This window comes from Ursus arctos, unplaced genomic scaffold, assembly GCF_023065955.2.
Source record: "Ursus arctos isolate Adak ecotype North America unplaced genomic scaffold, UrsArc2.0 scaffold_12, whole genome shotgun sequence".
Taxonomy (NCBI): domain Eukaryota; kingdom Metazoa; phylum Chordata; class Mammalia; order Carnivora; family Ursidae; genus Ursus; species Ursus arctos.
In genome coordinates this window covers 14,256,128-14,396,842 of record NW_026622786.1, presented here as the reverse complement: position 1 = coordinate 14,396,842, position 140,715 = coordinate 14,256,128, and the positions used below count along the sequence as shown (strand labels likewise).

The 140,715-nt window shown below is 45.6% G+C and overlaps 7 protein-coding genes across 9 annotated transcripts; 2 read left to right on the top strand and 5 right to left on the bottom strand.

Annotated features, from left to right (window-relative positions):
- Positions 1-325: 325 nt before the first annotated feature.
- On the bottom strand, positions 326-8,727 carry LOC125282900 (pepsin B). Its single transcript, XM_048220557.2, has 9 exons — positions 8,617-8,727; positions 8,000-8,156; positions 6,758-6,875; positions 6,152-6,270; positions 5,272-5,471; positions 4,008-4,130; positions 1,843-1,990; positions 850-948; positions 326-640 (listed from the first exon to the last, which is right to left on the bottom strand). Exons 1-9 carry the CDS (start codon positions 8,670-8,672, stop codon positions 488-490), a joined length of 1,173 nt encoding a protein of 390 aa, XP_048076514.2. The 5' UTR covers positions 8,673-8,727; the 3' UTR covers positions 326-487.
- Positions 8,728-40,455: 31,728 nt separating this feature from the next.
- Positions 40,456-48,143, bottom strand: LOC125282901 (pepsin B-like). Its single transcript, XM_048220559.2, has 9 exons — positions 48,017-48,143; positions 47,320-47,476; positions 46,085-46,202; positions 45,484-45,602; positions 44,608-44,807; positions 42,800-42,922; positions 41,944-42,091; positions 40,992-41,090; positions 40,456-40,766 (listed from the first exon to the last, which is right to left on the bottom strand). The coding sequence occupies exons 1-9, from the start codon at positions 48,070-48,072 to the stop codon at positions 40,614-40,616; spliced, it is 1,173 nt and encodes a 390-aa protein (XP_048076516.2). The 5' UTR covers positions 48,073-48,143; the 3' UTR covers positions 40,456-40,613.
- A 4,789-nt stretch (positions 48,144-52,932) lies between these two features.
- On the bottom strand, positions 52,933-64,830 carry OVGP1 (oviductal glycoprotein 1). The gene is made up of 11 exons (XM_026483779.4): positions 64,806-64,830; positions 64,178-64,207; positions 63,337-63,538; positions 62,278-62,334; positions 61,898-62,063; positions 61,332-61,456; positions 59,800-59,908; positions 59,519-59,704; positions 57,851-57,967; positions 54,381-54,516; positions 52,933-53,408 (listed from the first exon to the last, which is right to left on the bottom strand). Exons 1-11 carry the CDS (start codon positions 64,828-64,830, stop codon positions 52,933-52,935), a joined length of 1,629 nt encoding a protein of 542 aa, XP_026339564.3.
- Positions 64,831-70,271: 5,441 nt separating this feature from the next.
- Positions 70,272-79,000, bottom strand: WDR77 (WD repeat domain 77). Its single transcript, XM_026483766.4, has 10 exons — positions 78,697-79,000; positions 78,255-78,440; positions 77,002-77,143; positions 76,663-76,712; positions 74,022-74,092; positions 73,835-73,889; positions 73,295-73,366; positions 72,632-72,740; positions 72,028-72,096; positions 70,272-71,401 (listed from the first exon to the last, which is right to left on the bottom strand). Exons 1-10 carry the CDS (start codon positions 78,809-78,811, stop codon positions 71,242-71,244), a joined length of 1,029 nt encoding a protein of 342 aa, XP_026339551.2. The 5' UTR covers positions 78,812-79,000; the 3' UTR covers positions 70,272-71,241.
- A 69-nt stretch (positions 79,001-79,069) lies between these two features.
- ATP5PB (ATP synthase peripheral stalk-membrane subunit b) lies at positions 79,070-96,303 on the top strand. The gene is made up of 7 exons (XM_026483767.4): positions 79,070-79,212; positions 79,498-79,534; positions 82,512-82,657; positions 84,405-84,568; positions 84,973-85,098; positions 89,983-90,162; positions 91,191-96,303. The coding sequence occupies exons 1-7, from the start codon at positions 79,173-79,175 to the stop codon at positions 91,266-91,268; spliced, it is 771 nt and encodes a 256-aa protein (XP_026339552.1). The 5' UTR covers positions 79,070-79,172; the 3' UTR covers positions 91,269-96,303.
- Positions 96,304-107,536: 11,233 nt separating this feature from the next.
- CUNH1orf162 (chromosome unknown C1orf162 homolog) lies at positions 107,537-113,190 on the top strand. Of its 3 annotated transcripts, XM_048220222.2 has the most exons (7): positions 108,311-108,474; positions 108,831-108,857; positions 110,418-110,494; positions 111,239-111,305; positions 111,786-111,880; positions 112,146-112,213; positions 112,362-113,190. In XM_048220222.2, the coding sequence occupies exons 3-7, from the start codon at positions 110,458-110,460 to the stop codon at positions 112,521-112,523; spliced, it is 429 nt and encodes a 142-aa protein (XP_048076179.1). In that variant the 5' UTR covers positions 108,311-108,474; positions 108,831-108,857; positions 110,418-110,457; the 3' UTR covers positions 112,524-113,190. The 3 variants fall into 3 exon arrangements, with proteins under 3 accessions (XP_026339545.2, XP_048076179.1, XP_026339548.2); XM_026483760.4 differs by lacking the exon at positions 108,831-108,857 and having other exon boundaries at positions 107,537-108,474; XM_026483763.4 differs by having other exon boundaries at positions 108,311-108,857.
- A 4,476-nt stretch (positions 113,191-117,666) lies between these two features.
- On the bottom strand, positions 117,667-133,609 carry LOC113244439 (adenosine receptor A3). The gene is made up of 6 exons (XM_026483775.4): positions 132,266-133,609; positions 130,024-130,626; positions 122,525-122,907; positions 120,959-121,025; positions 119,985-120,085; positions 117,667-117,984 (listed from the first exon to the last, which is right to left on the bottom strand). Exons 1-6 carry the CDS (start codon positions 132,613-132,615, stop codon positions 117,914-117,916), a joined length of 1,575 nt encoding a protein of 524 aa, XP_026339560.3. The 5' UTR covers positions 132,616-133,609; the 3' UTR covers positions 117,667-117,913.
- Between the last annotated feature and the right edge of the window lie 7,106 nt (positions 133,610-140,715).

The following is a 140,715-nucleotide window of genomic DNA, read 5'->3' as shown; positions in this document are numbered from 1 at the left end:
CTGTGCTGTGGGTCCTCACTCAGAGACCTCTGCTCTGTGTTCACTCATTGGTCAATTCACAGATTCCCCCAAAGAGCTGTTGCTAACTTTCAATTAAGAATAAACTACTACGGGGGTGGTAGATTAAGCATCTGCTTTCAGCTTGGGTCCAGTCCTGGGTCAGACTCCCTGCCCAGTGGGGAGTCTGCTTCTACCTCTCCCTCTGCTCCTCCCCCTGCCAGTGTTCTCTTTCTCTCTCCTTCTTAAATAAATAAATAAATAAATAAATAAATAAATAAAATAATAAACTACTACAAATAGAACACAAAGAAGACATTTAGGAGGAACTGCAAGGATGTTTAGAGATTCTTAATTTATTAGTTGAGGGAGTAAGATTCTAGTACACAGAGGGATCAGACTAGTCTAAAATGCTGCTGTCAGCCCAGAGAACCAATAGGGCAATCCCAGAGTCCTGCTGGGAGGGTGGAGACAGCTGTCTCATGCTAGTCTACTCAGAGAGGGCAAAACCCACCCTGTTGACAGCCAAATCGTAGACAGTGTAATATTCCCTAAGGAAGACATCTCCCAGAATCCACAGGGGCTGTCCATTGGGGGATGGCAGGTAAGTGACTTCAATCCCAAGCGTGCAGTACCCATTGTTCTGAAGAGACAAAGGACATGAGGATATAACCAGATGCATGGAAAGGCTTTTCCCCACAGGAACTTCTTACCCTATATTCCATGATACCTTGTGGGGTTTCTGTCTTCTTGTTCACCCTCAGCTCTGCCACTGGTGACTCCCCAGTGGACACGGAACAGCTTTTGGGCCCATCCAATCCCACATCCATGGAGCCTGGAGTGAATACTTACATTGAGGACATAGGTAGAGGGAGGCAGAGGTAAAGGTGAACCACTGATGACGAAGGTGATGGTGGGCATGCTCTGTATGGAGTTGCAGTTGACCACATACTGAGAGAGAGGAGAAGCAGAGCTGTAGAGTGCCAGAGGACTGGGGGCCCAGACAAAGGGCCGAGTTCCCCATTCTCTGTGAGACGTCTTCCTGACCTTCCAGCAGAGGCTGGTTGAGAGCATGGAAGGCAAAGCCTGATTCCCAGGAGCAACACTGACCAGATGCTTTTGCTTTCCTGGGCCTCTTTGGACACATCTCGACTCTGAGATATTGGTTGTACTGATTTGGCCATAAGGAGTTATCTCATTCCAGAACACAGATTTCTACTGCGAGAAAGTACCACTTAGAGAAAAGACACATGGGCACACCCTGTAGACACATGTTCTCACACACTACATATCCACACTTGTGTGCACCTATCTATGTACTCATCACACACACACACACACACACACATCCCGAGGAACCAAGATTTAGTCTGACTAAACTAGACTCTCGCATGCAGGAGGAGCAAACTACAGAAGTGGGTATAAGGGGAACAGGGGTGAGCACAGCAAGCTGCTCAGAGTAAAAGCCAAAGGAGTATTCCTAGGGAAGAAAGAAACCCAAGTGGAATGGAGAAATGCAGTATGCCTGGCTCTGTTGCAGACAATCAAATGACAGCCGCACCAAGGTGAGATGTGTTCCAAAGGCCTGCAATGGAACAGCCACCCCTCCTGAGAACCATTCAGCCCATACTCACCGTTGGAGTTGGTGTTATTCCCTCCCCTTATTCCTCCTTGCATTGAGGGTTCATGCCTGAAAGGCCATGATATGTTCCCACCTGTTCTGTCCCACCACGAGCTCAGTTCTCCACCAATCCCTCCTCCAGTCTCTCATGAACTCATTGCACTCAGGCTCCTATGTTGAGGCCTCCTGGAAGTGCAGAGGAATCCTGGCTTCCGGTTACTCACATCACCATTCTGATCTTGCTGGGCTCCTGTCGCCGTCACAAAGGAGTTCAAATACTGCTGGGGAACAGTCAGTGGGAAGGTTCCTGTATCCACAATCCCCTGGCAGCCCTGGGAGCACAAGCCAGTGGCTTGGTTACCGATGAGAAACCTGAGGGGAACACCAGTACAAAACAGTAAGGCATTTCTAGGGGAAGCTGGGTGGCATAGTCGGTTGAGCGTTAGACTCTTGGTTTTAGTTTGAGTCATGATCTCAGGGTTGTGAGATCGAGCCCTGCATTGGGACTCTCTCTCCCTCTAACCCTCCCCCCTCCTCTCTCTCTCCCTCTCTCTTTTAAATAAATAAGTAAATAAATAAGTAAATAAAAAAACAAATCTTTAAAAAGAGAGAGAGAGAGAGATTTCTGCTATAAATAAGTGCCACATCCACCCTAATCTCCCAACCCTGCAGCTCTGAAAACATGCCTCTTCCAAAAAGCCAGGCCATATCTTGACACTGCAATCCATGTAATAATAATTCTATGTCTCTGTGGCTATTGGAGTAATATCCTCTGTCTTGCTCTGGTAACTACTCCAGCTCTGACTGAAAGCTCTGGGGAGTAGGGACTGTGTCTTATCCTCTTTAATCTGCCTGCTTATATGAGGCCCAGCACATAGTGCCAAATATAGCTAGAGCTGGTAATCACATCATAAATACACATTGGGCACCTACAATCTACATGTACAAGACACTTTCACAAGAATTATGGTGATGTAAAGAGGACTAAATTGTATTCACTGTTTTTAAAGAGCACATCCTAATGGACATGACACAACACCATACATTAAGCCACAACATCATAAGGCAATAGTTGGTGATCTCCATAAAGTCCTATGTGATTCAGTCCCTGATCCCTCATCCAGGCTTTTCTGCTGCTCTGCTCTTCCTCTTCAGTTCGTTTATATTTTGGGTACTGTTGGTGAATCAAGGTACTTGGACGTAATGGTGAACAAGACAGACACCACAAACTTAACACAAATGCACAAATGGTGTTTAATTGCAGCCCTGCTGAGTGCCATGAAAGAAATGCAAGAGGCCAGAGAGGCGGGGACTTGATCTGCTCTGGTGGTGAGAGGCAGTTGGTCAGACAAGGATTATTCTGAGAAGAGATGCTTAAAGGGTGAGTGTAACTGGTCCAGGTGAAAAGACCCCTCTATTCCAGGCACAAAAAACTACTTGTCAGACATCCAGCTGCTTACCTTTCTCTCTACTCATGCACATTGGGCTTGATTCCCCAGTGTCTACCCACAGATGAGGAGATATGTGTTGGGACACAAGCCAGTAATACTATGGGACTGAAAGAGAGATTAGGCCCCTGAGAGGCTTTTTCAGGGGAGGTAGGAATTCATCTGGGCTGTGAAGGATGCACACAGGACGTGAGGGGCTTCAGGTGATATAGTCAAAAGAGAAGAAGCAAGAAAGTCATGGCACGGTGCAAGGACATGGCAAAGTCTGTGCGGCACATTAGGAAATAGTGGGAAGGCTGTACCAATAAATAGTGCCCATCTGTTGTATGGTCTTGAGTAAAGGCCAAAAAAGTATATCTTTAATTAGCAGTGATGGAGATTTCCTGAAGGCTTGGAGTGTAGAAATAATTGATTCATGGTCCTGAGCTCTGGGAACAGATATGCTTGGGCTTAAAATTTGTGAAATGTGTGACTTTGGATGAGTTACTGAACCTCTGAGCCTTGATGTCTTTATCTATGCAATGAAATATACTTCTGACCACCTGATAGTGTTGTAGTGGAATATACACACAATAATATATATAAAATATTTAGCACAGTATCTGGCACATAGAAAACATCAATGACAGCTCTTACTTTTCCTGATGAAGGACTTGGTAAAGATTGTGCTACTAAGGATAATGAAGCTTCCAGAAACAAAGACGTGGATTCACAGAAGCCTAGGAATGACCAACCTGCTGACATGACAAGGTTCAGTGACCAAGTCAAAAAGTTCAGTCAAGGGCTAGATGCCAGAGTCTACTGGGTGCCAATAACAATCAGCCTGAGGGTTTGCTGATTCTTTCAGAAGTTTGTGCCAATGCAAGAACAGGAAATATTGTCACACTGGAGGAACATCCTAGGGGTGTCCATAATCCACAGGAACTTTCTTCAGTACTTACTCATCGATGGCAATCTGCCAGTACATTTCCCGAGTGACTGGAGTCCATACGATCTCACCAGAATAAAATTGGGAGTCCACACCTCCCAGGATGAGCTCCCCACCATACTCATAGGTTGGTTGCCTGGGGAGAAAAGGAGAAGTGCATGAGTTTCCACAACACACATGATCAGGCAACCCCTTCCTCCCCTCTTAGCATCCCTCTCTCTTTCAGACACAGAGGAACCGGGGATGAGGGGTCTTGTCCTCTGACCTGCTCTTCAGACTCCACCAGGCTCAAGGCACAAGGGAGAGGAGCCTCTTCAGAGGAACACCCAGAGTTTCAGAGGCATGGAAATATAAACTATGCCCATAAAAGGGGAGATGGAATTGGAAATCAGGCCTCTGAAAAGAAACTATAAAACCATCCCAGGGAAGCCCTGCTGGGGACAAAGTGAGAAAAACAAGAAATGCCTCAGAGAGTGCCTCGAATTGGGGACTGACAGAGAAAGATCTTTAGTGTGCAGTGAAGGAGATGCTCCAGTCATTCTCAAGTTAGTAACTGGACAGTATAAGAGGATTCAGGCCTCTTCTGTTCCCTACCTTGGGCCTGCCATTCACTGAAGAAAGACATTTGGAATCAAGTACCCTGAGGATCATTGTTCAAGGAAAAGAATCAGTAAGTAAAGTTTGCCATGAAAGCTCAAGGCCAATAGAAATGTACTGGATTTGTGACCAAGATATTTGTATTTGAGTCATGGCTTCACGCCTACCAGTGAGTTAGTGAGTGATTTTGCTCGACATCGAACACGTGCTTGAGCCTGCATTTCTTTTCTGGCAAAAAGAAGCCAATAGAATTTTTAAGATGTCATTTGAAAATTACTATGAGAACACTTTGGAAAGCCAGACATATATTGCAGTGATCACTTCATTGTTGTTCTCTTTACTAGTAAATGATCATCAGGCTTGTTCTATAGCTCTACAATTGTACAAAACTAACACGATAACTTCAAATTTATTAATCAAAAGGTGAGGGACTGTAGTTCATTTTTAAGAAAAGAGTCATCTTATGGATTATGGCCTAAATTAAAAATACTTGTAGTGTATTTAAAATAAATTCCTTCCAAAATGAAATAATTAATTTTCAGAGATGCATGAATTGCATATAGCAAGTTATACTCATTGTATCAGGAAATTTTAAAACCTTGGCCCTGTCTGATGTTGACTTGCTGAAAGCTCCCACAGCACCTCATTTGCTGAGACCCACCCAGGGCAAGGGTGCTCACCGAGAGAAGTAGAAGCTGAAGATGGGCTGGGTGAGCTGGTCCTGCTGTATCATGTTCTGCAGAACTGTTGGGCCATTGTCCACTGCCAGGTTGGAGTAGGCCATTCCCAGGATACCATCAAAGTATGAATAGTAGAAGGGGTAGTTGGGCTCATTTTCACTCATGCCAAAGAGCTGGTTATTGATGACGATGTTCTGAACCTGGGACGAGCAGAAAGAAAAGATTAACAATTCAGGTGGACAAAGCCTTCCCAGAATTAGGTGCCCAGGGAATGGAATCTAGACCCTTCTTTGGGGAGAGGAAGTTGGCGTCTTTCATGCTTAGCTCAATCATAGGGTGGAGCATGGAAGATGAAGGGACAACAGCATCACCCAACCATGTATGTCTTGGAAAGAAGAGTGTGGGTGTTGGGGAAGCAGAGGCTGTTGTGTTCTGGAGTTAGAGTTTCCACTTCCATAGACAGTGAAAGGACAGTGGCTGGTTTTATATTGAACAATCCACGTGCACAAATGACATAGGAACTGTCGGTGCTTGATGTAAGGAAAAGAAAATAGTGAAAAGAAGGTCTTCAAATATCTAGAATGAAGTTGTGTGCAGGAGGAAGGAGATGTGTTCCACGTAGCTGCAGAGGGCAGATTAAGGTCAGGGAACAAAGTCATGGGGAGGCACAATGTAAAGAGATCCCTGCAGTCAGGACTGCTGTGAGAGCAATTCCTGTCTTGAGAGAAAGGTTTAATTAGATGGCCTTCAGCATCCTTTCCAACCAACAGCTTCTGGGAATTTGTACCTATTTAGTAATCATGGGTCTCTCTGACAGCTTTAGGCTCTAGAAAAGGGGAGCCAAAGAACAGACCCACAGAAGGATGAGAAGAGCACTTACAGCCACAGTGTCATATCCCAGGAGCACAGTCAGGCTGCCAAAACCATACGCCAGTGTATAGGTTTGCCCATTGTTTCTGTAGGTGGAGGAACTGCTGGGGTTGAACCTGTTGTGAGTGGCTGTAGAAAGACAGAATGAAATATAAGCAGCAGTCATGGCTTTCCAAAATATTGGAGGACACTTATTCTTGATGGCCTGAGACCATCAGACCAAACCTGGGATTGGGCCTCAGCCTCAGATCTTTTGTGCTGAAGACAATCTGTAGCCCCAGAAATGTCTGCCCCCGTTTGGAAACAGATGTTGCCCCTTCCTTCCATTTCCTGAGGGATGGATCAATTCAAAGTGCCAGAAATTGGGGCCCACAGGAGAGAGCTTAGAGAAACTAATAGTGTAGAAAGGAAGGGAAGCCTTGGTCTATTTCTGTTGTCTTTTTCCAGAATGTAGACCAAGGGCAAGATTTCCAGATGGTCTGAATTTAAGGAGGATGAGATCATGGGTATGCACCGAGAACTCTGGATTTGGATGATGAGACTGTGCTCAATCCTGACTCTGCCCGGCCCTCTGCTCCTATCCATGGGGGGTGGGTAGTGATGGTGGTATACTCACTGCAGGCCTGGCTCTGGCAGTAGGTGGAGGGCACCCACAGGTTGGAGGAGCCTGTGTCAAAGAGGATCAGGAAATTTTGTGGTGGTGTCCCAATGCTGATTTCTCCAAAGTAGTAGTTCTGCAAAGAAAAGTTTGTCACTCTCATTAAGCAGGCACCTTGTCCTAAGAATACGGAAGTAGTTGACTCACTAGAAGCTACATTTTGCCCAAGTCATTTCCTTGGGGGAATAAGTGGCTTCTCCTCCAATAAGTTCTTCTTCCCATCTGGAGCCAGATTCCTCTTAATATTCCCCATTTTTTCCCTAATTACAAGCCTGTGATGAGCTGAGTCTGGCAAGACAATCTCTTCTTCCAAAGTATTTTCTATTTTGTATCAGGCGGTACTCAATGGATTTATCATTCTATGCCAGAACATGCAAAATTAGAGAAGCAATCACTTTTTCTCCATCCCCAGTGTCCATCCCCTCTCCCCACATCACACACACACACACACACACACACACACACACACACACACACAATCTTTCTTTCTCTTCCAATGTTAGATATTTCCCCACCATTCCCCTCCCTCTGGTCACACAAGAGCTAAGGTGCCAGGAAATCTAGAGTGAGAGGTAGCATGGAAAGGAAGAAAAGAACTTCACTGAACACAGTTTCAGTTCTAAGTGAATTTGGGCCAGTTCTGTCACTTAGCTGCCTCTTCTTCCACCATCTATAGAAAGTAGAAGTCAAAATAGGAGATTCCTCATGTCACATCTCAGTAAGGACAGTCCATAGGACACCAGTGTGTTGAGACACCCTGAGCAGACACTGCAGCCTCAAGAACACTCAAATGCTTGCTCTGAGTACCAGTGTATGTTTCCAAGCAGGGAGCTGTATGACATCTCGAGCCGCTGGAGATTTTGCCTGGCCGCTTTGCATGTGCTGTCCTTCTTTCCCCTGTAGCCCATCACTGGGACTTTCTTTGGCTCTCTCAGTTGACTTGAATATGGCCACTGTGAATCTCTTAACCGTATAAATGGAGATTTAGAGAGTGAGCCAGTAATGAGAGGAAAGAAGGAAGGAAAGGGAATACTATGGTGTTAAGTGGTACCAACTCATAATTTATCCAGATACTTTTCATAGGAAGGCGAGACTTAGGTTTAGTAAAAAGTCCAAAATCAGAGCTGATGAGAGGTCTAACTAAGTATCCAAGATGGTTATTAGCCAAGGGTCATGGATACTACATCCCCCTTCACTTACATCCAGGTAATTGGTGAAGGGCTCATAAGCAACAGCATCATTATTGTAAAGATACTTGGCGGCTGGATCAACCTTAGGGTGGTTCTTCAGGAATGTCTCTAGTACACCCCGTTCTTTCATCACCTGGCGGATGGACTTTCCTTTCTTCAGAATGACTCTGCAGAGAATAGGGCAAACAAAAGGAGTGAGCTTCACCTTCCCCTTTGTAGCAATCCCTTCAATGATCTGACCTGGAGTTTTCAAATCTCTTTAGTATTCTGAAAATCCACTACAACGTATATTTGGATTTTTCTACTTACTTATTGTTTCCACAGCATAAATTTCTGTTTATCCGAAGTCCTTCCTGTATCTCTCTTTCTTAGCCAACACAACACCAACCCACCTTTACACACACACACACACACACACACACACACACACACTCGTCATCATCATCATCATCATAATCATCATCATCCATTTCAAGTCGAGGGTCTCTGTGGTTTTTGGGTTCGTGTACCAAGACACAATCTGCCTGCCTTTCCATGAGATCTGTGGGGGAAGGCCTTTTCTCTACCCTAGCTTGTGATGTTCCCTTAGGGCTGGAATTCAAAATGAAGCTGAATCCTCATACACACCTTTCCACACCCTCTGAGAGGTGTAGACAAATCAAGACCAAGACCAGGATCTTCATGGTGCTGATTTTAGTGGCCTCTAGACACACCAGGACACAGTGGTACACCCAAGGGTTGGGACACACAGAGAGAGATTGGGTCTCTCTTTTATATCCTGATCTCCTTGCACTTTTCACCTGTAGGCACGTGGGCTTCTTAGCCTTGTACCAACCTGTGCCCCTTCACATCCATGGATTCTGTTTGTTTTTCCTCCTGGCAAGAATCATGGCCTTTAATATCCACTCTGTAGTCAATTTAAAAAGTGATTAATGGCTTTGCTGATGGAATCGAAAGATTAGGATGTGATAACAAATGTGAAACGCACTGGAGACAAAGGCTCCTGGTGCCCACATCTCCTGTGAAATGGGTGCTGGCAACTTCTGCCAGAACAATGGAACAATTTGTTCTTTGATTCCAAAGTCCATGTGCTGTTTGGAGATTTACAGTAGACTCTCCACTTCTTCTCCTTTTCCTTCCTGTTCCTCTCATCAGACCCATCCATAGTCTTCTGATGCAATTCTCATGGTCCATGACGCTCTGATCTTTATTTTCAATTTCTTAGTTTACAATTAGCCAACATTTATGGAATGTCCACTCTGTGCTTGCTTCTGCACTAAGCTCGGGGAGTACAAAGAAAATTCAGAAATGGTCCTTGTATGCAAAGTCAGCATCCTGCCTAATGACTGACACATAATCTAGTTATAAGGCAATATGATCACTGTAGCATCCAAATGTGTGTTGAATGAATGAGAGTGATAAGAACAGTATTCATAAAGCAAGCAGAAGCAGGAAGTGATAGCTCCTGGGGGGATGGAAAAGCCTTCAGAGAAGAGGTCATTTGAGTTAGGATCTTCCTGGTTGGTAGACGAGAAAGAAAGGAAAGTGGAAAAGCCACTGGAGGCAGAAGCAAAGCCTGAACAATGGCTCCTGAGAGTGCAGTTGGTGTCACGAAGTCAGAGAACACTGTGACCAGTGTGGCCACAAGAGCACTTTTCTACATGGCTCCTCACAAGTCAAGACCCATCCAAAGAACCTGTACTGGGTCTGTACCGTCCTCATCATGACAATTAGCTCTGGAAAATTATTTTCTTTTCAGGATTCCATTGCAGTAGAAAAGACTGTAATGCTAAAATAAGAATACTCTTGATTCTACGAAACTATACTAAAGCAGCATGTATTCAATATCCACAGTGTTTTAACTTCTATTCCATCAAAGTATTTATTACTGAACCTTATCCTGGTGGAGCACACGCTGGAGCATCTGGATAAATGTCCTGGAGCCCAGTACCAGGTGTCTACACGGGCGGGGCTGGATGGTGAGGTGGACCTCGTATGCCATGCTAAGTAACATGGACTTTATTCCTTAAGCAGTAAGGAGCCATTAATTTGCTTTAATCAAGGGAATGACACCTGTAATGCCTTCTATGTTACTAGTTTCTAGATTGTAGCCTTCTAGAAGCATGTGGTGAAAGAGGCCAGTTTACAAAATGATTCCCTAGGTAAAGTTGCAGCAGGCATGAGAGAAGTTACTGGAACGTTGTCATGAATCTACCTTGAAGCCTTTGAGCTAGGCACAAACCCAAAGAGTTTCCAGTGTCATATGCACGATTTAATGTTTCTTTATAGAAAGAAATTATTAGAGGGAAACTGGAAGGTCTACAGAAGATAAGCTTATAACTACAACTCCCACTTATCGACCTTGGACCAGGCACATATTTCATGGAACCCCTGTAACAACCTTAGGAGCTGATCTAACTTCCCCGTGATCACATAGTTAATCAAAGGCAGAGCTGGGACTTCAAGTCCTGTTTGCCTGGACTCAACCTGTATCTCAGCACAGCCTCCTCCTCCAAGCCTGGGGTGTTCACGCTCTCTCTGCCTAATGTGCTCAAAGGCATCAGCTTTAACGATAATGACAGAGATGTATGTGTGACTTAATTTTCTGTAGGAAGGGATTCTAATTGCTTTTCTTCCACTCTCCTAGTTGTCTGCTGCCTGCATAGAAAATGTAACCCTGTCCGTTGCTGCCCCCTGGTGGCAACATTCCTAACTTCACAAAAACAAGGTTCTGGGAACTTTTATGGGACTCCTAAAGTCCAACGAGAAAGTGACAAAAGCTCCTAACAGCATGTCCACAACTCACTTTCCTGTGTGGAGACAACTGGTGCCTGCTCATTAGTCGTGCCCATTGAGCCTGTGTCCTGCCCCCTTGTCCACCCATGTCTAACCTGCCAGCTGTTCCTGGGACTTGTCCCTCACACATCTGTGCCTCTGACCCCTTGTCAATCCCTTAACACTGCAGGCTGTCTTACTGTGCTTACCAAGTCTCCTTTGCAGTGAGACATTAGTACATAAGCTCTCTGAGTCTCCTTCCTCAGCCTGAGATGACATGTCTGTGAAGCACAGGGCAATCTCTCGTTTCTATCAGAAATCAAACATTTGACTACTTGTCTTCTTTCTTCCACTAGCGTTTGAAGTCCTGTAGAAGCCTGGGTCCTGAGATATAACCCACTGTGCTCAGCACAGTGCCTTCCACTCAGATTCATCACTCAGATTTCTCTACCAGGAGAGGGAAGAGGGTAGCAGGATACACAGGCTTCCATCTGCAGTTATTCAAGGAGTGCTCAGGGACCTTCCCTTCAAGGTACTGGGTCTATTAGGAGACATAGTATTGACATTGTTCTCTGGCAAATGCCATTTCTTTCAGACCAAAGTAAATTATGTCTCATGTGCCACATATCTGTGGGAAGTGATCACAGTCTACAAAGACCACTGTCATGGCCATCTGTTCATATCACAATAATTGAGAGTTTACACAGTCAGGATGGAGGGAGGGTTTAGCAGGTATTATTAGAATCCTTATAAATGAAAAATTCTTCAATTTCTTCACTCAGGGATATGAGGTCTGGGTCAGAGCACACATCTGGAAAGAGAGCACATCAGAGACAAGGAATTCATCAGATGTTAGGGTCCTAGGGCCCCTTGATCTTAGGAAAATTAGATATTTAGCCAAAAGCTACTAGGAAGTCTATCTGAGAAGCCTGGGTGTTGGAATCTCTAATGTGTGTGAGAGTCCCAGGAGAATGGGAAACAATTCTCAAAAGAAATGGTACCAAGGCAGGATTCAGGCCTGACACAGCTAACGTTAAATACCAAAGCTTTATTTACATGCATCCTATTATCTTGTCACTTAAAAACAAATTCCTGCTTTTTCCCATTTTGTGTGATTGGATTTGAGGTCTGAAAGTCTTCAGCATAGGATCCTAATCTCTTGTTGGACATTTTCCTGACACTCGAGCTCAAAGAAAGGGATACTGGCTATAAAATATCTCTGGGTGGAATTATGGGAGCAGCAGGTGCAACAAGTCACCTGGCCCTTTACCTCCTGTAGGTCTCTTTCTACAACCTCAGCAAATGTGTCTTGAGATAGCTGAACCCCACCCTCATCTTGGTTTTCTCCTTATGGTAGGCTTATTTCTATAGCTGGGGTAGTGAAATCATAGCTGATACATGAACAGTGTGGGGGCTAAGGGCAGGTTGCCCCCAAATGTGCCACTTTGGCATATCGATTATTTTAAATAAAAGAAACAGTTGGTACAAGGACACTCAGACACTCCTCTGTCCCCCTAGAAGCAGAAAACCAATCTCCCATATGAAAAATGCCTTCCCTGTACTAGGAAGTAAAAAGAAATCCTTATCACCAGAGATAGGGACTTTAAAGCTGAGAAAATTGTAAAAATAAACCTTGTTATTTTTTTTCTAATCTACTACTTCAGCCTAAATTCTGCTTAGAATCCCCTAATTCAGGTTTCTGAACACCTTTTTTCTTTATCCAATCAATTCCTCACAAATTTATTTTCTCATTGTCTAAACACTGCCTGCCTTGATCATTTCTTTAGGTCTCAATCTTATTATGGGGCCTCCCTGTGACTTAGCAAAACTTTGGGTATTTTATTCCTGTTAATTTGTTTCATGTAAATTTAATTCTTAGTCCAGATGGAAGACTTTGAATGGTAGAGAAAAAATCGTTCCTTCCCAACAACAGAAAGATGATTCTGTTTTATCTACTTAGAGGCTTTATATCTATGTATATATCACCCTCTAGCTTACTTGTTGACTTGTTTCATGGAAATAGGTCATGATGCTTTACCCAGGCATGTACCAGGCTGCAAATCCTCAGGAGCAAATACACAAACAAAATTTTGCTCCATTTAATGTCTTGTTGCCTCAATTTAGGACATACTCAAAGGACGCTTATTATCCTGGGTATGTCTCCCCTCTTCAGGAGCACTTCATCAAGCAGCAATAGGAAAGGCTGTACAAAGGAGGGGTTCCATCCAGACCATGCCACCTGAATAAGGAACCACCCACCCATCTTTAAAGAGCCTACCTCTGATCTTCCACATCTCTGGCATTATAGAATTCTAAATCATAGTGGTTTCAATCAATAGTTATCAATCTGCCAGGCACTTTCAAGGCATCCAGAGATTTTGCATTAAACCCATTACACAAGGCTCCTCATTTCTTTGGAACTTACAGTCTTGAATCCAGATAGATGAGAAGCAAATACACTCAAAAAAAAAAATCAATGGTAATAAGGACGGTTACATATAATTTAGCAGTCAGACAGTGCCACTTCTGAGAGTGAGCTTACTAATTATGGCAAGACAGTAGCCATGAGCCAGGACTGACACAGGCACACCGGGCAGTGTGGTGACAGCAGATGTGCTGTGAAGACAGTGAACAGGGAGGTGGTGATGGGATGGGTGGTGCTATTTGGCAAGGATATCCAGAAAGGTCTTTAGGGGAAATGACACTGGATCTGAAAGTCTGTATGACTAGACTGAGCCAGCCCTGTGAAGATCTGGGCTAGGGCTTCCCAGGGAGGAGGAGCTGCAAGTTCAAAGGCTGTAAGCTGGGGAGGGACTGGTGAGAGGAACAAGGAGGAGGCTGGTGTGGCTAGAGTGTGGAGAGCAAGGAGGAACTGAAAACAGAGGAGGAGGGCCGGGGCTGAACACGTGGCCCTTGTAGACCGAGTGCTTCAGGAAGCCATTTAGCGTGTGTGGAACTGTGGGGCAAAGGGTCAAGATCTTTGTTTTGCTCCTGAGAAATCCAAGGATCAGCAAGTGAGTGTAACTTTCTCAAGGTTGCATTAAGGAAGTGAAAGTGTTGAATCTTGGCCTCCGTGTCCATTCTAAGTACTATGTCCAACACAGCAAAGAGTCTTGGGTGATTTTTCTTGGACAATTTTTCTAAGCCACAGTTTTCCTTTCTTTAAAAGGAATATAATAATAGAATCAATCTGATAAGGTTTTAAAGATCAAGCTAATGTAGAAAAGCATTTAACATAGTACCTATAACATAATAAACGCTCAATCCATGCGAGCCGTCATAATCCCAGAGGTGCCATTTTTTTAAGAGGAAACTTGGATTAATTCTACAATTATTTTTTTTTAAAGATTGTATCCATTTGTTTGTCATAAGAGAGAGAACACGAGCAGGGAGGAGGGCAGAGGGAGAAGCAGTCTCCCTGCTGAGCAAGGAGCCCAGTGTGGGACTCCATCCCAGGACTCTGAGATCATAACCTGGGCCGAAGGCGGACACTTAACCAACTGAGCCACCCAGGCGTCCTTAATTCTACAGCTCTTTGTTAAATGTCTCATGTATCAACATCATCATGCTAGACCTATGAGTAACAGTCGGGAATCAAACACGCATCTTTGGTTTTGAGAAGTTTACCAGTTATACTTGGAGATTTACCAAGTCCTAGCATGACACAAGAGTAAGATGACAGAGAGTAGCTCTACATGCAAACGTTGACAGAATCCTAAGACTAGGCTCCTATGGGGTGGGCTTCAGCTGGGCCACGACAGCGGTGATGTGCACTTCTAATTGCACAGCCAGGAGGACAGGAAGTGGAGGATTCTCATTAGAATATTGCCCTAGACAACATTCCCTCGTTGCAGCTGGCCACCGACAAGGACTTCAGAAAGCACCGGAACCGTGTGGCCTACCTAAGCCTGTTTTACAATTGAGGAGCTGGGACTACCTTCACGGGCTCCTCCTGACCACGGATCCAGGACTGAGGACAGAGCTGCTCTTCCCCCCTGCACTGCTGTCCTCTCTTGTCTGCCAGCACAGGGCCCAGGGAGGGAAGGGGCTCGTAACTACTGTGTGAGAACAGAAAGCCTACTTCAGAGTGCTCTGTGTCCATGTGGTGGTTTGTCGTATACATACGGAGATGAACACTGCCCAGTGTTCAGTGGGGTGGCTCCATCTTCCTGAAATTCTCATGGGTCTCTGTCCTCGTGCTCTAATTCCCAGGTCCCAGTTTTATGTATTCTACCACTAGCCCTGGGAACAGGGGCTGTTGGCCTCTCCATATCAAGGATTTCAATGAGATTTGGGCTTGTTTGGGCTTGTATTTGGGCTTGCTACAAATGGAGGATATTTGAAGGGAGAGGAAAACATGTTTTAAGGGTTCTTCTGGGTCGCCCGCGTGGCTCAGTTGGTTAAGTGTCTGCCTTCAGCTTAGGTCATGGTCCCTGGGTCCTGGGATCGAGCCCACGTCAGACTCCCTGCTCAGCGGGCTGTCTGCTTCTCTCTCTCCCTCTTCCACTGTCCCTGCTCATGCTGTCTCTCTCACATGCTCCCTTTCTCAAATAAATAAATAAAATCCTAAAAAAAAAAAAACACAAAAAAAAACCAGTTCTTTCAAGTTTCTGAGGTCCTGGTGTGGAGTGGGAAGGAAGGTCCTGATTTCTTTGCCTTTCTTTCCCAGATTAACATAAAATTCATAGAACCCCAGATTCCCAATTTCCCATTATATAATCTGTTTCGTTTGTCAATCTTCATATAAATTGAGTTCCTACCATGTGTCAGGAAGAGTGGCAAGAGCTGGAGACATAGCCAGAATCAAAATAAACTCCTTTACTGGCTCTTTAGACTGGCATAAAGTATGCGGGGACCTCCCCAGAAGGCTAGTGGACTGGGTCTGCTCTCCAATCCGAATGATCCCCAGAAGGCTTCCACATTAGTCTAGAGGTATAAAGGTCAGAACACACAGCAGCCACCTTCAAAGTACTTATCTAGACACTCTGGCCTGAGAGGTAGGCCCTTTCCTTCCAACACTAATTGAAATAACTCAAGTATAATTCCTTCAGGTGAGCACTAAGTGTGGTCTATCTTATCTTTTAATTGAAAGGTCTTTAGTGCCCACTTAGTCATTAGCGGAAAGGTGGCAAGTCTGTATATATCTGAATACCAAACACTGAGAAGCGGCCAGTGACTACAGAAAAGCATTAGTATTAGTATTACAATACTCTCTGGATTGTCCACACAGAATTTGAGTGAATGCAATCAATTTAGGTTGGAAGGAACATCAAATCATTTGCCATTCCTGGGCTAGACTATTGAAATCCTTCTCCAGCTGTTTACATGGATGTAATAGGATTCAGTATTTGCTTTGGGGCTGTGGGAAAGATGATGGCCGTGTACTTCAAAACCCAAAAAGGAAATTCAGATGGATTTTTATATTATTTTTTTAGTGAGAAGTGTTCCACAACCATTTTTCCTAGGCTGCTTTTGTTCAGAGCCGTGAGGGGCCAGGATATTGTATCTTAAGAAAAGGATAGCAAGATGACTTAGAGAATGACAGAATTGCCCTCAGTGTATTTTAAGCTTCCATTAGCCATGCCAGTTATGTCACAGTAAGCCCAGAAGGCAGCCTCCCATGTGTAAGGACCAGAGACTAGGACACAGACTGAGGATTAGAAGTGCTGAGCCAGAAGGTCCACCCATAGGAAACCCTATAATGAGCTTCTCTGCAGGGAAGCCACAGTTTCTCCAGTACTTTAGACATATTCCTGAAGAATAATGAGGCATTATTTCCTTGCCAGTCATTGTCCCATTTAATTAACAAAATTTCCCAAAGAGAAAGCCTCTTTCCCTACAACAAAAGCTCTCCCTAATCCCCTCCCTATATCCCCTCTACATATGATTTGAGGCTTTTCTTTGTTACGCGGTTGAAATAATGCATGCCACTTTGATCCTTGGATCCTACATAACAGGGAATTGTTGTGTCTTGCACATCTGTTCCAGCTACTGTGGAAGTCATAGGTCATCACACGATTAAATCAAGGAGCCTGGAACAAGATGTTTTAAGCCATCAGGATCTGGTGGCATTTTCTTATAGACTATTTAGGAGGAGGAAATTATAGCAGTGGGAAGCTCATGATGTCAAGCAGATATCCAAACGGCTCCACCAATGTGGCTTCCTGAGGGCCTCCAGGGAACAGGTTATCTTCTGTGACCCCCATAGGGCTAAACAGAATGTCTCCTCTACCTGCCTGAGAGAAACAGGGCAAACTCAAAGCAGAAGGTTAGGAAATGTGTCTCAGAAACATGTCTCTAGGGCCATGGGAATCACAGGGGAGTAGCTCTCCTATTGCTTTGTCAATCGTAGCTTTCTTGATTTTACAGCTTTTTCCAAGAGATGGCTAATGAGGATTGCTAGTATAAGCGTTTGCCATGGTCTTGAGTCTTGTTCGTCTTCTCCCCAAAGTCCAGCATTTGACGATTTAAAGGGGCCACTGCCATATTTCAGTCACTAAGTTCCCAAAACTCTATGGCAACTAAAGGTACCAACTTCCCTAACATCGTGTTGTTGTCCAAGAAAGAATTCACTGACAATTTAAGCAAAAAGGCATTTATTTGGGCAATTAGAATTGTAATTTAGGAGACACAGATTCAGGTAGAAATCTGACTCATGTTCTGAGGAAGACAAAGAGGAGGCAGAGTTGTAAATGTGAAAGGCCGTGAGAGCGGCTCTCTCACTTAGGTCTCCATGCGAAACAGGGATTGAAACTAGGTTAACTGGGATTGGTTGGGTTACTGTGCAATGAGGGATTGAAATTTCTTAAACTTCATTGGCTCCTGTTCAAGGGAAGAATATGGTGAAGAGGAAGTTAAGTCCAGGCTGAGGGCTTGTAGCTGCCAAGAAGTTCTTGGTTCTTCTGATGAGGACTTGGACAAATTCCTCCTTCCTTATGGCCTCCCGACCCCATTTTCAAAGAGACTCTCTTAACTAGGCATGCTTGTTCTGTTTTGAAATCTCCTTTTACAATGTTTACATGATGACTTGGGGTACTATCCACCAAAAAGCTTAGGAATCTCTTCTCCAGGATTTGGGGGCCCTGAGAGACCCAGTGCACTCACTTTCCAATCTCTGCAATTTCATATCCTGCATTAATGGTCCCCTTACCAGCAGACACAGCTGCTGTGATAAGCAGTCTGGGTATCCCTGTTTCTTTAGCCTCAGCTTCAAAAGCCTCTAGAATTTCCAGGGGAGAGAAGAGAAGGGGATTTTGTTGGCTACCTTCATTGTCTATTTTCTATACTAAGTGCCTCTTGGGCTACTTTCCAGTTCATAGCAATTCCACATTTCTGGAAATAGCCCCTAAAATACAGGGATAGGTTCTGGTGAAGTATAACTTGAAACAAAGAGAAACAGACACTAAGATCCTTGAATCTGAGTTACATTTAATGACAATTCTGGAGAGAAGGCCGAGGAACTCCTGGCAGAGGGTCCAAGAACTGTTATGCCTATTGTGACTTCACCCTCCCTTTTAAAGTTCTTGTCTCCCAGTTTTATAGGCCCTGCTAAGCTCTTTTCTGCCTCAAGGCCTTTGCTGATGCTGTTGCTAGTTACCATTTCCTGAGAAAATTCTTCTTCCTGTCCTTTGCATGCCTGATTCCATTTAATTCTTCACAGCTCAAAGGTAATGTGACTTCCTCTGAGAAGACTCCTCTGATCACCCTATTTCTTCTTTTTTCTTTTTCTTCTTCTCTTTCCTTATGCATGCTGTTAAATAACCACTCCTGAAAAAAAACAAAACAAAAAACAAAAACAGAATCATCAGACAGGCTTCCCAGTTGGGGCTTGCTGCCACCCAGGAGACTTCTAAGGTGTCAAAAGCTCAAGGGCCTTTGGATTTATTGGTGGCCTTTCCCAGGGCTCCATTTTATCATTCCCAAGTCTAGACTTCCAGTTCGTCTGCTCAGAGCCCAGGGCATGGTATGGGGAAGACCCCATGTAGCAGCTTCATGGAAACATATGCCTGCCCTCCACCCCATTTCTAGGGAACTCCCCCTCCCTGCCTGTGGGAAGGAAGAAGGGTGAAAAAACTAGGAGACTCAGAGCCCCAGAGCAGCATCTTCCCCACCATGCCTCCACACCAGCTCCCTTGATCATGGTCAGCTTTCTTGCTCAGCCCTATAGATGAGAAGACCCCTTTATCACTGTGGGAGCAGCATAGCTACCATCTCAGGACCACAGGTCCCCAAGGCCTTCACGTTCATATCTCCACCCATCCCACATTCATGAGAACAGATACCGACCCCACAGTGGGGAGAGAAAGCCAACAGAACCCCCTCCCCAGCAGGCCTGGCTACTCTGACACAACTGCTTACAACTGGAGGTATTAATTCAGCACTGAGGCCAAGTCCCCTTAGGGATGTGGAAGCCCAAGGAGAGAATGAAGGGTACCATGCTGGGAATCATGGTCCCAAGCCCAGGGCCCAGGGCCAGGAAAGCCCACGAGGGGCTGAGTTGAGATACTGAAGCATTTAATTGAGGAAGGTAATTTTCCTTCTGCAGGACTGGGCCCTACACTCAAGGTCAGTAGCAAAGGTCCTAGAAGGGATCCAGTTCAGGGAAAGGGCACAATTAGGCCTGCTCATCTTCTTTCCTTGTACCCTTTGCTTCTATTGCCACAGCTCTGGAGGGGAAAGACAGGGCAGCCACAGGATGCCGCAGCTGCCAACCTCTTCCCTTATTCCAGCCCAGGGCAAGGATAAGGAGAGGGCAGTTGCTACCAGAGAAACATGCACCTTGTACCTATGCCCCCTTCTCCTCATTCTGGGAAGGGTAGTGGCAGTGGGGTGTAAGGAACATTGTGACGTACTTTGGGTAGAGCCTGACTCCCTAGGAAAAACAGATCAGGGGAGGGCAAAGTGTGCTGATGGGGAGGATGGTCAGCGCTACCCAGGCATCAGGGCTTGTTTTTCCTCCCTTGATGCAGGTGTCAGGGCTTGTTTTTTCTCACCTTGATGCCCCTGAGGCCATAGATTTGCTACTGCCAGCAGCTGTGCTCCCTTAGAACTGGGACTAAGCCAGGCCAGCAGATAAGAATGGACACAGGTGCAGGGGCCACTGCCAGCTTGGCCTGGAGGCAGATCCTCAGGTTGAGCCAAGAATTTGGCTCCGTGCATCTCACCGCCTTCTCTGGAAGGAGCTGATTCATATGCCCAAAGCGAAATTCATCTTTGGATCCCTAGAACTTGACACAAGCTAGGCACTTGATAAAAGTTGGTTGGTTTAATCCTAAAACTTAGCTATTAAAACTATAAGAAATATATATTATTTCATATAGTTTCTGCAGTTCAGTAGCAGCTTGGCTTAGTCTTTCTGGATTGGATTCTATCGTAAGAACTGCAGGCTGAAGTCAAGATATTGGCTGGAACAGTCGTTGAAGGCTTGACTGAGTCCAGAGGATCCGTTTTGAAGTTGACTCACTTACATGGCTGGCAAGCTGGTGCTGGCTGTTGGCAGGAGGTCTCAGTATCTCTCTGTGGACCTCTCTTTAGGGCTCCTAGAGTGGCAGCTGTTTCTCTCAGAGTAAGTGATCCAAGGAAGAGCACGTTGGAAGTCCCACTCCAACATATCCACAATATTCTAGTAGTTACCCAGGCCAGTCTTACTCAGTGTGGGAGGGAATGGGCAGGCAAGAATCACTGAAAGCCATTTTGGAAGCTGGCATCCACACTGACATGCAGTTTTTGAACACCTACTGTGTGAAGGTATTATGCTAAATACTGGGATTCAAAAACTGAGACACCATCCCCGCCCTCCGGGAATTCAGAGACTAGTGGGGGAGACTGAAATATTGCAGGGTGCCCTGGGAGCACTCAGCAGGGGCAACAGCCAGACCTGGGATGCTCATCAACAGCCTCTCAAGTGTCTGACCCCCCCACACTAGACTTTTTTAGTAGAGTTTTCTTATTTTGTCAACTTATCCAGTACTTTCCACAGACATGTGCCTGGCACATGGACAGTGCTCAATAAATCCCGAGTTTTATTATTTTCCTTTCTCTGGACCTGATTCCTGCCTCAGATTCATCTTGTTGGTAGAGGTCCTAATGGGTCTCACTTCCTCAGTTTGCTGACCTGGCTCCACCCAGATGCTTTACTATCAGTTGTGCACAGAGTTACAACTCAGGATAGGACTCACCTGCCTATAGTCCTTATCTATAGACCTGACATCAACAGAATTACTCCCCAAACAATGGACCCATCTGCATCTTTTACATTTAATGGTGTTTACCCCTCATTCATTCTCCTTTGATAAGTAAAGAGATACACTGGCATACAGAAGGGAAGATAACCCAACCCAAGATCCTTCTGGAAGATTAAGAGAGTCTTACCAACTATATAATAATTAATCCTCAGGATCCCCCAAATTCTCATACCTTACAACTTGTCTAACAGCTAAGACATGTTTTATTCCCTTGAGAGATAACTTTTTTTTTTCTTCCATTTTAGAGTGTCCTGAAAATTGGCCTGGAAATCTTTCTGATCCCCTGGAGGAGAAACATCAACTTACCATCCCCTTCCTACTCCCATCACTTCCTGAAGACCCCAAAATTCTGACCTGTACAAGTACTGAATCATGAATACCCACTGACATATGGGAAAAAGAAAAATAGTGCATCATTTAAGGGAAACCATTGGCTTGAAGGAAAAAAACAAATAAATTCCAATAAATACAAAAGTATTTCTGAACTTCCTATTATTTTCCACTAATGAGAAAATCCTTTATATAACATTTTTGAAATCTCATGGGACATGTCTTTATTACTTTTCCTTTCTTAAGAAATATTTCCTTGATTACTTCACTGACGTATTTTTCTTAACAAAACTTATAATCAATTTATCAAATAAACACACATACACTCTTTGGGATTTTAAATTAATACATTTAGAGATTGATATGTGAAAATTGACAACATTATAATATTGAGCTTTCCCATCTAGGGACATGATTTATTTCTGAGGGATTATGAGAGCCACAAAGAAATTTATATATTTTATTTCCTCCAATCCTCAGGGCCCAGAGCAGATTACCTGGGATGTACTAGATAGTCATTAAGTATTTGCTGATTCTTTATCAGGTATGAGTGAAATGTGCATAAATTGGGAAGCTTTTCCTATGCTCTAAAATTATTTAATTATTTCTTAAATGTTGATGGGGTGTCTGGCCCTGTTGGTTTTTGGCAAAACTTTTTTTTTTATGTTCAATTAGCCAATATATATTACATCATTTCGTTGTTGATGTAGTGTTCAACGATTCATTAGTTGCATATACCACCCAGTGCTCATCACTGCACGTGCCCTCCTTAATACCCATCACCCGATTACCCCATCCTCCCACCCCCCTCCCTTCTGTAACCCTCAGTTTGTTTCCCAGAGTCCAGAGTCTGTCATGGTTTGTCTCTGATTTCTTCCCATTCAGTTTTCCCTCCCTTTCCTTATGGTCCTCTGTGCTATTCCTTATGTTCCACATACGAGTGAAACCATATGATAATTGTCTTTCTCTGCTTGACTTATTTCACTTAGCATAATCCCCTCCAATTCCATCCATGTCAATGCAAATGGCAGGTATTCATCCTTTCTGATGGCTGAGTAATATTCCATTGTATATATGAACCACATCTTCTTCATCCATTCATCTGTTGAAGGACATCTTGGCTCCTTCCACACTTTGGCTATTGTGGACGATGCTTCTGTGAACATTAGGGTGCATATGGCCCTTCTTTTCACTACATCTGTATCTTTGGGGTAAATACTTAGTACTGCAATTGCTGGGTCATAGGGGAGCTCTATTCTTAACATCTTGAGGAAGCTCCATACTGTTTTCCAGAGTGGCTGTACTACCTTGCATTCCCACCAACAGTGGAAGAGGGTTCCCCTTTCTCCACATCCTCACCAACATTTGTTATTTCTTGTCTTGTTAATTTTTGCCATTCTAACTGGTGTAAGGTGGTATCTCATTGTGGTTTTGATTTGTAATTCCCTGATATCTAGTGATGTTGAACATTTTTTCATGTGTCTGTTAGCCACTTGTATGTCTTCTTTGCAGAAGTGTCTGTTCATGTCCTCTGCCCATTTCTTGACTGGATTATTAGTATTTTGGGGAGGGGGTGTTGAGTTTGAGAAGCTCTTTATAGATCTTGGATACCAGCCCTTTATCTGTAATGTCATTTTCAAATATCTTCTCCCATTCCGTGAGTTACCTCTTAGTTTCGTTGACCGTTTCCTTTGCTGCTCAGAAGCTTTTTATCTTGATGAAGTCCCAAAACTTCATTTTTGCTTTTGTTTCCCTTGCCTGTAGAGACATGTCTTGAAAGAAGTTGCTACGGCCAATGTCAAAGAGGTTACTGCCTATGTTCTCCTCTAGGATTTTTTTTAAGATTTTATTTATTTATTCGACAGAGATAGAGACAGCCAGCGAGCGAGGGAACACAAGCAGGGGGAGTGGGAGAGGAAGAAGCAGGCTCATAGTGGAGGAGCCTGATAAGGGGCTCGATCCCATAACACCGGGATCACGCCCTGAGCCGAAGGCAGACGCTTAACTGCTGTGCCACCCAGGCGCCCCTCTCCTCTAGGATTTTGATGGATTCCTGTCTCACATTTTAATATCACTTTCAATATCTTCCAAGGTTATTGGGCTACTTAGGTTTTCTACCTCTTATGTCAGTCTGATTAGTTCATATTTTCCTAAAACCTACCTTATCTAAATCTTTTCGTGTATTTGCATAACATTTTTTCAGTGTCTGCTTATGATTTGAATCACCTTTGTATCGATGGTAAGCTGTGGAAAGAAAACAACACATTGGTTCCACATTTAAGTAAAGCTAGAGCAAGTTCTTCACAAGAGTAGTAGAGGAGCAATACCCTGGAAATCAGGAAGTATGGGTGCTGCCCAGCCCTGGATAGAAATGGTGAATCCTTGCAGCTGAGATGATGGGCTTGGAATCAGAGAGCTGTTTGAACACATGCTCTGTCATGTACTAGAGATGTAATCTTGGCCAAGTGGCTTAATCTCTCCAACCTTCGGTTTCATTTATAAAATGCCGATAATGATACCTTTTCTACAAGGTTGTTGTGGAAATTAACTATGTTAACATGTAAAATGTTATGTATTTAGTTATATACAGGAAAAAAACAGAATGTCCAGTAGCTAGTATGATTATTAAGATGTATGGTTAGAGGATCTCTGGATTTAGTGAGAAAATGGGAAGAGTTAATTTTTAAAATTGTTATTGGAAACTCAGAATGAAGATCTTTTATCATGCAAAGACTCTGGAAACTATTTTTCAAGACTGAGTAAATTAATGTGAACTTGTAGCAGGAGAAACAGGTTTCCAACAATATCGGAGAAGAAGGCAGTGGAGCTCACTGTACTGGCTCCTTATATGGGGATAAAGTAACTTAAAGAATGTTCACTGCATGTGTCTGTTAGCCATTTGTATGTCTTCATTGGAAAAGTGTCTGTTCATATCTTCTGCCCATTTTTCGATTTAATTATTTGTTTCCCGTGTATTGAGTTTGAGAAGTTCTTTGTAGATCTTGGATACTAATCTTTTATCTGTAGTGTCATTTGCAAATATCTTCTCCCATTCCGTGGGCTAAATCATTAGCCATCAGGGAGATTCAAATCAAAACCACATTGAATTACCACCTTACACCAGTTAGAATGGCAAAAATTGACAAGACAAGAAACAACAAATGTTGGAGAGGGTGTGGAGAAAGGGGATCCCTCTTACACTGTTGGTGGGAATGCAAGTTGGTACAACCACTTTGGAAAACAGTGTGGAGGTCCCTTAAAAAGTTAAAAATTGAGATACCCTATGACCCAGCAATTACACTACTGGGTATTTACCCCAAAGATACAGATGTAGTGAAGAGAAGGGCCATCTGCACCCCAATGTTCATAGCAGCATTGTCCACAATAGCTAAACTGTGGAAGGAGCCGAGATGCCCTTCAACAGATGACTGGATTAAGAAGATGTGGTCCATATATACAATGGAATATTACTCAGCCATCAGAAAGAACGATTACCCAATATTTGCAGCAACATGGACGGGACTAGAGGAGATAATGCTAAGTGGAATAAGTCAAGCAGAGAAAGACAATTATCATATGGTTTCACTCATTTATGGAACATAAGAAATAGGAAGATCAGTAGGAGAAGAAAGGGAAGAATGAAGGGGGGATAAACAGAAGGGGGAATGAACCATGAGAGACTATGGACTCTGGGAAACAAACTGAGGGCTTTAGAGGGGAGGGGGGTGGGGGATTGGGATAGGCTGGTGATGGGTATTAAGGAGGGCACGTATCGCATGGTACACTGGGTGTTATACGCAAGTAATGAATCATGGAACATTACATCAAAAACTAGGGATGTACTATATGGTGACTAGCATAACATAATAAAAAATTATTATTAAAATAAATAAATAAGTAAATAAATAAATAAATAATTTTTTTTAAAAAGAGCATTCACTGCAGTCTCTCTACATGTACACATTTTTCTTTTGTAAGCTGGTTCTCTAGTGAGAAGTTGGAGAGTGTACAAGAGCCATAGAAAAGCATTTATAAAACAATATTGAGGAAATTAAAGTGTTAGTGACTAGAGCCAATATTAATATGGTTGAGAGTATTCTCTGGAAATGGACAAGATGTGTCCCAGGAAGACCTCTTGCAAAGGTGGAGAACATGATCAATGAGCTTGCAGTCATAAGTGACCAGGAGAAGAGTTCATTGAGAAGTTTTGAAGAAGAGCTGATTCAGCAGAAAATAAAATAAGTTCAGTCTGAGAAATAATGAGTAAAATAAAAATAAAATTTTTTTGGTTTGAGTTCACAGTAAATGGGTTGTCAATTTATTTGTTTAAAATATATTTTCTATTATGAACACATTCTCTTTTAGGGTACAAGTCTATAAGCAAAAGGGATTGTGTCTGTTTCAATCTTTCTATGGAGTGTCCAACATGAAAATGACTTTCTAAGCAGTAATGATAAAAGAAAGAGAACAATAAGAATGATTAGCAAAGCAACATCATGTTGCGTGTATTTACTGAGTTGAAATAAACTCTAAGAAGGCTTCACCCCCTCCCAGCCCCCTTCTTTTCTTTTTTTAAGTTCTTATTTCTTTAAGTAATTTCTATACCCCACGTGGGGCTCAAACTCACAACCCCAAGATCAAGAGTCACACACTCCTCTGACTGAGCCAGACAGGCACCCCTCAATGCCATTCTTCTGTTCAAGGCCAGTTACTCCATGAGCAGATTTGGTCAAACGCAAGGCCCTCTGAACATCTTCTGGCCACAGTGTTACCATTAGCACACTCAGAAAACCTGGGTGGATCCCTAAAGTCCCCAACAATCCCATCAGCTTTGCCTTCACAGAATGTGCTGGAAAGTATGGGCTTAAGAGTCTCTGGTGCATCACAGCCTGTGTACAAAACAACAGAACACCGTTAGTAGCAGCCCATGAAAAATTTTGAGGACACATCTACACACGTGAGGTTAGAAAAGTCCTTTCTTCTTCATCAGTTCAAACCAGGCCAGATTGGGGGGGGGGGGACCATATTCACCAATATTAGAACAGAGTTGCAATTACCATGGGATGCTTTTTTCAAAGTGAAGAGAATGCTAGTTTAACTTCTTTCACCAGCTAGACTAGAAAAAAAAATATCTAGTCTTATAAATATTTAGTTTTTCATTTCTTTTCAGAGTTAGACAATAACTATTTCTTGATTAGCAAGGTGAGTTAATCTCAAGTTCAGCACAGCAAGCCAGTAATTTTGTATATAACATATTGTCAGATGGAAAAGTATGTATTTTCTAGAAATCTAGCAAATACATACTTTTCCAAGATTTTGTTCACATCTCAAGCTTTCAAATGAGAAATTATTGAATATTAGAAGCCATCAGTTTTTCTCTGCTAAAAGTGAATTAAAATCCTCAGAGCAGATACCATGCCTTGTGCTGCTGCTTCTTTGCTCATCAATGATTCAACAGTATAGTTGCTTGAATTATATATAGTTCAAGGTGTACAAATGTTTCTCCAATTACCTGGTGTCTGCACCCCCAGCAGAAACTTGAGTTTAGAGGGCAGAGGATACGACCCATTACAGCAGAAGTTTCCCAGGAAGTCATCCAAGTCAAGAGCCCAACCCTGGCACCACCAAACCCATTGCCTTTCAGAGACATCACCTGTGGTGTAAGAGTCTAATCTATCAATCTGGCATTAAGTCTTTTAAAACACCATAAAATTATTGGGAACATGATGCAATATAATCAAAAAGTTTCTAAAAAGAAAACACAAAGAAAAACATAATCATACCACCATAAAACAACTCATTTCGGCATGTTAATCCCAGTCTTTGCGCACCTACCATCATTGTTTACAAGGCTACCGTCCCAGCGCAAAACCCATCTATATCCTGTTTTTTTTTTCATTTTCACTTTGAATCAGAAGTAAACATTTCTCATATTATGCTTAATTTTTATACCTACTTTTAATGATTGAAAATATCTTTTTGTATTATAGATTATAATTTAATACACTATTTTCTCATTGTTTTAATATTTGGCAGTTATAAGCAAGACTCTGAGAAACACCTTTCCATATAAATACTTTGATTATATTGTCATTCCAATAAATACCCAGGTATTGGAATTGGAGGCTAAAGAGAATACGTACATATTTATAAAATTCCATTATATACAGCCACATTGTTTTCCAAAAAAGGAAACCAAGCCCACCCTGTATAAGGGGCTCTTAGAATGACAAGTGTTCTTAGAAACTGAGTGTCTGGGTACCTGAGTGGCTCAGTCGGTTAAGTGTCTGCCTTCAGCCCAGGTCATGGTCCTGAGACCCTGGGATTGAGCCCTACATCAGGCTCCCTGCTCAACAGAGAGTCTGCTTCTCCCTCTCTTTCTGCCCTCCTCCCTGCACATTCTCGATCTCTCTCTCATAAATAAATAAAATCTTAAAAAAAAAAAAAGAAAGAAAGAAACTGAGTGTCTGTAAAGTATGGTGGAAAGAGCATAAACTTTGGAATTATAGAGATCTATAAGCCAAATCGTGGTACACCACTTAGTAAGTATGTGTTCTCAGAAGGTAAAGTAACCTCTCTTACCATCAATTTCCTCATTAGAAAATGGAAGTCGTGATAAGTATCTTATAATAACAGGAATGCCGTTTGTTGAACATATATTCCCCATGCATTCTTCATTTAATTCAGCCTCTAGGCTTATCATAAGAATCAAATGGAGTGTCTTATATTAAACAGCTAGCAAATTGTAGGTAATCAATAAGATGCAGGTACCTCTTTCTTTCTATGTATGAGAAATGAACATTTATCATAGTCCCAAAAGCAAACTCTCCTATGGGGTGCCGGCTACCTCCCATAAGCACGGGGACTTGGCCTGAGGCTGGGATTTCACTGGAAGGTGCACCTACAGGCACCATCGGGTCCCCTTTTGGTCACCAGTGAAGAATTGCTAAGGTGAGTGAGGCTTTGAGTGAGTGAAGTTACCCCCTCCTTACACACCTAAGTGAGTGGTGTATTACCACTGACTGTGGTCAGCTCCCCCTTCTCCTCCTTGAAAGTCTATGCCAGCAACATTATTGGCCCTCTATGACCCTCTAATGGCAGAAGGTTGGGATTTCTGTTACCCTGATCAGCAAGCAGTACAAGGAGTAATGTTCTTCTTGGGCAGCTTTAATTTCATCTCCTCCCTTATGAACAAAAGGGGTATAAACACTCAGAACCTCCCTCCTTCTGCCCCAGACCAGTCTCACCTTTCTTTGTGTTACTTTTGCTTCTCCTTGTCTAAACGTATCAAAGGACAGAGGTGAAAGCCCAGGGCTGAACTTGCAAGAAGAGATAGAAGGGTTGGTCAGGGTTGGTGAAGGAAGAAGACATTTTCCAATTTGATTTTTCTCTCTCACAAGCCCTGGATTTGACTATGAAGAACCAACATTGTGTGATCTTATGTTAAAGGTCTTTTGGGTATCAATGTGTGTGTGTGTGTGTGTGTGTGTGTGTGTGTGTGTGTACATGTCTAAGAAGTTATGAGTCAGTGATTCATCTTCAAGGATTATATACATTTTATATAAATAATGAAGACGAATCACTGACATATGTAAAACAAAGATTTCTGAGCTACCTTTCCCTTTCTCATGTCCTTGTGATTTATATTAACATGGGAAAAGTGGCTCAGAATTTAACCATTCTAGCTGCCTTATTATACAAAGTAGGAAACGGTTAAAAAGTGGAGTTCTTGGCTTAAAATTGCACGGCGATTCTGTAACAAATCTCTGCGTGCAACTGCTATCTCCTGGCCTCTCATCCAGGGCTTTACTTAAAAAGTGAAATTTTCAAGGGCAGAGATAATGTGACATAATCTTAAGGTCCATGGGCTGAAACTTACCCTGTGCCCCGAGCTTTCAGTATAGTCAAACCAACACACTCATTTCCTTTGTAGATGAGGGCCTCGAATCTTCAGTCCACGAGGTGGTGGCTTCAGGAAGAACAGGCAGATCTGATCAGAGGGAGCCAAGTTAACAAAATCATGAAGGTGGGCTAAGACTATGGGATGTCAACAGGAGAGGAAAATCATTCTTAAATGCTCACATGCTAACAATCTTATTGTACAAATCATGCTTCTACAACTAGTTTTTTGTGTTTTTACTTCCTCCACTTGGGCTGTGGGCTCCATGAGAGTAGGAATGGTCTTACTTAACTATTCTTCCAGTGCCCAGCACACTGCCTGACACATCTAAGTGCTCATAAATTATTTAGACATAGTTATTAAGTAGCGTGAGTACTACAGGAACTCACAAAAGAGTCACTATTTCCCCCAAAACTTTTTTCATTCTAAACTTTTTCATTCATTCATTCATTTTCATTTCATTTTTTTCATTCTAAAAATTAAAAGCAGCAATTAGGAAATTTTGTATTTCAACTCGACATTTGAACTCTTATTCTTAAAAGAAGTTTACCTCTCATGTAAGTAATATTGACGTCAGGTCATACTAGCAAGACCCTGTCTTTTGCCAAGATAATTTCTCTCTTTCTCTCTCTCTCTCTCTCTCGGGAATGCCTTTCATCTCTATTTAGGGTGTATGGGAGACATAGGTAATTATAGAACAAGAGTTCTTTTACGATTGGAAGGAACCTAGAGGTTGTCTAATCCAACTGGCCAACTGGCCAGAGTCTCCCCTGCAGCCTTTCTGGAGAGGGGAGTTACTTCACAGCAGGCCCAGAAGCTAGCCCTCCAGGTGTAGGGCCTGATAGACTCTGATTCTGAGGTGGGTGCTCCCACAGACACGTGCAAAGAAGTGGGCACAAGGTCCATCCATACGTGGAGAACCCCATAATGGCTTCTCAGCAGGAACTCCATTGTCTCACCAGTATTTCATGGCCAATTTCTGGGGGAGAATATTCAGCTCAAGGCTCCAAGCCCATTTGCCCACCACCACCACCACCTTCCTCCCTCTGCTTCCCAGTCCTAACCTAAGGTGGCTGCTTTATAGCGTTGAGGTAGACAACCTCTCCATATTCAGCAGAACGCTGATGCTGAGAGCTGTTGCCTTCTGTGACAGTGTCCTAACCTCCACAAGTCTCAGAAATATTTATACGTGATTCACCTACCACGTGTTTTTTTTTTTAACAAAGCATTTTGATTATCTGTTAACTCAGTTCTCAGACAGTTAACTGAATTTCTTCTGGCAAAAGAATGAAATAATGGCTTCACTATTCCCAGAAATCTCCAAAAAGCACTGTGCCCATCCAACAGGCTTTCTTGAGCTCTGGGTAACAATGCTGTGGGACCTCAGAGTCCCCTCTGTTTTTTCATGCAGCAGAGAGCTCAGCAGGCTGATGTGATAGCTATTCCTGGAGTCCAGTGGAGAATACCCTGGAGAGCCAGATTCTCCACTTTTCCATGCCCTAGTATGAGCACGTACCCTCAAAAATTTCCCGGAAGAACAATCCTGGGAATATACAACCTGGATCATATCAACACAGCCAGCTTGCCCTGCCACTGTGTGGGCAGAAATCGATAACAGGCTTGGTTGCATATGAAGAACTTTTCCTACCTCTCCACCTCTGCTCTCGCTAGTGGCATCCCTTCAGTGGAGGTGAGAGTCCCTCCTCTCCCTAGTGGGTCAGCACAGTAGCTAAGCCCCCTTGCATTCACGCAGCTACTGGAGAGCCTCAGGCTACATAGAACACACAGAACGCCTTCTAGGTACTCAGCAGGAGACGTGAGTGGTCAGCAAACAGCAGCTGCCAGTCAAGAGTGTGGAGGAAAAGAGAAAGGGGAACCCCACAAATGCCAAGCAAAGGTGTGCACATTATGCCAACTTTAGTCTGATTGTGGCTCCAAGGGTCCATAGGTTTAAGTCCCTCCTTGGAATAAGACATGTGATTCAGGCCTTAAGGTATTCTGCCTGACTCATGCTCTTATCTTGGTAATTCTGAAACCCACATCAATGGTCCCTTTGCCTGCAGGTATGGCTGCTGAGATCAGCAGACTGGACAGCCTGTAACTTGGGCCTCAGCTTCAAAATCCACTGTGTTTTCTGTTGCAAGAGAGGACAGTATTGGTGATTATGGTTAGTGATAACTGTAGGAAAAAGTGCTAATAAATGGCTAGATTTTAATTTTAAAATATACCAATATTTGGTGGAGGAAAAAATCTTACATGTACTGGAATGTATGAATGTACCAAGTATATGTTTGTGTAAGTGAATGAACGAGTGAGCTAATGCTTGAAAACTAAATTGTCTATTATATTTTCTCCTGCTTCCCCACCGAAGCAGTGTCTTATAGGGAAAGAAATCTCAGAGATCTCTCCTACTTTCTAATTATGATTACTTCTTCTCTCTGGATCGATATAAAATACATACTTCCTTTGAATGTTATGAATATTAAATAAACTCCCAGTACATAGTGTCTAACACAGTGTTTGGCTCATTGTAGATTTTCAACAGTTATTGATTCCTGTATCTTCTTTTTCCTTTTTCTTTATTTTTATTTTTTTATAATAATTTTTTATTATGTTATGTTAGTTACCATATAGTACATCCTTAATTTTTGACGTAGTGTTCATGATTCATTACTTGCATATAACACCCAATGCACCATGCAATACGTGCCCTCCTTAATACCCATCACTGGCCTATCCCAATCCCCCACCCCCTTCCCCTCTGAAACCCTCAGTCTGTTTCCCAGAGTCCATTGTCTTTCATGGTTCATTCCCCCTTCTTTTTACCCCCCCTTCCTTCTTCCCTTCCTTCTCCTACCAATCTCCCTGCTATTTCTTATGTTCCATAAATGAGTGAAACCATATGATAATTGTCTTTCTCTGCTTGACTTATTTCACTTAGCATAATCTCCTCCAGTCTCGTCCATGTTGCTGCAAATGTTGGGTAATCATTCTTTCTGATGGCTGAGTAATATTCCATTGTATATATGGACCACATCTTCTTAATTCAGTCATCTGTTGAAGGGCATCTCGGCTCCTTCCACAATTTAGCTATTGTGGACAATGCTGCTATGAACATTGGGGTGCATATGGCCCTTCTCTTCACTACGTCTGTATCTTTGGGGTAAATACCCAGTAGTGCAATTGCTGGGTCATAGGGTATCTCAATTTTTAACTTTTTAAGGGACCTCCACACTGTTTTCCAAAGTGGCTGCACCAATTTGCATTCCCACCAACAGTGTAAGAGGGACCCCTTTCTCCACATCCTCTCCAACATTTGTTGTTTCTTTTCTTGTCAATTTTTGCCATTCTAACTGGTGTAAGGTGGTATCTCAATGTGGTTTTAAGTTGGTCAAGGGTGGAGAAGCCCTAGAGGTCCCAGACTATATAAATGCACCTACAGGTCTTTGCCTTGATGAGGATGGTAAAGCACTGTTAGTCCTCAGGTGGGCAGCCCAGGAATGGGGGTACCCAAAGTCAAAGTCAATGCCATAAATCCCATGTAGTTGGAGATACTAGATCACTGAGTCATTGAGAATCTCATGGTTGCCCATTCCTGGTGACCTTGAAGAAATCCTTGCTGGCACTCAGATGCCATCACCTTTCCCCTTCCCTCTTTCTTCAAGCTCCAAGAAATATCAGAGGAACCATCAGCAGTCCATGAAGCCCTGTCCTTAAAATTACCTTCATCCTAACATCTACTCTCCATAGTCTAATATCATAAAAATCCTCTCGTAGAGCCCAAAGAGCAACAAAACTGGACTAGTGTTTAGCACTTACAGATGAACAATCCCTTAGTTATTTTCGGGTCTTCTTTCAACCACTCATCAGTCATATTCCATGTCCTCTCCTCAACTCCCAAATCCCTTCAAGAAGGGCATGAAAATGCATCAACAAGGAAAGAAAAATGACTATCTCCTCCACTCACAAAATGTTCATTAATTCTTCTTTCCCTCTTTTTCTTTTCCTATTTTTAGGATCTGGTTTTCCTGCAACTTGATTGCTCAGAGTGCCACTAAACACTCTATACTCTCACACTTCTATGCCTTTGCTCATGCAGGTCCCTTCTCTTAGAATGCCCTTCCAGGAAATGGCAGGATTTACCATTACTTTCTCACCATTTCTTATCACATCGTGCATGCCCTAACATGGCACTTACTCATTGCAGTATTCAGTTGGGTGTGCAAATGTTTGTCTCTCCACTAGATAGGGAACTTCCTGGGACTCTCAGAATCATCTTTTTTTTCTTACAGTGTCTTGAAAGGTGTTTATGATACTCAGTAAATATTTAATATGCTTGAGGTATTGCAATGCTATCTAATATCCTTCTCAAATATCCACCATCCATCTTCTTTGCTTTAGTTAAAATAGGAGAAGACACGATATTCTTAAGAGCTCCACTTCTATAGCTCCTTCATCCTTGTATATCTCAGATTTATATCCTCAGTGCCTGCCATTGTACTTAGCACATAATACATGCTCAAGAAATACTTACTGAAATAAATTGAAGCATTACAAATAAACATTGAGCATATACTATGTGTACGTCATGTGTAGGTCACAGGTTCCTTCCACAGAGCAACCCTTCATATCAGTTCTTTACCTCTAGCTCTCTGCCTTTCCTCAACCTATGATCCTAAGAATAAAAACTGTGGACTCCATTCAGCCCCTATTTTAAGATAAATAAATTTCTCATTTCCCAATTCTAGCTCTTTCCCTGTCTTGGAAAATCTCCTGCAGATGCACCTCTGGGATCTTTCAGGCCACCTTCAATCACCTTTTTCTTCACCTTCAAACTGGCTTCAGCCTCGTCTTCCCAAGATTAGCCCCTGGGTTAACTCTCCATAGAAAGAAGAGTTTTTCATTTCTGGATGGAGAAGTTTCACATGCTAATCACCAGAAGCATAACCAGGTTTTCATTCCTAATGAGGAAGCATGAAGAAATGACAAAGTGAAGTCCATTTTACCAGGCATGAGGAAACTGCCACCAGAGTCAAAGTGGCCTTTTCTAAGACTCATGGTTTTGGAACGAAAAGAACAGAACCATGTCCCCAGGAACTCTTCTCTTGGGATCCTCTTCCTGCCTCTCCAAGGATCAACCTTATGCCAACCATTCAGATTAGAGAAACTGGTCAACAAGCCACCCCCTGTCTTTTCTGGGTAGAGGGACAGAGGCCAGACTGAGTGGAAGAGAGCCTTCCTCTTATACAACGACATGTGTATGGGATCTTGTAGAGAACTTTGCTCTGTGACTGGAGACACTCTCATGGAGGGAATGGTGAACATTTACCCCAAAACACCCATGGGACTCTGGATGTTGTTGCTTTCCTCACCCGCCCCCAAAATTGTCAATTGCACCACCTATTTGGAAACAGAAACAGGGGATCTTCCAACTAGGGTTGACTTCTCCTATTCTGATCTCAGGAGGAAGGTAATTTTTCTAGAAAGTTCCCTAACTGAGGTGAATTTCAGTTTCCAAAGCTGCTTTCCTTTTAAGTCCCTCTGGTAATTTGGGACTTTCTCTTGCTCACTGCCCTTGGATAAAGAGCCTCAGAAGGACACAGACCAGAGCATGCCAGGGGCTTCCAGTTTAGAAGAGTAGGGAAAGAGAAATAGAGGATTAGAGCAACAAAGCCAAATTTTCTAGCAGATAAATTTACTGCTGAAGAGAAGGAACTCATTTTTATTTTTGTCAAGGTGGCTTGACATTTTCTTTCCTCTCCTCCAGAGTCCTTTCCATATTGTGTACTTTAGCCCTGAGTGGGGAGATGGACCCCAATACTACCTTTGGACTTCAAGTCCACCCGGAGTGTCTGTCCTGTGACTCTCCCAGATATTACAGAACAAAGTCTGACCACTGTTTGAGGTCCTAGAACCAGGATACAGGAATCACCATTCCACTACAGGGCATGATCTTGTGATTGACCAAGGAGTGAGGGCATAGATAAGGTCTGTACACAGGCACAGTTTCACGTTCACCAGCATGTATTTGGCAGGATCTGGGTGGTGCTGGGGTCAACTGATAAAGTAATACACAAGCTTCATGGCTACACCTGGATGGGAAGACCAGGGGCTAGAAGTCGGAAGTCTTGAAACCTGATATCTCCCTGTCCTGGGTCTCTTGCATGCACTCCTGGGGCAGGAGGCCCAGAAACATGGTGAGGATGCCAGTTCTCCCTCTGGATTTAGGGTTGAGGTTGTGAGGAAGGCATAAGGTGAGCCAGCTTGGTGACGTAAGGCTAAAACCCAAGCCTCCTTATCAAGGACCTGGGAATGGAATGAGAGCAAATAGAGGATAAATATGGCCACCAGAGTCCCTGAAGATTGCTAATTTCTGAAGAGTTAATGATGGAGCCTCTCTAAACTAGCCCATTCTACTGCTACCTTAATCCTACATCCTGACAAGGGTTGTCCTGATACTCAGCAGTCCTTATTCCCATCTCCTATTCAAAGGAATGAGGATGTGGGGCCTGGGGGGGATGAGGTAGAAGAAGCTCTCCCTTTCTCTATCTCTCTCTCATTTTCTTTCTCTTTCTTTCTTTCTTCTTTAATTTTTGGTAATAATTTCATATGTGCTATAGGATATGGAAACTCCAAGTCCTCAGATTTTCAAATATCGAAGTCAGCTGATGGTGGAAACACCTTTATCAGAAAGAAAGGCACTCATGACACATTCCAGCTGCAGGTGCAGCAACACAGCCAGATCTGTAAAAACACTAGCAACGATCCCATGACTTTGCTGGGGGCTTCCCAGGGAAGCTACAAGACTGTGGATCTGCAGGGTAATTATCATGAACAATCAACTCACAGTGATCCCTGCAAAAGATTTTCCTCTCCACAGCTTGCACCTAAACCACCCCTGGTGAGGAGGGGATCCTGGTGCTGGATTCTCCCCCACTGAGTAAGTGGTAGACTGGAAAGAGCATGGGCTTGGAGCAGATATTGTTACACCTGAAGCCTGGCTCTTCCACTTCCAGCTGCAGGGCGCTAGAGACCTTGTCACACGTCTTCTAACTCCATTGCTTACTGACAAAAATGGAGGAAGTAAAACCTACTTCAAAATTTTGTTGCAAGGATGTGGTGAGGTAACTGAAGGGACATACACTCAGAACTGAATAAATATCTCTTCATTAAACCATTGGCCCATCCACCTGGAGTAGGGATCAAGGCTCTAAATGACGGAATACTTACCTTTGTCAGTTACCCTAACCCAAGCTTCAGACCATCTACTCTTGTCTTAATTCCACTGCACGCTCAGTGAGGGCAACAGCCATCACTTGCTGAGAGCCCAGAATGCTTCAGAGCCTGTATGGCAGCTGCTCACACCTGTGTTCAGCATCCTCAGACCGCTTGTGAACCACAGCCTTCCAAGCCTGTTCCGGATGGTGTGGTGGCAGGTGGTGGATCTGAGCACAGAGAGCAGCATTTGTGCTTCCTCTGGAGCAGCTGGCACTGGGCAAGACACAGGTGATGAGAAAGGGGAGAGAGAAAGGAATGAGGAGTTTGTGGAAATGTTTCTATTAGTTAAAATATTGCAGAGAGAAGTAGTGGAACTCTGAGGGGGAGCTACAGAAGCAATGCCCTGGCTGTAGATGAATTCCAGGAATGCCCGACTTGCGGGAACACACCTTCTGGGCCAGTGAAATGCTGTACTTTGTTTCTTTAGCACTTTCTAGCAACTCACAGACAACCTCGCTTTTACATTCTGGACCCTGAGCACGTGGAAAAGGGAGAGAAAACAACAGCCTGAAAAAGTAGAGGCCTGGTGGGGCGGTACATGCCAGGACAAGAGAGAAATGGCATGGAAAAATCCAAATTGAGCCTTGGCCTGTTGAAGCTGGGGGCTGAATCCCTGCTCCCTGCTCCTTGCTGGAAAGAGAAAAGGTTTGGGGTCTGGGGTCTGTGTGACTTACCAGCTCAAAGCAGCACCGCCCCATCTTGGCTGCAGTCAGCACAAAGGCCTGGGGCCCTGGGCTCTCTACATAAGGTCTGAGCCTAGAGGGGCCTCATTCTCTCTGTGAAAGTGGAACAGCTGCAGAAGGCAGAGTACCAGAAATCCAGCCTGAAGTCTGCTTCCAGGTCTACATTTGTCCATTCCTGAGCCCCACCCCGACCAATTGCCCAGCCTGTTTTCTTGTCAGAGCCCCCACCAGCTGTGGCCAGGTTCAGAGAACTCTTTACACATCAAACCTCAACCAGAGGTCTGGGGAACAGCAGAGGAGCCCTGCCGGCAGAGCCCTCTTCCTCAAATATCTGATCATATGTCTCTCCTCCATTAAAACCCATGTGGGTCCCCTTGACAGGAGACTCAAGTCCAGACGTTTAGCAAGGCCCTGCCCATCTGACCACAACCCACCTTGGCTGCCTCGTTTCCTGCTATCCTCTCCAGGGACCTTGCGTCCAGCCAGTTGGGATTTCCTGCTGTTCTACCATTACACAAACTCCCTCCAGCCTCTGTGCTGTCCATAGGCCAGTTTCTGCATGAGATCCCTTTTCTAACATTTTCTACCCAGTGAGTTCCTACACATACTTCAAGGCAAAATCTAACATGGTTTCCTTTGTGATACCTTCCTCTGTCCTGCCACTCTCAGGCACCATTCCCTGTACCTGTCTTATGTCACTTGTATTATCATGAATTTGGTTGTATAGCAGGCATTGCTAAGCACTTGTTATCACAGGACATGTCAGATCTGGGGACTTCAAGAGAAAAATGAACAGTCTCTTTTCTCTTGATCATAACTGAGTTGGCGAGACAGATGTGCAGTGGGTACAATACAGTGCAATAGGTACTGAACTGTCAGAGGTACACAGTGCTGTGGGGGGAGGGAAGGAGGAGTAGAAACCTCTCATAGGGGGTGGGAGTGTAGGCAGAGGACACGCAAGAAGATGTCAAGGATCAGGGAAGATTTTACTTACACAAAGAGATTTCAACAAATACTTTATGAATAAATTAATGATACTTCATCAGTGATGATGCCATTGCAGTAAATGGAAAGAAAACTCTAGAACATGTTTTCCAAGTATAACCTAAATATAGACTGAGGTCCATGTGCTCCTTTTCTGCTTTAATTCACATTTAGAAAGCATGTTACAGCTGCCAAAAACAAAGAGGAATTCCAATCTTTATATCTCTTACAGAACATTAAAAAGTCTCTAATTTGTAAGCATAGGCAACAGTTCTCAGAATCTTCATCCTACGTTCCCTCCAAGATGTTGATGTGCAGCATCTCCCCTAGGAAGCTCCAGATTCCAAATCTCTATGTTCACCTCTCCCAGCCATAGTTTCTATCCCTTCTCTCTTCCCTGTTACCCTCCAGCTTTTTTAAAATCTCATTTACTCCTTGTTCTTTTTACCTTTTTCTGCCCACTAGCCTATCTCCTCCTTTCTCTCTCTTTCTTTCTGTCCCCAGCCCCTCAGTCTCTATCACATAAGATACAAGAATCAGCCAGGCAAGATCTTTATTAGTGTGGTGGGGACAGAGTGGCATACTGGAAGGTAGGGAACACTCCCATATTAATAAATCTTGTCCCTGTCTTACAAGGATAGACAAGGGGAACAGACCCTAAGCTGTGGCCAATGGCTTCTGTTGGGTTCTGTTTTCTAGAATCCAGGAGCAGACAGAATTGCTAGCTCTGGCTTTACAAATACCCTATGTTGTCCCAGTGGCTGAGGTTAGTCCCTGCTGATGAATTTCAGGTTACTTATGAAAACCTGGATTTGCTGTATATCAGTGCTGAGAACTTTCTAGCAATTATATCTCCATCTCAAGACCTTTGCTCTGTATAGTTGAGGCCAACCACCAGAGCATGAATAGAGGTGATACTGAGGTAGGAACAGTGGCTGACCAGGCAGGGATGAGGATGCAGGTAAATTGGGGCTGAACTGAGCTCCCTTCCCTTTGACAAAAAAAGGTAGTATCTCCCATAAGAGAAACACAACAGAAAGAAGACGGAATGGCCAGAGTGCAGACATTACCCAATTCCAAAAGATCAACTCCATTGTGTGTTGGTGGAAGGGAATGATGCGATGATGTAGAAAAATGTACACCTCCATCCACCACCACCACCAAGGCGCATCTGGATTTAGAATTCTTTGCATCTTTCTTTCCAGGTACGTCCTTCTAATTACATTCCTTGAAAGAATTTTGAGTACCAGAGCAATATCGGTTTTTACCTCCCTACAGGTGGCATTACTGCATTAGAAGCACCCACTGCAGATGATTGTTCATAACCTACTGTGGAATGCAAGCTCAGCTACTGGTCTTACTTCAGACAGAAAACATACTCAAGGGCAATATTCTGTACTTGATAGAAAATTCCTAGTGAGCCAACACCATGTCTCATTTGTAATTGCATGCCTCCATGGCTTGCACCCAGCAGACTTTATCATACAGTAACACAATAAAAAATATATAATACCTTGATCTGGAACTGATTTAATACTAACTGTATGATTACCTGTCCACACCCCACTTTCTTCCACTGTAAAATGAGATTGGGTTTCAAAACCCAAAAGCTTTCAGGCCCAGGCAGATGAACTGAATATGTGAGCAGCCTGAGAGCACCCGTAGTGAGTAGGGAGGAAAGGGGTCTGAGAAAATACCAGAAAAAATTCATTAAAACTGCACTGCTCTTCTCAAGAAGAACCACCATTTTCTAATCTGAGTTGGCCTCAGAGCACCAGTTTGAAATGTTCTCTAAGGTTGTTGTTTTTTTTTTTTTTCTTCTCTAACATGCAAGAATGGAGAGGAGAATGTATTGAAAGGGAGAGTGCTGGGACGGCTGGTCACGTCCACCAGAGTACTTCATGTACGTACTGTGTCCTTAACATCTGTGCTGTGGGTGTTCTGCTCTGTGTTCTCACTCATTGGTCAATTTACAGATCTCCCAAAAAACTGTTGCTAACTTTCAATTTAGAATAAACCACTACAGGGGCGCCTGGGTAGCGCAGTCGTTAAAGCGTCTGCCTTCGGCTCAGGGCGTGATCCCGGCGTGCGGGGATCGAGTCCCACATCGGGCTCCTCCGCTGTGAGCCTGCTTCTTCCTCTCCCACTCCCCCTGCTGTGTTCCCTCTCTCACTGGCTGTCTCTCTGTCACATAAATAAATAAAATCTTTAAAAAAAAAAAAAAGAATAAACCACTACAAGCAGAACACAAAGAAGACATCTAGAAGGAACAGCATGACATTTGGAGATTCTTGATTTATTAGTTGCAGGAAGTAAGATTCTAGCACACAGAGGAATCAGACTAGTCTAAAATGCTGCTGTCAGCCCAGAGAACCAATAGGTTCTCCCAGAGTCCTGCTGGGAGGGTGGAGACAGCTGTCTCGTGCTAGTCTACTCAGAGAGGGCAAAACCCATCCTGTTGTTCCCAATGTCGTAGATGGTGTAATATTCCTTGAGGAAGACATCTCCCAGAATCCACAGGGGCTGCCCAGTGGGGGAGGGCAGGTAAGTGGCCTCAATCCCGAGAGTGCAGTAGCCATCGTTCTGCAGACAAAGAACATCAGGGTATAACCAGGTGCATGGAGATGCTTTTCCCCATAGGAACTTCCTACTCTATATTCCTTGATACCTATGGGGTTTCTGGCTTCTTGTTCACCCTCAACTCTGCCACTGGTGACTCCCCATAGGTGCTCAGATGTGAGCTGGGACACAGAACAGCTTTTGGACCGATCCAATCCCATTTCCCTGGAGTCTGAAGTGCATACTCACATTGAGGACATAGGCAGAGGGAGGCAGAGGTAATGCGGTCCCGCTGATGACGAAGGTGATGGTGGGCATGCTCTGTATGGAGTTGCAGTTGACCACATACTGAGAGAGAGGAGAAGCATAGCTGTAGAGTGCCAGGAGACTGGGGGCCCAGACAATGGGGCCGAGTTCCCCATTCCCTGTGAAGCTCTCTTCCTGACCTTCTAGCAAAAGTTGGTTGAGAGCATGGAAGGCAAAGCCTGGTTCCCAGGAGCAACACTGACCAGATGCTTTTGCTTTCTTGGGCCTCTTTGGACACATCTCACCTCTGAGATATTGGTTGTACTGATATGGCCATAAGGAGTTAAGCTCATTCCAGAACACAGATTTCTACCGCCAGAAAGTACCACTTACAAAAAAGACACACACCCTGTAGACGCGTGTTCTCACACACTACATATCCACACTTGTGTGCACCTATCTATGTACTCATCACACACACACACACACACACACACACACACACACATCCTGAGGAACCAAGATTTAGTCTGACTAAACTAGACTCTTGCATGCAGAAGGAGCAAACTACGGAAGTGGGTATAAGGGGAACAGGGGTGGGCACAGGAGGCTGCTCAGAGTAAAAGCCAAAGGAGTATTCCTAGGTAAGAAAGAAACCCAAGTGGAATGGAGGAATGCAATATGCCTGGCTCTGTTGCTCTGTTGACAGTCAAATGACAGTAACCAAGGTGAGATGTGTTCCAGAGGCCTGCAATGGAACAGCCACCCCTCCTGACAACCATTCAGCCCATACTCACGGTTGGTTAGTATTTCCCCCTTCCCTCTTTGCCTGAAAGACCATGCTATGTCTCCACCTGATCTGACCCTCCAGGGGCTTAGGGCCCCATCCAAACCCCTCCTCCTGTCCTGAGACTGTGTGGATGTACAGAGAAACCCTTGGCTTCTGGTTACTCACATCACCATTCTGAGCTTCCTGGGCTCCGGTTGTCTGCAGGAAGGAGCCAATGAACTGCTGAGGAACAGCTAGCATGTAGGTTCCTGTATCCACAATGGCCTGGCAGCCCTGGGAGCACAAGCCAGTGGCCTGGTTACCGACAAGAAACCTGAGGGGAACACCAGTAGAAGAGAATCAGGTGCCTCTGCCACAAACATGTGCCACATCTGCTGATAGGTAGTACCCAGCCGTTGTACGGTTTTGAGTAAAGACCAAAGAAGTGTATGTTTAATTGGAGGTAATGGAGATTTCCTGAAGGCTTGGAGATTAGAAGTAACTGATTCATGGTCCTGAGCTCTGGGAACAGATATGCTTGGGCTCAAATTTTGAAACTTGCAAAATATCTGACTTTGGATAAGTTATTGAACCTCTGAGCCTTGATGTCTTTATCTATGCAATGAAATATAATAGTGACCACCTCATAGTGTTGTAGTGGAATATACACACAATAATATATATAAAATATTTAGCATAGTATCTGGCACATAGAAAACATCAATGACAGTTATTACTTTTCCTGATGAAAGACTTGGTAAGGATTGTGCTACTTGGGATAATGAAACTTTCAGGAACAAAGACATGGATTCACAGTAGCCTAGGAAGGACCAACCTGCTGACATGACAAGGTTCAGTGACCAAGTCAACAAGTTCAGTCTAGGTCTAGATTCCAGAGTCTACTGAGCTTCAGTAACAATCAGCCTGAGGGTTTGCTGATTCTTTCAGAAGTTTGTGCCAATGCAAGAACAGGAAATATTGTCACACTGGAGGAACATCCTAGGGGTGTCCATAATCCATAGGAACTTTCTTCTGTACTTACTCATCGATGGCAATCTGCCAGTACATTTCCCGAGTGACTGGAGCCCAGATGATCTCACCAGAATAAAATTGGGAGTCCACACCTCCCAGGATGAGCTCCCCACCATACTCATAGGTTGGTTGGCTGGGGAGAAAGGGAGAAGAGCATGAGTTCCCACAATACACTTGCTCAGGCAACCCCTTCCTCCCCTCTCAGCATCCCTCTCTCTTTGAGACACAGAGGAACCAGGGATGAGGGGTCTTGTCCTCTGACCTGCTCTTCAGACTCCACCAGGCTCAAGGCACAAGGGAGAGGAGCCTCTTCAGAGGAACACCCAGAGTTTCAGAGGAATGGAAATATAAACTATGCCCATAAAAAGGGAGATGGAATTGGAAACCAGGCCTCTGAAAAGAAACTATAAAACCATCCCAGGGAAGCCCTGCTGGGGACAAAGTGAGAAGAAGAAGAAACGCCTCAGGGAGTACCTAGAATGGGGGGCCTGACAGAGAGATCTCCTGTGTGCAGTGAAGGGGATGTTCCTGTCATGTTCAAGTTGGTAACTAGACAGTGCTAAGGGGATTCAGGCCTCTTCTGTTTCCTCCCCCGGGCCTTCCACTCACTGAAGAAAGACATTTGGACTCAGGTACCCTGAGGATCACGTGATTAGGAAAAAGAATCAGTAAGTAAAGTGCCATGAAAGCTCAAAGCCACTAGAGTAAGAAAAGTACTGGGTCTGTGACCAAGATATTTGTGTTTGTGTCGTGGCTTCACATCTACTGGACCTTGCTCAATACTGACCACCTGTTTGAGCCTGCATTTCATCAGTGGACAAATGGCGCTAATAACAAGGTTTTGAGATGTCATGTGACGTAATAACTACAAGAACTCTTTGTAGAGCCAAATATGTTATTACAGACATCATGTATTATAATTCTCTTTATTGTAAATTTGACTTTACTGTACTAGTAAGTAATCATGTGGCTTGTTCTAAAGCTCTACAGCTATGCAAATCGAATGCAACAATCTCTACATTGACTCGTTAAATCTTGAGGGACTGTAGTTCATTTTTATTTTTTATTTTTCTCAAGCTTTTTTAATATTTATTTTTACATAAATTGGGTTGTACTGTATACATTTATTTGCCACTTGCTTTTCATACATCATATATATGCAACATCTGCTGGAATCGCTCCTACAAAACCTGAGATGTGTAGTGCTGGATTTGGAGTCTGTTCTTTTTTTTTCTTTTTTAATAATAATATTTTTTTATTATATTATGTTAGTCACCATACAGTACATCCCTGGTGTTTGACGTAAAGTTCCATGATTCATTAGTTGCGTATAACACCCAGTGCACCGTGCAATACGTGTAGCTCATTTTTAAAGAAAGAATCATCTTATGGCTTTGGCCTAAATTAAAACTTCTTCTAGTGCAGGGGCACCTGGGTGGCTCAGTTGGTTGGGTGTCTGTCTTTGGCTCAGGTCATGATCCCGGGGTCCTGGGATCCAGCCCTGCGTCAGGCTTCCCTGCTAAGCGTGGAGTCTGCTTCTCCCTCTCCCTCTGCCCCTCCTCCCTGCTCACCCTCTGCCTGTCTCTCACTCTCTCTCTCAAATAAATAAATAAAATCTTTTAAAAAATTCCTCTAGGGCATTAAAATAAAATTCCCCCAAAAATGTAGTTATGAATTTTCAGAAATGCATGAAATGCATATAGCAGGTTATACTCGTTGTGTCAGGATATGTTAAAACCTTGGCCTTGTCTGATATTGACTTGCTGGAAGCCCCCACAGCCTCATTTGCTGAGACCCACCCACGGCAAGGGTGCTCACCGAGAAAAGTAGAAGCTGAAGATGGGCTGGGTGAGCTGGTCTTGCTGCACCATGCTCTCCGTGACTGTTGGAGCATTCCCCACTGCCAGGTTGGGGTAGGCCATTCCCAGGATACCATCAAAGTTTGCATAGTAGAAGGGGTTGTTGGGTTCAATCTCACTCAGACCAAACTCCTGGTTATTGATGACGATGTTCTGAACCTGGGACAAGCAGAAAGAAAAGATTAACAATTTAGGTGGACAAAGACTTCCCAGAATTAGGTGCCCAGGGAATAGAATGTACACTTTTCTGGGAGAGGAAGTTGGCTTCTTTCATGCTTAGCTCAATCATAGGGTGGAGCATGGAAGATGAAGGGACAACAGCATCACCCAACCATGTATGTCTTGGAAAGAAGAGTGTGGGTGTTGGGGAAGCAGAGGCTGTTGTGTTCTGGAGTTAGAGTTTCCACTTCCATAGACAGTGAAAGGACAGTGGCTGGTTTTATATTGAACAATCCATATGCACAAATGACATAGGAACTATGGGTGCTTGACGTAAAGAAAAGAAAATAGTGAAAAGAAGGTCTTCAAATATCTAGAATGAAGTTGTGTGCAGGAGGAAGCAGATGTGCTCCACGTGGCTGCAGAGGACAGATTAAGGTCAGGGAACAAAGTCATGGGGAGGCACAATGTAAAAAGCTCCCTGCAGTCAGGACTGCTGTGGGAGCAATTCCTGTCTTGGGAGAAAGGTTTAATTAGATGGACTTTGGTGTCCTTTCCAACCAACAGCTTCTGGGAATTTGTACCTATTTAGTAATCATGGGACTCTCTGACAGCTTTAGGCTTAGAAAAGGGGAGCCAAAGAGCAGACCCACAGAAGGATGAGAACAGCACTTACAGTCACAGTGTCATATCCCAGGAGCACAGTCAGGCTGCCACTTCCATAATACAGTGTATAGGTTTGCCCATTGTTTACGTAGGTGGAGGAACTACTGGGGTTGAACGTGTTGTGATTGGCTGTGCAAGGATAGAATGGAATGTTAATGTCAACACATTTTCCAAAATACTTGGAGGACACTTACTCTTGATGGCCAGAGACCATCAGACCAAGCCCAGGATTGGGCCTCAGCCTCAGATCCTTTCTGCTAAAGACAATCTATAGCCCAGAAACAGATGTTGCCCCTTCCTTCCATTTCCTGAGGGATGGCTCAACTCAAAGTGCCAGGAATTGGGGCCCATAGGAGAGAGCTGAGGAAAGGGAACAATGTAGAAAAGAATGGACGCCTTGGCCTATTTCTGTTGTCTCTCTCCAGAACTGTAGCACTTGTGAAATATGGACCAAGGGCAAGATTTCCAGATGGTCTGAATTTAAGGAGAATGAGATCATGGGTATGCACCAAAAACTCTGGATTTGGATGCTGAGATTGTGCTCAATCCTGACTCTGCCCGGCCCTCTGCTCCTATCCATGGGGGGTGGGTAGTGATGGTGGTATACTCACTGCAGGCCTGGCTCTGGCAGTAGGTGGAGGGCACCCACAGGTTGGAGGAGCCTGTGTCAAAGAGGACCAGGAAATTTTGTGGTGGTGTCCCAATGCTGATCTCTCCAAAGTAGTAGGACTGCAAAGAAAATTTGGCACTCTCATTAAGCAGGCAAGCCTTGTCCTAAGGATGGGGAAGAAGTTGACTCACTAGAAACTACATTCTGACCAAATTATATTCTTCTCTTTCCAGAAGTTCTCCTTCACATCTGGAGCCAGATCCCCTCAATATTCCCCATTTTTGTCCCTAATTGCAAGACTTTGACCAGGTGAGAATCTCTTCTTCCAAAGCATTTTCTATTTTGTATCAGGCGATACCTCCATGGATTTACCATTCTATGCCAGAACATGCAAAGTTGGAGAAGCAATCACTTTTTCTCCATTCCCAGTGTCCATCCCCTCTCCCCACATCACACACACACACACACACACACACACACACACACACACACACACAATCTTTCTTTCTCTTCCAATGTTAGATATTTCCCCACCATTCCCCTCCCTCTGGTCACACAAGAGCTAAGGTGCCAGGAAATCTAGAGTGAGAGGTAGCATGGAAAGGAAGAAAAGAACTTCACTGAACACAGTTTCAGTTCTAAGTGAATTTGGGCCAGTTCTCTCACTTAGCTGCCTCTTCTTCCACCATCTATAGAAAGTAGAAGTCAAAATAGGAGATTCCTAGGGTGGCTTCTAGATCTGACACTCATGTCACATCTCAGTAAGGACAGTCCATAGGACACCAGTGTGTTGAGATGCCCTGAGCAGACACTGCAGCCTCAAGAACACTCAAATGCTTGCTCTGAGTACCAGTGTATGTTTCCAAGCAGGGAGCTGTATGACATCTCGAGCCGCTGGAGATTTTGCCTGGCAGCTTTGCATGTGCTGTCCTTCTTTCCCCTGTAGCCCATCACTGGGACTTTCTTTGGCTCTCTCAATTGACTTGAATATGGCCACTGTGAATCTCTTAACCGTATAAATGGAGCTTTAGAGAGTGAGCCAGTAATGAGAGGAAAGAAGGAAGGAAAGGGAATACTATGGTGTTAAGTGGTACCAACTCATAATTTATCCAGATACTTTTCATAGGAAGGCGAGACTTAGGTTTAGTAAAAAGTCAGAGCTGATGAGAGGTCTACGTAAGTATCCAAGAATGGTTATTACACAAGAGCTGTGGACACCACCTCCCCTTCACTTACATTCAGGTAATTGGTGAAGGGCTCATAAGCAACAGCATCATTATTGTAAAGATACTTGGCGGCTGGATCAACCTTAGGGTAGTTCTTCAGGAATGTCTCTAGCACACCCCGCTCTTCCATCACCTGGCGGATGGACTTTCCTTTCTTCAGAATGATTCTGCAGAGAATAGGGCAAATAAAAGGCGTGAGCTTCACTTTCCCCATTAAAGCAATCCCTTCAACGATCTGATCTGGAGTTTTTTAAATCTCCTTAGTACTCTACTCAAGAAGAACCTCTTATAAGAAATCCTCCTGGACTTTAGCAAGTTCTGACCACTGCAGTCACTCCAGCATTTCCAGCCTGAAAATCCACTACAACATATATTTGGGGTTTCCTGCATACATATATTGTTTCCACAAAATAAATATCTATTCTTTCCAGTCCCTCCTCTAAGTATTATAGATATTGTACATCCTTCCTTCTTGGCTAACAAAACACCAACCCACCTTTTTACACACACATACACACACACATATGGATGCACACCATCCATCCAGCCATTTTAAGTCTTGGTTCCCTGGGTTGTCAGTTAATGGTACCAAGACAGGATCTGCCTGCCTTTCCACAAGATCTGCGGGGGAAGGCCGTTGCTCTACCCTAGCTTGTGATGTTCCCTTAGGGCTGAAATTCACAGTGAGGTTTAATCCCCATACATACCTTTCCACACCCTCTGAGAGGTGTAGACAAATCAAGACCAAGACCAGGATCTTCATGGTGCTGATTTTAGTGGCCCCTAGACACACCAGGACACAGTGGTACACCCAAGGGTTGGGACACACAGAGAGAGATTGGGTCTCTCTTTTATATCCTGATCTCCTTGCACTTTTCACCTGTAGGCACATGGGTTTCTTAGCCTTGTACCAACCTGTGCCCCTACACATCCATGGATTCTGTTTGTTTTTTCTCCTGGCAAGAATCATAGCCTTTAATATCCACTCTGTAGTCAATTTAAAAAGTGATTAATGGCTTTGCTGATGGAATCGAAAGATTAGGATGTGATAACAAATGTGAAACGCACTGGAGACAAAGGCTCCTGGTGCCCACATCTCCTGCGAAATGGGTGCTGGCAACTTCTGCCAGAACAATGGAACAATTTGTTCTTTGACTCCAAAGTCCATGTGCTGTTTGGAGATTTACAGTAGACTCTCCACTTCTTCTCCTTTTCCTTCCTGTTCCTCTCATCAGACCCATCCATAGTCTTCTGATGCGATTCTCATGGTCCATGACGCTCTGATCTTTATTTTCAATTTCTTAGTTTACAATTAGCCAACATTTATGGAATGTCCACTCTGTGCTTGCTTCTGCACTAAGCTCGGGGAGTACAAAGAAAATTCAGAAATGGTCCTTGTATGCAAAGTCAGCATCCTGCCTAATGACTGACACATAATCTAATTATAAGGCAATGTGATCACTGTAGCATCCAAATGTGCGTTGAATGAACTAGAGTGATTAAGAACAGTATTGGGGCACCTGGGTGGCTCAGTTGGTTAAGCATCTGCCTTTGGCTCAGGTCATGAGCCCAGGGTCCTGGGATGGAGCCCCGAGTCGGGCTCCCTGCTCAGTGGGGAGTCTGCTTCTCCCTCTCCCCCTGCCCCACCCCCCCAATCATGTGCTCTCTCCCTTGCCCTGCTCTCTCTCTCTCAAATAAATAAAATCTTAAAAAAAAAAAAGAACAGTATTAAGAAAGCAAGCAGAAACAAGAAGTGATAGCTCCTGGGGGGATGGAAAAGCCTTCAGAGAAGAGGTCATTTGAGTTAGGATCTTCCTGGTTGGTAGATGAGAAAGTAAGGAAAGTGGAAAAGCCACTGGAGGCAGAAGCAAAGCCTGAACAATGGCTCCTGAGAGTGCAGTTGGTGTCACGAAGTCAGAGAACACTGTGACCAGTGTGGCCACAAGAGCACTTTTCTACATGGCTCCTCACAAGTCAAGACCCATCCAAAGAACCCGTACTGGGTCTCTACCGTCCTCATCATGACAATTAGCTCTGGAAAATTATTTTCTTTTCAGGATTCCATTGCAGTAGAAAAGACTGTAATGCTAAAATAAGAATACTCTTGATTCTACGAAACTATACTAAAGCAGCATGTATTCAATATCCACAGTGTTTTAACTTCTATTCCATCAAAGTATTTATTACTGAACCTTATCCTGGTGGAGCACATGCTGGAGCATCTGGATCAATATCCTGGAGCCCAGTACCAGGTGTCTACACGGGCGGGGCTGGATGGTGAGGTGGACCTCATATGCCATGCTAAGTAACATGGACTTCATTCCTTAAGCAGTAAGGAGCCATTAATTTGCTTTAATCAAGGGAATGACACCCGTAATGCCTTCTATGTTAGTAGTTTCTAGATTGTAGCCTTCTAGAAGCATGTGGTGAAAGAGGCCAGTTTACAAAATGATTCCCTAGGTAAAGTTGCAGCAGGCATGAGAGAAGTTACTGGAACGTTGTCATGAATCTACCTTGAAGCCTTTGAGCTAGGCACAAACCCAAAGAGTTTCCAGTGTCATATGCACGATTTAATGTTTCTTTATAGAAAGAAATTATTAGAGGGAAACTGGAAGGTCTACAGAAGATAAGCTTATAACTACAACTCCCACTTATCGACCTTGGACCAGGCACATATTTCATGGAACCCCTGTAACAACCTTAGGAGCTGATCTAACTTCCCCGTGATCACATAGTTAATCAAAGGCAGAGCTGGGACTTCAAGTCCTGTTTGCCTGGACTCAACCTGTATCTCAGCACAGCCTCCTCCTCCAAGCCTGGGGTGTTCACGCTCTCTCTGCCTAATGTGCTCAAAGGCATCAGCTTTAACGATAATGACAGAGATGTATGTGTGACTTAATTTTCTGTAGGAAGGGATTCTAATTGCTTTTCTTCCACTCTCCTAGTTGTCTGCTGCCTGCATAGAAAATGTAACCCTGTCCGTTGCTGCCCCCTGGTGGCAACATTCCTAACTTCACAAAAACAAGGTTTTGGAAACTTTTGTGGGACTCTTCTTTTTTTTAATGTATTTATTTATTTATTTATTTATTTATTTATTTATTTATTTATTTATTTATTTATTATTTTTTAATGTTTTTTTATTATATTATGTTAGTCACCATACAGTACATCCCCGGTTTCCGATGTAAAGTTCGATGATTCATTAGTTGCATTTAACACCCACTGCACCATGCAATACGTGCCCTCCTTACTAACCATCACCAGTCTATCCCATTCCCCCACCCCCTCCCCTCTGAGGCCCTCAGTTTGTTTCTCATAGTCCTTAGTCTCTCATTATGGGACTCTTCTAACGTCCAACGAGAAAGTGACAAAAGCTCCTAACATCATGTCCACAACTTACTTTCCTGTGTGGAGACAACTGGTGCCTGCTCATTGGTCGTGCCCATTAAGCCTGCATCCTGCCCCCTTGTCGACCCACGTCCAACCTGCCAGCTGTTCCTGGGACTTGTCCCTCACACATCTGTGCCTCTGACTTCTTGTCAATCCCTTAACACTGCAAGCTGTCTTACTGTGCTTACCAAGTCTTTTTTGCAGTGAGACATTAGTACATAAGCTCTCTGATTCTGCTTCCTCAGCCTGAGATGACATGTCTGTGAAGCACAGAGCAACCTCTCGTTTCTATCAGAAGCCAATCATTTGACTACTTTTCTTCTCTCTCCCACTAGAGTTTGGAGTCCTGTAGAAGCCTGGGTCCTGAAATACCACCCACTGTGCTCAGCACAGTGCCTTCCACTCAGAATTATCTACCAGGAGAGGGAAGAGGGTAGCAGGATACACAGGCTTCCATCCCCAGTTATTCAAGGAGTGCTCGGGGACCGTCTGTTCAAGGTACTGGGTCTATTTGGATATCATTGCTCTAGACCTTTCCAGTGGTGAAAGCAGGAAATATATTTGTGGATACATATATTTCTATATCAATTTCTATATCAACCAATCCATATATACTTTTAAAATCATGATTTCCTGCTGATACTTCTGAATCCAACACCCCAGGGTTCATTCTTGCCTTTCCTTTTTTCCTATCTGTAACTATTTCTCTGGCTGTGAGAAACATGGCTCTTCTTATGCACAGTATGTTTCTTTCTGTGTTTAATTCTGGAATACACATAAGACAGTTTCAAAATTGCTAACTTATATACCTATAAACAGCAAATTTGCCAGAGTACTGCATTTTCCACAGTTCCTTTTGTCTTTAACCCTTTAATATAGAGGCAAAATGCTATTGTCCAAAGTAACTAAGGTTTGTTCTTTCCTTCCCTATCCCTTCAACGTGATTATGTTGTTGCTGTCTTTTTAATACAGTTAAATACATGTGTTACTCTTTGTATTTCAATTTTGAGTTGATTTAATTTATTTTTATGGATCATGTGAAGCATTTTCATCATTCTAAAAGTCAGAATTACACAAATATTAGTACTCAGGTAAGTATCAGCCCCCCCCCCCGGTCCCCTGTCCCCAATCTCCCATTATTTCCACCCCATCCCCACTCAACTCCTACAGATACCAATCTCATTATTTCCATGTTTATCCTTTCTGTATTACTCTGTGCACAAATGAGCAGACACGTGTATTTTCTGTTTCCTTTTTTTCTTAAATGAAAGATAGCCTACTATAGATGTTCTTTTGTGCTTTTGTTCTCTTGACAATATTACAGTTGTTGTTTAAGTGATGTGCTTAGATGAGAACACCAAGAGCGTGAATGTAAATATAGAAGAAAAGAGACCAGAGGAGAGACTTGGAGCTCCCCAACATTAAGCGATCAGGAATGAGAGGAGAAATCAACATAGAACACTGTGAAGGAATGACCAGTCAGATAAAAACAAAAGCTGGAAGCACAGTGAAGAAAGAGCATCAAGGACAACAAAGTGACCAAGTGTGTCAATGCTGCTGCTGCCTCAAGAAAGGTTGGGACTGAGACTTGGCCACTGCAAGGAACAGCATGGGCATCACCAGTGACCTTAGCAAGAGTAGTTATATATTCGCGGGAGCAGTTGTTACACTGGAATGAAATTAGAGGATGCTGGGAAACTGAGCTGGAAGAGATTCTGTCTCTGACAACCCATGAGGGGAGTAGTTGTGCAAGACAGAGAGGGAAACACATAATCCACATTGGAAAATATCGGCATGGGCTAGACACAAACTCCCTCCTTCCAAAAAAAGCAGTAGGGGAAAGTACACTTGAAAGGCAGAAGCTGACAACTGCATTGCACAGGTCATTTCAAGAAAAGAACTCCAGAGGACTCCGATAAATTCTTGTGTTTCTAGTTTATTCGACAGAAAAGAAATGATCTCACTGGCCTTGGGGCCTGGTCATACCCATGTATGGTTTATGAATGTCTGAGTAAAAGCAGCTCCCGTCAGGGGACCTACAAGAAAACACAAGGGCTTTCCCCAGCTTCTGCCTTCAACAGAGTTTAGGCTCCTTGACCCACAGCAGAATTTTCTGGGTTTTCTTTTTTTAGAGAGAGAGTGCTTGTTGGAAGGGTCATCAAGTTGACAGAAGGATCGTTTCCATTAATGGGAACACAGGGGTTGTCAAAAGCAGGAGGAATGTGTCTTGGTGTTAGATGACAGGCCCTGAGGATGGTCTCCTGCTTTCAGCTTCCAACTGAAGATGAGCATAATCCCACAGGGGATCAGTGTCCACCTCAGAAGTCAAATTCTCTCCTCTAAGAGTCTTGGTCTGCCCATCAGGAGTGACTGCCATCTTTCCAGAGGGGATAGTCATCATTTCAGGGGTTATAGCCCTCTTTCCAAGGGGCTTGATCTTTCTTCCAGTGGTCCAAAGATAATTAGGAATCATAGAAGTCTCTCCAAGGGTCTCAGTCCTCCCTTCCATAGCAACAGTGTGCTTTCCAAAGGACTTAGTTTCCTTCGTAGGGGTCATAATCCCACCTCTGTGGCTTGTAGTTGTATTTTGAGACTTTCTATGGGTATTAATGGCTGGAGACTTGGTTATACTTGGCCTTTCAGGGCCAGTTCTTGGAGCATTCATAGCAGTTGAGAGCCAAAATTTTGGTGAAGGAGTTGAGATGAACTCTAGAGAAAATCATCAGAACAGGATGAGATGCCTACTGCTTCCTTCCCAACCTATTAATTACTGGCAGGACTACAACCACTCCTGGGCTGAAGTACCTGCTCCCAAATCCAGAGTTGAAGGATTTCATAATACACCCACTTGAGGGCATAAATAAAAGCCCACTGCATAGAAGCCCTGCTCCTTCACTCCATCATGTTAACGTGACTCCAGACATCCATGGGCACTTGGCAGACTTACTACATTTCTGGTGAATGACCCCAGGGAGCTTGCCAGTTTTCTATGCTTAAGGCTACACTTTGACCTCACTGCACATTCAGCCAGACCTTGCTGCCCCCAAGGCCTAATAACAGAAACCTCCTGTGTCCCCCATTGTAGGGGGCACTAGGAACAACACCAAGAACAAGGGGGCCACTCTAGACAGCATTTTGTAAAGAACTGGGTTGGAGTCTCATCTCTGTCCCTGAGTAGCAGTGTTAGCTTTCTGAGCCCGTTTCTTAGTCTGTAAAATGAAGGTTATAAATCATCTCAAAGGATGTTTCAGCTCCAGCATGCCAGGTTCCGTCTCCTAAACACCAGGGCAATCTCTACTATCAAAGAGATGTCAAGAGAAATCTGACGTCCTTTTCTGGCCCTTGTCCCATGAAAACAAGAGGAAGCAGCAGAGAAATAAACTGACCCATATTGAACACAGACTATGAGTCAGTAGTTTTAATTCCTTATCTCGTTTAGTTCTTGTAGTAATGTCATGAGTATGAGGATCATTCCCATTTTATAGATAGGGAAACCAAAGCTCAGAGGAGTCACATGGAGCGCGGCTCTAAACCCAGCAAATAGATTGTCCTGACATCAAAGTTTATTCTCTTCCCTTGATGTCATGCTGCCTCACCAAAGCCTTCAGATCTAACAGAAGGGACCCAGCCTCAGCCTGGTTATACAACTTCCAACCCCAGTTCCAGGCCATAACTACTCACCAGTCTGCACCAGGAGACTATTCAACTTGCTGACAAGGGGGAAAGGGCCAGTGCCACAGAAAGTGCCCTTGGCGTCATCCAGGTCCAATGTCCACACCATGGCTCCCCCAAAATGCTCTCTCTTTATGAACATGGCCTGAAAATGTAGTAGTCAGTCAACCTGTCCCCCAGACTGGGTACAACGGGAAAACACTGAAGATGGACCCTCGGAAACACTACAGGAGCAGCAGAGCCTGTGTTTGAATCCGACCTCTACCACTTCCTAGCTGAGGGATCTTGAAAAGGTCACACAAACCTTATGTGTCTTTGGATACCTGGGTGGCTCATTTGGTTAAGCGTCTGCCTTCAGCTCAGGTCATGGTCCCAGGGTCTTGGGATTGAGTCCCGCATGGGGTTCCCTGCTTAGCGGGAGCCTACTTCTCCCTCTCCTTCTACCCCTCCCCCCTGTTTGTGCTCTCTCTCTCTCTCTCTCTCAAATAAATAAATAAAATATTAAAAGCAAACAACAACAACAAAAACCTTATGTGTCTTAGTTGCCTCATTTGTAAAAAGGGGATAGTAATATTTCCAACATTTTTAGGGTCCAAAGAATTCCTCCATATACATGCTACAGCATGGATGGACCTCGAAGACATTACACTGAGTGCAAGAAGCCAGTCACGAAAGAACAAATACTGTATGATTCCACTCACAGGAGGTATTTGGAGTAGTCCGGTTCGTGTAAATGGAAACCAGAGCAGTGATTACCAAGGGCTGGGGGAGACAGGGATGGGGTTTCAGTCTGGGAAGATTAGAAAGTTCTGGAGATGGAAGGTGGTGATAGTTACACGAAGATATGAATGCGCTAAGTGCTACTGATCTGGATGCCTAAAAATGGGTTAAATGGCAGATTTTATGTTGTGTATATTTTGCCACAATTTTAAATACAGATTTAAAAAAAAAAAAAAGGAGTTCCTACCTGTGAAATGTTTGCAGCAATACCTTGCACCTAGGAAATGTTCATAAATATTAAAAACTGTTTCACCAAGATCTCAATGCTAGTCGCCATTATCATCATTGTCAATCAGAGATATCGCTATATTACTTTAAAATCACTTCCATATAACTTATCTCACAGCGATGCTACAAAGAAGAGAGAAACGACATTCACAGATAAGAAAATAAAGGTTTCTGTCCATGATTTCTAAAATCTCAGATATAACGACGTGGCAGGGTTTACACTCAAACCCAGGTCCCGTTACTGCTTTGCTAGCGTTCTCTGTCACGGTCGATGGAAGAGAGAGACCCCAGCACATCCACACAGCTGCATGAGTTGGCCAAATGAGTTGGCTCCTTTCTGAGATTTACTTGCCCCAAATGTAAAATAAGAAGGAGGGACCCAAATAGAGTTCAGCTGAAACTGTGAAGATTCGAGTTTTTATCCTGCTTACAAACGAACAAGCTGGCCTGCCGGGGTCATGTGTACGCATGCGCGCGCACACGATCTCTGCATCAGAGAACGGACCGTTATTACTCACAGCAGCACAACAGTCAGAATAGCACCTTGACTTTGGTCCCCATGCCCCAGTTGCCCGGAGAATGACACGGCGAAGGCCAGACAGTCACCTGCACGTGAAGGAGAAGGATCCCAAAATCACGAGACTTGAGCTTATCTAGGACAGCTCGCAAATCAGACCCTCGTCCCCTCTGGAAAGATTGAGAGCTTCACTGGAATGCAGACAAGTCCTGCCTGGGGAGAGACCTCTATAATCTCTGAATGTCAGCGAAGGCTCTGGGGGAGGAGGAAAGGCAGTTTTCTATTTTTATTAGAGCTGGTCTGCTTCCTTTGCTAAGAATGCCCAGACGGTGCAGGAACACTGGAGAAATTCAGGGATAATTATCTCCCAATGATGATCTCTAAGGTTTCTTTCAGCTCTGGGATTCCGTGATGAAATCCCTTAATCACCCTCACACAGGGCTCTGTCCCCTTCCAGCTCTGCAAGGTGCAGTGTGTCTTCTGGTCCCAAACTAGAGGGACCAGAGGTCCTGGAGGCTGAAAGCCACGCTCTCTACCTCTCTCCCGGCAGCAGGCTTGACCCAGTGATATGCGCGGAAGAGGTACACGGTGAATGCTGTCTTCTCTGGTGCTTTCTACCCCAAATTTCCCCCCAAAGAACACCTGACACCTGTCGCTTCTACATCACCTATAGTAGAGGAGATTGTGACTTCTTTTTTTTTTTCAATATTTTATTTATTTATTTAACAGAGAGAGAGTCATCCAGCGAGAGAGGGAACACAAGCAGGGGGAGTGGGAGAGGAAGAAGCAGGCTCCCAGAGGAGGAGGGAGCCCGATGAGGGGCCCGATCCCAGGACCCTGGGATCACGCCCTGAGCCAAAGGCAGACGCTTAACGACGGAGCCACCCAGGCACCCCGAGACTGTGACTTCTAATAAGCCCCAGTAATCAGGCAGTTGCCAAGTCCTGACAATTTCTCACTCAAAAATTACGTCCTTTTCCATCCACCTGGTCCAGACCCTCATTACCTTCCCTGCACACCTCCACGTTCCTTAGAGCTTCCAAAATACCAGACTGGTTCCAGCAGGATCACATGGGGACATACTAAGAACAGTTTCCAGATTCTTTCTAAGACCTGCTAAATATTTGGGGTGGAGCCAAGACTTTCTACATTTATCAAGTCTCGGGTGATTCCAAAGTAGAGGCAGGTTCAGAAATCACCAAAGCATGTCTATAGAAACCTGCCCTGCTCACCGTCCTTCAACATTGCTTACACAGGGGGGGAAGCGGTGGTCACAGTGAAGTTCTAAAGGTTTCAAACTTGCAGGACATATGCCTGCTCAGATACTCGATTTTGCCTTAAAATGCCTGCAAGAAGAGGGCCAAATACCTTCACCAGCATTCAAGTCCCTCTATAAACTGACCTGCACTTTACTGCTTTCTCTTACACTTTACAAAAATTCTCCGCCCCACCCAAACTCTTCTTTGAACATACTTTGAATGAGCTTTCAGTACCCATCGAACCTCTCCCCATGTCATTGCTTCCTCCTGCTGTTCACCTCCCTCAGGAAGCCCTCCCTGACTCTCCTACCCTGACACACACCAGTGATATTCATGGAGGGCTTAGCGTGACCTACCTCATATTGGTATTTATCTGTTACGAAATTATCTGGTCCAAACAGAGAAGAAGAAACTGTTGCCAAAAATCTGGGTAAACTGAGAGAAGTCATGTCTCCCCTCAAAACCGAGATTCCTTCTCTTCAAAAGGAGAGTGTTACATGGACGGGATTAGGAAATCCCAGGTAGGTCAGGTATGGCTGAGACTCACCTGATCTGGGCAACCTCACCTTTTTATCCTCCACCCAGTACACACACACACACACACACACACACACACACATACATTGTACAGATAAGAGCCTCATGGGAGTCAGAAGGAAACAATATGCTGGAGGAAGAAAGGACCGGGGTCTTACCTTATAATTGAAGCTGATGGCATCATCATAGCCAACCCACTCCTTCCCCTTGTAGGCATATGGGACATGCTGAAAATCAATCCAGCGCTTTGTCGCTCTCCGGAGAAAGGAGCAAATCTACCAGGAGGATCACCAGGTTAGTTCTGGGAAGTGCCAGGGAGAGAATCACCAGCAGGCACACTGCTCTTTTCCCAGTGGTAAAGAATCCAAGGATCCCTCCCCAGGGAGGGAGAAGATGCAGACCAAAGAGGGAGTGGGAAGCCCCTCACGGAAGACCTTCTCTCTTTCCTGAACAAATTCCTACTAGAACACGGTCCTTTCTCTAATGTCTGCCAAGGAGTGGCTGACATCCTTAGATGCCAAATCAGGCTTTGCTAAATAATGCCAATGCCAAGCTACTAACGGTAACCTATCTGACCTTGACCACACCTGTATCTCTTCCAAAGAAGTTACCATAAACAAACCTCTCCTCTCTTCATTAGAAATCAGCAGGAAGGGCCCAGTCTCGGTAGTTCTCAAACTAGCTTGTGAGCCTCTAATAAATTTCGAGTTCTCAAAGGTAGGGAGAACTGGGTTGCTACAATCAGTTGAGCATCTGAGTGTCTGCTGGGTGCCCGGCCTTGTGCTAGAAACCAGATGCCACAAAGAAGTCGAAGCGTTCAAGCCAGTTGCAGAAGCTTATGTCTGAGGCCTTTTTTCTTTCCTTTCTTCCTCTTTTTGGTTCTTTAAAGGTTCTATCAACATCTCTTTGCCCTGTAATGCCCTTCAAGAACATTATTTCCACCATGCCATGACTCGTAACCATGCTTCGCTGGCTTAGCAGGAAAACATCTCCAGCCAGCCAGCACAGAGCAGAGACTGGGGAGACCCTGCGCTTCCACTCGTACCTACAGCACCCACACACACTATGTGCCCCAGTACCTGCTGCCCTCTGCCTGCGGGGCCCTTCCCTCTTACCATTCCTGCCCATCAGGATTCTTCCTGCGCTCCAAAGCTCTGCTCTGTGAGACCTTTCCAGATCCCTAAGTCACACCCCCTGTGTCTCTTATTGTCCTCTCTTGTGTTTAATAGTCCCTTCAGTCCATGTCTCTTTCCTCCACTCAGTAGTAAGCTTTGTTGAGATGGAGAATAAGGGAATGGAACTGGGGTAAGAAGAAAGACTCTGTAGGAGGGAATGTCTTGGAATGGCTTCAGAATAATCTAGTAGTGGAAGGGAGGGGAGTCGGGGAGCGAAGATGAAATACAGTGGGCCAGGAGTGGTTAGTGATTGAAGCTGGTGAGGGGTAGGTGGTAGTGGGGGAGGGGGGGAGGAGGTTATCTTATTTTTTTACTTTTGCAAACGTTTGAAATTATACATATTTCAAATATTATTATTTTTATTTAGGCCAGAGAGTCGTAAGTCAGGATTGACTTGTATAACAGTTAAGATTCTTTTGAGGGGTCCCCCTCCACTTGGACTCCACCCAGCCCCTCATGCCTTACAAGGGACTGAAATACCTTCCGCTGAAGAAAAAGGAAATATCTCAGATAGTGGATTTCTCTTGCGCTGGTCAACCACTTCTTTGTCCTGTCTCCAGCCCTCAGCCTTGCCTCTGCCTGGTTGTCCTTGCTCTTGCCCTGGCCCAGGATGAAGAAGCCCTAATAGACAGACATCCCTACTCCCGTCACCTCATAATAAGCCAAGAAGCCAGCTTGCTTGGTGTACTTTCCCGGAGACGCGGGTCCCACAGCTTCGGCCTGCAGTCCATTCTTAGAGGCTTTGAGGAGGCGAAAGGTACGTCCGTAGGTGGGGAATCCCATGAGGAGCTTCTCTGGGGGTGCCCCGAGCTTTCGCCAGTAATTCATGGCATGTGCCTGTATGTAGGAAGACCACAAATCCCTCCGTGTTACTGAGGGCCGACAGCCTGGGCTCAGGGCAGGTGTCTGGGCCCCTCGAGGTCTTTCCTTACCGAAGAGCTGGGGTCTCCAGACAGAGAGAACAGGGGGCTATTGTGCCCTGTGAACTTTTCCCAGCTTCCATGAAAGTCGTAAGACAAGACATTGATGAAATCCAGGAGTCTGCGAGGGCGAGAGGAGGAGACATGCAGGTTGGGCTAACTAGATTTTCAAGTCAGATCACCAGATGACTAACCAGCGAACTAGTTGTGCACTGGCCGCATAAGCTTCCCTCCCATTTCAGCCCAGGCTGCCTGCCTGTCTGCGCCATCTGCTTGAAATGGGCCACCGCAGCACACAGCCGACAAGGAACATCAGGACCCATGCCATCCTGACAGCTTCCATGGAAGTAGGCAGCAGTCAGACAAGAAAACACATTCGTGGGGCGCCGGGGAGCCTCAGTCAGGTAAGCATCTGCCTTCAGCTCAGGTCATGATCTTGGGGTCCTGGGATCGAGTCCAGTCGGACTCCTGCTCACCCCCTGCTCGTGCTTACACTCACTTTCTCTCTCTCAAATAAATAAATAAAATATTTTTTGAAAATTTAAAAAAGGAAACAGCCGTGCCCAACCCCAGTGCTCACAGGTGGCATAAACGGTCATGAGGAAGGCAGCACTGCCCCACGGCAGCTACAGAGCTTCTGTCCTCCAGCCTTCAAGGCACCAGTGAAACCATGGCTTCCAGAACACTTTCAGAATGAACAAATGTCAGTGAGCACTTACCAGTCATGGGCACCAAGGTGTACAAGGACTCCGTCATTTAATTTCAATAACTAAATTTTAGAGCTGAAGACGCCGAGACTCTGACACGCTCACTACCTTGCCTAAGGTCACCCAGCCGCCCCACGGTCGGACTCCCTCAGTCCTGCCTTCTAGTAAGAACAATGCTGACAGCCTCTATGCCCCACGGGGTCTCTCCCTGCTGCCCCCACATGGAAACCCAGCTCCCTGGTGTCTTCACACACAGACACACCCCGTCCTCTCTTTCATTCTGCATCGGCCTCAGCTTCTCATCTGTAAATACTCCGTTCTCGAGGTTTGAGAAAATTAGCCCAGAGCCGGCATGTCCAGGAAGAGCAAGTTATGAGCTATTCTTTGTTCAGCTTTGTAACTTTTGCACAGAGACCCGTGCTCGGAAAGCTAGGCCTGGCTGGCCATGCCTCATTTTGTATTTGGGGCAGTGACTGCCGATTCCTCTGCCTCTGATGCCAGCCGTGGGCAGCACAGCGCATGTCTACAGCTGTCCCCTAGGATGGCAGAGGCCAGGTCCAGGGTATGTTCCCCGTGAGACCCAGCAAAGGTCTCTGCAGGACACCCTACCCAAGACGACGTGACTGTGGGGACTGCTTCCGCACCTCCCTCTGATCTCCTAAAGAAATCCCAGGCTACGTGGCGCTAACCCTTGTCCCTGCCATGGCCCTTGGCTGGCCCCCCAACTAGCCCCTGGACGCGGAGAACTCAGGGGCGGGTTTCGGCAGCGCTGCGGTTCTGAGCGCCACCAGCCTCCTTCCCTCCGATGTCCCGCCTCACCAGGCAGCATGCACTCACCTTCCTAGAGAGCGCACATCGTAAGCTGTTTGAATGATGTGTGGATCCCCAGAGACAGCAGCAGAGAGCAGCAGCCTGGGACGCCCAGCGCGTAGGGCCTCCTTCCGGAAGGCGAACAGGAGCTCCTGCCAAGAAAGAGGCAGACGCAGAGACCCAGACCAAGAAGTCAGGAACAGAAAGTATCAGCCAGGAAAGCTTCATTTACAGAGCTCCTTGAGTCAGACACAGGCCCTGCACCCAGGCTCCTGAGAGAGGTGGCCTTGAGCCACCATAGTAAGTGACTTAATAGAGGGGTAGAGGGGTGGTGGGCAGGGTCAGGAGCACAGGCTGCAGACTGCTTGCCCGAGGGAGGCTAGGCATTTGCACAGGACAGGCATCACCTGGGCTGCAGGGCTGGACCAGGACCTGGATACGCCTGGCACTTCTAAGATGATGGTAGTCAACGAACATTCTTCTACCACTCTCCTGCCCCTGTCCCTGGCCTTCTGCCCCCCCTGTGCCACGAGCCCAGCTAGGATAAAAGCAGAATCATTGCCAGATCCTGGAGCTGCCAGACTTGGCCTTACTTCAATTAAGAGGAGAAAAGTCCACCGGTCACTCTTGGGGCTGCCCCTCAGTCCAGGGTACAGGAAGAAGAGGTCCAGACCATCAAACTTATGTTTCCTCAGGAGGGATATAACCGAATCAATAAACCTTTCCCGGTTGGATAATGTGGACAGCATATTGGTGAACCTGCAGGAGACCCAGGGTGAGGCGAGGAAGGAAGGCTTTCTGCAGAACCACAAGCCCCCACAAAGCCCCTTGGTAAGCACCCTGGGGAGGGCACACGGTAGGGCTGGAGGAAAGGAAGGCAGGTCAACCCTTCTGAGAAGGCCCTCCCGGCACCGGGGGCTAAATACCCAGGGACGGGGAATTCAAGCAGCAGGGAGGGGCTGCAGAGTCTCACCTGGATGTACCGAAGTTCCACCCACCGATGGACAGCAGTGTTCTCAGCTCCCCGTTCCTGTGATGTGGGAAAGAGGGAGGTAAGCTGGGGCCCCACTCCAGTGGTCCCTGAGGAACAGTGGAAAGTAGAGGGGGAGGGAGGAGAAGTGAAAGGGGAAGGCGGGCGGAGGGAGGGAGAGAGAAGAGCAGACCAAAGCACAGGGAAGAAAAGAAAGGAAGATGGAGAACAATCAACCCATGGGTCATCACAACCCAGGACCCCCCAGGCTGTCCAAAGTCCACAAAATGCCCCCACATCCCCATGACGCTCCCACGTAAAGAAAAAGAAAGTAGTCTAAAATGTTTCTTTTCATTGTTTTCTTAGTCGACAAATATTTATTGAGCAATTACTATGTGCGGTTGATCGATTTAGATGCTCGATTGAGATACAACAGAGAGTGAGACAGACAAGCTCCCTGCTCTCAGGGAGCCTGTGATCAAGTGACAAAGATTTTTACCTTGGCCATCAATCACCATTCATGCAGAGACAGACCTCCCCCTGGACAGGGAGAGAAGCCAGGAGTTGTGGGGATAGGAATACTTCTGCAAGCACTTCCTGGGCACCAGCTCTGTGCAAAGACACTCACCTCGCTGCTGGTATACAAACCTATTGGAGACCCTGCTCCTTCCCTTGGGGGGGTCATTTGCCCGGGGTGTGTGTGTGTGTGTGTGTGTGCAGGTGACAAATGGTAATAAAGATACTGGCATCTGTGATGTGCAGGCTCTCCTTGAAGCATTCTAACAGCATTAGTACATGAGCTCGCCCCACTGGCTTGACGGGTGGTGGGGGGGGGGTACCAGGCAGAGGCAACGGGGCCTCACAAGGTCAAGGAGGCAAGAATGAGCTCAGGGTATTACTCAACAGGGAGTTCTCAGGCAGGGATGCTCCCGAGTCCCACTTGAGAGGGGGCTAGGATCAGAAGAACCGGAAGAGAGTTGATGAGTACCGAGAGACACAGGATTAATTTTCTTCTGCCTGTAAAACCTGAAAAAACGATCCCCACGCACAGTTTGAACACACCTCTGCTTGAGCTTGTTGAACTCTGGGTAGGTAATCTCATCCTGGGGGTCCTTCGCAACAATCTGATTGTCGTTCATTGAGGCAAAGGCAAATATCAGGTGGGTGCAGAGAAAGGGGTCCAGGTCCCGGGGCAAGACGGAGGCAGGGCTGGGGCGCCCCTGCGCCCAACTGGTGAAATAACACACCAGTTTATGGGCAGCGCCTGGCAAGGGAGGACACGCATTAGCTGGCAGAGCCCAAGGGACAGGACGGATCGGCTTCCACAGAGCACTGTGAACAGCCCCCATGCAGACACAACCCAAGGCGACACAGAGGTCTTGTCCCCCCCCCACCCCCGCTGCCCCTACTGCTGAGGCCCCAGAGGGGAAAAGAATGCCTTATGGAATCCTGATTAGAATGGATCCTCAAGTCTGGACCCTGGCACACAGAGCGACACAAGTGGTGGGTGACTAAAAAACCTGCCGCTGGGGCGCCTGGGTGGCACAGTGGTTGGGTGTCTGCCTTCGGCTCAGGGCATGATCCCGGCGTTATGGGATCGAGCCCCACATCAGGCTCCTCTGCTATGAGCCTGCTTCTTCCTCTCCCACTCCCCCTGCTTGTGTTCCCTCTCTCGCTGGCTGTCTCTATCTCTGTTGAATAAATAAATAAAATCTTTGAAAAAAATAAAAATAAAAAAAAATAAATAAAAAACCTGCTGCTGAACTGCAGCAGGAATCAATGATCCCTGGGACACAGGAGTGGCGGGGGGGGGCAGGGAGGGGCTTCAGGGGACACTCGACACAGAGCACTTCTCAGCCCGAGAAGCTCCCCGGCTCTGGAGAGGAGGACACAATTTCCTTACCATCGCACTGCTTCAGCACAAGAACCAGCCCTGCAGGAAACAAGGAATGGAATCACACTCACATTCCCATGTCTGCCCAGAGTGACATGCCCCAGCCCCCCTCCAGTCCTCCAGCGCCCCCACCAACCGGGCCCCATAGCCAGACACAGACGCACACATGGAGACACGCTGCGTTCACTTTTTCCTCTAAGTTGAGCCAGTGTTGCCAGAGCTATTGAAGCCCCTATTTACCCCCAACAAACACCACGTGGGTACACGCATGCTTAGCACGGGGACAACGATGACTTCGAAGTCCCAGCAAAAGCTCTAGGCCAGTGGTTCTCACCCTGGCTGCAAGTATAAAAAGTAGTGATGTTCCGGCTCCTCCCCTAGAGATTCTGATACCACTGGTCCAAGGTGGAACTGGGCATAGAGATATTTAATGGGTAACTATTGGATAGGAGGACCACAGCTCAGATCACTCCTGCCTGGGCCCCTCTGGCCCTTCACTATGTCCCATCCCAACTCCACCTAATCCAGCCCCCAAGTCCGTGGCTGCTTCTCAAGCACTCGAGAGGTGACAAACGTAGGAAGCCCGGTATCTCCTGGACTGAGTGACGTTGTGGGGGCTGGGACCTGCCACACTCACCAATCCACAGCAACAGCCTGCCCATCTCAGAGGTCTGAGAGAGGCGAGGCTAGGGCACGAGCCCCTTTATAGGAGTTCTGGGACAGCCCTGGGACAGCGCTGGCGTAGCCCAGCTACACACACACAAAACCAGGGCCAGTGATTAATGGGCTGTTGCCCGAGTCACAGTGACCCCAGCACCTCCCACCCTCCCTCTCCAGCAGAGCTGTAGCTCTCAGAGCCAACAAAGCGATAGCTGGGTCTGACACTGGCACCCAGTGGGTGTCCGCCAAGGGCCATGGCAAGGGCAGAGCTGTGCTCAGCCCTGTTCCTGGGATTTGCCCCCCATGGAGGAGTAAACACTGTGTGGAGGCAGTAATTCTACTGTTATCAGATTATTGGTTAGGGAAGCGGTGTAATATAAAGTTTAAAAGTCCCAGCTTTGGACCTAGGCAGGCTAAGGTTTGAATCTCAGTGTCATCAGTGAGAAGTTTTATGATCTTGGGCATGACTTAGATCTTCGAGCTTCAGCTTCCACTCTTGTAAAATGGAGATCACAGCTCATACTCACCTCATAAGGTTTTATGGGAATTAAAAAGATAATGTATGAAAGACTGTTAGTTCAGGACTTGGCGTGTAATAAGGGCTCAGTGAGTGGCAGCTGTTACTAAGGACACCGAAAGAGTTGCCCCGCAGAGTGGGGTTCTCAGATTCATGTGCTGACACGTGCCAGGCAGGTAATGTACATGGGTGAAATGGACACAATATAATAGCTCACTGTCCACTTTATGAGAACAACAGTTCAAGCCCAGTGATACACACCGACTAACCTGAAGCCTCTTGGTTGAGAGACAATAGAGATCGGTATGAACAGGGACAGCACTCCAAGTAGCTGCTAATGGTTGCCATGGATGAAATAGATCCCATGTTGGAAGATCCCTCAACGTCTCTCTCCCTTCCTTTTCTTTCTTTCTTTCTTTTTCTTTCTTTCTTTCTTTCTTTCTTTCTTTCTTTCTTTCTTTCTTTCTTTCTTTCTTTCTTTCTTCTTTCTTTTTTTTTCTTTCCTTCTTTCTTTCTTTCTTTTTTCTTTCTTTCCTCTCTTTTTTTCTCTCTCCCCCTCCCTCCTCCCTTCCTTCTTCCATCTCTTTTCTTTCCTTCTTTCTTTCTTTTTCTTTCTTTCTTTTTCTTTCATTCTTTCTTTCCTTCTTTCTTTCTTTCCTCTCTCTCCCCCTCCCTCTCCTCCCTCCCTCCATTCCTCTTTTCTTTCTTTCTTTCTTTCTTTCTTTCTTTCTTTCTTTCTTTCTTTCTTTCTTTCTCTTTCTTTCTTCTCTCTTTTTCTTTCTTGCTTTCTCCTTTCCTTCCTTCCTCTCTTTCTTTCTCTCTCTTTCTTTGTCAGAGAGACAGAGAGAAAGAAAGAGAGAGCACAAGCAGGGAGAGTGGCAGGCAGAGGGAGCAGCAAGCTCCCCCTGAGCAAGGAGCACAATGCAGGACTTTATCCCAGGACCCTGGGATCATGACCTGAGACGAAGGCAGACACTTAACTGATTGAGCCACCCAGGCGTCCTGATCTCTCAATTTCTTTCTTTTTTCTTTTTTTAAGATTTTATTTATTTGACAGCGATAGAGACAGCCAGCGAGAGAGGGAACACAAGCAGGGGGAGTGGGAGAGGAAGAAGCAGGCTCATAGAGGAGGAGCCCGATGTGGGGCTCGATCCCATAACGCCGGGATCACGCCCTGAGTCGAAGGCAGACGCTTAACCGCTGTGCCACCCAGGCGCCCCTGATCTCTCAATTTCTTAAGACAAAAATCTGAATCTTTGTGTGAGTGAATAATGTTTGAGCCAGTATATAAGCCAGTGCTGGGACTGTGTTATGACCCTAAGGAACATAATTATATAATTCTGGAGACCTGAGAGCCAATGTTTTATAAAAATACAGCAGCAATATGAAGGATAAACAAAATAGATCTGTAGCCAGATGCTTTTATGATCCATCAGTTTTCTCTTCCTGCTACAGAGGATCTCAGATCATGAGTAGGTCCCATATTTCAGGGTCTGAATCTCAATCATGGAGGACCAGAAATCGGATGCCCATCTTCCCAGAGACTGAGAGTTCACCTAATCCCCGTGTCACAGAGATACTAACCAAATGTCAATATAATAAATGACACAGGGAAATACAATGACTAGTGGTTGAATTTGCATCCCTTCCAGTATGAAGAAGTCAGAAAATCACTTTTTTTTAATCAGAAGATGGCTTGGATACCATGGAACAAAAACATTAAATGGTATAGAACGTTTAGGCAAAGGATGTTTCAGTAGAACTCTAGGCTCGCCTGATGGCATAGCCCACCTAAGAGACTGTGTCTGCATTTGTTCATTCATCTTCGTCTTCCTTTAAGTATTCAATTAATAGTCACTGAGCATGTGCCGGGCCTTGCTAGGCACTCTGCATACAATGGTGAGCAAGACAGTGTCTGCTCTCACAGAGCTTCTAGTCTAGTGAACAGATTATTCTAGTGAACAGAGCTAGTGTAGGTCTCCCTCTTGAAGAAGGATGTGTCTCTCATCTCTCTTGGATAGGGGCAATGGGGAAAACATGAGTTTTGTTGCTAAACAGACTTGAGATCCAGTTCTTACCCTGCACCGTCGCTGGGGCCACCTGCATGTCAATGCCACGCTCCATTCCTTGGGTGAGTAACCTGAATCAGGTGATAATGAAGCCTCCTGAGGGCAACACCGGACCAGGCTGGGCAACAACTTGAACCTCTAACGTTACGTTACCCCTGGTGTGGTTTCTAACACTAATGACCGTGCTCTTACTTCCCAATTCCTAGCCTGAGTCACCTAATTCTTGTTAACGGGTCTCTGCCTTCATTTCTCTTCCTGTTCTGTAAACTATAGGCACTACAGCAGTTCGCCAGGGCCTGGGTCCTGACTCAGTCTTGCCAGACACCTGCGGCCCTTGCTGGCTATCTTTTAAGACCCCCCCCTTGAATGAATGCCTGCCTTTCTCTACTTCTAAGCCTCCCCTCACGCCCGCTCCTGTCCCCCAGATTCCATATCACTGAGCTTAACCACTAGGTTTGTGCCCTTCTATCCCGACTCCTACCAGAAGCACTCGTTCTTCATGCTGCCTCCAGGACAGAGCTAAATCTGCCTGCCAATCTGAACCGCCTTCATCTGCACCTGGGTCAGTCCTCTGGGATCCTATTCTGCTGCAGTGGGTAAGGCTGGATCTCAGACCTACCCATTGCATGCCTCAGGATGACAGAGGATGAAAAGAACACCACAATGTAACAAGGGATGCCCCAGAGTGACCTCTGCTTCATTCAGCGATGACCACGCCAAGGATGGTAACTACGACTCCACGTGTATAGATGATGAACAGTAAATGCTGAATGAGGGTCATGTTCAAAGTCACTGTGCCGTGTCATGCTGTCTGCTCTCAATCCTTGAGTTCTTGCTCTCAAACAATACAACCATTGTTATATATTTTACACACCCACCCGGATACTTGAAAATACTCCTCCCTAGTGCTTAGCCTGTTCTCACGAGTGAGAAGACACTTACAAATGTCTTTAAGTTGGCTTACTGAAGAAACGCCTACAGCACTGCACCCCCTCCCATATTTTACGATACTCAACTAGTTGAAGGCAAGATCACGGAGCTGAAATACCTTGGTTTTAACAAAGCGTTCGGCCAAATCTTTCGTGATACTCATGGGGATAAACTGGACACGTATGACTTGAACAAAATCAATTGGTTGAATCTAAGAGCCCAAAGAGTGTTGACTAGATTGGTGCAAACTTGAAAGATCTTTACCATTTTACATCTTTACAATGAATGGGATAGGGTTGCCTGGCTGGCTCAGCTGGTAGAGCGTGCCACTCCTGACTTCATGGCTGTGAATTTGGGCCCCACATGTGGTGTGTTTACTTAAAATTAAAAATTAAAAAAAAAAAAAGACCCTAATGGGATAGAGCAGTGTTTCCCAATATTTGGTATGAGATGATTTTTGGTTGTGCATAAGGATTTTAAAAATATTAATGTATAGTAAGAAGTGTATTTTCCTCACATACCTAATTTCAAAGATATTGTTTAAAAATGGAGGCAATTCAAAAAAGAATAATTTAATAAATAAAGATAGTACTATTTGCTTTTGCTGCTATAATGTGACGGTGAGTCAGCAAGTAATGCCTATAAAGCTACTAAAGAACTGGCCTCCTGCTGCCCTGTGGGGCAGGAGACAGCTTGGGAATCAGAGCAATGTCTGGTGCCACCTGAAACCACACCGAGCCTCCTTCAGCCCGTGGCTCCGGGCACTCCCGAGAAGGCGTGGTGATATGCAGATCAGCAGTGGACTACAGGGGGTCAGGAGGGGCTTCCGAATGAGAACAATGAAGACAGGGAAATGGACGGACCCCAGCATTAGACATCTGAACCAGTGAAATTAAATGCAATATAAATGCCTGTAGCTTTAAGCCGAGTAAAAGGAGCCTGTTCCCAACCCTCACCTGTAAGTCCACGCTCACGCTCCTGAAACTCTTGAAACTCTCCTCACGTCCAGGACTTACTGAACCGCGCGGGCTATCACATTTCTCACTGAGGAGCCACCTTCTGTTCTAAACCACCTTCTTTGCTCACTGTAACATACACATCTGACCCAAACTGGGACAGTCATTCCTACCTGGGATGGTAATTTTGATTAGATTTGCCAATGTTTTAATGGCAATCATTAATAGATGTGATTACCCTCATCGGCCCAGACCTGAATCCAAACCAACTTTTTTTTTTACAATAAGATAATGTGGTTTTTCAAAAACGGTTTTCCTTCTTTGCTGTCATTTTAACCACCTTGAATCAGACAGACATTTCCTTGGGTTCTCGTCTCCGCTGCTTTCCTCTCCACCATTCCTGAGTTCAGGAGGAAAAGGGCTAGGCAAATTTGGTTCCTGCCCACCTCACCCCTCCTTTCTCTAAGCCATCACAACTTTGTGAAGTTTATCTCTGGGAAGAACTTCAGCGTTTCCGCCCACCCACCCAATTACCTTCTAAGTACTTATGGTTAGGAACAGTGAAGGCTTTCTTCCCATCTTACCCCAAACCCAGTAATCACGACTACAAATTCCAATGTTTTTACTCGGGGTTATTGTGATGACAGAGCTCCTGTTTGGCAAAGGTGAAGCATGGAAGCTTTACTCACAAATATTTTGTCCATACTCCTTCAAACTGGCCTAGTTTCATGTGATTTTAGCCGAGCTAAACTTGCAAAGCACGGAAGTACATAACTGTACTTAGTTTCGTAATCAGTAATTGACCATGACTTCTGGCAGTAACCAGTCCACCCACCCAAGTAACCCAATATTTAAGTCCCAACTAGCTACTCTGAGGGGCTGAGGAAGCACACACACAAAAATGCTGGGCTATGACTGATACCCTGATGACTCGCGTAAGTGAGATATGTCTAACTGCACATAACACACGCTTCAAGACAGGCCGAAGCCTAAGCTTTTTATTTCACCAACTAGTATTTCCAATTCTCTGATGCTGTACTTTAAAATCTTCAGAGTCCACAAAAACAGCAGTCAGACTTCCTACATCCAGAGAAAGGGGTCCAGAAGCCAGGAGAGGTCAGGCCCCAAGCTGTTTTCCCGTGGGAAACATGGCAGACGCTCCTCGCAAGTCTATGTCAGTTTTTAACTTAACTAAAATGCCTTTCCGCTCTCCACCATCCCCCAACGTTTTCCCATGGGATCTATGACAGGAAAACGCTCATCTTCCACAGGTACAATTCCATGGGCGGGGGGGGGGGGGTGAGCGTTACACAGGCACCAGCCAAAATTTTATTCAGCCAGAAAATGGATTTTTGACTCAGTTTAATGGCAAAGATGTGGAAAACTATGAGGAGTGTCCTGGCTTTTCCTCGAGGTGAGCTGGGCGGGATTTTTGTGAATGGAAGCATTGCCATAGAAAGGCAGATTAAGTTCTATAAAAAATAAAGTTGCTCCTATCTCCATGAGTGGTATATAAGCTGCTTCCAAGAATCCAGGGATGCCCATATCCCACATCTCATCCAGTCTGGCCAATTCCTCATGCACAGCCACGTAGGAAGCATAAAACCCTTTTGTGAACTTTTTTTTTTTTTTTTGGTGGGGGGACGGCTTGGGAAAGATGTAAGATGGATTTCTTTAATTCCCTCCCACCACCAAAAATTATGTATCTACACACACACTCAGACACACATACATATCCAATTTTAAGAAAGTTTTTCTTCCCTATGACTACAAGATCCCAGAATCCAGCCTCCCTCAGGCCGAGAGACGATGCCTATTAACTGCCCAGATCTGGCGTACCAACATACTGTATAAGGCTCCTGTGTGGTCTCACAGACGGAGAGGGCAGGGGCAGAGGGAGTGGATACTCATGGGGGATTTGCTCTTTGTCTTAAATCCACTCTACTCGGCAACGCTCTTAGGTCCCAGGGCCGGGAGAGGCTCTGTAGGCAGGATGTGGTGGATGACCTGGTGGTCCCAGCCCACCGTGGTAAGGAGGGAGTGATTGAGCGGGGACCAAGTAGCATCTCTCACAAAGTCTCTGTGGGCTCGGCTTCTAAACCTAGAAGAGAAAAAAGGGAAGTATGGGCGTGGTGAGAGACAAGAGGAAAAAGCGGACTTGGACAAGAGAGACACTCCAACACAACCAGGGCACCTTTTTGGATGTGTGACACAAACTTCACCGTATGGGTGGCCTTGTCACCATGACAGCAGTGCAGTTAGCCACAGAGCACTTCATCGATCATTCAGTCCAGTGTCCTCATTTCATAAAGAAATGGTGGCTAGAGCAAGGGTGGTAATATGGGCCAGGATCAGAGAGCAAATCACGGCTCTCTCAGTAAGAAGGAAGCAGTAATTCCGGTACGGTGTTTGCGGCCTTTCACCCCACAGCAGGTCGCATTTCACGTATGTGCTCTTTATGTGACAAAGGTAGACTGTCCCTTTCTGGAGAGAGCTGGATCACCAGATGGAAATCCCACCTACCACCACAGCCCTCCTTTACCAGGGACAGAGCTGGTTGTGAGTCAGTCCCAGGAGCAGGGAGACAGTCAGTGCCAGCCTGCTCCCACCACCCGGCCCCCTTGAGTGAGACGGTGCAGTCAGTGCACTTCAACGAAGGCAGAAGGACCCAGCCACCCACAGCTCTTCTCCCCAATCCCTGATTACAGAACCCCACTTCACACTTACACCTCCGAAAGGCCTGAGTCCAGCACAGCAAGTGAGCAGTCCTCACTGACAGAGGCCAGGAAAGGGGTGCTAGGAGAGCAAGGGGAGGGTTATGTCAGGTAAAGCCATGATCCCATGATGAATCCTGCCTGGTGTAGCCCTCACCCCCCACCCTAAAGTGACCCAGAGGAGGTGGCCTGATCCCCACTTCGGGTTAAGGTCTGGCTACCGCTCAAGTCCACATTACAAGTTCCAGGGCAAGAGGAGGGAAATGGAGCAAACCAGGGTGGACAAGCAGCCTGGCAACCAACAACCCCATCTGGTTCCTCCCTGCAGTTTTAGCAAGAATGCAGAAATTTCCCAACCACGCAGTCTCAGAAGCCCGCAATATTAATCATTCTGGGTGTTGAGCAGGAACAGGACCTTATCTTAGCCCTGTGCAGACAGAAACCATCCTACCCAAAAAAGGACTGTGGTCTTCAGAGATCATGAGCGTTCTGAAACCTCAGCTAGAGCACTGTCTGCCTTACGGAATGGCCCAATCAGCTAATGCTCTGCAAACATCAGCATGCCCCAGCACGGTCCCATTCACACCCATCAGGCCCCCGGGGACAAAGGACAGTACCTGTGTGGGGAGAACACCAGCCCAGTGACACACTGGGAGTGCACAGTTGAGCTAAGGGCACACCTTGCACTCTTGGTGTCCACAAGGGAGACGGTTCCACTCTCATCACCTAGAGAAAAGAGGAAGCCCATCACAGTGGATCAGAACATGGCCCTGGAGTCAGCCAGACCTGGATTTGAATGCTAGCTCCTCAACCTTACACGAGCGAACCACTCTGAGCATCAGTTTCTTCTTCTGTCAAGTAGGGACAATTAGTCACTGGTGGTCGTGAAAATTAACGAACGAGATAGTTATTATTTTAACCACAAACTCCGTCACCATATGTACAGTATCATGGCTCTGAGAGCATGGGAGCTAGCCCTACTCTACAGCCGAGTTCCCTATACAGCAATCCACTTGTTTTGTGGTTCACTCACTTCTGGCCATGCCCGGAATACAGGAGCCGGAGCAAACAATCAGGAATCAGATCTAAAAAGTCATCATGTTCTCCAAAGCCAAACTAAAACCACTTTTGCATCATCCCACCTTCCCACGGGCGTAATTCACACAATGCCCAAGTGTGCTGCTGAGACCGAGCAGCTAGAGTCGTGTGCGTGACGGGGTCAGCGTGCTCTCACCCTCCCCCTTCCCAGGGTCAAAATGCTGTGGGACAGGCTGCCTTACCGAAGACAAAGACTTCGCTCTGCTGAGGATGCCAAGCCAGGGAGGTAGGAAGGTAGCCAGAGGCAGTGCAGCCTGCAAAGAGAGAGGAGGGAGCTGAAACGAGACTCAGAGCCCAGCTCTGTGAAGGAGCTTCTCAAACAAAGTTGCAGAAGCACCTTTATTCCCCTTCCCAAACCCTACTAAGGCAGCCGTGTCCTTGCCCTTGACCCTCATACCCTCATTTAGCCTTCGGGCTCCTGCCCTTTCTGGACACGAGTCAAAGGCAGGTTTCAGGCATACAGCATGAAGGCAACAATGCTGGCCCCTTTGTCCACCCATCCCAGAAACATAAAGTAAATCAGCCACCCACGAACCCACCCTTCCTCTTGGTGCCCACTGTGCAAAATGGAATCAACAGAGCCTCAGTGGGGAAAAAAGTGATTATATCCCTTATGTCACACTGACTGAACCTCTGGTGACTTTGCCTCTGTCTCTGGCCAAGGAAGCCTCTTCCAGGTGGGTTCCTAGTACCACCCTCCCACCACTGGCTCTCAGACTCACCCATCTGTGATGCTGGCTTGGGACAGCGGGTATCCCAGAGTAAAATTCTGTTGTCCTAGAAGAAGGAACAGAACAAGAGCTTCACAATCCAAAGAGCAGCTGCTGGCCAAGTCTCCACACTAGACTTGTGGCCAGAGGGTTCGAGTGTGGCTAGGAAGTGGGGAGGGAAGGAGAGGCTGTATCTCACCTCACTGCATGAAAGGAACATGGAATCCTTGTGGGGGGAGGCCGTGACACAGGTGACCTGCCCGGAGTGAGCTGTGAAGGAGAGAGAAAGGGAAGTATGACAGAGCAGAAGCTGGAGGCATTACTACCACGCAGCCCAGATACTACTAAGGGAGGTGTGAGAAACGGGCCTTATCTCATGATGCAATTTAACAAATCTTGTGAGAGATTTTGGATTAGACAAAACCTAAGAGAAAAGGTTGATGGAGTTCTAAAACCTAAAAAGGCATGGGGAAGAAAATGAATTAGTGAAGACAAGGAAAGAAAAATTAGGGGCTGAGCAAGAAGAGCAAAGGGATTTACATCCCAGAAGAGCAATTTTCATACGATAGTACCCACACGCCTCCAGATAACATACAGACACTTTCAGGGGAGGTCTGGATACTGATGCATTTCAGGAAATAAACTTTCCAAAGTTCTCTTTCCTTAAATCAAACTGAGAAGCTGCCAGAGTTTCCCAGTGCCCCTTTCCTGCCTCGGCTTTCACATTCCCCTTCTCCCAGTTGTGGAAGGGATGCACGCTTCTCACCCACCCCACACCGCACCCTGGTACAATGCCCAGGTGTGTGAAACTCTAGGGTATTAAATCAAAGGGGCTTTTCCCCAAGAGCCAAACAGCAAAAGGAAGAGCATCTGGGTAAAATTCAGTGCAGGGGCTGGCCTTGTTTCATCCTACCACAAACCACAACACACCACAAGTGCTAGAGTAATTCTGAGACTTCTCTGTGTTTCCTCTTAACAATGAAAATTTTGAAAACTATGACAGATGGTTGTCAGAAAGACACATCTGACAAGTTGAACCGAACTTCAAAATGAAGTCAGACTTTTTCTTTTTTTTTTCTTTTTAAAGATTTTATTTATTTATTTGACAGAGATAGAGACAGCCAGCGAGAGAGGGAACACAAGCAGGGGGAGTGGGAGAGGAAGAAGCAGGCTCATAGCAGAGGAGCCTGATGCGGGGCTCGATCCCACAACGCCGGGATCACGCCCTGAGCCGAAGGCAGACGCTTAACCGCTGTACCACCCAGGCGCCCCGAAGTCAGACTTTTTCTGATAGAAATTTAAGTCTAACTTGGCCAGCTGGCTTAACAATGCAGGTTAGTTTTTAGCCAGTTAGGTTATTCGGTAGACATTTTGCAGAGATGAAAGGGGCTTAACCTGCAAATCCAGTGCACAATAATGATATGGCCAGAAAGTACCTCCTTTGCAACTATTTAAACTTAAACTAGATGCCAATTTAAAAAATGTGTGAGAGGGTAGTTTTTGGAAAATTTTCCAGGAGGTCTACGTGCTAAGATCTTTGAAGATCACTGATATACGTTAATTACAGGCTGTGGAAACCATATACTTTAAAGGTATTTCAACTAGACTACCTGAGACAGTCTGCCCAGGACAGGAGCATATCATCAAACCGCCTTTCATGGAAAGCCAACAGAATGAAAAGGAATTGATTGCTCACTTGAAAGCAAAGCTCAGAGACAAGCACCATGGGAAAATACAAAAGATAAAGAATAAGTGGCTCCCCTGCCCTCAAGGGACTTGCAGTTGGGGGGGGGGGATTAGACAGAAATACAAAGAACTAATGAGAAAAGATGAATGGAGGAAGTGCTGAAAGAGTTAGAGCAGACCAGGAGAACCCTCATAGGCCTAAGAAATAAAAGACATGTGTGGTAGGCTCCACATTGGTATTTTAACATTGTTTGACCATTTACAGGTCTTGGACGCTGAAGGTCCGAGATCTTTATGAATTTGGGATTTTTGCTTTGGCACATTTGTGAATCATACACTTTGCAGTTAGAATTGGCAGGGAATGGCATTAAGCCATTGACTGAACCAGGTCATCACCCAGCATCTACACCTCTTAGCCACACACACATTAATGCTCCAAGCATTATCGTCATGAAGAATGGCTCCCAGAATGAAGTCAGCTGCTACCACTATTAATGAAAATGAGTTGGAAAAAAAAAAAGTAACATTAATAGAAAGTGATGGCTTTCACCAGAAAAATAGAAATTTTATGGAGGTGAATATTCAAAAGTTCGAGATTCACAAGTCTCAGGGTTTATTCTTGGAGAATGTCAAGGATCTGCTATGATTGGTTTTAATTAGAGCAGTATGTTTGAAGGGGGACTGACAGAAGGGCTTGAATGCCATGACAAGAAAATGGGATATTAACCCACAAGCCACACAAACCACGACAGATGAGGGACTGCAGATGGACAGATGAGGTCAGTGCCACCATCTGTGAGGAGTAAAGCCTGAAAGCAAAAGGGAGCATCAGAAATGGAAAGGGAAATCACTGACCAAGTGGAAAAAGACTCCAAAGAACTCGGGGACCCACTGATAGTGAGGAAGCAGGAGGGGTGGAAAAGCACTGAGAGCTGGAGTCTCATGTGGCCAAGAAGATGGTGAGGCCATTCCCGGAAATAGGGAAATTAAGAAAAGGCAACGGATAGATATTGGGGCCTGACTATAGTTTTGGAAGAAAACTATCAGGCAGAAGGGCAAGGAACTGCTGCCCCTGATATCCAAAGTTCAAAGTGACCAAGGGGAGAATAAAAAGAAAACAGCTAAGGCCAGGACTAAAGAGAATGTGCACTCACCCCGGTATGAACTCAGTACCATCTGCTGGGCAAGGTCCCAAACCTTGATGCTAAGAAGCAAAAGGAAACAGATCCTTAATTTGACCTACAGTATCTACATAAAACAAGTTCAAATACGAACTTCTTTTAACTGACATGTCCTATGTCATTGCCTACTGGGCTTCTGCTGAGGCCTATTCACAATGGACTGTAATATCTCTACGGAAATGTTATAGACATGTCATAATTAATCACTGTGTTATTACAGTACCCCCAAAACGTTACTCAACGAAGCTAACAGGATAGTAAAGACACCCAAAAGGGGTCTAAAAGGCAGGAACAGTGAGCGCAAGGACCCACCAGAAGTCTTTGCTACCGCTGACTGCTTGTGCGCCGGAGCTCAGGACACTGACCGTAGACACAATGTCATCATGCTCATACTTGCAGAACTTGCTGACAATGAGTGTCTCGTTCTCATCCAGCTCCCACAATTCAACAGCACCTGTTGGGAGTGGGGAGAAGTTTGGGGGAAATGAGTGTAGATTACACCAAGACAGTAATTCACTTCTAGGATTCAACGGAGTCCACAGTCACTAAACTAACAAAGTAAGCTATTACTACAAAAGCAAAATCCATTATCACTACGGGATTTAGCTAGTTTCCAAGACATCTGGTTTTATGCTGGCATTACTCTTTTCTTAATAACAGTCCAGACAATTAGGCAGGGAAAGCTTCTAGAAAGACAGGGAAAGATGGAATGACTGGCAAAATCCATTATCTGTTTCCATGAGAAAACACTGGAAAATAAGTCCCAAGAGACAAGGATAAAGTCTCCATAATCTCTGTAGCACACAGTCCAGTGTGGTTAAATCTTCCCAATTGCTTGGACATTAGTATTTGTTGAACAATTTGAATAAATATACTATAGCTTCTTTACAAATGTTGTGAATAACTGAATGTCCTGCACAGTGACAGGTTAAGTACAGAGAACCCCCCCAAAAGTTGTCTTGAGTATGTAGTGCTCAGGCTCAACACTCAGGGAGGCTCAGTCTTTAATGTCCCACTTTTTTTTTAATTTATTTTTTTATAATTTTTATTTTGTTATATTAGTCACCATACAGCACATCCCCAGTTTTTGATGCAATGTTCCATGATAATGTCCCACTTTTATCCTTCCATGCAACGCCTACCAATATCCAAATGCTGGTTTTTTTTTTTTAACTCCAAAGACTCCATTGCTGAACCTGACTTTCAAAACAAAGCAGAATGAAGACATTTAAAAAGAAGAAAATGGGAGGAAATGGAAAGAGCACAGACTGACTTAAGCATCATCTTTAGGATCAAGATTATCCTTGGTCTGGGTTGAGGGGGGATACTGGGAAGGTTATAGGGAAGAAAAAGTGGTTCTAATTCACTTCTTAATTTTGTTAGAAATTCCCACCAGGCAATTTAGAATCACGGAAAGGTATCTTCCCGCTACACAAGAGCTCTCCTTCCGGCCAACACCCTCAAGCTCCCCCAAGCACTGAGTATGGGACATAAAAGATTGAACCCGGCCCGATCTGTATCCCATCCCCCATTCCACCTGTGGGGTTGTGGAGAAAGTGACTCACCTGAATCGGAAGCCACTAGGATACCTCTGTCCCCAACCCAAGTGAGGTCAGCCACTCCGGCCTCCGTCTGGACTCCGGCGGAACAGAAGCCTTCGTTGGGGGCGGCACAAGGGTCCTTGAACAGCCAGAGGGAGCCTGCCCAGCAGCGGCCACTCAGGCTGGAGGCCCCGAGCAGGAGCGCCCCATCTAAAGGAAGTACAAGCTGTCAGAGCTGGAGGAGTGGAAGGGCTCGTCTCCATGGTGACCGCACTGAACGAACAGCACGCGGGCCGAGTCTAGATCTGAGCTCAGGAACCCGGGGCAAGGGTGGGAACTGAACTAAGCGACGCGAGGCAGGGGTCAGGAAGGCAGGCGGGACGGGGGCGGGCTGGAAAGGCCAGTCCTGGGAAAGGGCATCCCGAGCCAGGGTGAGGGAGCTCCCAGGCCCGGGATCTCGGCTCACCGGACCGATACCGCGCAGCCTCCAACTGCCGTTCCATACAAGCGGGCGCATTAGGGGGAAGGTTCCACTCGCGGACCGCCGGGGGCACTAGGGGGGGCGGGGTTTCCTTCCTCATCTCCACGGTTCCAACTCCAACCTAGACCCAAACTGGACGCGCGCCCGAGATTCAGTCCGGCAGCCCCACGTGGTACCCCTCTGGGCCTCCGCCCCTCTCCACAGGCTACGGCCGCTCTATATCTCGCGAGAATTGCTTCTACGGTTCCATTCCGCTGTCAGCTGCGGCCCTCTGGCAAAAAGCTCTCCGCCCTCAATGCCTCTTATCGCGAGAAAAAGAATTAGAGGCAAAGTTAGTGGACAGAAGGCACGTTGTTCTCTTCTCGCGAGACTTGTGAGCGACCATCTTGCTCCCGCCCCTGACAGAATATCTTGTTCGGGTCACCGGGACGCAGAGCCTACTGCGCGGACCCTCTTTGACCATGCTGTCCCGGGTGGTTTGTTCTGCGGCCGCCGCAGCGGGTGAGACGTCTAGACCCTGGTCCGGGCTATCAGAGTGATTGCAAAGGAGTGCGTCTAGGGTTACTGGAGGGGGTGGGAGGAAAGGGGGTGTAGAAAGGCGCAGCAAGACTTGGGCCTGAGTGGGGAATGAATTGCGCCGCTCGCAAGGGGCGCGCGTGGGGGCGCAGTCTCGGGGGACTGGAAAGAGGGGTGCATGGCCTTAGTGGGCGGGCCCCGCGGGGACCGAGGAATGGACAGACCAGATTTCACCTTGACCTTGCTGACCTGAGCCTTGTTCATGTGCAGCCCCCTGTCTGAAGAACGCAGCCCTTCTCGGTCCAGGGTAAGTAAGAGGGGTATAATACTTCCTTTCGTCCTTGTTTTATCACCTTATTTCACTTCTCTGTAACCCCCTCTTTGCTTTAGGCCCGAAATTACCCTTCTTTAGGTAATTTTGAAAGGCTTAAAGCTTCATTCAAACCCTGGTGCACCTGTAACTTCCTGGAATATTTATCTTACCGTCTTATGGCAAAGACTAAGAGGGTAAGTGATGTGTTCTAACTGAACTAGAAGCTGGTTTTGGTGTCTTCTAAGCCCCGCCCCTTTCTCTTGTGACCTTCATCTGGACTTAGCTGCCACAGCGGGAATGGGAGTTTCTAGATTGCATACCTAAAAGCAAGTTTATTAAATAAAGTAATGAAGCATGTTATTTTTAGTCTCTCTCCCAGATTTCGACTTTTACTGTCAGATCATAAGAGTCAGAGAAATCATTCATTGTTTCAGTAAATATTTATCTTGCCACTTCCATAACAAAAGATAGAAAAATGAGTAAGTCTAACCTGCTTTCGTCTCCAAGGGGAGGCAGCTATAGAATAGTGGTTTAGAGCGAAGACTCTCAAGCTAGAGTTACACCTGGTTCCTCCACTTACAAGCTGTGTGACCTCGGTTTCCTCCTCTGCAAAATGGAGATAATAGTATATTATGATTAGGATAACTAAGGACTTAATTCCTGTAAAACTAAAAACAGCAGTCGATATATAGTATGTGCTAAGTGTTGACATCTGTTTTTAATGTTACGTAAATCATGTTAGTTTTCGGAATTTCTCTTTTTGCTTCCAGACTTAGCTCTAAATCTTGCCAAAATTTGACAGCTATTTTTGCTTTGCAAAAATGGCTTTTAATCCATCTGTAATTAATTTTTGTGTGTGCAGTAAAGTGAGGCTACTTGCTTCCAACTTAACAAAGAAAAGAGATTCCATACAGACAGGTAAACAATTTTAACAGAAGTCATAAGTAAAATAATTACATATGTAAGATGTAAAGAACATACTTGATTTCTCTTTGTTTCACATTCCATATCTAATACATCAGTGGGGCTCTTCCTCCAAATTATATCTGGACTTAAAACCACTCTTCCACTACCACTGTTACTGAAGTATGAACCACCCTCAACTTTCACCTGGTCTATTTCAGTAGTCTCTTAACTAGTCTGCTTGTATCTCTCAATTCTTGTCCCATTATAGCCCATTCTCCTAGTAGACTTAGGGATTACATGAGTCCCCCACACCCCCCACCCCAACAAAACCCTCCAGAGCTCCTCATCCCAATGAAGTAAAATCCAAAGTTACCATAACCTAGAAGGCCCAACATGAATTGATCTCCTCCTACCTCTTAATTTATCTCCTTATATTCTCTTTTTGGCTCACTCTGTAGCCATGCTGGCTTCTTTGCTGTTGCTGTGAAAAGCCGACTCTTGATCTCAGCTCAGGTCTTGACTCAGGGTCTTGAGTTCAAGCCCCATGTGGGGCTCCACATTGGGCATGGCACCTACTTAAAATATAAAAACAAAGGGGTGCCTGGGTGGCTCATTTGGTTAAGCATCTGCCTTTGGCTTGGGTCATGATCCCGGGGTCCTGGGATCGAGCCCCACATCAGGCTCCCTCCTCAGCGGGGAGCCTGCTACTCCCTCTCCCTCTGCCTGCCACTCCCCCTGCTTGTGTTCTCTGTCAAATAAATAAATAAAAATCTTTATAAAAATAAAAAGAATAAATCAGTGGTCCTCATCCTGGAACATTGTTGCCCTCCAGGGGACATTTGGCAATGTCTGAAGACATTTTTGGTTGTCACTACTGGGTGGGAGGAAGGATGCTGACTGGTAGTTAGTGGCATAAAGGCCGTGGGGATGCGGCTAGTCACTCTGCAGTGCACAGAACAGCCTTCCACAGCAACAAAAAATATCTATAGTGACGAGGTTGAGAAACCCTGATTTAGATAAAAGAATCTTGAGTATGATTCTCAAATAACAAAAGTTGGTGGACTAGTTAATATATTGGGAGGCAGAAATAACCTTCAAAAGATAAAAGCTTCAAATCAAAATCAATGAAATAATAAAAACTCCTACATTGTAAAGGGATAGAGGTAGAATGGGGGTGTGTGTGGGACAAAAACGTACTGAGAATTTGAAGGAGACTGAGCTTGACAGCATATATAAAGAAGACTAGAGGATTTTATTTCATCAGAATTTTAATGAGATATCACTGCGCTGTAACTGCTAAAAATGCAGTCTTGGGCTGTTGGAATAGGAGAATAGTTGACAAATCCACGGTACAATAATTCAAGCTCAGTAATGGCATTAGCAAGTTCTCAGTACATATTTGTAGAATGAATGAATTGGTGACGCTGTGTTTAGAGTATTATGTTTGGTCCTGATACCTCACTGTAGTAAACAGAACCAGACAGCAACTTGTGGATCGTCAGGATTGTGAGAGAACTGAGATGTTCAACCCAAATACACAGGCATTGTGTATGTTACATAGAAAAGTAAAATTAGATCTAATGGATAGACGTTTCAAGTATGTACACAGCAGTTCAGTTTAAAGATGAACATAATTAGAGCTACCCAACACTAAAAAGGCCTGTTTCACACAGTGGTTAGTAGCACCCATCACAGAGAACACTCAAAAAGGTCAAAGTTCTTGCCGTCAAGGTGCTCACAACACAGCGGATATATAATAGCTAATTGCTTACATAGAACTTTACTGTATGCTTAGCACCATTCGAAGCACTTTACCTAAAATCCTCACGGCAGCCTTATAAAATCATATTCTTTATTCGCGTTTTACCTAGAGAAATCTGTGATTACAAAAGCTTAACCTACGTGCTCAAAGTCAAGTGGCTGGTCTAGGATTTACACCCAGATAATCTGGCTGCAAAGTCTACGTTCTATATTGTAATTCTAATAATAAACATACAAAGTGCTAGACAGATGACCTTTAAGACCTGTAGAATAGCCTTTAATTTTGTGTAATTGCTACCCATAGGGTATTGCAGGCAACAAGGATCTTCCACACAGGGCAGCCAAGTCTTGCCCCTGTACCACCTCTTCCTGAACATGGAGGAAAAGTTCGTTTGGGGCTGATCCCCGAAGAATTCTTCCAGTTCCTTTATCCTAAAACTGGCGTAACAGGTAAGCATTTGCCCACTGTTTGATAGGATGTTTAGATGGTGTAGTTTATGTTTACCTAGGATTTTAGTAGGTCTCTTATCTCTTCCACCTATACACAAAAATGAAGGCAGAAGTAAATTGTGGAAGTAATTCAGTGGAACAGTTGTGATTTGGTTGCCCTAACTTGTCTTTGAAGTAAATGTGGTTGGGATTTTAACTTGATCTTATAGCATAGTCTGCGTTTCTTGATACACCACATGCGCTGAATGCCTGCTCTTGCCAGGTACTCTCCTAAGCATACAGTAGCGAGCCGAGGTGGCTGCCGTCACGGAACACACGTTCTGTCATAGGACAGATAGTAAAGAAATGAGGAGCTGTATGATATATTGTCAGGTAATGGAAAGAGCTATGGATTAAAATAAAGCTAGGTAAGACAGTAGAGGTTATTAAATTGTATATATAAGTAAAAACAGAAATTGGGCCATATTTATCAGTTTTTCCCTTTTAAGAAGGCATATGCTCTTCTGAAATCTTAATTTTTATAATGCGGTCTGCTTTCACTTACATTATTTAATCCTCATAGCAGTCCCATAAGAGCTTTTTATTACCGAGAATAACTAGAAGATAAAGAATTTGCTGAGATTTATTCTCTCTTTGGTGACTGGGTTGGACTTTAACACAGGTTCTCCAATTCAGTGTTCTTTTACGGCACCTGCTGCCTTTCTTTTCCAACTACTGCTGTGACTAGGGAACTCTGGGAACCAAGGTGGTTTTTTTTTTTTTTTAACCCTCCGGGGAGTGGCCAAAAATAGCATTTCTATAACTGAAATTGCAAGAAACATTAGGGGCCTCACATCCCCATAGGAGATAAAAATGTTACCTACGATAGGCTTTTTTGTAAGTTCACAAGTAAAATTTTTAATTTATGTTAAAATTTAAAGTTTATATGTTGGAAGCAAGTTTTAAAAAGAGCTGTTGAAACTTTTTATGGGAAACCGGATAAAATACATTTGAGACGGTTATGCTTTTTATCCTTGTAATACATTGTAACATCCTTTGGTAGTTGTGTTGCTCAGAAACACTGTAAAATACTGCCCTTTGTGGGGCAGCTTTGTCCTCGCCCGTATCTTCTGAGGCACAACAGAAAATCCTAAAGAAATGTACATCATGGTTTTGTGTCCTTTCAGAACTCATAGCCTGGTTAAAGAAAAAGATACCTATGTTTGAAACATTATAACTAGGTACTGTAGGAATTGAGAATCCCGATAGCAAATTCATCCATTTACATACATACTACTTTCTATTAGGGTTTTTTTGTTTGCTTGCTTATTTCCAGTGTCAGGTTCCTATTCAATAAAACTAGGCAGGAGTGGATAAATTTTATCCTGACCAGTGTTCCCATTCAATAAATAGTATATTTTGCTGCACAAATTGCTTACACAGTTGTGCTAGCCACGCTACACATCATTTGTCCGTTTCATTCGCCGTGTGAAGAAAGTACTGTTCCTGTTTTACAGATGAGGAAACTAAACTCAGAGATTATTTATAGTGCTCAGTTTCTTCTGTGTTGCAGGGTCAGATTTCCTGGAGTCCAGATCCTTGGTTTTTTTTTTCAACACTACCATACTGCTCCTCAGTGCAGGGTTATTTATAAATCCAGTTACTTTAAATCATATAACATCTTCAACTAATCAAATGTAGAACTTTCTGTCTTTCCTTTCGGGTATAGTATATCTATCCATCATAAAATAACTTTTCCTTCTTTTAGGACCCTATGTGCTTGGAACTGGACTTATCCTATATTTTCTGTCCAAAGAAATATATGTGATTACTGCAGAGACCTTCTCTGCCATATCAGTAATAGGGTTGCTGGTCTATGTAGTTAAAAAATATGGTGCCTCGATTGGAGAATTTGCTGATAAACTCAATGAGGTAAGAACTGTAAGCCTGATTTCTCATTTTAGACTGTATTAAAAGCATCAGTACCATCAAGTGATGTTTCTGACGTTAATGTTAAGCGACAAGCACATAGAAATGAATCTAATTACGATGATTAAAATTATAAGTGTTAATGTTGGTTACTAATTTGAGATACATTTTTTTAAATCTACAAAACTTTGTCCAGTTTTTCCATACTTGTGTTCATTCAACAAGATATTGCGTACCAATTAAGAGCAATTATTTTTAAGGACTTGCGCATTTCTCCCTGTATGTGCATATGTTTCTTCATGGGTGTTTCTACAAATGAGGAATATAACTTTGAGGAAGCATAGAATGAAGCTGTTTTGTTACCTTTCATGCTTTTGCTGATCTTTGTTGTAAAATCATAATTGCAGCAAAAAATTGCCCAACTAGAAGAGGTGAAACAGGCTTCCATCAAAGAGATCCAGGATGCGATTGATACGGAGAAGTCACAGCAGGCACTGGTTCAGAAACGCCATTACCTTTTTGACGTCCAGAGGGTAGGTTTCAGAATGTCCTGAGGAAAATAAAGTTGCTCATTTGTGTGCATTTAAAATAAAAATTAGAATTTTATGAGAAATGGTTGAATATGTTGAGCATATTTTATTTAGAAAAGAGATTCGGGTGGGGCTTGGCAATTATAGCTATTTAGATACTTAATATCTATCAAATGGATAAATAGTTCCTCTAAAATTAGAATAAAAGTTACAAAAGAACATATTTTGGATCCACAGAGAAGGAAAGTAGTCATTAAATTGTGGCTGACTAAAGAGTGGTATTCACTGTCTGAGGCTGTAGGTGAAATACATGCTGTGCGGTTCATGTATGCCTGCTGTGAGGAGCTCTTACTTGGCATACTGGTTACGAGGAAGTCTGAGACCTTATGTTCCAATTCACAAAGCACATTCAAATGGCTGTAAAGCTTTCTACCATGGTTCTAAAATACTTCGTTTCTAAAACATTTCTAGGAATATGCTCAAGTATTTTTGTTTTAACAGTCACATTGTTATTTACTTTGAGCCCCTGCTTTCTGCCTGATATTTACAGTGAGATGCCCTTATATTGAAATTTTATGTTACAGAAGCACGTATGAAATGAAAAATGAGATGCCAAGGTAAAGTATCTGAAATAGTAAAGATCTAGGCCAGTATTTCTCAGTGTGGTCTTAGTACCGTATGTATCAGTCCTCTTTGGTGCAGGTTTATGGACCCAGTCCAAGACTTGTGCAGTCAAACCTCTGTTAGGGGCTATCTAAGAATCTATATTTTAAAAAATGGATCCCTAAAGATTCTTAAGCACATAAATGTTTAAAAACCTCAGGAAACTTTAAAACCTCTTTATATACATATTTAGGTTTCAACCAGAGAGTGCTTCCTCATACATGATATATACACACAAAATCTGACTTTGGAAGATGTAGCCCTTTAATAAGAATTAGATGGTAGTCTTTACGTTTTTACTTATTTATGAAAAATTTAATGACTACTGATTGAGCTCTTCCTGAATGGAAACTCTGGTCAAGGCAGGTGTTTGGGAATAAAAGAAAGTCTGCCTTCATGGAGTCTGCCTTCTAGCCTGGGGTTGAGAGAAGGACAGAAAAAAATAATTGAGCAGGTAGGAATGTCAGTGGTAATGAATGCTGTGTAGAACAACAAACTAGGAAAGGAGATTTTAAAAGAAGGGAGTTACTTTTATTGGGCAGTCTAGAAAGGCCTCTAAATGTCTTACTTGAACAGACACCTGAAGAAGTGTTGGGGCAGGCTACATGGACTTGTGGGGAAATAGTATTGTAGCAGAGGGAAGAAAAATCACAAGGGCCCTAAACCTGGAAGCTTATTTGGTGTAGTCAAGGACTAGTAAAGAGACCAGTGTAGTTGAAGCAGAATGGGTAAGAAAAGAAATCAAAGTAGAGAGTGGTTAGGGGCTAGACTGGGTCAAGTCTTATAGGCGTCTCTGTGGACTCTGATCTGTCCTCTGAATAAGAAAGTCATTGAAGCTTTACGCAGAGGAGTAATACGATCTCACTTGCCTTTTGAAGGGTTACTCTGAATGCCTTGTTGCAGATAGCCTTTGGTCTTGTATGTAGCATTGGTTTGAAATGCCTACAGGTTAGCCAAGTAGAATTGTTAGGTAAAGACCATTGGATATATGAGTCTGGAATTTACGGGGAGAATTCCAGAATTCCATGCTGGAGATTTGGGAGTCATAAGCTGACAGGTGGTACTTAAATTCCTAAGACTAGAACATGGTGGGGAAAAACCGGTGAAAACAAGGACAGTTCCAATGTGTAGTCATCCTAGTTATGGTCAAGAAGTAAAGGGCCTAAGAATTTTCCATGGATTTAGCAACATGGAAGTTCTTGGTAACCTTGGTAAGGGCTATTTTGGGGAAGTAATGGGAGTGAAAGTAGTCAAGGAGATACTAGAGATTTAGGGGAAAGAAGACCAGGAGGGTGAATGGACTAAAGAAATGTACTTAGAGGTAGTAAGGGCCACTTGAGATTAATATCTCTGTTTAACAGGCAAACCTATAAAGATTCTCATTACAGACTAGCAGATAACAACATCCCTGTCACTTATTAATTCGGTATTATTCTGGAGATAGTAGCTGGATTCGAGAAGAGAAAGGACTAAGAAAAAGCAGTTACCATAATTTGAAGGTTAACTGATTATATAACTAGAAAACCTAAGAGTCAACATAATTATTAAAATAATAACCAAGTTTAGTCAGGTGTCTGGGTATACCATTATTATCTAATAACCAAAATCAGTACCCTTCCATATACAAATAGCAGTCAGAAAATACACTGGAAGAGGGTAAACTGTCTAGGAAAAGATGCCTCGAGTAAACTTCACTAGAAATGTGCAAAGTTTTTACTTCATGCAATGCTTGTGAGGTGTAAGGGTCTAAGAACCTTGTTCTTAGATTGGAAGACTCAGTATTATAAGGACATCAGTTCTCCCTACTTTAATCTCTACATTTAACACATTCCTAGAAGGAAAATACTAATAGCCTGGAGGGAGGGGATGTTGGAACTTGGACAAATTGATTATTAGTTTAAAAAAAAAAAAAAAGAACATCCAGGAATATTTTGGGAAAAAGTAATGAGGAACAGTCCTGCCAAATACGAAAACCCATTATAAGATTATAAGGAGTTGTAAATAGGATGGTGCGGCGCATGAGTAGAAAGTCAGGGTGGCACAGCGGTGAAGAACTAGAGATCGAGCTAAACGCTAAGGCAGTGTAGACATGGCAGTTCTGTTGTAGAGGGGAGAGAAGTGGGCATCTATGTAGACACAGGGTTGGTGCCCTACCTTTCACTTTCTACTAAAATAAATTTCAAACTAATTAAAGATCTTCGTAAAAACGAAACCATAAAGTGGAAAAAGAGAACACAAAAAAATACCTTTGGAGTTGACAAGGCCTTTCTAATAAAGATAACAAAATCTAGAAACTTATGTATGGTGACAGATATTGACTAGACTTAATGTGGTTGTTTCAAAATGTATATGAAATATCGAATCTGTGTTAAACACCTGAAAGTATACCTCAGTTTATAAAAATTTTAAATTACACCTCAATTTTTAAAAATTCCGTGGATCAAGAAGATGTGGTATGTATACACACGCTCGCACGCATGATAAAGTGTTGCTGGGCCAGCAGAAAAATGAAACCTTGCCATTTGCAACAACATGGATGGAGCTAGAGAGTATTATGCTAAGTGAAATAAGTCAGAGAAAGACAAATACCATATGGTTTCACTCATGGAATTAAATAACAAAACAAATGAACATGGGGGAAAAAAGAGAGGCAAACCAAGAAACAGACTCTTAACTATAGAGAACAGACTGATGGTTACCAGAGGGGAGGTGGGTGGGAGGATGGGTGAAATAAGTGATGGGAATTAAGGGGTGCACTTGGCTGTGATGAGCACCGGGTGTTGTATGAAGTGTTGAATCACTATATTCTACACCTGAAACTAATACTACACTGTCTGCTAACAAACTGGAATTTAAATAAAAACTTGGAAGAGGAAAAAAAAATTTTTAAAAATCGAGAAGCTATAAGTGGAGAAGTTGTTAAATTGATCTCATGAAAGTTTTACATGTAAAAATGAGCATAAACAAAGCGACAGACTGGGAAGAATACGTGTGTTACATGTGACACAAAAGGGTAGTTAGTTACCTAAGGAGAGACCAACATCCCAGTAGAAAACTAGGCTTAGGACACAGACCATTCATAAATAAAGAAATGTAAATTGTTTCTAAATATGTAAATGTTCTTAGATAATGTCATTAGAATTACTATTTTTCTGCTTATGAGAACGGAGAGTAAAAGGTTTTATAAATACCATTGGTCAGGGTTTGGGGTGATAGGCATTTGTGTTTCTGGCAGAGAATGAAGTGGTACAACTTCATTTGGATTGTGACAGTGTTAATCACAGTTTAAGAGCCTGGGCTTTATAGCCTGGCTCCTTGTATTCAGATCTTGGCTTCACAGTTTATTAGCTCTGTAACGTTGGACAAATTCCTTAGCTTCTGCTTCAGTTTCTTTGCTATAAAATGGATATAAAATAGCAACTATCCCATGGTATGATGATAAGACTTAATTGACACACAGTTTTTAGAATATAGTAGGTACTCAACATGTTATTATTACAGCAATTTTTTTAACTTATTTATTTATTTTAAAGATTTTATTTGAGAGAGAAGAGCTTGCGAGAGAGCGAGTGAGCATGGGGTGGGGGGGGACAGAGGGAGAAGCAGACTTCCCGCTGAGCAGGGAGCCAGATGTTGGGCATCCATCCAGGGATCATGACCTGAGCCAAAGGCTGATGCTTAACCAACTGAGCCACCCACGCACCCCATTTACAACCAGTATTTATTTATACATAAGGGCAAAGACATATACAACAGATGCAGCATTATTTCTGGTAGAAAAACTTGGAAGCAATCTAATGTATTAATAGAGCTTAGGTAAATAAACTGGATTATGGGACACCAGTATAGTAGAATTCAGTGTAACCTAAAATTGTGGTGGGTCTAGATGTCATAATTAGTAAAAGTGATGTGTGCGTGTATTGTGTGCATGCCTGTCTATACCTGTATTTTGTTTATTGAATGTTTCTGGGAGGGAATACAAGAAATACAGGAAGATAGTGGCCTGTGGGCAGACTGGAGGAAACTTTATATACTTTTAAGTATATTTTTACCATACGCTATTAGAATTTATTTACCACATTCGTCTCTTATCTATGCGTATTAAGTAAAATAATTTTGCATAAAATACAAGAAAGTGGTGGAGTATTCTAACCGGCAGAATCTACAGAGTGGAAGTGGTCCTTCAGCTCTGCAGTTTTTCATCAATTCTTCATTTTGCTTCAGAATAACATTGCCATGGCACTGGAGCTTACTTACCGGGAACGGCTGCACAGAGTGCACAGGGAGGTGAAGAATCGCCTGGACTATCACATCTCTGTGCAGAACATGATGCGTCAGAAGGAACAAGAGCACATGATAAACTGGGTGGAGAAGCACGTGGTGCAGAGCATCTCTGCACAGCAGGTGCGTGGTATTCTGAAACTTCTGGAGTTGTATTGGTTTCTCTTACGGGCTTCTGCTGCTGCTCTGTTAGGATAGGAATCTTTAGCCTAGAGACGCTGGGGTCGCCCTGGTTCATTGTTCTGGGTAGTGGTAACCTGGAAGACGCTGCACAACGACCCTGGTGGCTTTCCTCTTCCTCAGAATTTGGTCACCAAAGGGTCTCTCGCTGTCAGAGACAGTGGCAGATAGTTGAGAACACCGATGGTGGCACACTTGTGTTCAGGCTCCAACACCCGGGAAACGCTAACCAACATAGTTCATTTCTCTCTGCAACAGACTGGATGAAGCCATTTCTGAGTCCCTTCCATTCCCTAATTCCGTGATCTCTACTCCATTTCCTCTTTCCAGCCGCTTACTTCATTGGTCTTGAACAGAAAAGAAATGGTTTTTTTTACTTACCTAAATTTGTTTTCCTTTTTAAAGTTTATATTATTTTTTTATTATGACTTGATTTCTTCTTTCCCAATTATATACAGTATGAGGCATTTCTGATCATTTTCTGTGTAACCATCAAGGACTAGAAGAACAGGGTCTACCAACATTTAATGAATTTTTTTTCAGTAGATTATCTTTTACATAAAAACAACATAAATAAGAAACAGGGAAAACACTAAAGAAAAGAGAAAATTATTTTTATTCTTAACATTTCTGTGTTAGTAATGTTTGTTAGGTTGCTATTTTTCAAGCAGCTATTAGCTATACAAGCTAACATCAGTGACATATGGTTACAGGAGTGCCTGGCTTCAAATTCTATGTAAATTTCACTCATGAAAGCTGTGAGCCCGGAGATTTTAACTAATATCCTGGATTTGCTTAGAATAAATTGCATCCCCCCTATGGTACATAAAATTCCTAGTAGTCTGTCATGTCATCTTGAGATTCTGTAGGAACCTCAAGGTCTTGTAGGAGCTGTCCTTTAGAATTACAGTATTTATACCTATTTCTGTGATTTGGAGAGGTCTAACCAGATTTCTCTTTCCGTATCACAGGAAAAGGAGACAATTGCCAAGTGCATTGCAGATCTAAAGCTGCTTGCAAAGAAGGCCCAAGCACAGCCAGTTCTGTAAACGCATCTATCCCGGTGGAGACAGCTAAAAGCAATTGACTAGAGAAACTAGTCCATGTGACAAAATCTTTCTGTATTGCTGTCTACTGAAATTACATGTAACCTTTCTTAAAAATGAAAAGTTTGTTTCATATGGTCAGAGAACTAAAACAGTCTGTTGGCCAACAAGATGTTTTTCATCCTTCTTGCTCTATTTTGAGTTCCATGATAACTTGAGAATGAGCAGTTTGCTTTTAATAAAATTGGTTGGCTGACTAACGATTACCAAGTTACAGTTTAAATTTGTAAGTACTTCTGCCGTCGTACTTTATAAGTGATAGTTGAAACTAGGTTTTTCAGGTTGCATAATATTCTGAAGTATTTTAATATTTATCATATGGGTAAAAATCAGATGTCATTGAACTGATAATCTAGTGATAAGCTATTTCTGGCTAACTGACAAGTTATAGGAAATTTTAAAGCTTTTCATTATTCTTAAAATAACTAAAGGAAATGTGTATCAAATCACATTATTGGCTTTATTATTTTAGTAGTATGTCTATGGAAAATATGGACCCAGGGTGTCATAAAATTACCCTAAAGAGTCCAGCAGATAAGTCAGAAAATTCTGCCCTTCCATAGGTTTGTCTGCATTTAATTCTCCCATACTTATAAGGATGTACTTGTACACAAAGGACAACATACATAATAGGAAATAATTTGAAAATATGTACCATTTGGATAACTGCTGTTTTCACTGACTTCCTAGGATTTTAATTTATGTAACAGCCGATATCAGGTCAGTATTTATTGATGGCTAATGTATCCGTCTGCTATAGAAATCAGATTTCTTTATTCTTACTTAAAGAGATTTTGCTAGGGTCAGCAGAAGTGTTCCAAATTATTTGTTTAACAAAGGACTTAGAAATACCTAGTCTGTGCTAAGCACCATCCTGTACTGGTCATACAGAGATAAAATTCCTGCTCAGAAAGTTAAAAATCTAGAAAGACAGAGTATGTGAACAGTAGAGACTTTAGTATGGGTGCTTTAAGAGTATGACAGGTACCATTTCAGGTAGTCTCACTAGCCTCGTTTTTCTTATATAGAACTATCAGCATTCAGTCAGAGAAGCAGAACTACTAGGATAGAGGTTTCTACAGGATTTGACTTGACACTGTTCTGGGAGCTGGTTAAGCATGGCTCTCTGAGGCTGTAACCTTTGTTTCTGATGTAGGAGCTTGAAGTCCACAGAGCAGGCAGTAAAGAAGGGAAGATGTCTGTAAAGTGGGAGACACAGGAACAAGTAGAAATCACAAGCACAGACTTGAAACCCTTGTCATTTTTATTACCTCGGATTTTGAGGGTATTGACTCCTAGAAAAGCCCAGGTCCTTTTTCATATATACCCTGTCCAAAGGTTAGGAAAGCTGAAGGGTGATCCAAGGAAAGGTTGGGAAGTTAAGCAGGCCCAGCTACAACTGGGGAGCCACAGATCAACAACAAAATGTGTGAGCTGCTAAACAGTTTTCTGCTTCACATCTGCCCTCTAAACTTGCTCAAGAATTGAATGCTCACTCTAACCAAAACATTCAGGGAAGAGAATTCTATAAAGTAGTACAGTGTAACCTACTTGACACATTACGAACCCCCACAAAGCTAGCCTATTAATAAATGTTAATCTGAATGAATAATACTTAAAGCAAAAGCTCTAATCCCAGGAAGTCCATGAACATCCAGTAAAACGGAGAGAGCAGAAAGGTGACAGGTCAGAAAAAAGAAAGGCTGAGCTGGCATTTGAAAGAGCTTGAAGTTAGCCAAAAGAGGGAGGGTTTGGGTCCAGAAAGAAGGAGCAGCATTCGTGATTGTAGAGAAGCTACATTGATGTAGGAGAGTAACTTTTTTTTTTTTTTTAAGATTTTATTTATTTGACAGAGAGACAGCCAGCGAGAGAGGGAACACAAGCAGGGGGAGTGGGAGAGGAAGAAGCAGGCTCCCAGCGGAGGAGCCTGATGTGGGGCTCGATCCCAGAGCACTGGGATCACACCCCGAGCCGAAGGCAGACGCTTAACAACTGTACCACCCAGGCGCCCCGAGAGTAACATTTTTGAAACTCAAGAAGTTACTCGAGTGAAATACAAATAGGAGTTATATTAGGGTTGCTTAAATGCTGTGCTTAGCGGTTGGATTTTGTTCTGAGGACAGGGGAGCCAGTGAAAGGTTTTAAGCAGAGGAATGACAAGTAGATTTTTGTTTCAGAAAAGGCACTATCACCAGTAGAAAACAGTTTGGAGAGAGGCAAAGCTAGCTTAGCTGCGGGATCATTCTAACCAAAAGACATTGAAGACCTTAACTAAAGGCCTCGTCAGTGTGGTTGGAAAGGAGGGAATTGAGAAACACTAAGGCAATATGAGTGGGACTTGAGTGTGCAGAATACGGAAGAAGGGAACAATCGATGTGAGTCACAGCTTTCTTGCTTAAAAGAGAAGGGAACAGGAGCTACTGTGATTCACTGTGATTCAGGAAAGAGAGTAAGTCTAAGTATAGAGCCATGAAAGAACATCAGTGTTTTAGAAATAGTAGAGGATTCCTCAAAAGAAGAAATAGCCAGTTGTTGGAGGGAAACCAGGAGGGAGCAGTGTCAAAAAATCAAGACCATGGAGAGTTCCGTGTCGGAAGAGCCACTTTTTCAGGGAGATTAAGAGGACTCAAAGTGCCCATTAGAGTTAATAGCTTAGAAGTCTCTGGTGGCCCTTCTTAGAGTAGTTTTGGCTGAATAGCAGGGACAAAAGATAGATTACAGTGGTGATAAAGGATTGAAAGGCAGTGAGGAAATAGACCCACATAGAATAATTTCCGAAACACTACTCACCCTCACTCGTTTTGTCTACACGCCTATTGGATACCTCAAAGGCATCTCAAATGTAAGTTAAAAATAGATGTTTTAGTCTCCACTTCCAGCTTGCTCTTCCCTGAATCTTCTCCATCTCATAATGGCACCACCATTCACCCAAGTTGGTCAGCCCAAAAAACTAGGAGTCAACCTTAGTTCCTTTCACTTCTTTTTTTAAGGTTTTATTTATGAGACAGTAAGCACAAGTGGGGGTGGGTGGGTAAGGAGGACAGAGGGAGAGGGCAAGCAGACTAAGCAGACTCCCCACTGAGCAGGGAGGGAGCCCGATGACAATGTGGGGCTTGATCTCAGGACCCTGAGTTCATGACCTGAGCCGAACGCAGACACTTAACTGACCGAGCCACCCAGCCGCCCCACCCTTTCACTTTTTTTTTTTTTTAAGATTTTATTTATTTATTTGACAGAGATAGAGACAGCCAGTGAGAGAGGGAACACAAGCAGGGGGAGTGGGAGAGGAAGAAGCAGGCTCATAGCGGAAGAGCCTGATGTGGGGCTCGATCCCATAACGCTGGGATCCCGCCCTTAGCCGAAGGCAGACGCTTAACCACTGTGCCACCCAGGCGCCCCATCACTTTTCTATCCAGTTCATCAGCAAGTCTTGTTACTTCTGCTCTCAGAACTTACCACAAATCTGTCCACTCCTACCACTGCCTAATCCAAAATGCCATGTTTCACTTGGGCTACTACAATTCCCTGTTGTCACACTTGCACCCCTTCTAACAATCCTCTGCAGCCAGAGTGAGCTTTAAAAAATGTAAGTTGAATCCTGTCATTCCTCTGCATAAAACTTCATAATGCCCCATCACATTTAGAATCTAATCCTTACAATTATTTACAAGGTACTATGTGAACTGGTCCCCAGCAATCTCTCTGACCTCGTCTACCACTTTCCCTGTTCATTCTGCTTTGGCCATCCTTTCTTTGCTGTTCCTCAAACGTCTAAACTTTCCCAGTTTGCAGCCTTTGCACAAAATCAGAGCTTCCCAGACCGGTTGCCACAGATGGCAAATATGCCAGGAGATACTGCTCTTTAATATGTGGGGCAGCCAGGCTGACCCTCGGGCCAATGATTTCAGGCTGAGAACAGCTTCATCTGGGGCTCTTCATCAGGCCACTTGGTCCGAGCAGAGTCTGAGAACAGGCCCCAGAGTCCCCAGAACCAGAGAACCAGATGAGTGACATCCGTGTGCACTCAGCAACACTGAAACATTGCCAGGAGAGTGCTCTGCTACCTGGACATAAGCCACAGCAGCTGGGTGTAGAGCACATGCTGCTTCCATTGGGCAAGGGGCCACGGATATGCTGGAGGAATTTGTTTACCTGTGCCCAAGGGGTATGGTGTCAACCCAGAGTGAAGCCAGCCAGCAACCAGAGGAGGTGGTAAGCCAAGCAGGGGTCCTAGAGGTGAAACTCCAGACCCCGGTTCCAAATGTCTACCTTCAAATGATCAGAAATGTATTTCTATGTAGTAGATGTGGTTTGGGACCTACCAACCGGCTGCATGGGGGTTGGCTGTGCCGGCTGCAGATTAGAGTATCTTGATTATTTTTTAAGTATATGATATGAAAAAGTCCAACTGAATTTGAAGTATTTTTGTATTAGCAAAAGAAGTAGATTACAATGTCAATGAAAAAAAGGGAAACATTAGATTCTTCTGTTATAAGTTTTATAGTGAGCATAAAAAAATTTATTATCAATGATAAAAATCTGAAGACCATTCCAATCAAGTCAATCACCCTAATTCAGTGGTTATTCTTAGCATCCCTCATGGTGAGATAACCAGAAATGTTCCCTGATGTGATTAAATATAAAGTAGACGATATCACCTATGATGTAATCTAGCCAAAAATAATGAACTTGAATCTGTCGAGGCTTAAGATGTAAATTCCAGTTTCCAGGAACTGCAGGAGATAGAGGAACAAGATAAATTACACTAAAGGAAGTAATTAAGAATTATGTTTCTCCATGTATTAGGTCTTGAGCGTTTTCCATTAAAGTTTTTTGATGTTCTCTGTTAAGGTCTGGTACCTCTTTTATAATGTTTATTCTAAAAACTCTCTATTCTTTATTAGTATTATAAAATGTACCTTGCTTAAATTTTCTGTTTGTTGTTGAAGAAATAAAATTAATGTGTAGGTTCCTGGAACTTTGTTGTTGGGATTAAAATGCAATTGAGCGGGGCGCCTGGGTGGCACAGCGGTTAAGCGTCTGCCTTCGGCTCAGGGCGTGATCCCGGCGTTATGGGATCGAGCCCCACATCAGGCTCCTCCGCTATGAGCCTGCTTCTTCCTCTCCCACTCCCCCTGCTTGTGTTCCCTCTCTCGCTGGCTGTCTCTATCTCTGTCGAATAAATAAATAAAATCTTAAAAAAAAAAAAAAAAGAATATTAAAGCACCAAGAGGTAATGAGAAATCATCAGGCCAAGAACTTGAGAGACAATGGAAATTCAAAGAGGTGAGTTTAGCATGTGGGCCCGCTTATGCCCTGGGAGCATTTGCCAATCTGAAAGAGATGGCCAAGAGATTAAACTATTCTTTTGGTGACCTCACAAGGCTACAGGAATGAAAGATAGAGTCCAGGACCCACTGAGGAGGGAGACCCGAGTAAACATCACCACTGCCCACCACCAACACACACATAGTCAGCCGCTCTTGGAGTAAAGGTGAAGACAAAAAACAGCCCTTCCATGGCCAGCGCCCTGCTGTGAGCAGACGACTCCGTGAACACTCAGCCCTGAACTTGGATTAAGGTGATCCCAGATTGCTGGTGCCCCCAGGTCCCTGACAAAAGCAATATAAGAAACCTCGTTTGGAGGAACAAAACATGATCCTAGTCTTACATTTCTTCTACAAATGATTTTTCAAGCCCAACTTTACAGCAAAAGATAATCAGATGATTAGGAGATAAGATACTGTAAGCAATAACTAAATAAATCCATAAACTAATTATGCTTACTGTACTCAAGCAGATAAAAGTCAAGTTTGAAAATGCTGACAGAACCAGAAGTACTTTTAAAAGACAGAAAATTTAAAAAATACAAATTCTAGAACCGAAAAAAATTACATAGAAAAATTAGCTCAGTTGGCCATTGTCAATAGCAGATTAGACAAAGGTGATGGGAGCAATGATGAACTGGAAATAACTTAGAATATCTGGAAGGAGGAAGAGAGAGACAAAAAGATGAAAAATACCAAATGGAGAGTAGGAGACAAGATTCAATAAGGTCTAATATGTAGTTGGAATCCCCAAAGAAAATGAGATAGAGGGAATATTTAAAGAGCTTATGGCCAGAAGATCATGACACGAAATGGTTGATATGGGGTGGGGGTGGGGAGGGGAATACCTAACAAGAATTCTATAGCAGTAAAAATATCTTTTAAGAATAAAAGAGATTTTGAGAGAACTAAAAATGAGTTAGCAACCAGTGGCATTTAATTGAAAGACTAAAAGGTATTTTTTTTTAAGATTTTATTTATTTGACAGAGAGACAGCCAGCAAGAGAGGGAACACAAGCAGGGGGAGTGGGAGAGGGAGAAGCAGGCTTCCCGCTGAGCAGGGAGCTGGATGCGGGGCTCAATCCCAGAACGCTGGGATCAGGCCCTGAGCCAAAGGCAGATGCTTAGCAACTGAGCCACCCAGGCACCCCAGACTAAAAGGTATTTTTAAGACAAGGAAGATGATCCCATGGAAAATGCCAGAAATGGGGAAAATGGAAGAAAAACATAGCTGTTAAGGATGTGAGTAAACCTAAGTGAACATTGTAAGTGTAAATATAAACTCTTGGGAGATTGAAATATTTTTTTTAAAAGATTTTATTTATTTATTTGACACAGATAGAGACAGCCAGCGAGAGAGGGAACACAAGCAGGGGGAGTGGGAGAGGAAGAAGCAGGCTCATAACGGAGGAGCCTGATGTGGGGCTCGATCCCATAATGCTGGGATCCCGCCCTGAGCCGAAGGCAGACACTTAACCGCTGTGCCACCCAGGCGCCCCCAGAGATTGAAATATTTTTATGTAGAGGTAGACAAATTCATAATTCTATCAGAGACTAAAAATTCGTAAGCAGCTAGGATATAGAATTCAAACAAAACAACAAACTGTACTTAATAGAAATGTAGAGAACACTACTCCCAATAACCACAGGCTACACATTCTTTTCAGGTACATATGAAATAACACTCAAGGCATGCCTCAACAGATTTTAAAGGATTGAAATAATAAATACTATTTTTGCTGATCACAGAGCAATTGTTGCTTAAAAGTTAACAGAATGATAAGGAAATCCATGTGTATTTTGAAATTAAGAAATACATTTCTAAATAATCCATGCATCAAAGAAGAAATTAGAAAGTATTGTGAAATGAATGATAAAAACAGAAGATACAGAACCACAAGGAGTACAAAATCTGGCCCAAAACTTCCTGAGGTCGGGTTTGCGGTTAGAGAATCGTCAAAGAAAAGCTGTTTTGTTTTGTTTTGTTTTTCTCTTTGTCCTCCTCTGCCCAGAGCCAAGATTGGTATAAGCCAGTGTGACAGGCAGAATTCTACACTGCGCCTCAGTGTCTGCCCTCAGTAAACCTCCCGCCTGCCCGGAGCACAGATGGAATCTGTGACTTGCATCTAATGAACACAGTATAAAAGGTGATATGTTGCCACTCCCTCCATTGGGTTACTTTACGTGGCAAAGGTGATGAGAAGTCACTCCCACTGCTACATTACACTGTGTAAGACCATCCTAGCAGCCTGGCAAGACTCTCCTGCTGGCCTTAATGAGGCTGACTGCCATGTTGTGAGCTACCTATGAACAGGGCCACGGGCAGGGAATGGCAGGCAGCTTCTTCGACCCCAAGAGCAGATACCAGCAGACAGGCAGTAAGAAGCCGAGGCCCTCAGTCATACAGCCGAAAGGAAATGAATTCATGTGACAAATGGAATTTGGAAGTGGATCTTCCCCCAGTCAAGCCTCTGATGAAACCAGGGCCCAGCCAGTACCTTCACTGCACCCTGGTAAGACCCTAAGCAGAGAACCCTGGTAAGCTATACCCACAAGCTCTAACCCACAGACACTAAGATATAATAAATGTGGACTTTCTTAGGCCTTGAAATGTGTGATCATTTGTTATGCTGCTGTTGAAAGTTAGTACAAGGATCCTTAACATTTCCATCTGTGGCATGGCTTTTTTCGTAATGTACTCACTGTGGGTCTCCTTTCAGAGGGTCTGATGCAAATCCCCCCCTTTGTGCAGGCTTTAGATTTGGTTTCCTGACCTCATGCACATGGCCTTTCGACCCTAGCTCTGGGCCAACAAAAATTAGCAGCTATTTCCAGAGCAAACACCAGCTCCAGGTCTCAGTCAACATTCTTCCTTTCTTTGAGGATTTCCGACATCCAGTTCAGCCACATATTTTTTCAATTCTGGTGTTTAAAATGTTTTATCCAGTGTTGGTTGGTGTTCTTTAACAAGAGGATCTCTTTAAAGATCCAGTCTGTTCTATGTCCTGGGATTTGTCTTCATCAACCCACCGAAGTCTTTTTCTCCACCACTGCCACACCCTAAACTGCATTCACAGAAAAGATCACGATCCCTCCATTTCCAGATCTAGTCCACTCTTTGCAGTCCTCGTGTTACTGGGCCTCCCTCTTGGCACATCTGGTGCTGTTGGCCACAGCTTTCCTTCCTTCCTTTCGTTCCTGGCTTCCTATAGTGTGTGTTTGCTATCACTGCTTCCTCTCAATTTCTGTAGGTGACAACTGTCTGCCTCCCTCTTAAGCATTGGTGTTCCTCAGTGTTCTGTCCTAGGAATTTTTATTCCCACTCTACAGACTGTACCTGGACAATCTTAGCCATTCCCATGGCTTCTACTGTCACATGTATGCTGATGACTTTCTCATCTATATCTCAGATTGTATTAGGCAGGATAGGTTAAGTGAGACAAACTATCCCCAGATTTCGTGTAACATGGAAAAGCTTATTTTTTGCTCATGAAGAATCCACCACAGGTCCAAGTGACCCCCTGGAGAAACTGTCCTCTATGTGATGACACAGTGATCTGGCTTTAGAGCCTTCAGCCTTACCTTCTCACCACAAAATCATGATTGCCCTGCAGGAGGAGGGGTCAGAGAAGGTTTTACTTCAGCAATTAAATGCTTCAACTCAAAGGGACTACAACACTTCCCTACATAGGCCGTTGGCCACAATGAGTCTCATGGCACCACCCAACCACAGGAGAGGCTCTGAGCCAGAAGGAGAGGAGACCTGGTTGTGGGCAAGAACTAGGACTGTCTACCACACAAATCTAGATCTCTTTCATGAGCCCCAGGCCTGCATGTCCAGTTACCCTCACCACATCTCTACTTGAATGTTCCACAAGCACCCTAAAGTCAGTGTGTCCAAGAGTAAACGCATTATTTGTCCAATCCTACACCCCTTTCGTCTATACCTGCACTATTAATCAGTGATACAATGCAGAAATCTGGGAGCTACCCTGAGCTCCTCCCATACCTTCCTCTTAGAAGTGATAAATGACTAGATTCATCAACTTTCTGCCCCACCTCTTCTTCCCCATGGCTATTGCCTCTGATCAGAGCTCTTCAATGGTAAAGGACTTGCCACCCGCTGCCTGGCCCCTCCCCAGTCCCCAATGTAACCATGTCACTCCTCTCCATTCCCTCTAAGGTTTGTTTAGGGTCCTCCATACCTGGTTTTGTCCTTCCTCTCCAGCCTTTCCTCTTCTCTTCCCCATCCCCACCTGACCGTCATTCCCCACTGCACCAGCCATGTTGAAATACTTCCATTTCCTGGACTGTAACCAACATGACAAAGCATGCCTTTGCTTGTGCAGTCCCTCTGCCTGGAATACGCTTCCTTCCTCTGCCTGCCTAGAAAATGTAATTCATTTTTCAAGACAACAACACATACATCATCTTCTTGTGACACTCAGTTTCCCTCCTTATTGTGTAAGCTCAGCCCTTTCTCTGTTGGGTCCCACTCCATCTGGTGCAGACGTCAGCATAGCATCTACAACATTTCATTATGCTGTTTACTCCAGAACTTGACAGTGCATTTGGGTCATAGTAGGTGCTCAGTAAATGTTGGATTAATTAATTGTCACTCTAAGTCTTGAGCTACTACTGTTTCCCTCTCGGGCTCTTCTTCCTCCTTCAGCCCTTTGGTGACATCTTTGATCTTTTGCCCTTCTGAACTTTCGCCCTTCCTTGTTTCTGCTACCACTCTCCTAGATATCTCTCAAATTCACTTACATCTTGGGCTTGAAAAGAGCATAGAAGACGCTACAGAATCCCTTTTTGGAGAAATAAAAACTAAAATTTAATCAAGTAAAAATAAAGGCTATTAATGAGATACAATCAAAAATTGAATCTCTAACTGCGAGGATAAATGAAGCAGAAGAGAGAATTAATGATATAGAAGACAAAATGATGGAGAATAAAGCTGAGAAAAAGAGAAATAAACAACTACTGAAGCACAAGGGTAGAATGTGAGAGAGAAGTGATACCATAAAGCAAAACAATATTAGAATAATTAGGATCCCAGAAGAAGAGGAAAGAGAGAAGGGGGCGGAACATACATCTGAGCAAATTATAGCTGAGAACTTCCCTAATCTGGGGAAGTAAACAGGCATTCAAGTCCAGGAGGCACGGGGAACTTCCCCTCAAAATCAATAAAACTAGGTCAATATCTTGACATGTAATAGTGAAGCTTGCAAATTTCAGAGACAAAAATCCTGAAAGCATCTTGGGACAAGAGGTCCTTAACCTTCAAGGGTGGAAGCATTAGACTGGCAGCAGACCTATCCGCAGAGACCTGGCAGGCCAGAAAGGATGGGCGTGATATATTCAGGGTGCTAAATGAGAAAAATTTGCAGCCAAGATTACTATATCCAGGAAGACTGTCATTCAAAATAGAAGGGGAGATGAAAAGCTTCCAGGAAAAACAGAAACTAAAAGAACTTGTGATCACTAAACCAGCCCTGCAAGAGACATTAAAGGGAATCAAAGTGAAGAGAGCCCAAAAGTAACATAGATCAGAAAGGAACAGAGACAATACACAGAAACAGTAACTGTACAGGTAATACAATGGCACTAAATTCATATCTTTCAACAGTTACTCTGAATGTAAATGGGTAAATGCCCCAATCAAAAGACACAGGGTATTAGATTGGATAAAAAAGCAAGACCCATCGATATATTGTCTGCAAGAAACTCGTTTTAGACCCAAAGACGTCTCCAGATTGAAAGTGAGGGAGTGGAAAACCATTTATCTTCCTAATGGACATCAAAAGAAAGCTGGGGTAGCAATCCTTCTATCAGACAAATTAGATTTTAAACCAGAGATTGTAATAAAAGATGAGGAAGGACACTATATCATAATTAAAGGGTCTATCCAATGAGGAGATCTAACAATTGTAAATATGCCCCTAACATGGGAGCAGCCAATCATATAAACCAATTAATAACAAAATTAAGAAAATACATTGATAATAATACAATAATAGTAGGGGACTTTAACACCCCACTCACAGCAGTGGACCAATCCCCTAAGCAAAAGATCAACAAGGAAACAAGGGCTTTGAATGACATGCTGGACCAGATGGACTTCACAGATATATTCAGAGCATTCCATCCTAAAGCAACAGGATACACATTCTTTTCGAGTGCACATGGAACATTCATTCTCCAGAATATGATCACATACTGGGTCATAAATCAGCTCTCGACCAATTCCAAAAGATTGGCATTATTCCCTGCATATTTTCAGACTACAATGCTTTGAAACTTGAGCTCAATCACAAGAGGAAATTTGGAAAGAACTCAAATACCTGGAGATTAAAGAGCATCCTACAAAAGAATGAATGGGTCACCCAGGAAATTAAAGAAGAATTTTAAAAATTCATGGAAACAAGTGAAATTGAAAACACAACTAACTGTTCAATGATGCAGCAAAGGCAGTTCTAAGAGGGAAGTATATAGCAATATGAGCCTTTCTCAAGAAACAAGAAAGGTCTGGAGCTGGAGAAAGAACAGCAAATAAAGCCTAAACCAAGCAGGAGAAGAGAATTAATAAGGTTTAGAGCAGAAATCAATGAAATAGAAACCAAAGAACAATAGAACACATTGATGAAACCACGAGCTGGTTCTTTGAAAGAATTAATAAGATCGATAAACCATTGACGACTTATCAAAAGGAAAGACAAAGAACCCAAATAAATAAAATCATGAATGAAAGAGGAGAGATCCAACCAACACCAAAGAAATACAATTATAAGAACATACTATGAGCAACTATATGCCAACAAATTAGGCAATCTGGAAAAAATGGATGCATTCCTAGAGATGTAAACTACCAAAACTGAAACAAGAAGAAATAGAAAACCTGAACAGACCCATAACCAGCAAGGAAATTGAAGAAGTAATAAAAAAAAAATATCTCCCAACAAACAAAGAGTCCAGGGCCAGATGGCTTCCCAGGGGAATTCTACCAAACATTTAAAGAAGAATTAATGCCTATTCTTCTGAAGCTGTTTGAAAAAATAGAAATGGACGGAAAACTTCCAAACTCATTCTATGAGGCCAGCATTACCTTGATTCCCAAACCAGACAAGACCCCACCAAAAAGGAGAATTACAGACCAATATTCTATATGAACATGGATGCCCAAATTCTCACCAAGATACTAGCCAATAGGATACAACAGTACATTAAAAGGATTATTCACCATGACCAAGTAGGGTTTATTCCTGGGCTGCAAGGGTGGTTCAACATTCACAAATCAATGTGATTGATCACATTAATAAAAGAAAGGACAACATGATACATCACATTAATGAAAGGACAAGAACCATATGATTCTCTCAATTGATACAGAAAAAGCATTTGACAAACTATAGCATCCTTTCTTAATTAAAACTCTTCACAGTGTAGGGATAGAGGGAACATACCTCAATATCATAAAAGCTATCTACGAAAAGCCCACAGTGAATAACATTCTCAATGGGGAAAAATAGAGCTTTTCCCACAAGGATGTCCACTCTACCACTGTTAACATAGTACTAGAAGTCCTAGCCTCAGCAGTCAGACAACAAAAAGAAATAAAAGGCATCGGAATAAGCAAAGAAAAAGTCAAAGTCTCACTCTACACAGATGACATGATATTCTATGTGGAAAACCCAAAGACTCCACCCCAAAATTGCAAGAACCCATACAGGAATTCAGCAAAGTGGCAGGATATAAAATCAATGCACAGAAATCAGTTGCATTTATACATACAAACAATGAGACAGAAGAAAGATAAATTCAGGAGCCAATCCCATTCACAGTTGCACCCAAAACCATAAGATACCTAGGAATAAACCTAACCAACGAGGCAAAGTTTCTGTACTCAGAAAACTATAGAACAGTCATGAAAGAAATTGAAGAAGACACAAAAAAATGGAAAAATATTCATTGCTCATAGATTAGAAGAATAAATATTATTAAAATGTCTTTGCTACCTAGAGCAATCTACACATTCAATGCAATCCCTATCAAAATACCTTCAACTATTTTCACAGGACTGGAACAAATAATCCTAAAATTTGTATGGAACCAGAAAAGACCCTGAATAGCCAAAGGAATGTTGTAAAAGAGAACCAAAACTGGTGGCATCGCAGTTCCAGACTTCAAGCTCCATTACAAAGCTGTAATCATCAAGACAGTATGGCACTGGCACAAAAACAGACACATAGATCAATGGAGCAGGATAGAGAACCCAGAAATGGACCCACAACTCTATGGTCAACTAATCTTCAACAAAGCAGGAAAGAATATCTGATGGAAAAAAGACAATCTCTTCAACAAACGCTGTTGGGAAAATTGGGACAGTCACATGCAGAAGACTGAAACTGGACCATTTCCTTAAACCATACACAAAAATAGACTCAAAATGGATGAAAGACTTAAATGTGAGACAGGAATCTTTCAAAATCCTAGAGGAGAACACAGGCAGCAACCTCTGTGACCTTGGCTGCAGCAACTTCGTGCTAGACACGTCTCCAAAGGCAAGGGAAACAAAGGCAAAAATGAACCATTGGGACATCATCATGATAAAAACTTCTGCACAGCAAAGGAAATAGTTGACAAAACCAAAAGACAACAGACAGAATGGGAGAAGATATTTGCAAATATCTTATCAGATAAAGGGCAAGTATCCAAAATCTATAAAGAACTTATCAGACTCAACACCCAAAGAACCCATAATCCAATCAATAAGTGGGCAGAAGACATGAACAGACATTTCTGCAAAGAAGACATCCAAAAGGCCAACAGACACATGAAAAAATGCTCAACATCACTTGGCAGCAGGGAAATACAAATCAAAACCACAATGAGATACCAGCTCACACCAGTCAGAATGGCTAAAATTAACAAGTCAGGAAACGACAGTTGTTGTCGAGGATCTGAAGAAAGGGGAACCCTCTTACACTGTTGTTAGGAATGCAGTCTGGTGCAGCCACTCTGGAAAACAGTATGGAGGTTCCTCAAAAAGTTGAAAATAGAGTTACCCTATGACCCAGTAATTTCTCTACTAGGGATTTACCCCAAAGATACAAATGTAATGATCCGAAGGGGCACCTGCATCCCAGTGTTTATAGCAGCAATGTCCACAATAGCCAAACTATGGAAAGAGCCCAAATGTCCATCAGCAGATGATTGGATAAAGAAGATGTGGTGGATATATATATACAATGGAATACTACTCAGCCATCAAAAAAAATGAAGTCTTGCCATTTGCAATGACATGGATGGAACTAGAGGGTATTATGCTAAGTAAAATAAGTCAATCAGAGAAAGACAATTATCATATGATCTCACTGATATATGGAATTTAAGAAACAAGGCAGAGGATCATAGGGGAAGGGAGGGAAAAATAAAACAAGACAAAATCAGAGAGGACAACCACCCATAAGAGACTCTTAATCATGGGAAACAAACCGAGGGTTGCTAGAAGGGAGGAGGGTGGAGGAATGGGGTAACTGGGTGATGGACAATGGGGAGGGCCCGAGATATAATGAGCACTGGGTATTATATAAGACTGATGAATCACTAAACTCTACCTCTGAAACTAATAATACACTGTATGTTAATTAATTGAATTTAAATTTAAAAATTACATTTAAAAAAATGCTCCACTCTTGAACCACGCTGATGTCCAGGAAATACATCCCCTGAATCCCAGCAACTAGTCCCAGGCCTGGGATACTCCCTACCTGGTTTCTTTCTGCTCCCTCCAGCCAAACTTCATCCATGCCCCAGACCCCTGCTTCGGGTCCACCTGCATGCAGCTTTGCCGAATTTCACCAGCTCTGCCAGCTCTGCCAGCTCTTCCTTTTCTCTTGCCTGTGAGTTCCTCTGCCCTCTGCCTGAAATTGTCTTTCTGGGGCTCTCTGCCTGACCAGCTCTTTCCCAAACTCTGGTTCTCAGTGTCTGCTCCTTGGACAGACCATCCCCAGTCATCCATTTCATCTAAGGACCTTCTCCCATCATTTATTCTAGTCTAGCATGGCACTCTGCTTCTGTCCTTTATGGCCCTTAACACAATCTGTAATGTCTGTTGTTTTCTGGTTTAGGATTTCTCTTCTCAATTAGACAATAGGCCCCATGAGAAAATGTTCTGCCTTGTTCTCTGAAATATTCACAGCAGCTAGTTCACAGTTTACTTAGCAAGTATATGTATTAATATTTTAAATCTTTTTTCAAATTATAGAATGTTTCTTGTTTTCAAATACTACACCTAAAAAAAAAAAAGCGTGCATTTCTTGATTAACAGATCCAGAGATAGTGATTCCAAATTAAAGGTGTTTTTTCTCTCTTTCAATAGTTTCTTCAAGTTATGGAGAGGATAATCTGATGAGGATTATCCAATCTGTTCCTTTGATAACTTCGGCCTCATAAGCATAAGATTTCTTGCTTTATTTTCCATAAAATCCATAAATTGAGGACATTCTTTTGTAAAAAGAATAATTTCAGGGATTATTTTCTTTTATCACGCCTCTTGAATCCTTAAATACCAGATTTCACTCTCAACGGTACTGTTTTCTTATAGGGGCAAACACAAAACACAATAGAGTGACCAGGATCTCTATGGTGTTCTTAGAAATCACTGTGCTCCAAATTTCTTAAATATCTGTGAATACATAATAGTGAATCTTTCACAAATTCTATTTCGGTTTATTTCTAAATCCATATGTTTAGTTTTCTAAACTCAATCTCCCTTTACTTTTTACTACTTCTTTTAAGATGCAGAGTACTTTATTTTTTTTTTAAAGATTTTATTTATTTGTTTGACAGAGATAGAGACAGCCAGCGAGAAGGGGAACACAAGCAGGGGGAGTGGGAGAGGAAGAAGCAGGCTCATAGCGGAGGAGCCTGATGTGGGGCTCGATCCCATAACGCCGGGATCATGCCCTGAGCCGAAGGCAGACGCCTAACCGCTGTGCCACCCAGGAGCCCCAAGATGCAGAGTACTTTATTAACATTATTTTATGGATAAATGTTTATACAGAAATGACTCGCCTTCCCTCTGAAGGGATTTCCATAACTCTTTTTTTTTTGAAGATTTTATTTATTTATTTTGAGAGAGAGAGAGCCTGAGCGTGAGCAGGGAGGAGGGTCAGAGGGAGAGGAAGAGAGAATCCCCAGCAGACTCCTCGCTGAGCGCAGAGCCCCACATGGGTTCAATCTCATGACGCTGAGACCATGACCTGAGAATCAGAGGCTTAACTGACTGAGCCATTCAGGCACCCCCAGGGATCTCCATAACTCCCAACACACTTCGTGTCTGCCCAGCTAGCAGCTCATACTTGACTCTGCTCTTTGTCCCTCCTATCAACCTCATCTTTCTGGTTAGAACAAGAGAGATTTGAAGATGCTTGATGGTAATGATAATGCCATATTGCTGGGAACTCCACCTTATCTCGCATGGTGGTTAAATACTTAATACATGCTTAATTAGAAATAAACTTGTCTTAGCTCCCTGTGTTCTAGTGTTCATGTGTCAAAAGATACAAGAGAAGCTGTTCATGGGATTAAAAAATATATGGCATTATAAAAATAATTTTAAAATATATATATATAATGTTGGCCTCAAAGAGGAAGTCTGACCTCAAGTTTAGACGAGATCTTTGCAACACGCAGCTTGACGGGGTAGTAGCAGTAAACCCTTATTTCGTCATCTCTGAAAAGTAGGAGTAGTCACGGAAGCAAGTGAAAAGTTCAGTCTTAGACGACTGGCATCTTATGACCGGACTTTTTCTCAGAAGGTAAATGCATTTACCCCATGCTTTTAATCTAGATGAAATAATCATTCACCAAAAGAAAATGCCATCTAATTTTTAGTGGTTTCTACCATTTTCTTTCTGTTTAACTTTAGTTGGTGGGGGAAGGGTTGTATTTGAGCGGCTGCACGTAGCTGGTGGATTTTATGGCAATCGGTAAGAGTCTCCCAGGACTGGACAAAACGTGAAAAAGTATACAGAGTGCTGTTTCTATTTTAATTTATGCTCTGTCAAACGTTCGCGGTGTTGTTTTCAAATGGAAATGTGTTTCCTGCTTTTCTTGGCCTGGATCTGTAAGAATTTATTTCCCTGCTGCCCTGTGCAACGGTTTTGTCTTTCAGAGTGTGATGGCCCCCAAATTTTTAAAGGTGAGTATGGTAGCATTTCTTTGGGGTGGTTGTAAATTCAGAGCCACTTATGTGAAGGTTAAGATTTTACAGAAACCTATGGTCCTCTCATCTCCCACGTCCCCAGTGGCCAAGTCTAATATAAATTCATAGGATAAGATCATGCTCTTTTTAGGGCAAGCGCATATTTCAATATTTAAAAAATTCTCTATAAATATTTTATGGTGCTCTACAAAGAGCACTGTTGACTTTTAAATTAGAAAAAGAGCAAAAATGCTAGAGAAATTGTTACCACTGATGATTCTGCTGCGGATGGTGGGCTTCCTAGTCTCGGTTCTCAGAATTCTCGCCAGATTTCCCTGTCGGCACTTTAGCCTAGAGCATGTTATTTGGTCAAGTCTAAGGCACTTATTATTGTTGCTGTTGTAAGTGGCACATGGCGATGAGGTATCCTTCTCCCGACCCTCCCTGTGTCCAAGGACTCGGAAATTGATTCACTTTTGAAAACTGAATAAATAAACACAAATAATAGATGACATTTATTGTCTAAATAAATTACCTTAAAATACAGCAGGTATAAGCAAAGCCAAAAATTCTTATCATGGGCATGACTAAATATGAAGTAAAACTGTCGTTTCCTAAAATGGTTTTATTCTTTTATTTAAATAAAAGTGGAAACCATTTTTATCAACAAAGAAACTGGTTAAGCAAGCTATGGTACATAGCTATAACAGAAAGACCTATGGCCACTAAAAATGCTTATAGAAAGTTTTGAGTGGCATGGGAGGGATGTTTATGATTTAAAAATAACAGTAAAAACAACAAAAGAGATATGAAGTCTCAACCAATTTTTAGGAAATGCACGGAAGTATAACTAAAAAGAAATACACTAAAATATTAATAATCGGTAATAGGATTTTGGGTGATTTTACTCTGCTACTTTTAGGTACTTTATACTTTTTAGTACAAATAAATAAAAGGGAAAGTACAGAAAACTTAACATAAGAAGTAGAACCATAGCCTAGATAAGGACACTGACATACTTGAAAAGACAATATGTGAACAGAATAAAAGTTCTGATATAGCCTAAAGGAAGGATCTTCACAAGAAAGTGGGTCAGAGATTACCCAGCACTGCCAGGGAGGAGTGAGGCAAATGCATTAGACCTCTATGATATTCAATATTTAAATCATCCATTCATCTTCTCCCATACTTAGTTCAATTCAATGTTTGCCAAGCAAAACTGTGTTTTTAACTGGCTTTCTCATGTGTTCAGATAGAATGCACTGGTGACACCAACATGTTCCTTATGTCATTTCAGTTTATATATCAGTCTCCTGTGAGTGAGTTAGTGTGAGTCAGTTCTAGACCAATCAGTCAATTCTTGGTGCCCTGCTAAGATCAAATTTCTGGACCTGCAAAGCTGAGGACTGGTTGCTGAGGTGTGGTGACCACACCACATAAAGTCCGTGACCACTGTCCTTGCTAGAATACCCACCGTGACTAGCCTGTCTCTCATCAGTATGCTTTGGTATTAAAATCAGTCTCAGAGTTCACTCCTCTGCTACCTTTCCTTTCTAGGCTTTCGAAGAGGAACATTTTTTACTCTCGGGAAGACAGCATGGGAACAGGGAGTTCCAAACCTGAACCCAGCAATGGTAAGTCCAACATGGATTGGATTAACCAGTAACTGTACTAACGAGCTGTAATGGGACAACATTTCGGAAGTTGGAAGAATCAAATTTTACCCAATGCCAGGAAGAGGGACAAGGGGAACCAGGGAGAACAATCTACCCTCCCAAGTTGAGTAAAGCGTATGTGTGTGCTCAGTACGAGACCAGCTGCATAGCTGAGGACAAGGCAGTTCACTTCCCTTACTGGCCCCCTATTTATAGCGCTGGCATGGCGAGAACTCACTGTGGCTGCCTTTAACTAGTCACTGTAAAAAGCTGCCTTGCACACAAAGGAACAAACTAGAAAAGGCAGCAGTTTCCAAGGTCAAGTTCCCTAAACCTTTGGGAAATGCTAGTTCTGGGTTTCGCTTTTGGTTCTCTACTCCCTGGCCTTAGCATTGCTTATGTCCGAGGAAGCACATCTCCCTGGGGTCCATTAAATCTTGGAGGGAGCGACAGGAGATGTGTTTGTCAAAGGGGCACATGGAGCTGCAGAAACACGAGGCTCCTCTTTCATGTGTGTAGCTGATTGTTTTTTAAGTTTCAACTCTAGTTTTCACGTTAAAGGATCCAGGATACGAAACACTGTTCTCTCCTTTCGCAGAGTGGGGCCCTCCATCATTTACCTCTCCTGGTTGCTTGGGTAGGGAGGGGCACCTGGGGACATTTAAGCTGGAAAGATTTATGAGACATGGCAGGTACACTAAGCCCCTTTGTGTTCTCTCACAGACAAACAGTGTGTCAACACAGCAGCCCCGACAACTGCTTCTACGCTCGGCTTCCCGGAGCACTTCGAGTAAGCGAGCATTCTCCCACCCATTTCCTCGCGTACCACATGGCATTGGATTCTGTGCTGACAGCCTCGCCTCACGGGACTTGGGAGGGAGCTCTGGGGAAAAGGGACCAGAAACAGTTGGAAAACTGAATCGGTTTTTTGTATTTAGAGTGCGGTTCTTAACCCGGAGTGCCCCAGGGAGGGGAGAGCCCTCAAGAGATCCATGAATCCCCTCAGCTCATGGAGAAACTTTGTGTGTACGGGCTTATGAAGATTTTTGAGGGGGACAAGAGCCCACAGTTTGCACTGAGGCCTCAGATAATTCTGGCACCCCAAAGCAGGAAGTTGAAATGCAGGGGGTTAACAGTAAAAGTCACCTAACCAGCATGAAAAAGCTATTTCAGGGATTTACCCACAGGGCGGAACGGTGACCCTCTGACCTTTAGCAGAGGCCTGTAGAAAGCCCAGCAGGTCATCTGCTCCCTTTCTTTGCCAAAACAGCATTCAGCATTTGGTCTTAGCCTTTTTCGCGGGGGTCCTGCTGACGCTGCTGCTGCTGGCCCTTATCTTCTTCGTCATAAAGAGCTACAGGAAATGTAAGTGGGCTCGAGAGAGATGGGACGGCTCTTCTGGCTCTGACATTGAGAACAGCGTTAGCTCTCAGGGGGCCTAAAACCCGGGTAGCTCTCCGTCTGCAGACTGAGGGCCTGAATCCCATCGCTTCTCCCCCTGCCCTCCCTGCCCCTCCACTTTGCCACCTCCAACACCCACCCCTGCACCCCAGCCTGCAGAGAGAGGCTTCCCCTTCCTCCAGGCCCCGCTGGTGAGACTTGTCCCTCTCTTTCCTGGCACGTGTGGTAGGTCACTCCAGTCCCTGGGCCCTGGATCCTCCCACAGACCCTCACTCCGGCCGTGAGCCTCCATCCGAGGTAAGACGACCACACTGTTTCTGTGACACTGGGCACAGGGACCTTCTGATCTCTTTGGTCCTCTGTGACCACAGCCTCCAAGTGGCTCCTAAAGAGACGCCTTCCTCCAAATTGAACTCACTCGTTCCTCCTCCTTCGTCCTCTGCAGCTTTCGTCCCCGGAGGAAGCACTCACCTATGCTAGCGTAGCTTTCAAAATCTCAGAAGAAAAGACCGATCACCTGACCAAGAAACATTCTACACCCTTGGACTCGGTTGTCTATGCTCCAGTCAAAGTGACAGACTCCCTCCACCTTTCCAATGAAGCTTGACGCCAGTCCCTCTTATTCTCGGCTCCATCTTTATGTCTCACTTTCCCTTAGGACAAATTCTGGACCACAACATGGCCAAACAACAGTTGGGGCTGTTTGGGTGGGGTCTGGGAATGTTAGCCAGCAGTTTTGAAGACCAAGGGGGAGTCCTTCCCTTGGCCTGAGAAGAGACTGCCAGCCCTCCTGCTTGAATGGACAGCCTGTTAGCCCTTTGAGGGCCGAGACGGCCTCCCGGGTCCCCTTCCAAAGTGTGTGGTGCAGAGCTCAGCACACGAAGAGTGTTCACTCAGCACCACTGACCAGCGTGGGAGAAGACAGCTAAATGGGCAAGTCAGCAAGACTTACAAATAAAAGCAATCCCTCTGCAACGCTGGCTCCTCCCGCATCATTTGTTTGTCTGGTCCTGTCCCGTCCAGAGATCCCGAAGCCCTCCATAGCCGGAAGCCTAACAGAGGTGACGGGACTCTGGAGCAAGCTCAGGACCGATCGGGGCCCAGGTCTCAAGCTCGGCACCAACTAGCTGCATCCTTTTGGTAAGTGTAACTGCTTCCTCGTGAAAACAGAACATTCACCTCTTCGTGTGACAGCAAGTGAGTGAGATGTCATCTCCTGAGGTACCTTGTACATCCCAAGAGTTTTACACAAATATAAGGTCCCTCTTGTATAAAGCACAATTCAAATGTGGATGTCCACCTCCTTGCTATAGCATAAAAGATACGTAAAGCGATGTTATGTGGGAGCTAAAAATTTAAATGTTAACCCCCCCCCCCGCACATCCTAATGGATGATCCCACAGACAGTCCCAGGAAAAATACCAATAAGATTTTCTTTTTATATATATATATGTTTTTTTATTTGAGAGAGAGATAGAGAAAGTACGAGCAGGGGGGAGGGCGGAGGGAGAAGCAGACTCCCCGCTGAGCCAGGAACCTGACCATCCCAGGACCCCAAGGTCATGACCTGAGCCAAAGGCAGACACTTAACGGACTGAGCCACCCAGGGGCGCCCCCCCCCATAAGATTATCTTTCACTCAGTAAGGTTACTCTAAAGTCCCCGTGTAGGCAATAAACTAGAAAGCAAATGCAGGAAAATTTATAAAAAGAAGCAGATAAAAGAATATAGGGAGGCTAGCCCTAACCACTAACTAGAAGTATTTTTTTATCAAGCATGACTCATTAAAATGTGTTCATGGTTCGTGAGTAAGCAAATGGGATAGAATAAGAAGCCTAGAAACAGATGTCCATGGGGAAATTGGGAGTCTGATGAAGACGGCATATCCAGTCATTTGGGGGCAACTGGTTTATCCATAAAAGGTATTCCGACAGGTAGGCAGTCGTGCGGATGGATGAAAATAAGATCAGATCCACATCGCCCTCCCTACATCAAAATAAATTCTAGATGCGTCAAAAATTTAACTGTAAAAAAAGTAGTAGTATTAGGAGAGTATATGGGAGAACTTTAAAAATAGAGTGGTCCCTGCCTTGAATGTATGACCCAAAGCCAATAAACTAGAAAACGTTGATTAACTGGACGTCCAAAATACCATTCAAAATGCCAAGCCTGGAAAATATTTGCAAAGCCTCTCATAGCCAAAGGGCTAATTTTCTTAATATACTCAGAGCTCCTGTAAGTCAGTAGAGAAAAAACCAGCAACTCAGTAGGAAAAAAAAAAAAGCACAAAGGATGAGTCTAGGTTAGTCACAGAAAAGGAAATATAAATGGCTTTTAAACATATAAGGAGATACTCAAGTTTACTCGTAATAAGAGAAATCATGATTAAAACTACAATTAGATGTTTTCCATCAACGAGATGAACAACGTTCAAAAAGTTTGCTAACAAACCGCTCGCGCAGGACTGCAGGGAACCAAGACGCACCTACAATAGCTATGACAGGCCGTTTGGCAAAAACTGACCAGGTTTTAAATCCTATCACTGTGAATGCATCCTGGGGAAAGTCACCTGTGCACGGTTTAAATTGTCGCGTTCGCCAAACTGCATAAAGCTTAGCGGGGCTCGTTATACTCCAAGCATATTCCAAGTGCTGGGCATGTGTTCGTGGGAGCCTCACGAAACACAAGGTTACAGTTTTTATTCCCATTTTAGAAGAGAAAGGGAGACACAGAGGGGCTGAGTGACGCGCCCGAGTTCACGCTGCTAGGAAGTCGCGGCGCTGGGCTCACACCCAGGTAGGCCGGCTCCAGAGTTTGCCCGTTTTTCCACGATGCTCAACTCTGAAACAGGGAAAGATCAAGAAAAGTCTCAGTGCCTCTCGAGAGGGGACTGGCTAATGGAGTGCAACGTAGCCATTAGACAGAGGGAAGCTGCGCTATGTTCCAGGAAACAAAGACCTCCAAGTTACGTTAAACGTAAGGTGCGGACTGCGGAACAGAATTCTGACTGCTCTGTTCACGTCCAGGAGAGAGAGAGAGAGAGTGTGTGCGTGTGTCTGCCTGCACGTGTGCGCACCTGTATTTGTACATATTCTGTCTCTGAAAGAAAGCACCGTTAACTGGGCTCAGTGATTGCCCCTGGGCAGGGAGCTTGATACCTGAGGGACTGAGGGGCAGGGATGGGAGGAGGTCTTTTCCCTTAAAAGCTTTTTTGTACCTTTTGAAGTTCTTCACTTTCCTCGTTGAGGATCTTCAGGGCACCCGATAGCTGGTGCTCCCATCCCCACCTGAATTCTGAGCCAGCTGAGAAGAGGCCTCAGCAGAGAGCGAACAAAGGACCGCCTTTGCTGCACAGTGAGCCCTGGAGAGCGTGGCGTGTGTGGCTGCGTGGCATGTGTGCGGCTGCGGGCCATCCCTCCCCCACCCCACATCCGAACCCGTGGCTCGGCTGCATCCGGGAGTTGCAGAAGACCATGTGCACTTCCAAACTTCTGCAAGCAGAAGGTTGAAAAAGGAAGAGGAAGGGCAGAGCGGGTTCACCCGGAGCCTGACCCGTGGACTCCCATCGGACGGGTCACTCCTGCTCTGATGGGGCTTCCCCGAGCAGTGTCACCTTAATGGATCTCAGTCTATCGCGAAGGAAGCGGGAGTGGGGGGAAAGCGGCCACCACAAATCGCTCTTAGACAGTACATCAGGTAGGATGTTTAAGAACGGAGGTAGGGAAATTCAGGTCCCGAGAGATCAAATAATGCAGCCAATGCCTCCCAGAGGGGAAGCGGCAGAGCCACACTTCCATCCAGTCCCCTGACTTCCCATCCCTTGCATCGGGCCTCCACACCAAGCTGCCCCACCCAGAGCAGGCCGAGTGGCAGAGGAACTTGCAAGGGAAAGTCAGGTGACCTGACCCAGATTGCTTGTGACAGCTGGATGTTGAGAAGACGGCGGAAGGGTGGGCCCAGTGGGGGAACGAACAGGCCAAGGAGAAAGACAGTTTGGGGACTTGTGAAGAGGCCCCAGCACAGCAGAGTGGCCACCCCCAGGAGGGTAGCAGGGGCTCTTCTGTCGATGGCCGGGGGAAGTGCCTCAGGGGGGCCTCTCTAGCTGTCACCTGTTCCCAGACTCTGGGCTGACAGCGGACGATAGGACTGACCTCCAGGCTAGAAGGCACGTCAGCTTTCCAGTTGAGAGCCAGTATTTGTTCAACGGTTCCAAGAGGACTAAGCATTGTCCTAGGACCGCCCCCTTAGACATGAAATATCAGCTTAATTGATCTTCCCTCTGTTTTCTTGAAGCTTCCTGTTTTTAACAGCAGGGCCCTATGCTTACAAAGTTTTGGATTTTGACTCCCTACCATGAAAACCGGTGTGCACCTAGTCTTGCTGGAGGATGAAATGAGCAGTTAAATAGTTGACCAGAGATTTAAAAGGTCTTTGCCAGGGAAGGGAAGAAGAAAAGGCTCTAGAACGCTGGTTCGTGGAATCAGAACAAACCTGTAGGATTCTCAGGGGAAATGATTCTCCAGGTACATAAGTATAAATCTGGCACAACTACTATAGGTGTCTTCATGTGTCGTGGAAGACTGACGCCGGCTCTCTTGCCTTGGGCAGGAGCGTGGCCTCACGGAGCCCAGACCGGATTGCTATTTGCAGAACCGGTGGGCTTGTGCTTCAATACGTGGCCATAGAGGAGGGACTTCAGTTGTTTAGTGGCGGAGAAAAAAAAATGCAGCACTTTTGATGTTCTTGAATCGGAGACTCCGGGAGGGAGGGGGACTGGCCGCAGGAAACAGGGAGATGGTAGGAATGGGATGGTCTCCTCACCCCCACCTCTTCCCATCAGGCTGCTCAGTAGCTTCAGGTTCCCCACCGATGGAGGGGTTAGGGTGGAAACTGAAGGGACCGTGCTCGTGAAAGACGCCGTGAGAGCTTAGACCAAAACGTGCAGAGCAAGTGCGGAATCGTGTCAGGAGCCAACCTCAGGGCGCCTGGGTGGCTCAGTCGTTAAGCGTCTGCCTTCGGCTCAGGGCGTGATCCCAGGGTCCTGGTATCGAGCCCCGCATCGGGCTCCCTGCTCCGCTGGGAGCCTGCTTCTTCCTCTCCCTCTGCCCCTGCTTGTGTCCCCTCTCTCGCTGGCTGTGTCTCTCTCTGTCAAATAAATAAATAAAATCTTAAAAAAAAAAAAAAAAAGAGCCAATCTCCCTGCCCTGGCCCTGCACTGACCCCAGGGCCACCAAGCATCCTGAGTGCTGGGACTAGCCAGCACCCTTGTTACAAGACCCCAGAAGAGCAGGGTTTTTGTGAGGGCAGCAGAGGCAGTGAGGGGGAGCCCCTGGGAAGTCTCTGAAATAGCAGGGAAGAATTCACATGGGGAGAGAAGGTGCAGACACGCAGGTGGGAGTTCTGGCATTTTCGGACAGTACAGCCTCCCTTGCACCCACAGCTGCTGATGCCTCCCTCCGTCCTGATTTGTGCTTCCTGACTTAACTGAATAGTTCACTCACCACACCTTGGTTTCTCACTGATCCAGGGCGGCATCCATTCAGTCTGGGGACAGTGCCCCATAGAGGACAATCTTTTCACCAAGAATACCTGAGCCCTGCTGGCGTGGCCTATATCCCTTCCTTTGGTAGGACAGCCGGTAATACCAATGCAGAAATAAATACTGTGACATTGTACTTGAAACTTTTCTGAAAACACATTTCCAGGGGTATCCCAGGAGAAGTTAGTGGTACCTGAGAGTCCATTCCACACCAATCGGGAATTTATTGGCAAACCGAGAACACACAAGGGATCTCCTGGCCCCCTGAGCCAGATTCTGCCCCTCTTCCTCACTCACGACGGCTGTTCTCAGCCAGCGGCAAGTGGTCGCTGGCAAGTCAGAGGGTCCCGCAGAACACCTGCGAGATCACCATCGGTCCCCACGATGTGCGGGCTGGTTTTCCTGACGACTCTATTAAAACATCACTTAATTTATAAACTAAATAAAAGAAGTCTTCAGTCACATCTGTTCAGGCTGAGCCATTTTCTGTGGAGTTAGGACACACGCGGAGGGCTTCAGTGACTTGTCTGCTTTGCAGGGAACAGAAACAGGAAATCGAGTTGAGATCCGTTGCCCACCTCCGCCGCGCGTTTCTGCAGTAGAAGTGGCAAACTCTCTCCTGGTCTCTTTATGGGGACTAAAGACCACAGTTTGTTTTCTGGGCGGAAATCAGCTGTCATTACTTGAAAGCTCATTGGTCGGTCAGTAGGGAAGCTTGGCACATGGGGCTGGCATTCACCTGTCAGCACGCTTCGGTGATTTAATGCCACTGGACCCCTGCAGACTCCAGGAACGTCAGAGCCAGAAGGGTCTTTGACTCCAGCTGCCACGTTTCAATTGCCTGAGCGTGAGGAAGCAGGCCAGGGCTAACCCGGGTCGCACAACTCCTTGCTCAAAAGGAATGGGGTTGGATTCCCTTGCCTCAACTTCCACGACACCTTGTGCCTTCCCTAGAGAGCACTTATGCTAGCTGACAATTTTTCATCTGTGTGATGGTTTGTCTCCCTCCCACTCTACATTATACGTGCTGTGAGGACAGATGCCATTTCTTTTGCTCGCCTTTGTATCTCCAGCATCTAGCACGGTCCTTGCGCATTGAAAGAAGAGTGAATGTATGAATAAAAACTCCTGGGGAGTATGACATTGGGGTCCTCAATCTATAAAGAAGAAAACAGGCCCAGAGGAGTGAGAAGTTACCCAAGATCGTGCCTTAAAGAAGTGACAATGGTTTTTTGCCAACACCTACAGTACAATTGGGTCCCAAAGGGAGGGGTCTTGGGCACAACTGAGAAAGATGTTGTTTTGTCCACATTCCCCACCTCCACTGGTCCCCGAAGCTCATAGAGGACAAAAGGGATCCGCGGCTTTGATTTCTTAGGGCTTCTGCTCTGCCATAAGGCCAAATTATCACAGGGAGAGTATGACGCCTGGCAGCCCTAGCTTTGAATTCCAGATTCTTCCGGCTCTACCCTGTGTTTCAGTAGCAGGTGCAGCCAGGGGTGTGTGTGTATGTGTGTGTGTGTTTTCTCTCATTCTCTGAAATGTTGTTCCTCTGCACTTCCAGACCCAGAGGCAGTGGGAGTCTGCTCTTAACTATGTCTACAGTGTCCCTGTTGCCCAATGGACTTCTGCGGCTACTGAGCATAAAAAGAAAAAAAATAAAAAGCCCTAGTGGCCAAACAGGCGCTTGTATGTGGTGCTCCTTCTACCTCGTGTCCTCTTGAGAGGTTAGCAGAACCACCACATGGTGGTCTTGAGGATTTTGGTTTCTCTGATGCTGCCCCAAAGGAAAGCTGAACAAATATTAAAAAGAGAGAGAGAGAAAAAGGAGAGGTGGGCAGATCCACATAGACCCTGCTGAACAAACTTCCTATTCTCTATTTAGAAAGGGGGATCCCTAAAGATCAGGTAACTGTGGGGCCCAGGGCCCAGGAAGAGCCAAGGAGAGACCTTACCAGATGTATGGGGATCATAGAAGAAGCTTGACTGGTTTTCTGGCTTCTAGCGAAGATTTTACCTGTAATCACCCAAGGGCAGAAGAAAGCACAAAGCGTAAGGGCCTTCCTCCGCTGGCTGAAGACCAGGGGTGAGGCCCGTGGGCCTGTCCTCTTCCACTCCTGGCCCTTCTCAAGGAAACTTTTCTATGTCTGCCCTCCCAGGGGCCCCAGAGGTCCTTTGACAGTCCCTCCAGGTGAACAAGAAGTTTCAAGCTAAGAGTAAGTCTACCTCCAAAGTTTGTGTGCTGGGGAGGCAAGTGGCCCTCCACACACGGGGACCTGCGGTGTGGTTGTCCCAAGGCCTCCCTCCTCCCTAGTCTACACACACTCCCACTTACCAAGGCCACCATGCCCTCTCTGTCACCTCTCATGGGGCCTTGGTCACCATGAAGCAGAAACTCCCCCAGCCCATGGGCTGGCTGCTTTGGCCTCCATGGGTCCAGGCAACAAGACGAGGGTCACCGTCACTCATTTGAAAGCTACTCCTTGGCCCTTTCATTCTCCTTAATCCCCACCCCCAAGTGGCAACTTACACCTTCTGTGCCTTTGACTTCTCCTTCTTTTGGACAAATGACTGATTATGGAGATGATCCCCAAACCTGTGATGAGTATGCAGATGACGAGAATGGACACCCTGGAAGGAGTCACAGACAGACGGACTTCATGTCGCTCGAATTTGGTTCTCTGTTCAGGATTCCCTTTCCTGGGATCCGCCCCACCCCCCGCCCCCAACCAGTCCCAGTAGCTCGTGGCCACCACGCCCCTTCAGAGTGCTCCTGTCCCCCAGCCCCAGCCTGATTGGACCTGGGCAGGTGGGCAGACCAAGCGGGGCCGAGCCCCTTCCTCAGAGACTAACACAAACTCGGAGTAGCAAGGTCCAGTGCCCAGAGTGGCTGGTCTCTTGAACACAGCAGACACAAGCTCAGGAGCTAGAAGTGGCCAAAATGCAACAGAAAAGGGCAGTGCAGAGAGAGAGGCAGCAAACACACATGAGAGCAGCAGATCAGAGACTGAGAAGTCCCAAAGATACACCGGACCGTTTCTGAGGATGCCATGCCCCACCCTTCACGTGTGAGACTCTGCTCGCTCCTTAAGCCGGATCTTCCTTTTGATTTGATTTTTATTTTTTAAAAGATTTTATTTATTTACTTGACAGAGAGAGAGCGAGAGAGCACAAGCAGGGGGAGCAGGAGAGGGAGAAGCAAGCTCCACACTGAGCAGGACCCCAGGATCATGACCTGAGCCAAAGGCAGACACTTAACCGACGGAGCAACCCAGGCACCCTGTGATCTTCCTTTTTAATTAAAATAATGAGAGGGCACTTTTGCTTCATGCATCCAAGAGTCCTCAACTATATTCTTCTGAGAGAAACCACATGGTCACATTGAAGATCCGAAGTCGAGGCGGAGAAGCAGCAACATGCCACTGAAAAGCAGCAGGTGCAAATCGATTGCCACACAGTGTCACCCTTGCCCGCCTCACCCCCCCAAAGCCGGCTGGCCCTCACCTGGAACGATCGGCCTTGTGGACCACTCTGGAAGCCCTGCAGCTTCTGGTCTCGTTGCCTGAGAGGTCTGCATCAGAAAGGATTTGCTGAGGGTCCAGTGAGCCTGTCCCCAGGCCTGCCCTTGCCTTCTGCGTCTCTGCGTGTCTGGCTGTCATTCCCTCAACCCTCAGAGAATGAGTGTTCCGAACAAAGGCTGGGCCAAGCCGAGGCAGCAGGCGCAGCGCATAAGCGTGCCCTGCACAGGGCAGGAGGCGGAGGGAACAAGTCGGGGCTGAAATCCAGCCCACACTCTGCTGGCCAAGCCATACCCGCTGTCACTGGGGTCCATGCACCTGGAGGCAGGCTTGCACAAAAGCCCTGTGGGGACCAGGAGTGGCCCATGGTTAGAGAGTCCCAGGCTGAAGGTTATGGGAGGGGACACCAGAGGCACTGGAGGGCTAGTCCAATCCTTAAGGAACGAGCCAATAGGTGACATCACTGCCACACTGTGCTCCTGACAGCCACGGAAACCCAGTGGGAGACGCTCCGCCATGGCCACCCACATTGCCTTCTCTGGCGCATCTATTGGGGGAGGGGGCCTTACACAAGGAGCACATTCAGGTGGGACCTCTTTCATCCCAAGCCTAAAACGATACAGTAGAAACACGCCAGGTGTGAGGATGTCACCCGTTCAATAAGACGCCTGCTAATCAAGTTACTAGTTGCTCAAGTGTGAGTAAGGCTCTTTTTCCAGCCCCGGGAGGCTTCTTGCAGCTTCCCTTAAGTTCTCGGTTTGTTTTCCTACCAGCGTTGTGCTCTGGATTATGATAGAAAGACACCCCTTCTAGAAATGGAAACAACCGAGAAACCATAGAGGGAAAAAAAGAGAAAGGCTAGCGCTTTCCGTGAGCCCTTTGCCTGAGACAGAGGCTTTCTGACATAAAATGAGGTTTGGGGCATTTGACAGAAGACTTCCGGTGAGCATCTGGAGAACTCAGCCCTGGCCCAAAGGAGCAGTTGACCGGCTTAGCCAGACCTCCCCCTGCAGGCTCCCGTCTAACCTACACCCGCCCAGCAGCATCTGGGTGTAAACTGCACTCCTGACCCGTTTGGCCACGATCTTCGTCCCAGTTTCCGAGTGTGCTCATTTTCTTGCACATGGGCCTTTTTTTAGAGCCTCCTGGATCATTTTTATAGCCTCCCTCACCTCTCGAGACATGCATCTTCAAGATTCTAGACCTACAAGGCTGGAGACGGGTAGCAACAACCTCAGAGCCTTTCCCGGCCAGCGACACAAAGCCCCCCCAACTGTTCCCTGCCACAAGCCTCTCCCAAACCCCATGAGCCAGACTGCTGTGAGGGAAGGAAGGTTCCAGGAGTACCCTGGAGCCCGCACGCCCTCCTCTTCCCCGAATTCCAAGTTCATCAGCAACCACCCAACTTTGGAGGGAAGGAGAGACCAGGTTACCCCAAAGAACCTAGGGGGAGCCTGACTTGGTGCTCCCGGGCCTCAGTGAGCCTTTGCCACACCCACGAACACGTGCCACTGTGGGTCGCCCCTGACTGGACCGCTGACAGGCTCCTTACCTTTCCCAGACCAAAAATCACGAGCGAGGCCTCCTCTGTGGTCAGTCACAACCAACTCTGTGGAATCCATGTCGTCCCTGGCAAAGGCCCGCCGGACGCCGCAGCAGTACCAGCCCGCGTCCTCCTTGGTCAGGCAGGACACGGTGACGATGAGCTGTCTTCCCGTGTCCCTCAGGGCCACGCGGTCGGTGCTGTTGGGCATGACGGCAATGACGGTGCAGTAGTCCCGGAAGTAGCCCCGGCACCAGTATTTGGGGTGGTCCTTGCAGTGGGCGCTGTAGCTGCAGGTGGCGGAAGCCGTGGCCAGCGCAGAGCTTGCCTTGACCTTCTCGTCCACAACCATGGCATCTGTGAACACACACATGGGCACGTGCGCGCGTGTACTCACTCACACACACACACACACACCCGCGTGCCCTTGTTTCTTTAAATGTGTCCCAGCTCCTGCCATCCTGGAGAAAAATCAGTGAAAGCACAAGAATCTGATTTTTTTATTTTGCCTGTTTGGGGTGAGCGACTATTAAGGGGCCACATAGGGTCCCCCTAAAATTCATTTGTTGAGGTGTTAGCCTCCAGTAGCTCAGAATGTGACTGTATTTGGGGACCGAGCCTTTAAAGAGGTAATCAAGCTACAATGGAGTCATTAGAAAGGGTCCGAATGCCTCCTGACTGGTGTCCGTATGAAAAAGGAGCTTAGGATACAGACGACAGGCGGAGGGACCGTCGTGTGAGGACACAGCCAAAAGGCCAAGGAGAGAGGCCTCGGCAGAAACCAAACCCGCTCACTCCTTGATCTTGGACTTGCAGCCTCGGGAAATGCGAAGAGGGAAGTCTCTGTCGTTCAAGCCAGCCAGTCTGTGGTGTGGGTCCCAGCAGGCCTCACCCGCTACTACCGCAAGCCCGGCCCAGGCTCGTGCCCTGGCCTGACGAACCCCCTCCGCGCCAAGACAGGCGGCCTCTCACCACTGCCTGGCGGGGCTTGAAGAGCCCGAGGCTTACTGCGAGCAGAGCCTCTGCCCCTAGCCCCCCTGAGCCACTGAGGCGCCCTCAAAAATGAGACGGTTCGGACGCTTCTGCTGGCTGCACAGGGCTGAGAACAAAGGGAGTCAGGTTCTGCTCTGAAAAGCTAAGAACCTTCCGTCTCCTCTGTACAAGGCCTGAAGGGGCAGCTCCACCATCTCAGGAAATTGCGTAGTGAGGAAGTCGTGCACACCATGTCCCCCTTGACTGTGGCTGAGGAAGTATCTGGACAAATCGCAGAGAGGGGGCAGCAGGGGCCCCACTGTGTCAGCCTTCCAGAGGTGGGCTAAGTCCCCGCAGATGCTGCCTCATATGAATGGATATGACTTCATATTTTGTTCTCCGATCAGCCCCACAAGGAAGATGGGGTGATGCTCGGTCTACAGGCCTGGCGCTGACCCAGGGAGAGGCACAGCAGCCGGCAAGGTCACCAGGCCAGTCCCCTGGGGTCTCACTCTGGGCTCAGGCACAGGCAGACAGCAGAAAGTTCTGGCCCTGTCCATCTGCACAAACCCTTTGGGGGAGGGAAGGGGGAGGGAAGGGGAACTTACGCTGAGAGAGTACAGAGCCCACATTTTAGCTGAGGCTTTCAAATTCCTCGCAACCCTCTTTTCAAATTTTTTTTTCTCCCCTCACTACCCTCTTACCAGACCTAAGAACAAGGATGAATTTGAACAGGATCTTTTGTCTCCTCCTTTTATTTCCCTATCCCACTCCTGCAGTGAGTGGTTCGAGCAACTGAGCCGGCATTCCTAGTAGGACAGGAGAAGGAAATGCAAGGAAATGCAGGGTGTTTGGGAAGTTTGGAGGCTGGAAATGTTCCTTCCCTATATCTTACCTGAAAAGACAGTCAGGAAGAGCAGAATGAAGAACCCCATGACTGGATGGCAGTGAGCAACCTTCAACTGCAATCACAAGCCATGCCCAGGGGTCTCAGGAATCCCGGATCTGTTTAAGGGGAACCGAGATGTTTGAGCTCCAGTTGGCTTTATCCTGTTTGCAGAGACCAGGGCAAAGGAAACAACCAGTCAATCCAAGCAGTGCTTCTAGGTATAGCTATCCAGGTTGTGCACTGCACAAGCGTACCTCATCCGAGGGATGCCATTTGTGGAAATAAACTTATTTGATAACAATATAGACAACTGAAAAAATTGTGGGCTTCCTGGCACCCCCAAAACAGCAGTGGAGATTCCCCTCCTTGATAAATGCACCCTGGTACAACAGAGCCTTGTACCCACTCAGAAGAGCACAGGCACATACACCCGTGCTGGCACACAGCCAGGGGTGCAACTGTGCCTGTCCTGCCAATGGACCAGGTGAGAGTGCTGACTTCCCCAACTCCCAAGTAGACACCGAAGCTTCCCCCAGGGAATGGGGTCGGGGGCGAAGCGTGAAGCTGTTAGGAGCAGGTGGGTGTTTGGATGTCAAGAGCCAGGGCTGCCGCGTCCAAACCTCTTGAGAGCTTCCCCGGGCAGAGCTGGGACAAATTAAGGACATCTGTCCACGTAGCGAGAGAAGCTTCTCTTGGTTCCTATTGGGACTCCTGGCTTGACCACTGATTTTGAAAGTTTGAATTACAGAACCACCCCTCAGGTGAATTTTGGCTGATCACTACTCATCACCCCCCAGAGCTAGCCCTTCCCATCGAGAGCCACGCGTGGTTGAGGGTCCAGGCTGTTCAGCACCATCCTCTCGTGGGGGAGGGGGCCTCTCCCTCTTTCCCGGGCGGTCAGCACGCGGGCCAGCGGTGCGCCTCCTGCACGTGCCCGTTTTACCTGCGCGGTAGTAAGCGTGTTACCTACATTGCTTCATTGACTCCTCATCAAACCTCTGTGAGTTCAACAAATAAACCGCAAGATGGGGGGGAAAAAAGAGGGGGAAGGCAGGAAGGAGGAATCTATTGATTAAAAAGAACTTAGGAGAAATAACGACAAATTGCAATACATGGAACATATTTGGATCCTGACTGAAGGTCTAGACAGTGGCTAGATAGTTGATGACGTTAAGAAATTATTACTTTTTTTCCAGATATGATAATGACATTGTCGAGAACCAGTCCCTAAGGGGCGTCTGGATGGCTCAGTCGGTTGAGCATCCGACTCTTGGTTTCAGCTCAGGTCATGCGTGATCTCAGGGTCATGAGATCGAGCCCCGAGTTGGGCTCCACACTCAGGGCAGAGTCTGCTTGAGATTCTTTCCCCCCCCCTCCCCACCCTCTGCTCCTACTCTTGCTCTCTCTAAAATAAATAAATAAAATCTTTTTTTAAAGACTGGTGGAATTATGAGTTCTTTTTTTTTTTTTAATTATAAAATAAGTAAAAATAACCAGCTTCAAAGATGGCTCTTGGCACTCATGCCGTTGGGCAGTTCCCTCCTAAACTGAATCAGGGCTGGCCTGTGTGATCAAGAAAATCAATAAAAATGGGGGCGCCTGGGTGGCTCAGTCGGTGGGGCACCTGGCTCTTGATTTCGGCTGGGGTCATGGTCTCAGAGTGCTGGGACTCCATACTTGGTGCAAAGTCTACTTGTCCCTCTCCCTCTCCTCACTTGCTCTCTCTCAGATAAAAAAGTAAATAAATAAAATCTTTTAAAAAAAAGAAAAATCAATAAAAAGTACATAGCAATTGATAATTCAGATGGATATTGTGGTTGTTATTTTTAAAAATCAGTCCTTCTCTCTGAGAAAGCTACAGCCAAATGGACACTTGGGATGGCTCAGAGATAGCGCCATGAAACCAAAGAAGCAGCAACCGAAGGAGAAATGCACTGGGCGCAGATATCAGTAAAGTGCCCAAGCCATGAAGAGGTAACATTCTAAAGCAAATGAGAGGCCCAGAGTTACAAAGTATGAACCACGTGTCTACCAGCCTTCCGAGTATTTCTTGGTGCTCTTTGTTCTGTCGCTGCCTTGTCAGGGAGGAATTAATTTTCACTCCTTCGATGTATAACTTAAGAAGATGAGTGAGTAATGACAATAAGCCAATCTATCATTTAAAAAGTACCTTTCATAAAGAAAAACCGAAATGTTTGCACACGAAATAATTTGATGTCCAAAATTTCAAGACAAATCAGGGTGGGGCAGGTGGGAAGGGACATAAATGGAACAACATTGGCTGTAAGTTGATCATCACTAAAGCAGCAGAACAGATACCCGAGGGGTCATTATTCTTGCCTCTTCACTTTTGTGTGCCTGAAGTTCTCCATCATAAATAGTAGAAAACAAAAAACAAAACGACACTCAGGTATGACGAGGTTCGGTTTTAGGAAGTTGCCGGAGTTCACAACAGCTAGTCCAGCCACGATGACCTGATGCTAAGTCTTCCATGATACTACTCATCCTTCTACAGCAGTAACAACACGGCGAAAGCTTGGAGATGTTAGACGTCACAAGGGGATGTGACATACGCTATGTCATCCGAGCGGTCAGGGCCACGGGCAGCTCCTTTCCCATTCCCACCATACCCACTATGGCCTCTAAGGGCAGAATGTCTCTAGAAAATGTGCCTGTGGTTGTAAAAAACTGAATGTACCCATGGACAATGGCCAGACCACCTATAAAAATAGACCTCTGGACAGAATTTCTGGCCCAGGAAACCAGCGTCTTATCTATAGTAACTGGCCAGGGAAGCCAGCCTGCTAGCAGTCAGATTTTTAGGGAATCAGACCATGATCTCCAGCCAAGGTCTGGAACACCAAATGATAATCCCTGTGACAATCAACCCAAGTAGCTGGTAATAACTGGCAGCTTCCCAAATATTGGTCCCGCTTCCATCCTGGGGCCAACCAGAGAAAGCCGAAGAGCTCTCCTAACCAATCACGCAGGATGACCCATTTGTATGAGCCCGCCCACAGCTTCCCCCAGCCCCCCAGCCCCCAGCCTCCCACCAGCGCCCAGCGAAGCCCCCCTGTGGCCACCAGAGCGCTGGCCCCCTCCGCTGCCTGCCTTGGAGTCTCTGCCAGAATGCGAGGGGCCCTGACGGACTCTCTCTTTCTATCGCAAACTTGGGGGTAGCCTTTGCTGGGCCTCACTTGGTCTTCATTTACCCACAGTTGACTTGATTTTAAAAAAAATGGGTATATAAAGCCAGCTACTCAACATCTACCTTAATTCAGCTTTCTTGAGTTGACTCCGAAAGGCATTCTCACTTTAAGGGCTCTTTCGGGGCTGGTGGGACATCTTGGCTCAGGATGTTCCCATTTAACCGAAACAAAACATTTTTTTAAAAACCCAAAAAACAATACAACTCCCTGCAAACCCCCAGTGGGTTTGCTAAGCAGTGGCCCTCAGAAAGAAAGAGTGAGAGAAGGGGGAGAATAGGAGGAAAAAAGAAAAGGAGGGGGAGTTTTTTCTGCAATCAGAGACCACAGTTCACCTTATGACACCAAATGACACAGGACAGACTGCTGCTTTGTTCTGAGGGAAGTGGTCCCTTTAAGGCAAGTTTCCCCAAAGAGCAGGTGCTAAGTGTTGCTACAGCAACTGCTAGAGATTGTTTGTAAACTGTCAAGTGCCTCTGTTTGGAAGCGAAAACTAACCAGCACTTCCCTCAAGGATCCAACAGGGCAAAGGTGGCTTGTGGGCAGAAGCAGGCACCACGGCCACCGGAAGCCCCCCAGCAAACCCAGGGCATCGTTCTGAAGGGCATTCTAACTAAGCACAAAAATTAATTTGGCGGGGCCAGGGGAGGGAGCCTTAAATCAAACAAGAAGGTGCCATTAAGGGAAAAAAATTGTGGTTTTGGGGGCGGCGCTTGGATTTTTAGGGAACAAAGATCTCCAAATGTTGAAGGGGAGGCTGATGAGACGAAGGTAACCTCCCACACTTCCAGGGACAATGGAAACAGGTCCTAGTCACTCGCCTTTAAGACACGGTTGTGAGCGGTGCTGGGAAGTGCGTGGGTCGGCGACCAACTCAATTTGGCATTAGGAGCAAAGAAGACGTAAGTCTTTAGACTTCCCAGACAGTATTCATTCTTCCTGGGGTGACGGGGGAGAAGTGAAGACCTTTACAGAAATGAAATGCGAACTAGATAAATATGGTTATCGGGCTCTGGCCAAAGATTGCAGTCAAGATAAACTTTCAGAACCACCTAAGAATTAATTTAAAAAAAAAATCTCAATTACACTTATCCTCTTGAAGTGGTTTAATTGAAATCCCCAGCTTGCTGCTCTCATCAGAGTCATATATTCATTGTTGGGAGAGGGGCCACAGCGCAAATCTGGATAGACCAAACCAGAGATGTCGCCTTGAATCTCCACAGCCACACCAATGCTGGAAGGATGTGACTGGGACTCTGTTCGCCTGGTGTCCGGATGAATGAGACAGCTATGACAGTAGCCAAGGCAAACCGCCCCCCTCCGAAAATCCAGCAGCCCTCGAGCATACAAACCGTGCACGTATCCATGCATTTGCTAATCGTTCATTAGGTGAACTTGAGAGTTTGGACTTTGGAAAAGTTACGAGTCCCTCTTCGTGCCTGAAAATAGGTGATGAGGAGCTTGGGTTCTCCCAAAAGGCAGGGCTGAGTGTAAATCCTGGCTTTACACTACTCATTAACTGTGTGACTATAGACAAGTTGCTTAACCTCTCTGGGCCTCCGTTTTCCTTCTGCAAAATGGACAGGACAATAATGGTGGCACCCACCTCAGAGATTGGAAGGATCAGAAGAGATCATGTCTGGAAAGTGCTTAGCACACAGAAAGCACTCTAGAAATAATAGCCATCCCGTGTCTCTTTTCTGCCTCTTTGGATCCTTCTCTAACAATTGACTCGTCAAGTTGGCAAATGCCCCGATCAGCCCAGGAGAAAGGAGCAGGGTGTTCTAGGGCAAGGGTGAGGGGCCCAGAGATCAAACAGGTGAACACGGCATGCTTCCTGGTGGCAAGCAGCTTGCGTGCCAAGAGCAGCCAACTGGGTCTGCGAGCCCCAAGTGACCCTGACCCTCAGCAAAGAGCTACGCGACGGTTAGCGGTCATCTTTTATTTACTCAAATGCAGTTACAGGTGAACTCGGCAGGTTCAGTCCCCCTTTGCGACACTCTGTTCCTGCCATCACCCCCGGTGTCGGCTGGTGCGGTTTCTCTGCTTGGTTCCACAACGGAGTGGAACTGAGTCCCCACCACACCCATGTCCAGCGGGATTAGGACCTTTCATCAGTTAAGTCAACAAGGCATCCTTCAGACTCCGTGACTTCCCCTCCTGTTTGGGGAGGAGGAACACAGGCGGTAGTAACAGTAGAACATTCCCCTCACGTCAGGCATCCAGAACATTGAATCAAAGAGAGACAAGAAAACAACTGGATTATAGGAACGGGCGTGAGGGGAGGTGCAACTGGAGGCAGCCAGTCGAATGCTCCCCACCTCAGGAGAAGGAATTAAGGACGCGAAAGCCCCTGGCTCAGGTGGATAGGTCCTCAAGTGTTTACTCATGCTGAATCCGAAGGTCAATGCGGTCAAGAGTCACCTTTCCCGGATAACTACTCAGAAGTCTGATCCGTGCTCGGGTCCAGGGAATCAGAGGACTGGCAGACCACACAGGTTTTGAGAATCAAGAGATAGGTCTCCTTGAACTTCTTTATTTTATAAGCATAGACGATCGGGTTCATCATGGAGTTAGCATGGGACAGCAGGATGCCCACGTACAGAAAAATCTGAGGCACCTCCCCGTGGAAGTAGGTGACACAGTTGATGATGGACAAGGGCAGCCAGGACAAAGCGAACAGGAAGAGAACCAGAAACAGAGACTTGGCCGTCTTGAACTCCCGGCCGTAAAATGCACCTGTGTCTTTGGAGCCCGGAAAGTTCTGATTGAGTTTGTTCCGGATGACGTAGAATATGTCGAGATAGATGGCGCACATGACAATTAGGGGGATTAAAATCCAGGTGAAGAAGCTGAAGTAGACCATGTAGTCCATCCTCATGACGGAGCGGAACTGACAGGAGAGGAAGGTGACGTTTCTGTGGTGCTCTGAGGTCAGTTTCATGTTCCAGCCAAACATAGGCGTCAGTCCCACCAGGAACGACACCAGCCAGCAAAGGCCCAGGGCCAACCATATTCTTCTTTGAGTGGTGACCCTCCTGTATCTGTGCGAACGGAAGAGAACGGGTGAGTTCATTTAGGACTCGCTACAGGAAGGAGTGGGGCGATGGGGAGGGAGAGAGAGCTGGCATTCCAGCAAACTGGGGGACTTTTAAAAGAAATATGATATAGAATGGATTAGAAATACGTTGCCGCGTGCACAGCTCCATTGCCAGCCCAAGAATTCTTCGATTCGTGGAAAGTAAGAGTTTTCTTTCTAAGTCTCTTGGGATCGCCTACCCACGATGGTCTCAAAGTACGTTTCCAGCCGTGCTCTCCCTGGTCTCTTTGGCTGCTGGGCTGCAAGCTGGGAATTAGCCTGAGCCTCTCCCGCACCGCCCTCCCCACCCATGCTCTGCCCCTGCTTCTCCATCTGCTCTGGCGTCCACACTTGGTGTTCGAGTGACACGGGTCTGTGAAGGCGTGCAGGGCACACTGAAGTGTTTCCAGGACCTCAAACGACTCGTCCAACGAGAGGCACCGTCCCTCCTTCCGCCATCCTTCCTGACAACATCCTACACAGACTCCAAGAGGGAAACTGATTTCCTTACGTGCTGACTGTGCACTCGGGAGACTTTATCTCAGTTACGTCTCCCGACAAACTGAAGCTAGTTTTACAAGAATCTCCATTTCCTTGCTGGTGACCGGTGAGGGTAACAGTAGTTAGAGCTGCCATGGAGTGAGTGTAGACCTTGGAAGTGGACTATGGAAATGGATGAGGAAGCGGCGATTATTGTCCCCACTTTATAGGTGGAAAAAAAAGAAACAGGCAGGTAACCCGTACGAGCTAGAAGTGGCAGAGGTAAAATGGAAATGACGTAAGTCCAAGTTCAGAGTATCTTAACTTCTGTGCAAAGACGAGGAACCAAAGCAGCAGAAGTCACTTGCCCCAGCTCAGATCTCAAGATCTGAGTTTGAGCCTGGGCTTTTTACTATCAAAAGCTTGTTTGCAGCTCCCTCCCCACGTCTCTTCCCCAAGACGAGAGAGAGAGGGAGTGCAAGCTGTTTGCCATTCCGGACACCTGGGGAATGAGATGTCTCTGTTTGGCAGTCTGTTCTGTTCACATCATCACACAAAAGGTTGTTACTACTTTCTGCAGTGGAGAACTTTTTTTTGGTCCTCTTCTCAACTTGGAAGAGGAAGCAAAGTTAAAAATAACTTTAAAATAACCTACATCTGCAAAGAACAGGACCCGTCCATTTATTTATCTCCTCCTACTCCTCTCTGTCTGCTCCTTATTTTATCTGATAGGTTTCTATCATTTCTAAAACTCAAGAACATTTTTTATTAATTAAAGATGCATTAAGCTAGAGACACTAATCAAAAAATAGAAAGAAAGAAAGAAGAAAGAAAGAAAGAAAGAAAGAAAGAAAGAAAGAAAGAAAGAAAGGCATCAAACTTTCATCATCTTTAGCTGCCTCAGGGGCCTTAGCACACCCCCCCCCCCCGAGTCAGGGGAGAGGGACTGAGCGTTCCTCTGTCCCCCAGTCCCAGCTCAGCGTTGTTAAGCCCCTCACACACCAAATGGTGAAAAGAAACTTAGTGCCCTCTTCCAAGCTCAGAGGCCGGATTGGATTTGTTTCCACTGAAGAAGCCCCACGTCCCAGGCACTGCCCCCACTGCCCCACCCTGCCCCCTCTTACCTGACCGTGAGCTTGACCCGCAGGTACCGGTCCACGGCAATGGCCAGCAGGGACATGATGGAAGCGTGAGTGAAAATCAGTAGCAGGCAGGTCATGAACAGGCAGTTATAAAAGTGGATGGTGATGCCCAGGCTGATGACGATGGCCAAAGGCATGACCAGCACCCCAACGGCGATGTCAGCCAGGGCCAGGGAGACGATGAAATAGAAGGTGGTGGTCTGCAGGCTGGGGTTCAGCTTGACCACCCAGATGACCAGCACGTTGCCCACTATGGCGCAGAGCCCGATGAGAATCTCCACGGTGATGTAGGTCACGTTGGCCAACAACAGGGCAGTGCTATTGACGGCCATCTTGCTCTCCCCAAGGAGCCTCCCGAGGGAAGGCGTGCTGACAGGATCCGTGTGGTCCAGTGAGCCTAGCTCGCGCCAGGCATCTCGCTAGGGGTCCAGGTGCAGCAGCAACAGTGGCTCATTCCTTCTCTTCTCTGGTGGGACACTCCCTTGGAGACCCCCGCTTTTCCTAGACAGAGCCCATCCGGGGGCAATCACTTTCTGCCCCTCTGTGGGCCACACATCCCGGGGCTCCCAGAAGCGTGGAGGATAGTTCTGTGTGGGTTGAATCTGAAAGTGCCGCTTCTCTTAGTTCCCCAGACAGGCACGCTCAAGGCCTCTGCCTCCTGCCCCCAGAGGGCCACTCGAGCTCCATCGAGATAAGCAACCCTCTTCAGGGGTGTTTCAGGAAGTGAGATGGGCCAAGAGGAAGCATAGACCAGGAACACTCAGCAAGAAGATGGAAAGAGCAGAGGAGGGGGTGAGCGGCATGGAGAAGGCTCACAACTCTTTCACTCGGGGACTGGATGGGATGGGAGTGCGGCGCTGCATGAGAGAGCCATAGAAGCACTGACTAGAATATTCTGGCTTGCTGCTAGCTTGGCAGAAAGATCCTGGGACAAAGAGGCAAATAGGAGCCACAGGGGAACAAGAAATAGATTCTGGTGGCAGCCTTAGCCAGAATTTCTGGGTTCTCAGTGCATGGTACGGACTGCGTGTTTGTGGCCCCCTCCCCAAATTTATAGGTTGAGATCTGAGCCTCAAAGTGACAATATTAGGCGGTGGGATCTTTGGGAGATGACTGGGTCATGAGGATGGAGCCATCCTGCGTGGGATTCATGTCTCATAAGAGACACCCCACACAGCTTCTTCACCCCTCCTGCCATTCATGAACCAAGGAGCCAGCTCTCGCCAGACACCAAATTTGCCGACACCTTGAACTTGGGCTTCCCAGCCGCCAGAACTGAGAATCTCTATGGCTTATAAGCCACCCAGTCTTTGGTATTCTGTTAACAGCAGCCTGAACAGACTGAGACAGTGCAAAGCAGCAAACCATGAGAGTTGAGTGGCAGTTGACTCTGGGCCAGGCACAGCTGGGACCCCACTTTTGCACGCTAAGATCCCCTGCTTACAAGGGCAAAAAACTCCGCACCTCCCAAAAGCGTATCCGCTGACTCTACATTTCCGTTCGTCGGCCTGCACACCCACCAACGTCTCACATGCCCTCACCCCAGCAACCCATCCGGTGACAAACCTCTTTGAGGAACAGCAGGACAACAGGATGACTGGCCAGGCAGAAAGGAGGGCAAGGGCCACAGGCGCACATTGTCACGTGGCATACCCTCCCACCCCCACCTGCAGGAAAAGAGGAACCAAATTGCTTTCCTGGAAGTTGCTCACCTGGTCTACAACTTCTGGACAACCAGACATTTAGATGCAATTGGTTATTTAAGATCCATGGAGTTCAGGTGTGTCTCAGTCCTGCCCAAAGCGTTGATTTAGAGAAAGGGATGTGTGGACCTGAGCCCACACCGTGAATTGAAGGGTTTCTAAGATTTGCCTTCAACCAATCTACGTACAGCCAAAACTACTGTTCAACGCTCTCAGCAGTGCTGTTCACGTTCTCACCAGGGCATCGGTGAGATGCCACGGGCTGCGGCTTCCACATCACCCTCTGCTCCCCCACCTCATCCCCAGTTGGCCCAAGCCTGAATCCCTTGCTCATGCCTTCCAGACTTGCCGCTTCTTCCTGGGCCAACCCCCCACCCCCAGACGTGAAGGGGCAGCCCGTCCCCAACAGCATCTCCACCACTCCGACTTTTCCAGGGTTAACTACGCCCGCATCCCTGCGCCCTGGGAGCTTGAGAAGTTTTGCCAGCCTTCAGCGTGGCTTCTCATCGAAGTTTCTACTGCAACTGCTTTCTTTATCTCTGCTTTGGAGAAGGAAGTCACAGAGAGCCATTTCTAGGAGGCTGAGTGCTACCGAAAGAAGTCTCCCTTAAGCAGTCGTTGAGTCTTGGTGTACCCTCCCCGCCAGCCCCATGTCACCGGGTAGCACCAAACAGCCCAATGTGAGAGAGATACTGTGTGGTGTAGGGACGAGTCATGTTGCCCGGTTGGGGTGAATGGACAGCAATGGGGTGGTTTCCTGGGGGGCGGGGGGGGGGAGCTTGGCTGCCCCAGGTCTGCCTCACAGCTTTGCTTTGTGTTTGAGAGCTGGTCAGATGACGGACAGTTTCCACACTTAGAGAGAGGGATGGGGCCCTGCATGGTTATGGGCCAGAAGCTGGGTGAGGGGTAAGGTGGCAGAGGCCAGGAAAGAGCCTGAGACGTGGATCCGGCCATGGCAAGTGGACCGAGGCGTTGGGGAAGGACTGGACTGCTGGGCTTTGTGACCCAGCACCAGTGATAAGTGTGGTCGGTGTAGGTTGCCAGTGAGAGAATAATCCAGGGGGAAAAGGAGAGGCAGGGGCCACACTTGGGACACCTGACCTAGCCCCATCTTCCCATCCGGGAATTCTTTGGAAATTTCTTTTCCATGAACAACGCAGGCCTCAACCCAGCCCTGTTCAGAAAGGTGATTGGAGGGATGAGGGAGACGTTTCCACAGTTCCTTAGCGTTTTGGCCTAGGGTTGCACCCTGAGCCAACTGTTCCCTCCAGGTGGAGCACCAGAAGGCAGCCTGGAAAAGAAGACAGAGCGACCAGGGCAGATGGTCATCTTGCTTACCCCCCACACACACACACACATGCCACAGCTGCTCTGGGGTAACTTCCCTCATCTCTCACGGAGAGACCGCCTCAGCCCCCCAAGTCATCCCCAGATGCAAGTCCCCTCACAGCCTCCGTGTAGCCCTCAGGACCAAGTGCAGCGTCCCTGGAATGGCATAGGAGACCCTTCGAGGTTGGGGTCTCCCAGCCTCTGCAGCCTCCCGGTGCCTGGATCCCCCTCCCCCCTGCAACCACAAGCACTACCACGCTTTCACTTCCTTTCCCCTGTGCACCCGGCTCAGAAAGCCCTTCTCCCCGCATCCACCTAGAATGCAAGCACTTTTCCTTCAAGACTGTTCTCAAACGGGACCCTGAAGAAAACTTCCCAGACATCCCCTCCCCGTGCTGTGTTTATAAGCTTCCCTCCCCTGTTATCTTGCAAGCTCCCAAAGCATAGGGACCTCCACTTTTCATTTCTAGCCCCCCCACAATGCCTGGCAGATGGCAGGTGCTCAAGTATGTTTTTGGTAAATGAATGACTACAAAAGCACCTCAGTGAACCAGAGGGCATCAGCTTGGCACTGGGCACAGAACACCAATAAATTAGCTGAGACCTGCTTTATACCATCTCGAGTGCAGAGCATTTTACTCTCATGGTCTTGTTCAGCGCTCTCTGATGAAATAGATATGATAATCACTGCGGAGCAAACGAAGCCTTAGAAAGGTGACGTCATTTGCCCCGGGGTTGCACAGTTAGGAAGTGGCAGAGCGGGCATTCACACTCGGGCTCCTGGCTTCAGTAAATGAATGCGCAAGTGAACAACCGTGGGAAGCTTTCACAAGGACAAGGCGTCCCTGGACTGGATGTTGCCATATTATCAATAGGATGTTCTCACCTCACACCTGGAAAAGAAAGAGGTGACCAAGACTGTGGGAAGAGAGCCCAAGTACCTTGTAGGTCTGGCACCTGCTCTGATTCACGAAGAGGAGGAAGAACCAGCAGGCCACTTGGTGGGGCCCCAAGGGGAGCTCTGGGACAGAAAGAAAATCTTTCATTGGACCAGAGTGCCAAAAATAGGGTTTTTTAATAATAAATTATCAGTGAGACGTGGCTCAAGGAATTTCCCCATCTACAAGAAGGGTTGTGTCTGTTTCAGTTTTACTAAAAGAACCTGGACTCCATGGAGGAGACAAGGATCAGGGATGATCTGTCAAGCGGATCCACCAGGAAAGCGTCTGGAGTCCTGGGCCTGACACACCTGGACACAGCTCAGCCACAGGGAGGCCGCCTTTCCCTTGGGTTTCCCTTGGGGTGACAGGCTGGCCAGAGAGCCCTTCATCGGCTCCTTTGCAGCTTCTCGGACAAGCCTGAAAAGCCCCAGCCACCATCCCGCACCAGCAGCAAGATGCTATGGAAGCAGCAGCCCGGGGCGGGGGGCGGGGTGGGGGGGGGAGAAAAAGCCTTTGGAGACTTAGAAGTGGTCCAGGCAGCTGCTGAGACAGGATGTTGGGCAGGCCGGAGGTGGTGGCTTCTGCCTGGGGCTCGCTCCCACTGCCTGCGCAGCGGCCAGCAGAGTTGCACAAAATCAGTTTGGTCACTTCCTTTTGGCCCCATCACCACTTCCCCAAAGCTCTATATTTTTATAGAGCTTCATGCTTGCTAGGCAGCCGCAGAGGCTTAGAAGGAGAGAGATGGCCAAGAAGGTGGCCTCTCCCGGCACCCCTCCTTTCCCTGCTCTCAGCCCAGGAGGAGGCCGCTGGGCCCTCCGGAAGCCTCCCTCCAGGGGCTGAGCTGGAGCCACTGTCCCCAGGCGGCCTCCTACGAGGGCCCACTGACTTGGGCCACATGGGTTCGGCCAAGGAGCTAGGGACGCCTGAGGCCTCCAGCCGGAGTTCAGGAGACGCACTCTGAGCCAGGGCAAGGGGGAAGGGAGAGTTCAAGGTTCCTTCACTCGGAGCAACAGGAAATCCTGCTCAGCAAAGGGGAACTCCTGGGTTAAACGCCCCACCCTCCGGACCCCCACTGACACCACGTGTGTCAGAAGGCCTCCAGGCCCTAATGGAGAGTCCAGAGAAGGGTTCAGCTAACTCTAAATTTTTTCCAGGTTGTAGGCACCCAGAAAGCAAGGAGATGTTCAAACTACAAGAGTTGGCAGGGCAAAGGCTTCTGGGCACGAGCTTCGGCTTATTTCCGAGTCTCTGCTGGGGCGCTATGCTCAGCTGTGACCACCAGGTGGCAGCACATTCCCACAGCCGCTCAGGACGCAGGCTGAGAAAAAAAGAGAAGCCGGGAGCACTTACTTGGTGGCACCCCGCTCTGGCGCTGTTTAGCCAGAGACCTCAGATGGTGCAGAACATGGAGGAACTGAGGATTGAGGGCAAGGGAGACAAGGACAGATTGCCAGCTGCCCAAGCTCAAGCCGATGCCATGGCGTATTTCTGGGCAGCACTGAATTCAGTCCTCTTGACTCAAGAAGGTTGAGAAGATGCTTCTACTTTCAGACTTGCGAGTATTCCAATAAAAACAGTATCTGGGTTTTTCTTTAGTGTGTGTGAAGCCGCTCACACGCTCCACTTCACTCAATTAACAAAACCACCCCGTGAGGCCGATATTACTCATCTCGGCTCACCGCAGAAGAAACTGAGGCCCAGAGGTTGGAAGGGTTTGCTCCAGGCCAGAGGCGACTCAGGAACGGGAGCCCGCCGCTGGCCTCCTCACTTCAGGGGAGGACAGGGAAGACGGGAAGAGGGCTTGCCAGGCGAGGTCCCACTGGGACGTTCAGCTGCCCTGCGTCCCTGGTCCCTCCCTCGGCACCTGCCAGTCTCGGCCCAGTCCTCTCCCTTCCGTGGGCAGCCTTGCTGGCCTGTGCTGGCTAGCCTCCCAGCCTCTCGCCTTTCAGAGCCTGTGATTTCTCAAAACATTTTGAATGTCTTCACAACGCAGCGCCAGCCTTCTCATCACCCGTGCCGGGCGGGTGTCTCCCCAAATCCCAAAGCGGGGCAGGCCTCCGGGGCCAACTGTAGATCCTGGTGTCGACCTGCACAGCCTGTATCTAAACCCCGGATGGTGCAGGAACGAATGAAGTCTGGCCAGGACAACCGCTGATCCTAACTGTTGACAGCGGGGCCATAGCCTGCCCCCCACCCCGTTTTTTTAACCTTCTCCCTAACGCATGTGACGACACTCCGTGATGAACTGGGAACCGGGCAGGAGATACGTAACTTCCCTGTTCTGCTGCTGTGTGCGTCTTCCCGTCCTACTCCGCAAGGCCTTCGTATCTACGATCGTGACCGCTGCCTTTGCGAGAACACCAACCGCCTTGTAGGTACGTGTTGTTCGATCCAGTGCCCAGATGAGGAAACAGGAGTGGTGACAAATGAGTGACTTCCTCTTGGCAACACAGCCCGTAAATGACAGAGCTGGGGCCCAGACCCAAGTCTATCCTTGGCTTCAAAGCCCTGGCTCTTCCCAGTGCACCCCGTGAGAACAGTTCTGTATCAATTATGCCAAAACCCACTTTGTCATTTGAGGCAGACATTCCTCAGTGCCTTGCTGGGTAAGTCTTGTGTCACAGGTCAGGCTGGCTATGGGGGGCAGTGTGTCACCATGTCAGTTGTCCGCTCCTCAGCTCTGCTGAGATGCTGGTGGTCTGGGGCCCGTGGTGGGCCGCCGGGGCACCTCTGCGTTCTCCGAGCGCTGCTCCTTCCCCTGGTCTGGGATCAGACAGCAGCAGCGTGAAATCGTATTACTTTAGTTCCTTGCCGAATGCCTTCCCAGATAACCTGACCCATTCTGCTTTTTATTAAAGGTAAATATAGAAAGCTCTCGTAGAAAGTGCGTCTCAGCATTTCATCACGACTGAGAACGGCCTGTTGTCATGTTCCTTCCAGAAAGTTCCTTGGGCTAAATGTCACTGAGGAGTTTCGTGCTAGCGAAGAGGTTGCTTTTCTGGATAGACCAGCCTGCTTTGTGCCTCTGCTCTGTGGGAAGCTTTGTGTAGTTCGCTTTGCCAGGGCAGCCGAGAGGCTAGGAGCTGGTGTTCTATCTCAGTGACCGCGCTTTGTGCGGGCTTTCAGGGGCGTCTGTGGGCTCCATGTCAGCCCTGGGCTCCTGGGCTGTAAGCGACTCTGTCATGCCCTATTCTTTTACTGGGAGCGGCCTCCCAACTTTTTGGAAGTTGGCAAGGTTCAATAAATACGTGCAACTAACGTTAGACGAAACACTAGCATTTATCTTGAAGGCAGGTCTGCAAGGGGGTTATTCCAGGCTGTTGTACAAAGATCCTTGCCCCACCCTCCCTGACTTTGGGGTGAGGTTCTTTTCCTCAACAAGCGGTCCACAATCTTAGTGTTTTTAAGATTTATTTATTTGGGGGGGGCAAGAGAGAGAGCACGAGTGGGGGGGAGGGGCAGAGGGAGAGGGAGAGGCAGACTCCCCGCTGAGCAGGGAGCCCGACATGGGGCTCGATCCCAGGATTCTGGATCATGACCGAAGCCGAAGGCAGATGCTTAACTGACTGAGCCACCCAGGCGCCCCCACAATCGTATTTTAGATGATCAGTTTGGGCAAAAGAAAAAAAAATGATGAGACAGAAAATGTGCTTTGGGGTTAACCGAGCTCTTTGAGGAGAGCTTTCAGTACGCGGCTTGGAGCTCCATTATTCAGCACGCACTACCGCATCGGAAACACCCCCCTAGGAATGGGGCTGTGATTCCCTCAGGTAGACTTCATTCTTATTTACGTACACCCCGCCTACTTCCACAAAGGACTGAAGTCACTAGAAGACTGAGCTAATAGCTTCCTCTCCACGCCCACGTCAGCTGACACGTTCCTCCCCTGGAGGACTTATGACCCCATTTATAGTTATTTATTTACGTGACTGCTTCTCCCACGAGCTAGTAAATCCTTAAGTAAACTCCATAAGAAATTATGCCTCATTCATCTTTAGCTCTCCCTCCCACTCCCCTTGTCCCCAAAGTACCAAGAGCCTAAAATAGTACCCGGCACAAAGGGGACCCGCGATAAAGCCTCTCTGAGTGCACGATGTGGTGTTCTCGGGGCCTGGCCGCTCCTCGCCCCCCAAGAGCGCTGCCCACACCTCTCAGCGTCCAGCGCGGAATCAGGAGGTACCCGGGGAGAACTCCTACTCAGAAAAAATGGTTTCTTGCCTCTAACTTCAATCTCAAACCAGTTCAGATAGGAAACAGCGTGGGACCAGTGAGGGCCTCGGGAAAGGGACCCTCGGAGAGACTAACATCTCCACATTTCGTGGTTTCGGGATTTGTACCTGCGACCCCACGGCATTCATCTCTGTCACGTATCTAAAGCGTGCCCCCTCCACCCACACACATATACACACTCACTCACACACGTACTGTCCGCCGCCTTACTCCGCTCATTCGCACTCCA

What these genes read in the sequence shown, in the direction of transcription:
- OVGP1 (XM_026483779.4), bottom strand. Translation starts at nt 64,830, where the DNA reads ATGGGCAGGCTGTTGCTGTGGATTG. An exon ending in CAGGCTGTTGCTGTGGATTG is followed by an intron (nt 64,208 to 64,805) that starts GTGAGTGTGGCA and finishes TGTTTCCTGCAG; the next exon opens with GGCTGGTTCTTGTGCTGAAG. An exon ending in GCTTCTTGGCTTATTATGAG is followed by an intron (nt 57,968 to 59,518) that starts GTGACGGGAGTA and finishes TCCTCCTGGTAG; the next exon opens with ATTTGCTCCTTTCTCCGGAG.
- LOC125282900 (XM_048220557.2), bottom strand. Translation starts at nt 8,672, where the DNA reads ATGAAGATCCTGGTCTTGGTCTTGATTTGTCTACACCTCTCAGAGGGT. An exon ending in TGGGATATGACACTGTGGCT is followed by an intron (nt 5,472 to 6,151) that starts GTAAGTGCTCTT and finishes TGCTCGTCCCAG; the next exon opens with GTTCAGAACATCGTCATCAA. An exon ending in AGCAAGATCAGAATGGTGAT is followed by an intron (nt 949 to 1,842) that starts GTGAGTAACCGG and finishes CCTCTCTCTCAG; the next exon opens with TATGTGGTCAACTGCAACTC.
- WDR77 (XM_026483766.4), bottom strand. Translation starts at nt 78,811, where the DNA reads ATGAGGAAGGAAACCCCGCCCCCCCTAGTGCCCCCGGCGGTCCGCGAG. An exon ending in CCTAGTGGCTTCCGATTCAG is followed by an intron (nt 77,144 to 78,254) that starts GTGAGTCACTTT and finishes CACTCCCAACAG; the next exon opens with GTGCTGTTGAATTGTGGGAG. An exon ending in TGTTCCTTTCATGCAGTGAG is followed by an intron (nt 73,890 to 74,021) that starts GTGAGATACAGC and finishes TCCTTCTTCTAG; the next exon opens with GACAACAGAATTTTACTCTG.
- LOC125282901 (XM_048220559.2), bottom strand. Translation starts at nt 48,072, where the DNA reads ATGAAGATCCTGGTCTTGGTCTTGATTTGTCTACACCTCTCAGAGGGT. An exon ending in CCTTCACCAATTACCTGAAT is followed by an intron (nt 46,203 to 47,319) that starts GTAAGTGAAGGG and finishes TTTTCTTTGCAG; the next exon opens with TCCTACTACTTTGGAGAGAT. An exon ending in TGGGATATGACACTGTGACT is followed by an intron (nt 44,808 to 45,483) that starts GTAAGTGCTGTT and finishes TGCTTGTCCCAG; the next exon opens with GTTCAGAACATCGTCATCAA.
- ATP5PB (XM_026483767.4), top strand. Translation starts at nt 79,173, where the DNA reads ATGCTGTCCCGGGTGGTTTGTTCTGCGGCCGCCGCAGCGG. An exon ending in GCAGCCCTTCTCGGTCCAGG is followed by an intron (nt 79,535 to 82,511) that starts GTAAGTAAGAGG and finishes TGCTACCCATAG; the next exon opens with GGTATTGCAGGCAACAAGGA. An exon ending in TTGCTGATAAACTCAATGAG is followed by an intron (nt 84,569 to 84,972) that starts GTAAGAACTGTA and finishes TCATAATTGCAG; the next exon opens with CAAAAAATTGCCCAACTAGA.
- LOC113244439 (XM_026483775.4), bottom strand. Translation starts at nt 132,615, where the DNA reads ATGGCCGTCAATAGCACTGCCCTGTTGTTGGCCAACGTGACCTACATC. An exon ending in TGATTTTTGGTCTGGGAAAG is followed by an intron (nt 121,026 to 122,524) that starts GTAAGGAGCCTG and finishes TTTCTGATGCAG; the next exon opens with ACCTCTCAGGCAACGAGACC. An exon ending in CACAAGGCCGATCGTTCCAG is followed by an intron (nt 120,086 to 120,958) that starts GTGAGGGCCAGC and finishes GACTCCTTCCAG; the next exon opens with GGTGTCCATTCTCGTCATCT.
- CUNH1orf162 (XM_026483760.4), top strand. Translation starts at nt 108,452, where the DNA reads ATGACCGGACTTTTTCTCAGAAG. An exon ending in CAAACCTGAACCCAGCAATG is followed by an intron (nt 110,495 to 111,238) that starts GTAAGTCCAACA and finishes GTTCTCTCACAG; the next exon opens with ACAAACAGTGTGTCAACACA. An exon ending in CATAAAGAGCTACAGGAAAT is followed by an intron (nt 111,881 to 112,145) that starts GTAAGTGGGCTC and finishes CACGTGTGGTAG; the next exon opens with GTCACTCCAGTCCCTGGGCC.